Genomic DNA, 128,175 nt, shown 5'->3' with positions numbered 1-128,175 from the left:
CTCCAACAAAGAGCAGGTATCTCCCTGCCTCTAGAGAAAAAAGGGAGTCCTTGGGAAGGAAGAGCCTGCATCCAATTCCCAGAGAAGAAAGTACCATTTGAGAGAGTCCTCTGAAAATATTTTCTTAGCAACACAAAAATTTCAAACAAGTCTGTCACAGAATCCTGATGCAAGTGTGGCCTGGAGTGAAGTAGGAAAAGGAAGACAGAGCCTCAGCCCCTTGGCCTCCTCCTGCACCTCCTCAGCCCCTTCCCTGGCCTGCCCCAAATACTCAAGGGCTCCACAGCATGAAGTCTGAAGATCACCAGTGAACGGGAGTTGGAGTCAACAGGACCTGGGTTCAAGATCTTGGGCAATTGACCTTGCCTCTTCTCATCTATTTCCGCATCTATCAAATGGACACGATCATCAGAGCCCAGCAGGACGCACAAAGCATTCAATGAGCTCACTGTGGTGTAAACACTGAACTGTGAATCACTGGGCAGACGCAAGTTATAATTTGGACCTCGGGTATCTGAAGCCACAGTCACCAAAGGTATTCCTTGAGTTGCTCAGTTCCAATGACCTCAGACATGATTGGTGTTTGGAGGCCACCCAGGCAGCACAAATAGCAGTGACAGCCTCATACCTCTTTCCAGAAGGAAGGTTGACCAAGCTGACTCACATCCCCAGAGAATGCTAGGTTCCAGATCTGCCCCCAGCCAGGGCCTGCATTACACTGACCTCTCCAGGAAGTCTCACTGCAGTGTACCCCAGCCAAAGCATGAGTTCATCAAGAGCCCTTGGGGAGAGCAGGTCCTCTCTGCTCTGACCTCGCAACTGGCCGTAAAGCAGCCCTACTTTATCATCTCCAGCTACCCAACCACTGCTGGGTCATTTGTCACCCCTGAGGCATGCACAGGGATACATTTTTACAGCAACTAAAGTAAAGAGGGCAGTGGCTTGGCAAGGGCAGTAGTTAATCCTGCAGTTCTGGGCTCAAATCCCACTCCTGCCACAACCTCAGTTTCCTCAACTATAAAATAGTAATAATAATAATAATACTTACTTCATAGGGATATTAGAAAGATCAAATGAGATTATGAGGGTAAAACCACACCGTGCCAGTCACTTGGCACCCTGAGATAAAGGGTAGCTATTCGCAGAGTATTAGTTATTCAGTTCATTACTTTGATATATGAAGTTCAGAAAATCTGAGTAAAAGGACAAAGAAAAAAAATTCAGTGCTATTCATCACATGTCAGGGTTTTAGGACTCAGGTCCAACTTGAGGAAAAGAGACACAAGTTTATGACAGAGTAAAAGAATTTTGTGTCTTATAGCACAAAGAAACGTATCACTCAAAGCAGTCAGCCCAAACTAAAAGGAAAAGTGAAATTTAATAAAAAAATAATGTTATAGAACATTCTAGAGTGACAAAGCCAGAATATGTGTGTGAGGGAAGCCTGGGTGTCTTAGGGATAGTGCATCCCGTGATAAAGGAGTGGGAGAAGGGGACACTGGGCTGCTCTGAACATGTACCTGGGTTCAAGGCCCATCTCCACTGTCTGAACCAGCTACTCAGGCCTGAGATTGATCGCCCTGCGTGAAAATAGTGGATACAATTAGCACTGACCTCACAATGGGATGAGATGAAATACAGAAGAGCTTGGCCAGACTGGGCATTATTTTTAATATCTGTGGGCCACCTTATGTGTACTGAACCTTCTTAAACCAACAGCTCCTTTAAGAGTCTGATAAAAACCAGAGAAAACTGAGCATAACAACCCAAATCTAACAGATACATGGATTTCAACAGATTTTACTCTCTTGATATATAGAAGTGGCCAAATCCAGAGAGAAACATACACAAGAGAGATGGAGCCCTCACGGAGCCCAGCCTGGATGAGAGGTGGCTGAGTCACCAGGGAATCCCATTTACGTGTGTGACAGGATTTGGGGTGGGGTGGTGTCTACCACCATCGTCTCCTGGTGAGACCCCAAGTGTCAGGCTTCGTCTACCATCTGGGGCATGGAGGTGATAGGTAAGTGCCCTGGGACCTTGGGAGGGTAGTGCATGGGACCTAGGCAAAGTACTGAGCATCACTTCTCCAGATGAAGGTTGGCCTCACTCTGCCTGTTATCCCCAAGCGTCCTCAGCAGATGCCAAAAAAGAGAAGAGCAACCAATCCTCAGCTCAGATTCTGGGTGGACTTCCACCTGGCCCTGGAAACAGACATGGTAGCTTCCAGCTACCTGACCTGCTCTCAGTAGATTCCTTCAGGACCATCTTCACCCTCCCTATCAGTCCACAGAAACTTTATTTAGGCTGGCTGAGGGTGAGAGTGAAGCTATGAAGAAATGTCATGTCACTTCAGAAGAACGTGCATCCTCTCACAGTCCTCCCACCTTGTACCTGGACCTGCCTTCTGAAGCTTAGCAGCCAAGAATTGGCCATGTTTGTCTTCCTATTTAGTTCACTGAAGAGTGTGCGTTGGGAAGTGGGGAGTGAACAAATGTTCAGTCTGCTCTGACGTTCTCTCCCAGGCCCCTCCCCTTCCCTCGCTCCATTTTGGCCACACTGGCCTCTGCTGTTCCTCAAATTGGGGAACACTCCAGTACTCTTGCCTGGAAAATCCCATGGATGGAGGAGCCTGGCGGGCTGCAGTCCACGGGGTCGCTAAGAGTCGGACACGAGTGAGCGACTTCACTTTCACTTTTCACTTTCATGCTTTGGAGAAGGAAATAGCAACCCACTCCAGTGTTCTTGCCTGGAGAATCCCAGGGACGGTGGAGCCTGGTCGGCTGCCGTCTATGGGGTCGCACAGAATCGGATACGACTGAAGCGACTTAGCAGCATCAGCAGCAGCTCCCTACTCAGGGCCTTTGCACTTGCTGACACCTCTGCCTAGTTCCCCTTCTGTCCATGTGGCTTCCTCCCTCAACTCCTTTCCATCTTTCCTCAAATGTCACCTCTCAGGGGTCATCTGATTCCTCTGGCTGTCCTATTTAAAACTGAACTCCTCACCGCCCACATCATTCAGCGCTTATTGATGCCTAGCATGTTATATGACCCACTGGAAAAGACCCTGATGCTGGGAGAGATTGAAGGCAGGAGGAGAAAGGGATGACAGAGCAAGAGACGGTTGGATGGTGTCACCAATTTAATGAATATGAGTTTCAGCAATCTCCGGGAGATGGTGAAGGACAGGGAGGCCTGGCATGCTGCAGTCTATGGGGTAGCAAAGAGTTGGATACAACTGAGCGACTGAACTGAGCATGTTATATATTTTTATCTGTTTTTATGTTTTGTTTTTTGTCTTCCTATGCTCACTAGAAATGCAAGCTTCGTGAAGGTGGATATTATTGTCTGTTTTGTTCACTGTTACATCCTCAGCATCTAAAATAGTGCTTCTCATACAGTAGGTGCTTGAATATTTTTGAATGAATGAGTGTATGTTACCTCCCATGAGTGTCAGAATGCTTTCACAGCAGAACAGAGTGCTAGGGGACCTCATGGCAGGGGCTCCTACCTCTAACCTGGGAGCTGGGCCAGGGGCAGTCCTGGTCAGGGAAGGCTTCCTGTAGGAAGTGGCATCTGAAGAATGTCAGCTGGGTCCTGCCTACCCAGCACCCCTGTGTTTTTGTAGTTAGTGCTTTCATATACCCCTCAGTGGAGGCAGGAGTCTGAAGGCCAGGCATCTGGTCATAGCCCAGCTCTCAAATCCCCACCCTTCTCTAGGCTTCTGTCTATTGTCTGACAATCAGAAGCACTGAGTCAAAGACAACCGCTAAGCTCTGCCAATCTATGATTCCCCTTTTGTTCTCTCCTCAATGCACAATCCTCCGAGACAAGCTATTTGTGGAGACAACTTCATTGGGATTAGTAAGATAAAGAGCATTGGCCCTTGCTGATGGCCTCATTCAGAAAAGCAGCATCTATATACAAAGCTTCCAGAACAGCTCAGGAGCAGATGAAAGTGTAAAAACCTGGTGACTGTTCTCACATGTAGTGCCAGCTGCTACTGCTGGAAGCACGTTCATGTCTCTGCCAGACACCACCTGAAACCCAGCAACCACTCACACCTGTACTTCACTCCCCCACTGTTCTTTCACTTATCCTACAAGCTATTGTTGAGCGCCTACACAAAGCCAGGAGCCAACGAAACAAAAGCAAATAAAACACAGGGTTTGTCTTGTGAAAATTTCAGTCTGGAAGAGGAGATTGGACATTCCCTGAAGACACAGGAATTTTGGAAGGACACAGTGTCGTTGCCATTGGAGGCCAGTAGATAAAGGGGTTTGGGAGTTCCAGGGAGAAAGGATTCGAGTTGAAGCCCTAACCTTCGATGTGTTGGTGTTAGGAGGTGGAGCCTTCGGGAGGTAATTAGGTTTAGATGAGGTCAGGAGGGTAGGGCCTCCGTGATGGGATGGGTGCTCTTATAAGAGGAAGCAACACCAGAGCATCCTGTCTCAGTCATGAGAGGACGCGGTGAGAGGGAAGTCACTTGCAAGTCAGAAACAGGGTCCTCACTGAGAACCAGGTCTGCTCGTGCCTTATCTCAGACTTCCAGTCTCCAGAACTGTGAGAAAGAAATGTCTGTTGTTTAAGCCACCCCGTCTGTAGAGTTTGTTTGGCAGCCCAAGCTGATGGATACAGGAGGCTCTAAGAGGCAACAAATGAGAACCTGGATGAAGAGGCATGTCAAAGAGGTGAGAGGTGATAGGGTGGGTGTCTTTAAAGGACTGGCCCAAGCAGTTCCATGTCCATAGTGTTCCCAGAGCAGTTTTCCTAAGACAGGCTTAGCAGGTACAGGAATCCCCACCTGACAGACTGGGAAGCTGAACCTCTAAAAGTTCCTTTCCAGGGTCACATGGCTGATAAAGGGGAGAGTCAGAACAAGACTAAACACTGCCTGGCCCCAGCCTAGAATTCGTCCTCTCCTACCAGGTCTGTCTGTGTGATAGACGTGTTTCAAGCCTAGGTTCCAATCAGAGCATAGCTTGGAAAGTGGCAGTATAGCCTGGTCATTAGGCTGAGTTCAAACCCTAGCTGTGCACTTGACCAGCTGTGTGGTCCCAGTGAAGTGATTTAACCTTTCTGAGCTTTAGTTCCCACACTAGTAAAACCTCCATGATAGAATCTTCTTCACACAGTTGCTATGAGGAAGAAATGAGCCAATGCATGGAACTGAGAAGTGTTGGGCTTACAGAAAGTGTTCAACTAGTGTTAGTGATTAGCTCAGTGTGGGGACACAAGGAAAACCAAGGGTCTCAGAACTGGCCAACAGGAAAGTGAAAACCTTCTGTCTGAACCAGGGTTAATGGGTGTTAGAGGGTTCTCTTTTTGCTGCTCCACACCAGCATGTGGAATCAGAGTCTCCTGACCAGGGATCAAACCCAAGACCCCTGCATTAGAAGTGCACAGTCTTAACCCCTGAACCACCAGGGAAGTCCCAGAAGGTTCTCTTCTGAAGCTACTTATGTCCACACTCCAACTCTCCTGGGAGAAATCCTATTTGGGGAGATCTGACAATAAAGGCAAACCAGGAGAAAACAAATAGTGCATTCAAGATCCTCTGAGCAGGGACAGATGCCATTAGGGCCTGGTGAGCAAAGCTCAGTGGCAGAACTAGGTTCAGGAGCTGGACTTCCAAGCAGTCTTCTAGGCTAGGGAATCTCAAGCTTTTTGACTACAACCCACAGAATGGAACATTGCACACTGCAACCCTGTACACGTAGATATCGATATATAGGTATACATGCACCAGAATTTCTTGAGGGTTTGAGTTGGATAATTTATTCCTAAGGGAGTGGGGAGAGGGCTCTCTTGTGAATTGTAGGATACTTAGCAGCATCCCTAGCCTCTACCTGCTCAATGTCGGAAGCATTTCCTATCCCGCTTTAGTTGACGTCTCCTTGGGAGACAAAATTGTCCACAGCTGAAAACCACTGAAGCATACAGATATAAGGAACATAAGTTTCATAAAGTTTATACTTGCTTTGTACTCTATTTCTCATTTTGTATTATTAATTAGATGGTCACTTAAAATAATGCTAACTGTGGCCCACTAACTCAATTTCACAGTGCAAGAAATGTGGTTTAAGGAATGCTGTCCCAGGGGAGGGTTTCTACTTATCTCAGACCAGAAACTCAGTTGTAACTGTTTTCCAATGTCCCCTGTCCTTCCTGGAGAAGAACTTTTGCTAAGAATTGGGAAGATGTTTGGGTTGGGAAAGTTTTATATTATCTTAGGACCCCTGTCCTACCCTCTGTACATTGGGCGTCAAATGCCTACCTCAAAGGCTTAGGTGGATAGTAATGAGATAATCCCTAGAATAATTACTGCTGCTGCTACTGCTGCTAAGTCACTTCAGTCGTGTCCGACTCTGTGCGACCCCATAGACAGCAGCCCACCAGGCTCCCCTGTCCCTGGGATTCTCCAGGCAAGAATACTGACGTGGGTACCTCTGAGCAATTGCTACGTGCTAGGCACTACAGTTGGGGGTTTACACACATGCTCATTTAGTTCTCAACATTCTATGAACAAGGTTACCATTACTTTGTAGATAAGGAAACTGAAGCATGAAGAGGCTAACTTGCCTAAGGATACAGATTTTAGAAGATGTGGTGGTTTTAAAAAAAACTTCTACAGCTTCCTCTTATTAAGAGGCAAATAGAATGCAGGGTCCTAGTGACCCTGTAGGACTTCCGAAGTCCTGTAACATAATTCAGTTTCCCCATGTCTTGCTCTCTTGGGATGCTTGCTCTTGGAACCCACCTGTCATTTTATGAGGAACCCTAGGCCACTTCAAGGGGCCACAGTAGATGTTCTTGCCAGCTGAGGTCTCAGCCAACAGCCAGCCTTAACCACCAGGCGTGTTAAGTTACCCTTGAGTAAGAATCACCCAGCTGAGCTCAATCAACTCCCAGAATCATGATAGATAACAATTAATGACTCGCTGTCTTGTATAACCAAGTTTATTTTATAGGAACAGATAACTAGTAAGGAAGGGAGGACCTAAGATTTCTACATGGACAGTCTGATCCTGGAACCCACACTCATAACCATTACCCCTAGCACCAGCAAATGCCCGTGATATGTTCATTCTGACACAGCTAAGGGAATGCTGGGCAAGATTTAACTTACAAAGGAGACAGAGGGCATGATAAGAAAGAATAAAGAATCTGGGCAGGAAGCGTTTGTACTTTGTGGTTTGATTTTTTTTCCCCCCAGCTTTACTAAGATGTAATTGAAGAGTAAAAATTGAATAAGGTGTATACATGATGTTTGATATAAGTATACACTGTGACATGATCACCACAATCAAGTTAATCAACATATCTTATCACCTCACGTTACCTTTGTGTGTGTGTGGCAAGAATATTTACTATTAGCAGATTTCATCTATACAATTCAGTATTATTAACTAGAGTTAACCATCATGTACATTAGATTTTCAGAACTTACTCATCCCTCATAACTGAAACTTTGTACCCTTTGACCAACATCCCCCCATTTCCCATACCTCTCAGCCCCTGGCAACTACCATTCTACTCTGTTTATATAAACTCAATGTTTTTAGCTGGTCAGACTCAGGGAGTAAGAGAACTGCTGCTGCTGCTAAGTCGATTCAGTCGTGTCTGACTCTGTGTGACCCCATAGACGGCAGCCCACCAGGCTCCCCAGTCTCTGGGATTCTCCAGGCAAGAACACTGGAGTGCGTTGCCATTTCCTTCTCCAATGCATGAAAGTGAAAAGTGAAAGTGAAGCCGCTCAGTCGTGTCCGACTCTTCGCGCCCCCATGGACTGCAGCCTACTAGGCTCCGTCCATGGGATTTTCCAGGCAAATACTGGAGTGGGGTGCCATTGCCTTCTCCTAAGAGAACTACTCCCGCAAATGTAACACAGACCCACGGCTACCACCTCTGGCCTCTTCCGGCTGATTTAGTATATGGAAGTAAAGCCCTGTAATCTGCATTTTTTGCAAATGATTCCCCTGGTGGGTAGACCACATTTGGAGAAGCACATGTACCGTGTCAGGAAAAGGATTAGGTTTTACTCCCCTTCCACATACACCAGAGTCTACTGTTTTCCAGGACCTGCTTGGGGAAACACCGAGTTGGCCATCTGCCTTAAGCCTAGGTGGCTTCAGAGAAACAAAGTTTCTCCTCTGATCCTTCTGTCCCAGGTTGTTGACCTCCCACCCCTGCCTCCAGCGAGTAAGAAGCCAGCGGCGTGTAAAGGAGCGGGGCGGGGGAAAGGATGGTGTTGTAACAAGCTTGGGGAGCCAGTTCCCAGAAATCACACAGCAGTTGTTACCATGTCTTTTAAGTCACACCAAGAGGTTTCAATTTCCTTCTCTAGCAGGCTCATAAATAAGTGGCGTAAGATTTCTGTTTTCTGCCGCTGCCAGGAGTTGCGACCGCTGTTCAGTAGCGGGGGGGCTCAGTGCGCGCAGAGGTGCGCTGGGCTCCTGCGGGGCTGGCGCCGCCGCGTCTCCAGCTGCGCACAGCAGGGACGAAGCCTCCCGGGACCACTCCTAGCCTCCCAGAGTCGGGCTTCCTTCCTGTGTACGTGCAGAGACTGGGAAACAGTACTTTAGACACTTCAGTGACCGACACTGCTCCAGGGCTCCTTCTCCGGAGCAGGTGCTGGGAGCGGGACAAGCTCTGCAGTGAGGCGGACCCGGGCGCCACCTGTCGTCCAGCGCGCCTAAGCGAGTGGAGTGTGAAGGTATGAAATTGCTTTGCAATTCCCTGACCTCCCCAACTGACAAGTCAAAGAGAGGGAAAGTGCACCAAACACTGAGTGACTTTACTGAACTTCCTCCCTGTACCAGACAGGTAAGTCTACATCTGAGTCTCTTTTGGAGAACTCTGGGAATAGTGAGGAAGATCAAACTAAGATTGCATTTTTCTACCTGGGTATACAGATGTGCCAGGGACTTCACAGAAATGTGGGATCGATGTGGGGCATCTCCTGAAGCACCAACTTTATGGGGTGAGACATGTATTAAAACATTTTAACTATAAAACTAGAATCTTAAACTGAGGGATTTGAAAGAAATTTTCCTCTCCCTATGCTATGCTCAGTCGTGCTCTGCTCTTTGAGACCCCATGGACTGCAGTCCGCCAGATCCCTCTGTTCATGGGATTCTCCAAACAAGAATATTGGAGTGGGTTGTCATTTCCTCCTCCAGGAGATTTCCTGACCCAGGGGTGGAACGCACATCACTTGCATCTCCTGCATTGGCAGGCAGATTCTTTACCACTGAGCCACCGAGAAACCTTGAAATTGTGCTCCCCAGACATTCCAGGTTCTGCTTTCACTCTCTCCTGCCGGTAGAGAGATTTTGATGGGTAAGCCTGAAAAGCTCTAGATTAAGAAACAGGTGCTGTTGAAGAAGCAGTGGAAGGTGCAGTTAGATAGGCCTGGACTCCATGGAGGCCTCCAGGCAGAAGGTGAGGCCCAGGCGTCCAGGAAAACTGCTGAGGCGGGGGAGCTGCAGCCCACTAGAAGGATTTGGAAAGGGACTGGGTGTGGTGGGGTCAGGGAGGACATTCCTAGAGAGAGAGATAGCAAGAACAAGACCTAGCTGGTGGCCACTGTGTCAGTGGAAAAAGTGGGCCATTTGGCTGGGGTTCTGGGGGCTTCTGAAAGCCCAGCAGGAAATATTTTTTAAACTGATAATCTAGTGAGAGTGTGAAGACAAGGCCACCTCATGCAGTACTAGGGCGTGGTCTTAATGAAGATGTGTTGGAAGGCAGTTTGGCAATATCCATAACATTTTAAGGGAACATTCCTTCAACAGAGCACCTGTAGGCTTGTGACCCACAGGGAGACTCTTACAAGCCCACAGGGATGTACAAGGATGTGTACTGCAGCTTTGTCTGGGGAAGGGGAAAAATGGAAACTATGTAACTGTCCATCCAGAGAAAAATGCTTAAATAGATTATGCACAGCCCAGCTATGAAATGCAGTGTGATGGTTAGAAGGAATCCACTCACTGGCTGTATACTGACATAGAAAATCTCTAAAATGAGGTGGACACTATGGAAAGGGCAGATTACCTAACCATACATACAGTTTCGCTCCATTTACGTACGTTTTAAAGCTATATATTTGTGTGTGTGACTCTCAACAGGAAATGGGAATGAGCGTATGTACTAGAGAGAAAAAAGAACAGAGAAAGGTTTTTCTTTTTAATTGTATATTCCCTGTTTGGCTTTTTTTGTATACAGGACATATATATATATACACACACACACATTCCTAAAGTGCTCTAAGGTTTTTTGGTGGTTTTTTTTTTTTTTTTAATTGCAGTCAAATACACATCACATAGGGCTTCCATGGTGGCTTAACGGGTAAAGAATCCGTCTGCAGTGCAGGAGACCAGGGTTCGATCCCTGGGTTGGGAAGATTCCCTGGAGAAGGGCATGGTTACCTACTCTACCTCTCCAGCATTCTTGCCTGGAGAATTCCATGGACTGTATAGTCCACGGGGTTGCAAAGAGTCAGACACAACTGAGTGACTTTCACTTCACTCACACATAAGATTTACTGTCATACCCATTTTTAAATGTGTAATTCAGTGGAGTTAAATATATTCATTGTTGTATACCAGTCTCCAGGATCATCTTGCAAAACTGAAGCTCTGTACCCATTAAACAGCTCCTTATCCACCCCCCACCTCCCTGCCCTGCCCCGTCAACCACCATTCTGTTTTCTGTTTCTATGAGTTTGACCAGTCTAGACACCTCACGTACAGTATTTGTCTTTTTGCAATTGGCTTATTTAACCTAACATAATGTTCATCTATGTTGTAACATATGTCAGTTTCCTTTCTTTTTAGGGATAAATAATATTCCATTGTATGTATATACCACAGTTTGTTTATCCATTTATTCTCTGATGGACATGTAGATTCCATCTTTTGGCTTTTGGGAATAATGCTGCTATGAACATGGGTGTATGAATACCTCCTCAAGACTCAGATTTCAATTCTTTTAGATATTTATCCAAAAATGGAATTGCTGAATCATCTGATAATTCTAATTTTTTGAGGAACTAACGTATTGTTTTCCATAGCAATTGCACCATTTGACATCCACACTAACAGTGCCCAAGTATTCCAGTTTCTCCAAATCTTCATCAAGTTATTTTTTTTAATAGTAACCATCTAAATAGGTATGAGATAGTACCTCATTGTGGTTTTTTAAGATTTTTTTTAATGGACCATTTTTAAAGTCTTTATTGAGTTTGTTACAATATTTTTTATGCTTTGGTTTTTTTTTTGGCTGGGAGGCTTGTAGGGTCTTAGCTCCCCCAACAGGGATTGAACCTGCACCCGCTGCATTGGAAGGCAAAGTCTTAAAAACTGGACCTCCAGGGAAGACCCTCTCACTGTGGTTTTGGCTTGCATTTTCCTAATGGTTAGTGATGTTCAGCATCTTTTACATGCTTGATGGAAGTCCTTTGCCCATTTTTAAATTAAATTACTTATTTTTTATGGTTGAATTTCAAGTAAGTATTTGAGTCAGTTTTATTGGGTATAATTTATATAAAATAAAACTCTTGGAGATAAACTAGGAGTTTGCGATTAACATATACACACTACTATGTATAAAATGGCACCCCACGCCAGTACTCCTGCCTGGAAAATCCCATGGACGGAGGAGCCTGGTAGGCTGCAGTCCATGGGGTCTCGAAGAGTCGGACATGACTGAGCGACTTCACTTTCACTTTTCACTTTCATGCATTGGAGAAGGAAATGGCAACCCACTCCAGTGTTCTTGCCTGGAGAATCCTAGGGACCGGGGAGCCTGGTGGGCTGCCATCTATGGGGTCGTACAGAGTCGGACACAACTGAAGCGACTTAGCAGCAGCATGTATAAAATAGATAACAGGAACCTACTGTATACCACAGGGAACTATATTCAGTGTCTTCAAATAACCTATAATGCCATGGAATCTGAAAAATATATATATAGTTTACTCACTTTGCTGTACACCTGAATCTAATACAACATTGTAAATTAACTATACTTCAATTTTTCTTAGTAGTTTAAAAATCTTTTTAGACTTACTCTCTTTTTTAGTGTATGGTTTGATAAATTTTGACAACTGTATACATTTGTGTGACCAGTACTGAAATCAAGATCCAGATTTCAACACCCCCAAATTTCACTCATGCCTGTATGTAGCCATTCTCCTCCCTCTTTCAGTTCTAGAAACCACTGGCCTTCCCTACAGTTTTCCCCAGTGTCATGGATATGAAATCCTCCCTAGAGGAACTAAATATGGGAAAAGTGAAAGTCACTCAGTCCTGTCTGACTCTTTGCAACCTCATGGACTATACAGTCCATGGAATTCTCCAGGTCAGAATCTGGAGTGGGTAGCCTTTCCCTTGTCCAGGGGATCTTCCCAACTCAGGGATCTAACCCAGGTCTCCTGCATTGCAGGTAGCTTCTTTACCAGCTGAGCCACAAGGGAAGCCTGACTGTTATTCCCCTCATCAGACTCTGTGTTTCTCACAGTGGAATCTTATGAGCTACTTGGGGTTTTTTCTAGTGTCTGAAACACAAAGCCTATATAGCATTTTTATCTGGCATTTTTGAACTTCATCCCCTGGAAAACTCTGTAAAAGCAAAGACAAGGCTGATAACTTACCATCTTATATGTCTCCTTTGTGACGGCTGAAAATATCCTGTAAACACGTAGCAGACTGACCTCTGCTGGGGAGGCCTTTTCAGCACAGCCAGCAGCTGAGGACCTTTGTGTGTGAACTTATGGATGTTGGTCTTTCTTTGGGGTATATAGCTAAGAGTGGAATTGTTGTGTTGTATCATAACTTTATCAAAACTTCCATACTGTTTTCCAAAATTGCTGTACCATTTGCATTCCTGTCAACAATGTGTGAGATCTTTAGAAGCTCCACATCCTCACCAACACCTGGTAATGCTACTCTTTTCTAATTTAGTTATTCTAGTAGATATATCGGAGAAGGCAGTAACACCCCACTCCAGTACTCTTACCTGGCAAATCCCATGGACAGAGGAGCCTGGTAGGCTGCAGTCCATGGGGTCGCTGAGGGTCGGACATGAATGAGCAGCTTCCTTTCACGCATTGGAGAAGGAAATGGCAACCCACTCCAGTGTTTTTGCCTGGAGAATCCCAGGGACGGGGGAGCCTGGTGGGCTGCCGTCTATGGGGTCGCACAGAGTCGGACATGACTGAAGCGACTTAGCAGCAGCAGCAGCAGCAGCAATAGGTGTATAGCTTCTATTGTGGCTTTAATTTGCATTTCCCTAATGACTAATGATATTGAACGTCTTTTTACGTACTTATTTTTATGTGTGTTTCCCTAATGACTAATGATATTGAGCATCTTTTTATGTGCTTACATCTTTGATCATATGTCTAAATTGTCTGCTCATTTTTGTTTTAAATCTTATTGATTTTTAAGAGTTCTTTATATATCTTAAGCCCAATTCTTTGAATATATATATATGCTTTGCAAATATTTTCTCCCAGTTTGTCTCATCTTTTTATTTCCTGAACAGTGTTCATGCTTTTTATTGTCCTATGTGTTTTTTGAATTTAAGAATCAAGCAAACCCAGCAGACAACCCTGCATGCTTGATGAGGTTTTGAGGAAGGAAAAGTTGTTCTCCGGGCAAAGGAATGCAGAGAAAGGAAAATTCATCCTCCTTCGTTGGACTGAATGGAAAAGGGGAAAGACAATTGCTCCAGGTTCAAGGAGTGTCCAAGGCCTCATTGCTGACTGTTCTGCAGAGTGAAGGTGGAGCTCTCCAACAGGACCAAATAATGACATGAATAAATATGTAACTGCAAACAGGAGAAGGTGTTAAAAAGGCGAAATGCACAGTGCTCTAAGAGCTAAGGACAAGCCCCCTGGCCTGGTGGGGGGTGGCTTTCCTGGAGAATGAAGCCTGAGCTAAGCTTTGAGGATGTAGGAAGGGAGCATTCCAGGCAGAGGGAACTCTCCATGCTCTGGCAAGAGGATGCTTTCTGAAAAGGCCTAGGTGGAATGGTGCCGGTTGAAAGGCCAGACAAGGACCAGGTCAAAGTCTGGAGGACTTGGGATGCTTTTTGTCTTCATCCTAAGAGATTGGGATCAAAAAAGCAGATGATGTGATCAGAGGTGCATTTTGGAAAGATTAATTTGGCTGCTGAGTGGAGAATTAATCAGAGAAGAAATGGAGAGTTAGTGTTCAGTCAAAGTTAGTTAGTCCATCTCTCTAAAATGGCTACAATTTAACAAACAAACAAAAACCCCAGAAAATAACATGTGATGACAATGATACAGAGAAATTGGAACCTTTGTACATCGCTGATTGAAATGCAAAATGGTATAACCAACCCATGTGGAAAATAGATAGGCAGTTCCTCAGTGACTTAAACATAGAGTGACCATTTAACCTGACAATTCCACTCCTAGGTATATACCCCAGAGAACTGAAGACAGGGACTCAAACAAAACTTTGTATATGAATGTTCATAGCAGCATAGAGCAAAAGGTGGAAGTAACCCAAATGTACCTCAGCTGATGAATGGATAGACAAAATGTGGTACACCTGTAAGTGGAATGGTGAAAGTAAAGTCGCTCAGTCGTCTCCGACTCTGCGACCCGGTGGACTGCAGCCCACCAGGCTCCTCCATCTATGGGATTTTCCAGGCAAGAATACTGGAGTGGGTTGCCATTTCCTTCTCCAAGAGATCTTCCCAACCCAGGTATTGAACCCGGGTCTCCTGCAATGTAGGCAGATGCTTGACCGTCTGAGCCACCAGGGAAGTCCCTGGTGGAATATAAATGGAATATTACTTAGCCATAAAAAATAATGAAAAGTACTAATACATGCTACAACATGAATGAACCTTAAAAACATCATTCTAGGTGTAAGAAGCCAGATACAAAAGGCCAGATGTTGCATGATTCCATTTATATAAAATTGTAGTGTGCACAAATCCATAGGAACAGAGATCACATTAGTGGTTGCCAGGGCTAGGAGAGGGGGGAGTGAGGAATGACCGATAATGGGTCCAGGGAGGCCTCTGGGGATGATGCAAGTGTTGTGGAACTAGAAAGCAGTGATAGTTGCACAACACTGTGAATACACTACATGTCACTAACAGTGAATTTCATGTGTGTTTGACTACAATAAAAAATTCAGTTTGTCCTCATCTCCCCTTATTTATGCAAGAAGGAAATTGATTTCATTATGACCTTCTGATCCTTTTTTAAAAATATTTATGGAGAAGGTAAAGGCAACCCACTCCGGTACTCTTGCCTGGAAAATCCCATGGACGGAGGAGCCTGGTGGGCTGCAGTCCATGGGACCGCGAAGAGTCGGACACGACCGAGTGACTTCACTTTCACTTTTCACTTTCATGCATTGGAGAAGGAAATGGCAACCCACTCCAGTGTTCTTGCCTGGAGAATCCCAGGGACAGGAGAGCCTGGTGGGCTGCTGTCTCTGGGGTCGCACAGAGTTGGACACGACTGAAGCGACTTAGCAGCAGCAGCTGGGTCTTAGTTGTTGCACTCTGGATCTTTGATCTTTGTTGTGGCATATGGGGTCTTTAATTGCAGCATGTGGGATCTAGTTCCCTGACCAGGGATCAAACCTGGACCCTGCTTGCACCACCGGGGAAGTCCCTCATCTTAACTTCTTAAGATCCTGTAACTGCTCAGCTAGAGTACTTTGCACGCTGCCTACCTATAGGATGACCTAAGTAGAACACTGAATAGGCAATAATATTAGACCGTAAAATGAGAAAGTACTCTCTCTTCAGTTTCCTTTAGTCCTTCCGATTACATCATATTGAAAGTCTGACTTTGGTGCTAGTAAAGCCCAAACACCCCTCTTTCACTTTCCCCTCTCTGTTTCTCTCTTCCTCCCTCCCTCTCTTGTTTAAGTAAAGAAGTCGCATACCTTAGGCCCAGGGCTTTAGGCAGGCAGCCTCAGAGCTCAACTTTAATCATATTGTTTCATTTTCATTGTATTTACTTCTGCTGAAAGCTTCTCTTTAGAGCAAGTGGGACTAGTATTTCAACTATGCAGATGACATAAAATTTTTCCTTTTAAAATATATTTTTTAAGTGGTGAAGTTATTTTTTGTTCAGTCAGAAATTATTTTTAAATATACATAATTTATTATTTTTATTATCTTAAATATACAGAAATAATAGAGGACCCCAGAAATAGCAAAAATTATGCTGTGACTGTACTAATGACTGAAGTTTGGGAAACAATACACTGTTCAGATACTGCTGTTACTTTTCAGGAACTGGAGCCCATCAAACCTGTGGAAATTATAGGCTTGTGGACCAAGTTCTGGCGAAGGCTCAACTTGTAGCAGCCCCCACCCACCCCACCCTGTCACTGTGTCACTCTGAGGGAGTACGTGGAGTGAGCCAGGGAGGCCTGCGGCTTGGAAATTAAAGCTGAGGAGGCAGAATCTGGCTTTTCCCCGAAGGCCCTTGGAGCTGACCTCGAGGGTAACTGGGGACTCAGCCATGATTCTCTCACAGAAGTCCTCAACAGGGGAAGGGATGGATGAGTGGTGACAAGAATCAATCAACTTGATGTGTTTCAAAACTATTTTAATTTTTTTTTTTTCTTTTTGCTGTGCTACAGCATGTGAGATCCTACTTCCCCAACGAGGAATGGAACCATGCCCCCTGCAGTGGAAGCTCAGAGTCCTAACCACTGCACAGGGAAGTCCCCAAGAATCAGTCAGTCTTGTCAGTCTCACTACCTCCCAAACCCCAACTCATCCTCCTCAAGTGAGAGGATCTTCTAGAAACAGGTCTTCATGAGTTATGTTCACAGTGCTAGTCATAGCTATCCTCCCACGAGGATGCTACCAGCAGAGTCCACTCCTCTCTAAGTAGCCTCGACGATCACTCAGACTTCTTTTCATCATTCATCCATTCAAGGAGCCCCTCAGGCAATGATTACTAAGAAGCCCCCAAATGAACACTATTTCTAAATCTAAGATCTAAAAGGCTATTCATTTTAAGGTATAATAAAAGCAGCTCTCTGCATTTTAGTCTTAGAAAAATCTTCCTAGATAAGAAAAAACATTCTGAGGAGTTTCCAGTGTCCTTCAAATTGATGCCTTGAGAACCCCGTGACTTCAATGTCGACGACTGGATTAAATAGCACGCCAGCTCTGTAGCTTCCAGGGGTGGACAGGGAGTGGGGCGGGACCTATAAAAAAATGCTAAAACATCACTGGCGTAAATAAGTGGAAACGTTAATTGGTCTCATTCCTGCTCTAAAAGACAGTTCTTGATGTGGACTTTTTTTTAACCCCTCTTTTCTTAAATAGGCCTAACTTTGTGCAGTACACGTGTTTGGTCAGAGTCAACAAAACATTAGTAATCACAGCAAAGAGAATATTTTTAAAGTTCTACTTCTGCCTGTGCCTGGGAACATTCTCATACAAATGTTTCTTCTCCCTTTAAAAACATAATTTAAGAGAAAAAGAAAAGATGTTCAAATAGTGATTATATTTTGGCACCAAGTGTGTCACAAATCAACATATAACTTTGTATAATTCCCCAGCAGAACCTAGCCAAAAGAAAGCCCTCCCCAGCTGAACTCAGCTTCTAGGGAAGAATAGTCCTGTTTACAAACATGGAAGAGATGGGCAGTAGGAACCTGGTTCTGGTTTAGGGGGCAAGATTGGAAGGGCAGGCATGGAAGGGGTCCTTGTTGGACCCCGGAACTTCTCATATGTATCATCAGCACATGGCCTCATGAGCAGCTCTGTCCTTGGGCTTTCCTAGACACAGGAAGGGGAGAGCCGAGTTCTACACTCTGATCCAGAAGGAGCAGTGACTTTGGGTAAGAGATTTCCACCTAGAAAATAGGTCCCGATCTCAGGGTGTCCCTTGTCCCGAAGTCAGGAGAAAGAGGAGTGGAAGGCAGACAGCCGATGTTGCTTCTTGCTTTTCCTTTATGCCTACATGAGAGAATAAGTAGTTTTCTTCCTAAGTGCCTGGTGGTAAAAAGTGATAAATTTCTTTGAACCATGCAGATGGGATAGAACTAAAGCATGCCAAAAATAATTGAAGTTAGCTTCACCATAGCTGAAATTTTGACACTAAATAATGCACAGTGTGAACCTGTTTATGAGGACTGGGTAATTTGTTAAATAGTCTTCATTTTGCACCCTTTAATCTGCCTCCCCAAAATTTGTCTGATTCAGAAAAATCACAAAAGAGAGTTAACAAGAAAATGAGTACATGGAACAATAAGAGATACTCCCCTGAATTTTTTTCTTAGAACATTAATTTTGCTTTGCCAGCAGAAGTGGACCCCTCTGGATGGTTAATCCATTTCTATGCATTTGTATTTCTAGAAAATTGGTTCCTTCTCATCCTCACTCAATCAAATCTAAAGGGGAAAGTTTGACAGTATACTTGAGATAATGTGGGCAAACGTTACCATGTAGTGCTCCTAGGAATGGAAGTGAAGAAAATCTCTTAAGGGGGAGGGCACTTCAGCCATCCCTAAGCTATGGAATAACAAAAGCTGACTTTCTCCTTGGTAAAAGGAGAAAGGAATAGAGAGGTTGAACACAATGAAATATTTTGATACATTGTCTGGCTCATGGACTTACATAATGAAGTATTAGTCATCCCAGGTGGCCAAACTACAGACTGGGTGGCTTAAACAACAGAAATTTATTTTCTCATAGTTCTGGAGGCTGGAAGTATAAGATCAAAGTGTTGGTAATGTTGGTTTCTCCAACGCCTTCTCACCATGGCCTGACATGGCCTTTTCTCTGGCCTGCACATCCCTGGTGTCTCTGCCTCTTATAAGGTAATCAGTCTTATTGGAGTGGGGCCCTACCCTTATGATTTCATTTAACCTTTATCACCTCCTCATAGGCTCTATCTCCCAATACAGTCACATTGGGAGTTAGAGTTCTAACCTATGAACTGGGGTGCTAGGGGGTGGGCTGGGGGACACACAATGCAGTCCATTACAGTGTATGGAAATTTTCTGGAAGGATACACAGCAAATTGTTGTTAATATAACTTCTGGGGAATGGTGCTGGGGTTCCAAGTTAGTCCTATTTCTTCTACAGGAATTTTTTAAATGACACTATTTTAATAGTTGGTGATGATGATAAAAGGATATTAATTGGAAGAGGTGCCAAATTTTAGCCTGCCCGTTACACATACAGAGCCCCAACCAGCCCTAAGTGCAGAGAAGTGCTCCATGCCTAAGGAAGCCTACTTGGAAGGCATTAGCATCCCAAGTGGTCCCCAGTCCATCACTGCTGGGGCAAGAGATGTCTAAGGAAAAAAAGGACCGAGTGGGGAAATAGCACCATCCTGTTGTCAAGACTCATAAGCAAGAGTGCCATCCATAGGACCCCAGCTTGGGTGGTAAAGGGCCAGCAGAGTAGCCATGGGAGCATGGTGGAAGGGGCATTTGGGGTCTGAAGGCTCTTCACAACACCCTCCAACCTCTCCACTCACTCCTCATCCCACAGTCTTCCTGTGAAGTCAGCATTGCTGGTTGGAAATAACATCTCCAGGGCTTATGCAAGAAATCTGAGGAATAAATGAGAAGTTGCTTTCATTCCCTGAATTTGTATAAACCTCCTAATTGCTTCCATGCCTGTGGTTGTTAGCCACTAATTATTAGGTGTTCTGCCTCTGTCAGCATTTTCACAAACTATTCCTTTCTGTGAGACATGATAAGCACTTAATCAAGGTTGAGTTAGAGGCATGTGTACCAGAGGGAGGGGGAGAGGGGTTTTGAGGGGGTGGGAGGGTGGATAGGAATGGTGAGGCTGTGTACGTGGTTTTGCAGCTGTGAGCCAATATGGAAGAAAGAGCACTGAACCGCAAGACACTAAAACGAGCCACAAGGCACTGAAACAATAATAGTAACAGCAGCTGCCTTTTTCAAAAAAAAGTTGAAATGTAGTTGATTTATAATGATTTACAATGTTGTGTTAATTTCTGCTGTACAACAGAGTGATTTAGTTATGTATATATTTTTATATTCATTTCTATTATGGTTTATCATAGGATATTGAATATAGTTCTCTGTGGTATACAGTGGGACCTTGTTTTTTTATCCCTTCTATATAATAGTTTGCATCTGCTAACACCAACCTCCTACTCCATCCCTCCCCCAGCCTCCTCCCCACTTGGCAATCATAAGTCTGTTCTCGATGTCTGTGAGTTTCTCTATAAGTTCATTATGTCATATTTTAGATTCCACATATGTGATATCATATGGTATTGGTCTTTCTCTTTCTGACTGACTTAGTATGATCATCTGTAGGTCCATCTGTGTTGCTGCAAATGGCACTGTTTTGTTCTTTTTTATTTTTTGTTGTTCTTTTTTATGGTTGAGTAGTATTCCATTGTATATATGAACCACATCTTCATCCATCCATCTGTTGTTTCCATGTCTTGGTTAGTGTGAATAGTGCTGCTAGGAATATAGTGGTGCATGTATCTTTTTGGATTAGAGTTTTGTCTGGATATATGCCCAGGAGTGGGATTGCTGGATCATATGGTAATTTCGTTTTTAGTTTTCTGAGGAACCTCCCACAGTTTTCTATAGTGGCTGCACCCACTTACATTCTCACCAGCAGTGTAGGAAGGTTCTCTTTTCTTTACATCTTCTTCAGCATTTGTTATTTGTAGACTTTTTAATGATGGCCATCTGACCAGTGTAAGGTGGTACCTTACCGTAGTTTTGATTTGCATTTCTCTGATAATTAGCAACATTGAGTATCTTTTCAATGGCTCATCTTTCAAATGGCTCATTGGCCATTTGTATTTTTTTATTGAAGAAATGTCTATTTAGATCCTCTGTCCATTTTTTTGATTGGGTTGTTTGGTTTATTTTGTTGAGTTGTATGAGCAACAACAACTGCCTTTAACTGTGCACTTGAAATTGAGCCAGGCACTGTGCTGAGTCCTCTGTATCCTCTGTATCCTCTGATCCTCACCAGAAAATCTTGATGTTGCTCTTACAGATGCAAAGCTCAGAGAGAGTCAGCCACCAACCAGCAAGAAGCGTGTGTCAGTGAGTGAACTGGCTACACATAACAGAACACAAGTAGCAGTGGCTTGAACAACTCAGAAGATTTTTTTTCTCATGTGAGAAGTTTGGGAGTAGTTAACCCAGGGCCCTCCTTACCATTGAGGATGGAGGCCCCATGTCCCTTCTAGCATTTGCCTGTGTTGTCCTTCTAATGTGGACACCAGGTCTCTCTTCTGGACAGGAAAAGGAAAGCGACGAGAACAAAAGGCACATCCTGCTGACTCTGTCCCCCTTTTATTTAAGGAGATTTCCAGAAAGTTCTGTCTCTATGTGCTTCTACTGTATCACCTGGCCTTTTTTTTTTTTTTTTTTTTGCAAGATGGCTATTGTGTGCCTGATACTGTGCCAAACATTCACATGTATTGTATTTATTCTTCATAACAGCCCTGTATGAGAGCTTTTAACAAGCTCTGGGCTCTGGTTTTATCCTTTCTATTATATAGCTAAGCAATCCAAAGTAATCACTTTCTGACCCCCCATTTTCTCATCTGTTTAATGAAGGACTAGACTAGAGAAGGAGTTTTTAAAGTCTCCAGACCCTTCCAGGGACCATGGATAAAACCCAGGAAGAAGGCTTGTGAATTTGGATGGGGAAAACCATTTCATTCTTATTTTCTCTAACCTCTATTTGAAATTTAGCATTTCTTTCTATTATGACTGTAGACAACAGACCACAGTAATAGTAGCAGATTCTGTGACTTTTTTACCAAAGGAAATCACAGATATTTTAGAGCCTATTATAGTTGTTTCAGATATGTTAAGATGTCATTTATGTTCATCACTACCTAAAACTGTGGTCATTATTACACCTGCCATATTTAATATGTTAATTAAGAGGCATACATCTATATAGATCTACCTTACAAATTTTGTTTTTAATATTTTAGTAACTTAAAAAAATGGGGCTTCCCTGGTGGCTCAGCGGTAAAGATTCTCCTGCCTGTAATGCAGAAGTCACAGGAGACTCACATTTGATCCCTGGATTGGGAAGATCCCCTGGAAGAGGGCGTGGCAACCCACCCTAGTATTCTTGCCTGGGGAATCCCATGGACAGACAAGCCTTGCAGGCTAAGGTCCATAGGGTTGCAGAGTCAGACATCATTGAAGTGACTGAGCATGCATATTTCAAGGTAATTTATTTTCTTCATAATCATGTGTATTTTGCTTTATGCCTTTAAAAACATTTTCTGAGAAGGGATCCATAGGCTTCATCAGACTGCCAAAGAGCCCATGGAACAAATAAGACAAAGCTCCTGAAATATGAGAACTCTGCCTCTCTGGCTGTAAATGAGACTGTGCCACTAACTATCATGGTCATCCTGAACAACTCCCTTCAGTGCTCTATTTCCTCAGTTTTCTCTTCTGTAAAATGGGAATAATACTAGTGTTATCTAGTTAAGAGCTACTAAGAGAACCAGAGAAATCTGCATGTGAGTACACACAGATGCAGAGCTTATGCCTGTTCAGCTGTGCAGAGTCAGCTTCTGAAGTGGTAATAAATGAGGGTTATTAAGTTGTTCAACTTTAGACCTATTTCCCAGAGATGCTGATTTTTTTGAATCACTTCTAGATAAGTGTCCTGAGATAGTCATATAGATTGGGATTGACCTAGGAAAAAACTCAATAATAAAGGGGAAATTGCACCTTAAATGCACTTGAATAGAACTACTGAAGAACACAGGAGAGAAAATGAGATTTTTCCCAATGGATCATATAACTCCAATTATGCAAGGCTCTGAGAAACTAGGAGCCTAGGAGCCATGGAATTTTCCAGCCAAGAGTTCTGGAGTGGGTTACCATTTCCTTCTCCAGGGGATCTTCCCAACTCAGGGATTGAACCCAGGTCTCCCACATTACAAGCAGATGCTTTTAACTGTCTGAGCCACCAGGGAAGTTGGGCTTCTCTGATAGCTCAGTTGGTAAAGAATCCGCCTGGGTTGGGATGATCCCCTGGAGAAGGGAAAGGCAACCCACTCCAGTATTTTGGACTTACCTGGTGGCTCAGATGGTAAAGCATCTGCCTACAATGCGGAAGACCCAGGTTTGATTGTTGAGTTGGGAAGATCCTCTGGAGAAGGAAATGGCAACCCACTCCAGTACTCTTGCCTGGAAAATCCCACGGACGGAGGAGCCTGGTAAGCTACTCCATGCATGGACTCACAAAGAGTTGGACACACTGAGTGACTTCACTACACTTCTGAAAAACTTCAGTCAATAAACCATGGCTAAAAGAAAAAAATCACAGATCAATCAGTCATTTCCTCTGTAATCTCTAAATACAGGGATAATTGGACAAATGACTAGAAAGTTGAGAAAGTTGGTTTCTTTCATAGTCTGTGCCTTTAAAATATCTGTGAGTACTTACCAAATATTTATTCATCCAAGAAATCTGCTGAGGTGACTATAATATTTTAAGTAGCAAAGTAAATATCTACAAATATCTTATTTGTTCAACAATATTTTAGAAATGAGCTCAAATTATGTTTGGGGTGTTAACTTCATGCTTTCGTAGTCTTAAACTCAAAGACACAGTGTACTGGGAGGTAGTCAGCTTGGCCAAGAAAGATGGTTCCTAAACAAGGTGATATTTTGATCGGTTTCCCCAAGGACTTTTGGAAATACCCTGGGATGTTTTTGTTGAAGAGGATGTCTGGTTTGCACAATGGAAGCTGCCCTTTTTTTCTGGCTTTGAGAGAATGGAAGTCTGATTCTGCTGTCTTAGCCAGATAGAGAAGAACTCGGCTAAAAGGTAGAATTGAGGAAAACTTTTATTCTACTAAAATAGAAAAAAGCCTACTTCTATATTTAAAAGAAAAACAACAGAGAAAAAACTCTGGTTTTCTTGTCGATATTAATGAGAGGTCATTCATTTATTTATTTACAAGTGTTTCTTGATTGCGCACCTTTAGCAAGGCACTATGCCAAGCACAACAGATGTGGCCCCTGCCCTCCTGACACTTACGACTAATGTTGATAACATTAAAAATTTTAAGAGACAGGCTCTGTGCTAAGTATTTTACTTATGTGAATTCATTAACGCTTCTCAGTCACCCTAGAAGGAAAATACTGTTACCCCACGTTACATTACAGATAAGGAATCACAAGTTTAAGGAGCATGTTCAGGTTTACAGGGCTAGTCAGGGACTGAGCTGGGATTCAGTCTTGGCCAATCTGATGCCACAGTCTGTGCTCTGAAACGGGTTGGCAAACTACAGCCCACTGGCCAAGTCCAGCCCAATGTCTGCTTTTGTAAATAAAGTTTTATTGAAACAGACAAGTTCCCATTCATTTACATGATGCCTTTGGCAGCTTCCATGTAACAGTATTAGTCCAGTAGTTGCAGCAAAGACCACATGGCCCATAGAGCCTAAAATATTTACCTGTCCCTTTACAGGAAAGAGACTGCTCTAAAACTCCAACTCCCACTGCTTCCTCTCCCACATAAATGACAAGAGGTAAGTAAAATAATTGAAAATAATTTTTTAACATACCATGATTCATGAAATGGAACCCTGTGAAAGAGAATCACTGCAGTGGTGGGGCATGAGCTCTTTAAAATGTGAGTCCCCAGAGAGAGGACCTTGAAGCTGAGATCTGAAACCTGGGACAGAGATTCTCCCTGAAGAACTTGTAGCTTATTTAGCTCCCCCTATATCCACTACATCTGCAAAGGATGACAAAGAAGACAGTCTCCTTTCTGGAGTTAAAAGATTGCCTCCCCCTTTAAATGGGAGCCTGGGAGGATTCAGTGAGGGGAATGACAGATGAAAATGTTCAGCATGGTACTTGACACCCAGTTGGCACTTCCCAAACAGCCCTCCTTCCTTCTGTCTCCCATCCTTGCCACCTACTGAACCAAAATTGGTCTGCTGCCTAAACTTGCAAAGGTTTATACATCATGAACACAATGCTTTATGCTTTAAAATGGGCATTGACATTTAATATAGTAAAGTGAGGGTTGGAAGTATGTGTCCTAACTCATAATAAATTGTTTGGTCCAGTGGATGAGTCCCAAGGGGGAAAAATGTGCTAGCTAAGTCATTCCATTTGTGGTTAGGGCACAGATTCCCTCTCTTGATCCAAATGGCCAAGGCTGAGGGCTGAGGCGGGGTTGGGCGAGTGGGTGCAGGATGCTTGCCTTGGCAGTCTTCTGCCTGAGTTCCTCTAAGACTGTCAGGCTCCATTTTATATGGTACCTTCATCCATCCATTACCAACATTAAAGGCCTCATCTTTAACCGGGCTCTGGGCCATTTGCTTGACAGTGAAAAACTGCTGAGTTTTCCTGCCAAGTATATATCCATATATTTTTTATAGATATAAATTGCCTTCAAGGCCACTTCTCCTCTTAACAGTTAAGGTTACTATATCTGCCCACCCCTTTGGTTCTTTAGAAAAACACAGACTTAGTGGTTAGACCTGGCTTTATGCCCTTGTTCTGTTCAACTAGCTGTGTGACCTTGGGGAAAACTTTTAACTTCTCTGATTCTCAGTCTTGTCATTTGTAATAATAATATCTATTACTGTCATCCATTTATACAATATTTGAGTGTTTCTTGTGTGCCAGGCACTGTGCTGGGCTCTATGGATTTCACAGCAAACAAGACAGATGAGATCTCAATCCTTGTGGCTCTTATAGTCTAGTAGAGGGAGTTATTATAATCAAGTAAATAAATGCTTAAGATTGTTACAGATGTGATCAGTGATATGGAGGAGACAGGGTGATGTAATAGAGTGAGCTACTTAAGTGATACTGAGGCAAGACCTGTAGAATAAGAACGAGAAAACCATGGGAAGAGCTGTAAATTACATCAGGCAGAGGGAGAAAGGTCTGGAGGCAGGGAAAATGTGTTTTAGGAAGACAGAGTAGTCAGTATCCAAGAGGCGCAGTGGTACAAGACAAGGTCAGAGAGGTGGATAGAGACCAGCTCACATGGGCCTTATGGGTCATGACAAGGAGTTTTAGGTTTTATTCTGATCAGCCTGAGAAGCCAATGAAAGTGATTGAGATATGTATAGGAATCGCATGTTAAAAAGATCTGTCTGGTTACTGCATGGTGAAGGGATCATAGGGAAAAAGGGTAAAAACAGGGAGGCCAAGGTTGTAAGGATTACCTAAAATTACAAAGGTAAAATAATGAGCATACCTCCTGACACATAGAATTTCTCTATGAATGTTAGTTAGCTGTTTTTCTGAAAAATCTAAGCCTGTCTTATCTAATACAGTAGACAGTGGCTTCATGTGGCTGTTGAGCATTTGAAATGTGACTAGTGCAATCATGTAAATGTATTTTATTTCATATTTATTAAATTTAAAAACTAGTATTTGACTCAGTCACTTGGGAAGAACTTTTGAAAAACTTGGATATATGAGTCTATTTTTTAGCTGTAAATTTTATGAAATCTGAGTACAGAGTCAACTATTTTTGATGAAAATTTAATGTCCAAATTGAGATGTTCTATAACAGTAAAATGCACACATGATTTCAAAGATTTAGTATGAAAAAGAAAATGTAAAATTCTGTTAATAATTTTCATATTGATTATATGTTCAAATTTTGGACATACTAGGTTAAATTAAATATTATTTAAATAAATTAATTTCACTTATTTTACTGTTTTTAAAGCTTTAAAAATTTTTTTAATTAACATATGTTACTGAGTCCAAGATTACTACTTCTTGCCATACAACAAGCTAATAAATTAAGAGGTGAGATGTTGGGACAAGGAATAGAGACTTTATTCAGCAATCCAGCAGACTGAGAAGATGGCAGAATAGTGTCCCAAAGAACTATCTTCTCTAAATTAGAATTCAGGCTTCTTTTATGGTAAAAGGAAAGGGGGTGTGGCTTGATGTTGCAAACCTAGGTGCCAGAATCCTTTGTTCCTGCCTTCCTTGTAGGTCTGTTTGGTAACAATGTTCCCCTAAACCTCCAACAGGACAAATGTCATTCTCTGTTTTGTGGTCTTTAGAGGAAAAGTGTTGTATCTTTAAAGGTCAGAGCCCTGAGAATGGGTTCTCCTGTATATTGCAGGCTATAGGCAACATTCTTTCACAAAGGTGCAAAGCCAGCATGACTAAGCATGGGCCACAGAGCACATGGGTTAGAGCTAAAGAAATAGATCCAACATGGAGTCAGGTTTATTCTTGTCTGTTACACATAAGTGTCTCGTGTATTACTATTGGACATGCTGGTCAAACAGATACAGAAATCTAGAAATTTAAACACACAGGATGTTAACTCTTGATTATGTCTCCTATCTAGAAATCTCAATTTGAAGATTAGAACTGGGAAAAAATAAAAAGCAATAGCATCTTTTGGAAACACTAAGAATACAGGATCTGCATGTTAATTATATATTTGATGTGTATCTCAACCTCAGGGAATTCTTTTGGCACCCCTGACTATTCCTGGATATTGAACCTTACTTTAGTGAATTCAAGCACTCCAACTCTGGGAGAAGGAGCCCAGGACTTAAAGAACCTGCAGGTGTAAAGCTGAATCCCCAAAGCCAAGCTTAGTAACCTTGTGGTATTAATATATCCACTTTGAGCAGGAAAAGGACCGAGTAAGTCTAGCATAGATTGAAATCTCTAGCTCCAGGGAGCATAGATGCACAGAGCCTCCTAAAGGTTTAGGACAGTGTGTTCATAGTAAATCACTGGGACAGGTAGGAGTGATTTCCATCTCTGCCTGCAGATTCTCCACAAAGCAATTAAATAAATTGCTTTAACTTAAAGTATAGTTAAAGTTTGTACCAGGGTCTGTATATAGTGCTTTAGGTTCATTATCCCATTCAAACTTCATGAAACTTTCTGATGTAGGTGTTAAGGTTTAGTGACTTGTCCAAGATCAATCATATCACACAGCTGCTAAGAGGCAGAGCAAGGATTCAAACCCAGGCAGCCTGACACCAGAACCTACACTCTTAGTCACCATACAGGCAGCAATCCTGTTGACATGCCAGTGACCCAAGGGACCACCCTTGAATATAAGACTTCTTCTCTACTTCCATAACTTCTAGCCATTGCTGACACTCGCTTACCCCTTGCTAGTCCCTGCTCTGCTCCCAGCCCTGAGCTAGCAGGCCATGACTAAGTGGGCAACTCCTTATGATTGAGAGATGGGTGTGTGCCACTGAGAAATCACCCAGTTGCTCCCTCCAGAAAGAAAAACAAAGAGTAAATGATTATTTTGCTATTCTCCAGATATATCACTGTACCCACCACAGGGTCTAGTATGCTGCATTCATGTTCAGCTTTCATTATTTCAACAAATTTATGTGATCAGTTCCCTGTCTTGTGAGATGTGAATGAAAACTTCACAAATACTATCACTATTAGTAATATTACTGGTCATCATTAGTAACACTAATAATCAAGTTATATTACTATTAGTAATTGGTCTTAATAATGGTAATACTGTAACACCTTCATTAATAATATTTGTGGAGCACTTGCCATGCTAAATACTATTAATATCACTTAATTAGCACTTAGTAATTTTTTTTCTATCTTGAGCACTTAATTTTCTGTGTTTAATTCTCACAACAATGGTATAAGGAAATTCCAGAAGCCTCAAAATACTACACAACCCATGAGAGCACTGGGTTATTCAGTGTTTCATTCACCCGTGTGGTAGCAGGATGTTCACTGACCCCTTACAACTGTAAACAAAACAGACATGGTCTCTGCACTGGGAAAATCACAACAGAACCACCCCCTGGATGGAAAACGCTTATTTTCCTTTTACAGAGCAGGGTTGCAAGAACGAAGAGACAAAATCTCTACAGTTTCCAGAATTGACTGTTGGGCTCGCATCTCTAAAAATGTTTCTTGTCTCATGCTCTATACCTCTGCAACATCCAACTCCTTCTCATTCCCCAAAATGCTCCGAAGGTTTTCATGATGTCCTCCAACCTCTCTTTTTGTCCTTTTTATCCTCTTAATGAATTATTCCTCCTCCAACAGACTAATTCAGATATCTTCTTAGTGAAGATCTACCAAACAGGTCCAACTGCCTGTTTGTTCTTGGTATAAAAAGAAAAGAATGGAGTGCTTCTTCCTTTAGGCTCAGTAGTGCCTTCCTTCATCCCCAGTCTCCGAGCCTTTGTCTCTAGCCTGTGAGCTCATGAGGATGGAGGAAGGCAGGGACTGTTTCTTATTAGGTGTCCTGTACCCAGCTATTGTCACAAGGCCTGTCACATATTATAATTGTCTCTAATGTGCATTAAATATTATGTGCCTAGCCTGTGGGTCCTTGTCTTCTAGTTTATATCATTTTCTGCCAAAAAACTGAAGAGGAAGTAACCACTAATTTGTTGTTGTTCAGTTGCTAAGTTGTGTCTGACTCTGCAATCCTATGGACTACAATATGCCAGGTTTTTCTGTCCTTCACTATCTCCTGGAGCTTGCTCAAATTCATGTCCATTGAGGCAGTGATGTTATCTAATCATCTCATCCTCTGTCACCCCCTTCTCCTTTTCCTTCAATCTTTCCCAGCATCAGGGTCTTTTCCCATGAGTTCACCCTTCACATCACGTGACCAAAGTATTGGAGCTTTAGTTTCAGCATCAGTCCTTCCAATGAATATTCAGGTTTGATTTCCTTTAGGACTGACTGATTTGATCTCCTTGCAGTCCAAGGGACTCTCAAGACTCTTCTCCAACACAACAGTTCAAACGCATCAATTTTTTGGTGCTCAGCTTTCTTTATAGTCCAACTTTCACATCCATGCATGACTACTGGAAAAACCATAGCCTTGACTAAATGGACCTTTGTTGGCAAAGTAATGTCTCTGCTTTTGAATATGCTATCTAGGTTGGTCATAACTTTTCTTCCAAGGAGTAAGCATCTTTTAATTTCATGGCTGCAGTCACCATCTGCAGTGATTTTGGAGCCCAAAATATAAAATGTGTCTTTGCTTCCACTGTTTCCCCATCTATTTGCCATGAAGTGATAAGACCGGATGTCATGATCATAATTTTTTTAATGTTGAGTTTCAAGCCAGCTTTTTCACTCTCCTCTTTCACCTTTATCAAGAGGCTCTTTAGTTCTTCATTTTCTGCTATTACAGTGGTATCATCTGCATATCTAAGGTTGTTGATATTTCTTCCAGCAATCTTGAGTCCACCTTGTGATTCATCCAGTTCAGTTCAGTTGCTCAGTTGTGTCCGACTCTTTGTGACCCCATGGACTACAGCATGCTGGGCTTCCCTGTCCATCACCAACTCCCAGAGCTGACTCAAACTCATGACCATCGAGTCAGTAATGCCATCCAACCATCTCATCTACTGTTGTCCCCTTCTCCTCTCGCCTTCAATCTTTCCCAGCATCAGGGTCTTTTCTAGTGAGTCAGTTCTTTGCATCAGGTGGCCAATGTACTAGAGTTTTAGCTTCAGTATCAGTCCTTCCAATGAATATTCAGGACTGATTTCCTTTAGGATAGACTGGTTGAATCTCCTTGCAGTCCAAGGGAGTCTCAAGTCTTCTCCAACACCACAGTTCAAAAGCCCCAATTCTTCAGCACTCAACTTTCTTTATAATCCAACTCTCACATCCATACATGACTAGTGGAAAAACCATAGTTTTGACTAGACAGACCTTTGTTGACAAAGTAATGTCTCTTTTTAATATGTTGTCTAGGTTGGTCATAGCTTTTCTTTGAAGGAGCAAGCGTCTTTTAATGACTGCAGTCACCATCTGCAGTGATTTTGGAGCCCCCAAAATAAAATCTGTCACTGTTTCCATTTTTTCCCCATCTATTTGCCATGAAGTGATGGGACCAGATGCTATGATATTAGTTTTCTGAATGTTGAGTTTTAAGCCAACTTTTCACTCTCCTCTTTCACTTTCATCAAGAGGCTCTTTAGTTCTTCTTCACTTTCTGCCATAAGGGTAGTGTCATATGCATATCTGAGGTTATTGATATTTCCCCCAGCAATCTTGATTCCAGCTTGTGTTTCATCCAGCCTGGCATTTCTCATGATGTACTCTGCATAGAAGTTAAATAAGCAGGGTGACAATATACAGCCTTGACGTATTCCTTTCCCAATTTGGAATCAGTCTGTTGTTCCATGTCCAGTTCTAACTGTTGCTTCTTGACATGCATACAGATTTCTCAGGAGGCAGGTGAGGTGGTCTGTTATTCCCACTTCTTTAAGAATTTTCCACAGTTTGTTATGATCCACACAGTCAGAGGCTTTGGCATAGTCAATAAAGCACAGTAGATGTTTTTCTGGAAGTCTCTTGCTTTTTCTATGACCCAACTGATGTGGGCAATTTGATCTCTGGTTCCTCTGCCTTTTCTAAATCCAGCCTTGAACATCTCTAAGTTCATGGTTCACATACTATTGAAGCCTGGCTTGTAGAATTTTGAGCATTATTTTGCTAGTGTGTGAGATGAATGCAATTGTGTGGGAGTTTGAGCATTCTTTGGGATTGCCTTTCTTTGGGATTGGAATGAAAACTGACCCCTTCCAGTCCTGTGGCCACTGCTGAGTTTTCCAAATTTACTGGCATATTGAGTGCAGCACTTTCGCAGCATCATCTTTTAGGATTTGATATAGCTCAACTGGAATTCCATCACCTACACTAGCTTTGTTCATAGCGATGCTTCCTAAGGCCCATTTAACTTCGCATTCCAGGATGTCTGGCTCTAGGTGAGTGATCACACCATTGTGGTTATCTGGGTCATGAAGATCTTTTTTGTATAGTTCTTCTCTGTATTCTTGCCATCTCTTCTTAATATCTTCTGCTTTTGTTCAGTCAGTTCAGTTGCTCAGTCGTGTCCGACTCTTTGCGACCCCATGAATCGCAGCACGCCAGGCCTCCCTGTCCATCACCAACTCCAGGAGTTCACTCAGGCTCACGTCCATCAAGTCAGTGATGCCATCCAGCCATCTCATCCTCTGTCATCCCCTTCTCCTCCTGCCCCCAATCCCTCCCAGCATCAGAGTCTTTTCCAATGAGTCAACTCTTTGCATGAGGTGGCCAAAGTACTGGAGTTTCAGCTTTAGCATCATTCCTTCCAAAGAATACCCAGGGCTGATCTCCTTTAGAATGGACTGGTTGGATCTCCTTGCAGTCCAAGGGACTCTCAAGAGTCTTCTCCAACACCACAGTTCAAAGGCATCAATTCTTCGGCACTCAGCTTTCTTCACAGTCCAACTCTCACACCCATAAATGACTACTGGAAAAACCATAGCCTTGACTAGATGGACCTTTGTTGGCAAAGTAATGTCTCTGCTTTTGAATATGCTATCTAGGTTGGTCATAACTTTCCTTCCAAGGAGTAAGCGTCTTTTAATTTCATGGCTGCAGTCACCATCTGCAGTGATTTTAGAGCCCAAAACAATAAAGTCTGACACTGTTTTCACTGTTTCCCCATCTATTTCCCATGAAGTGATGGGACCAGATGCCATGATCTTCATTTTCTGAATGTTGAGTTTCAAGCCAACTTTTTCACTCTCCTCTTCCACCTTCATCAAGAGGCTTTTTAGTTCCTCTTCACTTTCTGCCATAAGGGTGGAGTCATCTGCATATCTGAGGTTATTGATATTTCTCCCGGCAATCTTGATTCCAGTTTGCGCTTCTTCCAGCCCAGCATTTCTCATGATGTACTCTGCATAGAAGTTAAATAAGCAGGGTGACAATATACAGCCTTGACGTACTCCTTTTCCTATTTGGAACCAGTCTGTTGTTCCATGTCCAGTTCTAACTGTGGCTTCCTGACCTGCATACAGATTTCTCAAGAGGCAGGTAAGGTGGTCTGGTATTTCCATCTCTTTCAGAATTTTCCACAGTTTATTGTGATCCACACAGTCAAAGGCTTTGGCATTAGGTCCATACTATTTCTGTCCTTTATTGTGCCCATCTTTGAATGAAATGTTCCCTTGGCTCCATCCCAATTTTTACGTATGAGGTACATTTATATATTAAGCTTAGAAGCATTAAGTAATTTGTCCCAATGTCACACAGCTAGTCAAATGACAGAGCTAGAATTAGGATTCAAATAATCAAATCATCCACCTAGAGCATTTTTCACAGCATATAGCACCTAATAAGCATGTAATCAATAAAGGCTAGCTACTAGAACTATCATCCAAAGTGGGACAGCTATTAAAAAAACTTGACATTGTAATGTGTCTGTTGAATTTATTTACTTTCTTAGTTTTCCTCTGAAATTTATAGCCTATCACACCAGAATTTAACAGGACTTCTTAAAGATCATAAGACCTGACCACTTAACTTTTTGAAGGTCTTACTGTATTTAAAAAAATAAAAAATATAAAAAGGTTTCTAAAATTCTGATATATTTTTAATATTTACTTTGGGCATATTAAAACTTTTGATTTACACAAAAATATAACTGTATGTATAACCTAATTCAGGCACAAATTCAAAAAGCAAATGTTATACCCTTCTTGAAAAAGTCACTTCCAGCTTTCTCTGCAGTAGGTTCTGTGAATTATAGAAAACTAATATTCTGCTGTTAACCTTGGTTATGTATCTGGCTACCTTAAAGGGATATCTCAGTTCTGTATTCCTAGTGGGCAATGCTTGGGGTCTAATTAACATTCAGTAAACATCTCTTGAATGAATGTATAAGCCAACAGTTCGCTTTTGGTTCCCAGACTGCTTAACACTCTCAAATATTATTGAGGACCACAAAAAGCTTTTGTTTATGTGGGTTCTATCTATAACTGAAATTACTGTAATATCAGTTTATTAATTCACTTAAAATAACAATACACCCATTATATGCGAACATAAACAATCTCTCAATAGATAACTAAGTTTTCCAAAACAAAAAATGTACATATAGTGAAGAGTGGCATTGTCTTACATTTTTGCAAATCTCTGGCTTAATAAAAGACACCTGGATTCTCATTGCTCCTGCGTTCAATCCATTGCGCTATCACAGGACACATATCCTCTGGAAAAATCCATTGTACATTCATGAGAGGAGTATAAAGTGAAAAGTGAAAGTGAAGTCAGTCGTGTCCGACTCTTTGCGACCCCATGGACTGTAGCCCACCAGGCTTCTCCATCCATGTAATTTTCCAGGCAAGAGTACTGGAGTGGGTTGCCATTTAACAATTTATCAACACTGTTTTGATCTAGCTGTAGACCCCTTTCGACAAAAATACACTTTGAGAAACATTAGAGGGAAAACTATTTTTGAACAGGTTCATGCTTCTGTACACAGCACAGCTGGCATTTGAGAGGTCAGAGCAGAGGAGTAAAAGGAACATTATAGAAACAGCCTTTCTGTTTTCCTTTTTTTCTCCAGAGCCCGGTATCGCGGAGTCTCGCCGTAACCCAAGATGGCAACCATCGCTCATTTTCAGTCCGTACAATGACGTGATAGAGCGACAGTGCCGCACCCTCTCCCTGAGGTTTTACTACATTTCCCAGGATGCTTTGCCAACGCCGACGATATTGGCCGGCGCCGACGGAAGAGCACCTGACTGAGCGGAAGTAGAGATCTCAGAGGCGAGGAAGGTGAGGACGAGAGGAACAGTGAAGCTGTGAGTAGCCACATGGGTCTTTAGTCTTGGCGGTGAGGGACACAGCTAGGGGAGGAACGTTTGGGATGTGTAGGGGTGGCCCTCCTTAACTCAGGAGCCTCAGACTCCTGTGTTCTTACACTAGGCCTGGGAGCTGGGAAAAACAAAACGTTGCTGTGGAGGCAAAGTCTCCGTATTAAAATCGTGCTGTTTAAAGTTTTCTTGGGACGAAATAGGGGCGAATTCGGGTTTTGTCGCAACCCAAGAGTCTGCGTGATTTTACTGCGACCGGAGGAGTGGAGCTGCTGACGGTCTGACTCAGCGTCTACAGCACTAGTTCTCAATTGGCTGCACCTGAAAGTCACCTGGGATGCCGTTTTAAAACTACAGATGCCCTGGCTCCACGCCAGACTAGTAAATCAGAATCTGTAGAGTATACAGTCTGGTCAGCAAGACTTGCTAAAGCGTTTTGAGTGTTAACGTTGTGCGTCCAGGGTTGAGAACCACGCTTTTCATGGCTAATTCTGACCCCTTCGGGAATCCTGATTAGGGCTACCAGAGCCAAGGCCTCCCTTCCATTGTAACCTGCGTGGGCTGTATCACATGCAAGTGGGTGAAGTTGATGATTGCTGTGTTGGCACGGATTATATTTTGAACTCTACCAGAAACTTATTTTTGAGCTTCCTGCGGTGGTGCTGGAAATTATTTACGACGTGGTTATTCAATCTGAATAAAAATTAGAAACGCATCGTTTTTCTTGCCATTGTTTTCGCTTCTGCCAATTTTTTGCAACCCTGAAAAACTGGGAGCAATAGGAGATGGAAGAATCACATTAAAAGCGGTGTCTCCTATTGGCTTGTAAGAAGTTCTGAAAAGGGTAGCAGTTAGAATTACATTTGGCATTATTTGTGGGCTTATGCAACCCTTTATGTATGAATATATAATTGAATCAATGAAAAGAAGTTCGGATGTGATTTGATGCAGAAGTTTGTTTAAATGTGATAGTTAGGATTGGATAGGCAGGTAGATAGCATTACTTAACCTATTTTCTCTTTCGCAGTTTCGGCTTCACCTCCCTCACTGATTGAGCAATGGGGGAAAAGTCGAACTGTAGGGTTCCAGAGGATCTGTTCACTGGTTTGAAAGTTACAGATCCCCAGGAAGCAGAGTGTCTTCACCCTCCAGTATCCAGTGGCAAAGAGCAGCATTCCCAGAGCGAGCTGCTCAAGGATGTCGACGCCCAGCCCCAGGAGGACCAGGGGGAGGAGGAGTGCTTTCATGACGCCAGTGCCTCATTTGAGACGGAGGAGCCGGGAGCCGACAAGCTTGAGAACAAACCTGAGGATGATATGAATCCCTCTGAACTAGATGAAGAATATCTAATGGAGCTGGAGAAGAACATGCCAGATGAAGAGAAAAAGGTAAATATTCTATTTAGTGTGCATGATTTGCCACATAAACTTCTGTAAAGTGCTAAATTTGATTGATACTGTTATCATAGATTGCATCATTTGTGGTAAAGAGTGACTTGCCCATCTGTGTCCTTATTGCTTTAGTAATGATGCATCTGAGATAAATCAGTGACATGGTGGGGCCGCATTGAGTGTATCTGTTTAGCGAAGAAGTTTCCACTTTTTTTCTGTGAACTTTGTTCTTACTTTCATCTTGTGTAACTATTTCTTATATATATACCCTTTAGCTTTTTTTTAATGACCTTATTGATGGTTGGCTGCTGAAATTCCTGTCGTGGATATTTTTTGGTCAGACTTTAGAATTTGGTATGCTGCCTGTTTGTTAATCCTTTAGCAAAAAATGACTGCCTGAATATCCTGGTGTGATTCACTTACAGAGGGCAGTGACTGGGACCTATGTCATTTACATTTTTTTCTTGAGGAACAGAATTATGTGTGATAGTAACTCATTTGTTAAGCACCAGTAATATGCCAGCCACTAAGCTTAAAATGTTGCTTGCGTTTTCATTTAATCTTTACAACATGCCTATGAAATGTATACTGTTAGTATCTCCATAAGATAGCAACTTAGGGTAGTACAGTAACTTGCCTAAAATCACATATCTATTAAGTAGTAGAACTGTTTCTCAAACCCAGATCTCTTTGATTCCAAAGGTAAAATATAATGCAGAATTTAATAACAAAAACAACTGTCTTCCTACAAAGCAGATCCACTAATAAAATGTATATTGTCCTGCTACTCTGCCCCTGGGCTAGTGACTGAGCAAGCATTTATTTTGGGAGACAGAGGCTTGGTGTCTTCTATATATTCTTCCTTCTGATCTCATAAGCAAGGTGGCTTAATGAGGTACTATAACATCTGAATTTGTCTGCAGAGAATATGAGTGAGATTTGTAGCTTACGGCTCTGAAGCACTCACTCAGTGAACAGGTTTTGATGCATTGGTGATGCGCTGAGATGGTAAACATGCAGTGTAATGATGGGCGGGGGAATGTAGCAGGAAGTGAGGAGAAGCATCTTAGGCACTTTTCGTTATCAAATCTTTTGGTTTTAACATGCATGTGTTAGCTTTTGTGCTAGTGTGTGCCACTAGAGGAGAACGATAAAGGGCAAAAATGAGCCAAGGTCATAAACTACCTCCAGCAGAAACGGCTCAGAAAATTAAATCAAGTACTATTTAATAACATTAGAGAAATGATTTTCCAGAAAGTGTTTGGCTTAATTTTCGTAACACTGGTCCTTTTAAAAGTTAAGATATAATTTACATGTTGTAAAACTTTAAGTTATAATGTGTACTACTCACTGAGTTTTGACAACTGTGTATACCTGTGTAACTCACAGCAGTTGTAGTATTAGCTTTCTTTTATGATGCTTTGATAAATATCTTTGTGAAATTAGTATTAGGAAATCAGCTAAACAGATGAAGAAATGTCTCTTTGTTGCACATAAGGTTTAGTTTTATAGGTCATTGGGAAAGGGATATGTTTAAGCTTGATTCTTTTAAAGTAGACACAGTTCAGATAATTCAACAATAAAAATAAACACAAAGGGCCACACGGGAAGACTTTCAGTCTCAGTAATAATTTTTAAATGCAAATTAAAACATATGTCATTTCTCAGATGAGAACATTGTTCGGATGTTGACAAGAAAAGGAAGTAGCAACTAATGTACCAACAGTGAGAGTTTGAATTGCTATATCATTTCTATAGTGTACAGATAGCAAATTTTTATATGAGCATTTCTTTAGATCAGGGATACCATGGAACCTTCTGCAGTGATGGAAATGTTCTGTATCTCCACTGTCCAATATGGTAGCCACTGCTACTACATTTTAACAGTCATCTGGCCATTAAGCAGGTAAAATATGGCTAGTACAGCTGACAAAATGAATTTAAAAATTATTTTTTTAATTTTAGTTAATTTAAATGGTCGCACATGGCTGGTGAGTACCATAAAGACGCTTTGCAGGATCATTCATAATTTCAGAAAACTAGAACTAATGTTGAACAGAGGGGATTACTTTAAACAGTTTTGGCATATTTATGTGTGGTGTACAACATAATCATTAAAAAGAGATAAATCTTGTATCAACATGGATTAATGCCTGAATGTTAAATGAATTAAGCAGGTGTTATAATTTATAATAAATATGTATTTGGTGTTTATCCAGTTCCTGACACAGAGTTCCTAAGACCTTTGACATTTCCTAAGTGGAAAGAGATGAAGGTTTATTTTGTTATTCATAGCAAGGCTCTTTCAACCACATCTGAGTTAATGAGATGACTTTGGGAAAACCCCTAAGGATGAGGTCTGGTTGTCAGTTTGGGGCTCTCAGCCCCGCTCCCACTCCACCCCACTTCTGGGGAGGGAAGAGATGCTGAAGGTTGAATTAATCAATCATGCTTACTTAATGAAAGCTCCATAAAACCCCTAAAGAATGGGGTTCAGAGAGCTTCAGAGTTGATGAGCACATACAGAAGCTGAGAGGGTGCACATCCATAGAGCCTGGAAGCTCAGTGCCCCTTCACACAAACCTTGCCTTACGCATCTCTTCCATCTGACTGTTCCTGAGTTATATCCTGTATAGTAAAGTGATAATCTAATAAGTGAACTCTCTTTCTGAGTTCTCTGAGCCCCTCTAGCAAATTAGTTGAACCTGAGGAGGTTGTCGTGGAAGCTGTCCATGTGTAGCCCATGGGTCAAAAGCAGAGCTGACAGCAGCAACACGGGTGGACTTGGAGGTCGTTATGCCAAGTGAAAGAAGCCAGAGAAAGACAAGTACTGTATGACACCACTTACATGTGGAGTCTAAAAAATAAAGCAAAGTGGTGAATACAGCAGAAAAGAAACAGACTTGCAGAATCAGGAAAGCAACCGATGGTTACCAGTAGGGAGAGGGAAGAAAGGAGGGGCAGTATAGGGGTAGAGGAGTAAGAGGCACAAACTACTGTGTATGCAGTAAGCTATGGGATGTGCTGTACAACACAGGGGATATAGCTGATATTTTATAATAATTAGAAGTGGAGTGTAACTTTTACAATCATGGATCACTGTGTTGTACACCTTTATATATAACATATAATATTGTGCATCAACTGTAGTTTAAAATATATATAAACAGACCCCCCCCCCCCAAAAAAAAACAAACAGCAGTGACATCCTGGACTTGCAGTTGCCATCTGAAGTGGGGATGGATCCAGGCTTGTGGAACTCAGCCTATAACCTGTGGGGTCTGGCACTGTCTCCAGATAGATTGTGACATAATTAAGTTAAAGTGTAGCACACTGGCTGCTGTCCACTGTAGAGCTGGAGTTGTTTGGTGTGGGAGAAACTTCTACACATGTTCTGAGTGAGTGTTGAGAGTAAAAGAGACATGCAGGTGTTTTCTTTATCAGAGGTTATAGAACAGTCTGGAGAAGGCGATGGCACCCCACTCCAGTACTCTTGCCTGGAGAATCCCATGGACAGAAGAGCCTGGTGGGCTGCAGTCCATGGGGTCACGACTGAGCGACTTCACTTTGACTTTTCACTTTCATGCATTGGAGAAGGAAATGGCAACCCACTCCAGTGTTCTTGCCTGGAGAATCCCAGGGACGGGGGAACCTGGTGGGCTGCTGTCTATGGGGTCTCGCAGAGTTGGACACGACTGAAGCGACTTAGCAGCAGCAGCATAGAACAGTCAGTGATTCCTTTTAAGTTACAAACCTGTGTGAAAATAGTTTATACATGAAAATACGTTAATACAGGAATGCTTGGAAGGGTATACACCAAATTATAAAAAGTGAGTAGCTCTGAAGGATGTGGTTATTGGAGAATTTTCATTTATATTTAATACAATTTTATAATGTTTGCAGGATTTTTTTTTATGGTAAGCATATGTTACATTTATGACCAACATCAAAAAAAGTAACTCCAATTTGAGTATATAAATAAATAAAATTTCTATTCTTTATAACCAGGGCAGACTTTTTACTAAAGTAAGTACACAAAGCTGACCTTTGGAGATTTGGGAAAGATTTACTATCATAGGATCTATGTATTGCCAAACATATCAGGTATCAATAGCTGAAGTCTGTTATTCAAGTTGACTTGACTTGCCCTGTGGCTGAGAAGATCCAGGCTCAAGTGAGTGCCAGTTCTCAGCAGAACTCGTAGATTAGGAGTAATGGAGGAGGGAGGCAGTTAAGGTTTGGTTAAAACTGGCAGAATCTCTTCAAGAAAGCACTGTGTGTGCACGTGTGTTTCAGCAGCAATCCTGACTATTTGTGAAAACTTAAATGTAGACATGAGTACCCAGAGGGATGGGATTTTTAACTCACATTTGAGATGTACTAGATCTGCAAAGCAAATAAATGATTTTTAAAGGCTTGACTGAGGTGGACTTACCTGGTAGCAGATGAGAATTATTACTATAATAAAATTATGATACAAAGATGCTTATAGTTTGGGAAACTATAGAATATATTTCTTTGTGGTGGTATTGATGTAAGAGAATCATTTTTTGTGGGCTGCTTATCAAAGTGGAGTTCTCTGGGTATTCTTATGCACACACTAAAATTCAAAGACCACTCTCTTGGAACCTTGCACACTGTCTTCCTTCATTAAATAGCTGAGTAAGTAAGGTTTTCTCTCTCCCATGAGGGCCAGTAATTGGTCTTACAGATATCAGAGATTTTATCATTCATTTATTCAAGAAATATTTGCATTTCTTCCACATGCCACACATTGTTTGAGACATTTAGGAATACAGTGGTGAATAAAACACTCATCTCTCATATTCTAGTTGGGAGGTATGGGTGGAGGTGGGGGGAGTGATGAGAAACGCATGGGGCCTGGTGGGATGGGTGGGACTACTTTATTTTTTTTAATTGGAATATAATTGCTTTACAATATCGTATTAGTTTCTGCAGTACAACAGCGTGAATCAGCCATATGTATACATGCATCCCTCTCTCTAGACCCTCCCTCCCACCCCGTCCCTCCTCTCTAGTCGTCACAGCACCAAGCTGAGCTCCCTGTGCCGCGCCGCAGCTTCCCGCTAGCCCTCTGTCCGACACATGGTGATGCGTGCACGTCAGTGCTGCTCTCCCCATTCGGCCCACCCTCTCCTTTCCCCTCTGTGTCCATAAGTCCGCTCTGTATGTCTGCATCTCTATTCCTGCCCTGCAGGTAGGTTCATCGGCACCATTTTATAGATTGCATATATGTGTGTTAATATATGGTATTTGTTTCTCTCTCTCTGATGTACTTCACTCTATGTTATAGATGCTAGGTCCATCCACATCACTACAACTGACTCAGTTTCACTCCTTTTTATAGCTGAGTAATATTCCATTATGTACCTGCACCACATCTTTTTTATACGTTCATCTGTCGGTGGACATCTGTCTAGGTTGCTTCATGTAGGCAGGACTACTTTAAATTGGTTGGTCAGGGAAGACCTCTCTGGGGACGTGCCATTTTAGGAAAGACTTTTCGGGAAAAAGGAGTCAAGTGTGTGAGGATCTGATAAGAAAATATTCCATATAAAGGGAGCAGTTAGTATAAAGGTTGTACAGTAACTGTAAACTTGATGTATTTTTGGCATGGGCTTCCCTGGTGGCTCAGATGGTAAGGAATCTGCCTGCAATGCGGGAGACCTGGGTTCTATCACTGGGTCAGGAAAATCCCCTGGAGAAAGGAATGGCCATCCACTCTAGTATTCTTGCTTGGAGAATCCCTTGAACAGAGGAGCCTGGCGGGCTACAGTTTATGAGCATGCAAGGAATGCAAGGCCTGGGAGCTGGAGCAAAGTGATTAAGGAAGAGAATGGGATGATGAAGTAAGAGAGAGTCTGATGATGGAACACCTTGAGAGCTGTGAGTAAGGAATTTGAATTTTTTTCCGAGTGCACAGATGGAAAACAGATGGGAAATTTTAAGCCAGAGGAAAGATGAAAGTTATTAACATTTTATTGATATTCTGTTGGTCATGGGGACAGGGATGGTGCAGAACACTGAGACCAGTTAGGGCTTAATCTGTAGCCTGTGAAAGACGATGGTAGCTTGAACTGTGGACTGAGTGAAGATAAGTGAATACTTCAGGATTCATTTTGGAGGAGAAGTTGACGAGGCATACTGGATTCCTTTGGGAGGGCTGGACAGAGGAATAAGCATGATTCCTTGGCTTTGGCTACTGGGTAGCTGGTGATGCCCATTAGAAATACGCAGATGAGGAGGGCTTTTTGAGCTTGTCAGGTCTCTGGTGATTTCATTTTTGTGTGCAAATGAAAAAGGTTTTTTATTTGTGAGCGAGAGCGCAGATTGCTTCCTTTTAACGGATTTGCTCCTTGTTGCCAGTTGTGTGCACATCGAGTTCATTTACAAAAAGTCTGTTGCTTGGTGAGCGTGGACTCAGAACATGTTGTTTCTGCGATTTTAAAACATTTTCCTTAGGTTCTGAAATTGAAAGGATTGTTTTTTGCTTTAGGGCTATTTAATCTTTAACCAGGAATAGTTATTGGTTTAGTGCTGAAGTTCTTTATCAGTCTTTCCCCTGTCACTCCCATATTTCTTAAATCCCACATTACTTTATCCTTTTGATTTCCATGTATCTGCTGCCTCATTGCATTATATTTTTTTAATATTATTTGTTTTATTTATTTGTCTGTGGCTGGTCTTAGTTTTTGCACGTCGGATGTAGTTCCCTGACTCGGGATTGAACTCAGGCCCCCTGGATCGGGAGCACCGAGTCTTATCCATTGGACCACCAGGGAAGTCCCCATTGCATTGTTTTCATAATCTTATCAGTGTTGTTGTAACTGTGGGCATGATTACCAGGAACAGTTCTCTCGATTGCTTCCAGAAAGTTTTTAGTAACTTAGTGCCCTGCATATTCTGTTAACTTCATGAGAAAACCCTTTCTGATTTGTTCTTTTCCTTTTATTTCATTTCTAATGTGCATTCTTTTGAACTAAGCTTGCCATATTTAATTTTATAGCGTTTACCAGTATTAAGTTTAATGAATGCTACTGACAAGTGATTAAATAAAATCCTAGAATGTAAGAACTGGAAGGGACCTTAGATTTCTGATCCTGATTTTAAACCAGGGGAAGTAAGGGTCGTTTACTCTAAAACATTTGGAAGTTATTTGCAGATGAAAGAGTTAAAATGGCATTCAGTGTTTCTTTTGTTTACTAAGGAAGATCTCATTGTGTAGATAAGTGGTTCTCAAACTGAATTGTGTCTGAGAATCACAGGAAACTTGCTAACCATGCAAAGCCCTGATAAGTGTCTGCTACCACAAAATTGTGAGGTAGCAGCCAGTAATCTCCTTTGTTAACAATTGAAGTTAGTTGATTAACAGCGTTGTGTTCATTTCAGGTGTACAGCATAGTGATTCAGTTGTTCAGTTCAGTCGCTCAGTCATGTCTGACTCTTTGCGACCCCATGAACTGCAGAACGCCAGGCCTCCCTGTCCATCACCAACTCCCAGAGTCTACCCAAACCCATGTCCATTGAGTCGGTGGTGCCATCCAACCATCTCATCCTCCATTGTCCCCTTCTCCGCCTGCCCTCAATCTTTCCCAGCATCAGTGTCTTTTCAAATGAGTCACCTCTTCGCATCAGGTGGCCAAAGTATTGGAGTTTCAGCTTCAACATCAGTCCCTCCAGTGAACACCCTGGACTGATCTCCTTTAGGATGGACTGGTTGGATCTCCTTGCAGTCCAAGGGACTCTCAAGAGTCTTCTCCAACACCACAGTTCAAAAGCATCTATTCGATTCAGTTGTACTTTTTCTCAATTATATTTCTTTATAGGTTATTACAAGATATTGAATGTAGTTCCCTGTTCTATACAGTAAATCCTTGTGGCTTATTTTCCATGTCATTTTGGTTCAGGTAGAACTGTGACTCCACTTTGGGAGACAGAGAGCTAGATGGATGCAAATGATTAAGCTTCCAAAACAAGAAGTATTGACTAACCAGTATACTGACTCCATCTAACATCAGAAGAAGAGCTTACTAATAGGATATATATATATTTTTTTTTACCCTGATCTTGCGCTCAGGGTTCTAAAAGATGAATGTAAGCAGTACCAAAATAAGAAAATTTACTTCTGTTGAATTGAGTTTTGGGAGATGGGATTTTCTGAGTTAAGAAACAGGAAACTGTTTCCAAGATCAGTTGTCTTTCCTCAGAAGGACAAGGCTTAGTGAGAGGTTCTAACTACAGCTTCAATCTAGAGATTTCTCCCTCCAAGCTCCTAGTAGACTAATAAAAGTGACTTGTGGAAAGAGCGAATGTGTGAAGCAAATGATGTCTTATTTCAAAGAAGACAAAACTGAAGCTTCTGTTTCCTTTTTAATGATAAACCATTCCCTTCAGGATAATTTGTAGGTCAGTGTATCTAGCCCTTTCAGTGTAGGGATTCCTTTTCCCACCTAAACAGGGCTGAAGCGGAAAGTTTTGTCTGTGCTTCCACTTTCCAGCCCTTTAGCAAGTATGTAACTTTTTTTATTCCTCTTTTTTAGCCAGATAAGATTGATCTCTGTTTGCTGCTGCTGCTGCTGCTAAGTCGATTCAGTTGTGTCCGACTCTGTGCAACCCCATAGACGGCAGCCCACCAGGCTCCCCCGTACCTGGGATTCTCCAGGCAAGAATACTGGAGTGGATTGCCACTTCCTTCTCCAATGCATGAAAGTGAAAAGTGAAAGTGAAGTCGCTCAGTCGTGTCTCTGACACGACTCTTTGAGACTCCATGGACTGCAGCCTACCAGGCTCCTCTGTCCGTGGGATTTTCCCGGCAAGAGTACTGGAGTGGGGTGCCATTGCCTTCTCCAGATCTCTGCTTACTGTGCTAGTTTGTACTTTTTTATTTTGTAGCAATTACTTTACAAAGCTGCAGGGGGAACCAGAGAGCTGCTGATAGATTTACAATATGGAAATTAATCTGCGGATAGTGAACCTCTTGTTTTTCTCCCTGTTGTCTATAAACACATATTCACTACAGAATTATTTAATTATGAGAAGTTTTTTTAATGTACTTAATGCAAGTTTTTATCATTTAATAATGATAGAAGGCATATACACTTGTAAGTTCCAAGTCAAGCTTATTGTATTTATGTTTTGTTCACTGACCTAAAGTATAGGAAATATCCCTAGCCAGCCACTGCATCGAGAGGGTCTCTGGTGGAGAGTGGATGTTTTGTGATTAATAAGGGAACGGTTGAACACCTTCTGATATTTTTTCCAGGTTACACCAATATCTAAAGTTGTGTCAGTTGAAATTCTGTAGGATTCTGAGTTACAGAAAGCCATTCCCTACACCGAGCTTAAAGAGGAATTCACCTGTTTTTTCCCAGTAGTTATAGATTTTTACATTTAGATCTGCAGTCCAGTTGGAGTTTATTCTTGTGTGTAGTGTGACATAGAAATCCAAAGTTTTCATTTTCCAAATAACTACCAACTTGTCCCAGGACTGTTTCAAAATGTCCATCTGTGCCTCGAAGATCTAGGTATATTTTAGTGTCAGCTGGGTTCGTTTCCTTTCCCAAATGCTTACCTTCTTCCTGTTTGTCAGATTATCATTTAAATTTAGGTTATAGTGGCATTAGAACCTCATTTAGATTCAGATTGGATTACCAGAGATTTGAGTAGTAATAAAATTTTAAAATAACTGGAGAATTATTTTAAAAGTATAAAAGCGTGCTGTGGAGATGGCTTTCTGCAGTATAATATTTTAGTTCTTTCATAAAGGACTGTGCCCCAAGTCATGTGAAATTATTTTACCCTATGACCCAAGAAAATAATTTCCTAGAAAACAGAATAAAAGATCCCATGCATCTGTATATTTGTAAGGGCAAAGAGTAAGGGAATCATGGGTTCAATCCGTGGGTTGGGAAGATTCCCTAGAGAAGGGAAACGCTACCCACTCCAGTATTCTGGCCTGGAGAATTCCATGGACTGTAGTCCGTGGGGTTGCAAAGAGTTGGACATGACTGAGTGACTTTCACTTTCAAAGAATAAGTACTTGCAGATTGAATTCATCCATCTTCAAGGAATCCATTTTGCTAACTTACTGGAAAATGAACTTGGATTAACTATAGAAGAAAAACCCAAGACCAGTGGTACAAGTCCCTGATTCACAGTGAGGTAGAGGTTTATTTTTAACATAGGTCTCAGAATCTTTATAGATCAGATCTCTGTGACTTGATGAATGTTCTGAAGTAGTGTCATCTTCTTTCAGGTGCCCTAATTCTTGGTAGCAAGGGAATTTAAAGTCACTTTTTCTTCAGGACAGTGAAACGTGTAAGCTCTGTGCTTTTACCTTTGTGCAGCAGTTTCTATGTCTTGCTCAGTTATTTCTTCCTGCAAACAATTTGTTATTTCCATACAGTGAAAAACAATATACTCTTGTAGTTAAAAGCATGAGGGGTTGGACAGATCTGTCCTAGTTCCATCATTTAACTTGGTGTAAGGTGGGATAATAGTACTACCTTTTTCACAAAGTTATTGTAAGGATTAGATGACTAGCACATGAAAGCAATCAGGCAGTGTTAGTTGTTAGCGAAGTTGTAGCTAAACTTCAGTGGAGTGTAGTCTGCAAAATACTTAGGGGCCTAGAGCAGCCTCTAAGATCTCTGGAGTCCTTTCTGGATACGTTTCTCACAAGGTGGCAAGCATAAGTGAATATTTCAGAGTTTTAGAATTATGTTAACCTCAGTTAATAATACATAAATTATTCTTCAAGTTAATTTATGAAGAACAAATTGAGTGTTTGCTGGGGGATGTGGGACTGGGGTGAGAAAGAAGGTATTACAGATTTGGAAGGGACACCTGGGAAGCGTCTGAGGTTCTGGCAGTTTGTCCTCTTTATGTATTTTATAACTTTACCACTTTACTGTTAGGTAGATATCCGTTTTTATAGCTATTATATTTTCCTAACTTGACTCTCCTATCACCATGAAATGTTCCTTGTCTCTAGCAATATTTCTTGTTTTTAAAACTATCTAGTCTGATACTTCTAGAGGCACTGCTATAGACAATATTTTCATCCTCCCTAAATTTATATCTTCGACGCTTACTCCCAATATGACGGAATTAAGAGATGGAGCCTTTGGAAAATGATTAGGTCGTGAGGGTGGAGTACACATGAATGAGATTTGTGCTCTAATAAGAGATCCAAGAGCCCTTGACCATTCTGTCACATGAGGCTGTAGTGAGAAGACCCTTAGGATCCAGAGAGCAGGCACTCACCAGATATTGAATCTGCCAGCCCCTTAATCTTAGACTTCCAGCCTCCAGAATGCTTGTTGGTTATAACCCAGTCTTTGATACTTTTGTGATAGCAGCCCAAACTAAGACATCCACTCTCTTTTATGGTTACTGATTCATATATTTTTGATATCCTTAAACTTTCATCCTGTTTGCATGTTTGAATCTGAAGTGTGTCTTAGAGACAGCATGTAATTGGATCTTCTTAATTTCAGTCTGACAGTCTCTGCCATTTCATTAGTGCTTAGTCCATTCACATTATGCTTATTGACATGGTTAAATTTATATCAGACTTTTTGTCTTCTATACGTCTCATGTCTTTTTTATTCCTTTTTCCTTTACTACAGTCTTTTGTGTTAGATAATTTTTTTACTGTACCATTTTAATATTTCTGATTTAGCCATCTGTTTCTTAGCTAAATTTTCTTGAAAGTGAAAGTTGCTCAGTCATGTCCAACACTTTGCAACCCCATGGACTATACAGTCCATGGAAATGTCCAGGCCAGAATACTGGAGTGGATAGCCTTTCCCTCCTCCGGGGGATCTTCCCAACCCAGGGATCAAACCCACGTCTCCCACATTGCAGGCAGTTCTTTACCGGCTGAGCCACAAGGGAAGCCCTAAAAGAGAAAATAACGTATTTATAGAGCATTTGGTGTATTTCCCATTTATAATGCCCTTCATTTCTTCATGAACTTTTACTGTCCGTTGTCATTTTCTGTCCAAAGGACTCCCTTTAGTATGTCTTGTAAGGCAGGTATGATAGCAGCAAATTCTCTGTCTTTATCGTGAATGTCTTTATTTAGCCTTTATTTTGAGGTATGGTTTTCCTAAATATCTAATTCTTGATTGACAGTCTTTTTTATTTTACCATTTAGAATGTGTCATTGTACTGCCTCTGCCCTTCATTGTTTCTGGTGAGAAATCAGATATTGACAGTTTTGTTGTTCCCCTGTACTTGATAAGTTGTTTTTATCTTGTTGCTTTCAGATTTTGTCTTTGAGCACATTTGACTCTGGTGTCTCTAAAAGATGGATCTGTGTACTTGGGGTTCACTGAGCTTCTCGGATCTTTAGATTAACTCTTCATCACAGTTTTGAGATTTTTAGTCACTTTTTCAAATACCTGGTCTCTCATTTCTGGAACTCTAATCACATATATTGTGACAGGTCCATTTTCCGCCCCCCCTGTCTTTTTTTCCCGCCCTTAGTTCTTCAGATTGGATGTCTATTGCTCTGACTTCAAGTTTACTTATTCCTTATGCTGATATAAGTCTGCTGAGCCCATCTGTGAATATTTTATTTCAGTTATTGACTCTTCCATCTTGGTTTCATTTTGTTTTTCTTTGTAAATAATGTCTGTCCTTTTTTCATGGATCTGTTTTTTTAAATCATTGTCATCATGCTCATTTAAGTTTTTAAACATACTCCTTTTAGTTTTTGCAACAAATTATTTATAACTGGTTTTTTATTTTTTATCATCTTAAAATTTTAGAAATTTATATTGGAGTGTAGTTGATTTATAATTTGGTTAGTGCATATATACAGCAAAGTGAATCAGGTGTGTGTGTGTGTGTGTGTGTGTGTGTGTGTATATCCATTCTTTTTCAAATTCTTTTCTCATATGTCACCACAGAATATTGAGTAAGACTTCCCTGTGCTATAGTCAGTCTTTATTAGTTATCTATTTTGTATTTAGTAGTGTGTGTATGTTAATCCTAATCTCCCAATTTATCACTTCCTCCCTGTGTTTTTCCTTTGGTAACCATAAATTTGACTTTGAGATTGGTGGGTCTGTTCTGTTTTGTAAATAGGTTCATTTGTATCATTTTTTTTTTATTAGATTTCACATATCAGTGATTTCATATGATATTTGTCTGACTTAACTTCAGTTAATATAATCTTTTGATGATGGCCCTTCTGACCAGTGTGAAGTGATATCTCACTGTAGTTTTGATTTGCATTTCTCTAGTAATTAGTGATGTTGAGCATCTTTTCATGTGCTTTTTGGCTATCTGTATATCTTCTTTAGAAAAATGTCTGTTTATATATTTCACCCATTTTTGATTGGGTTGTTTGTGTGTGTTTTTTTTTTTTTTTTGAACTGCATGAATTGTTTGTATGTTTTGGAGATTAACCCCTTGTCAATTGCATTGATTAAAAATATTCTCATTCTGTGAATTGTCTTTTCGTTTTATTTATGATTTCCTTTGCTGTAGAAAACTTAAAGTTTAATTAGGTCTCATTTGTTTATTTTTATTTTCATTACTGTAGGAGGTGGATCAAAAAAGATATTGCTGTGACTTATGTTGAGCCTATGTTTTCCTCTAAGAGTTTTATAGTTTCCAGCCTTACTTTTAGGTCTTTAATCCTTTTCATTTTTGTCTGTGATGTTAGGGAGGGTTCTAATTTCCACTATTTTACATATAGCTGTCCAGTTTTCCTAGCACCACTTATTGAAGAGACCATGTTTCTGCATTGTATGATCTTGCCTCCTTTATCACAGACTAGTTGAAACTAGGTGCGTGGGTGTATCTCTGGATTTCCTGTCCTGCTGCACTGATCTTTAGTTCTGTCTTTGTGCCTGTGCTGCATTGTTTGGATGACCATGGTTTTGTGGTATAGTCTGCAGTCAGGGAGCCTGGTTCCTCTAACTCCCATCTTTCTTTCTCACGATTGCTTTGACTATTCAGGGTCGTTTGTGTTTCCATACAAATCCCTAAAATTTTTGTTAGCTAATTCTGTGAAAAATGTCGTCAGTAATTTGATAGGGATTGCATTGAATCTGTAGATTGCTGTGGATAGTATGGTCATTTTGACAGTATTGACTCTTCCAATCCAAGAACACTATATATTTTTCCATCTGTGTCATCTTTGATTTCTTTCATCAGCATCTTGTAGTTTTCTGAGTACAGGTCTTTTTGCCTCCTTAGGTAGGCTTATTACTAGGTATTTTATTCTTGATGTGATGGTAAATGGGATTGTTTCCTTAATTCTCTTTCTGGTCTTTTGTTGTTAGTTTATAGAAATGCAAGAGATTTCTGTATATTAATTTTGTATCCTGTGACTTTACCAGATTCCTTGATGAGCTCTAATAGTTTTCTGATGGCCTCTTTAGGATTTGCTGTGGATAGTATCATGTTATGTACAAACAATGACAATTTTACTTCTTATCCAATTTGAATTTCTTTTATTTCTTTTTCTTCTCTGATTGCCATGGCTACTACTACTATTAAGTCGCTTCAGTAGTGTCCGACTCTGTGTGACCCCATAGACGGCAGCCCACCAGGCTCCCCCGTCCCTGGGATTCTCCAGGCAAGAACACTGGAATGGGTTGCCATTTCCTTCTCCAATGCATGAAAGTGAAAAGTGAAAGTGAAGTTGCTCAGTCGTGTCCGACTCTTCACAACCCCATGGACTGCAGCCTACCAGGCTCCTCCATCCATGGGATTCACCAGGCAAGAGTACTAGAGTGAGTTGCCATTGCCTTCTCTGATTGCCGTGGGTAGGACATCCAAAACTGTGTTGAATAGAAGTGGGAAGAGCAGACGTGCTTGTCCCTGGTCTTAGAAGGCGTGGTGTGTGTTTGCTGTCCTGTCTTAACTCTTTGCCCTCCCATGGACTCCCCGTCAGGCTCCTCTCTCCATGGAATTTTCCAGGCAAGAAATAAGAGTGGTTTGCCATTTCCTTCTCCAGGGGCTCTTCATGACCCAGAGATCAAACCTGCATCTCTTGCATCTCCTGCATTGACAGGCAGTTTCTTTACCACTTGTGCCACCTGAATGATCTAAATTTTTCACCATTGAGAGTGATGTTAGCTGTGGGTTTGTCATATATGGCCTTCATTTTGCTGAGATAGGTTCTCTGTACCCACTTTCTGGAGATTTTTTTTTTTTTTAATGATAAATGGGTTTTTGAATTTTGTCAAATTCTCTTTCTGCAACTGTTGAGATGACCGTATGGTTTTTCTTCTTCAGTTTGTTAATGTGGTGTATCACACTGATAAGCATATGTTGAAGAATCCTTGCATCCCTGGGGTAAATCCCATTCTATCTTGGTGTATGATCCTTCTCATGTATTGTTGGATTTGATTTGCTAATATTTTAAGGATTTTTGCATCTGTGTTCATCAGTGATATTGGCCTGTAATTTTCTCCCTTTTGTAATGTCTTTGTCTGAATTTGGTATTAGGATAATGGTGGACTCCTAGAATGAACTTAGGGATGTTCCTTCCTCTGCAGTTTTTTGGAAACATTTCAGAAGTATAGGTGTTAACTCTTCTCTAAACGTTTGATAGAATTTGCCTGTCAACATTTGTTGCAAGTGTTTTGATCACAGTTTCAATATCAATACTTATGATTGACATGGTCATATTTTCTGTTTGTTGTTCAGTCTTGGAAGATTGTACCTTTCTAAGAATTTATGATCTTTTGTATTTCTGTGATGTCTATTGTAACTTCTTTGTCATCTCTAACTTTATTGTTTTGAGCCTTCTGCCTTTTTGTATTGGAAAGTCTAGCTGAAGATTTATCAATTACATCTTTTCAAAGAACCAGCTTTTAGTTTCGTTTATATTTTCCTTTGTTTTCTTCATCTCTATTTCATTTGCCTGCTCTGATCTTTATATCTTTCCTTCTACTAACTTTGGATTTTGTTTGTTCTTCTTTCTTTAGGTGTAAGGCTATGTTGTTTGATATTTTTTGTGTTTCCTAAGGTAAGATTGCATTGCCATAAACTTCCCTCTTAGAACTGCTTTTGCTGCATCGCATAGGTTTTGGATCGTCATGCTTTCGTTATAATTTGTGTGTAGGTGTTTTTTAATTTCCTCTCTTATTTCTTCAGTGATCTGTTGGTAGTTCAGTGTCAAATTGTTTAGTGTCCATATGTTTGCTTTTTTTTTTTTACAGGTTTTTTTTTTCTGTAATTCATTTTTAATCTCATAGTGTTGTGGTCAGAAAAGATGCTTGATATGATTTCAATTTTCTTAAATTTACTGAAGCTTGATTTATGGCCCAAGATGTGACATATCTTGGAGAATGTTCCATGTGCACTTGAGAAGAAATTATATTCTACTTTTGGATGAATTTTTCTGTGAATATCAATTGTCTGTCTCGCTTAATGTGTCATTTAAGGCCTGTGTTTCCTTATTGATTTTCTGTCCGGATGATCTGTCCATTAGTGTTAGTGGGATGTTAAAGTCCCCCACTGTTACTGTCAGTTTCCCCTTTTATGACTGTTAGCATTTGCCTTACATATTGAGGTGCAACTAGGTTCAGTGTATATATATTTATAGTTGTTACATCATCATCTTGGAGTGACCCCTTGATCATTACGGAGTGTCCTTCCTTGTCTCTTGTAACAGTCTTTTTTAAAAAAGCCTGTTTTATCTGATGTGAGTATTGCCACTTCAGCTTTCTTTTGGTTCTGTTTGCACAGAATACTTTTTCCATCCCCTCACTTTCAGTCTGTTTGTGTTCCTGGATCTGAAGTGGGTCTCTTATAGGCACCCTGTACACAAGTCTCATTTTTGTATATATTCAGCTGTTCTAAATCTTTTGGTTGGAGCATTTAATGTTTACATTTAAGGTAATTATCTATCTGAATTCTTAACTACCATTTTGTGAATAATTTTCAACTTGATTTTGTTAGGTCTTTTTTTTCCCCTTCCCCTTTTGTTCTTTTGTGACTTGAGGATTATCTTTATTTAGTGTTGTGTTTGGGTTGCATTTCCTTTTTTGTGTGTGTTGTAGTTTTTTGGTTTGTAGTTCCCATGAGGTTATGATATAGCAGTCTATATCAGATCAGTTCAGTTCAGTCGCTCAGTCATATCCAACTCTTTGCAACCCCATGGAGTGCAGCACCCAGGCCTCCCTGTCCATCACCAGCTCCCAGAGTTTACTCAGACTCATGTCCATTGAGTCGGTGATGCCATCCAACCCTCTCATTCCCTGTCATCCCCTTCTCCTCCTGCCTTCAGTCTTTCCCAGCATCAGGGTCTTTTCAAATGAGTCAGTTCTTCACATCAGGTGGCCAAAGTATTAGAGTTTCAGCTTCAGCATGAGCCCTTCCAATGAATATTCAGGACTGATCTCCTTTAGGATGGACTGGTTGGATCTCCTTGAAGTCCAAGGGACTCTCAAGAGTCTTCTCCAACACCACGGTTCAAAAGCATCAATTCTTCGGCGCTCAGCTTACCTTATAGTCCAACTCTCACATCCATACATGAGTACTGGAAAAACCATAGCTTTGACTAAATAGACCTTTGTTGGCAAAGTAATGTCTCTGCTTTTGAATATGCTGTCTAGGTTGGTCATAACTTTTCTTCCAAGGAGCAAGCGTCTTTTAATTTCATGGCTGCAGTCACCATCTGCAGTGGTTTTGGAGCCCAAAAAAATAGTCTGACACTGTTTCCACTGTTTCCCCATCTATTTCCCATGAAGTGATGGGACCAGATGCCATGATCTTAGTTTTCTGAATGTTGAGTTTTACGCCAACTATACAAGGTTGTTTTTAAGTTACTGGACTTTTATTTTCACATGCATTTCCCACTTCCTGCAATTGTAGTCTCATCTCACAGTTGCTGGTTTTAATATCTTACTCGTATGGATGAGTTTTTACATTTACTGTTTATTTGCCTTTATTGGTGAGCTTTCCCACTTGTGATTTTCTTGTTTCTAGTTATGGTCTTTTTCTTTTTCCTTCCTTTCTCCCCTCACCCCCCCAACCCCTGCCTAGAAAAGTTCCTTTTTATCATTTGTTGTAAAGCCAGTTTGGTGATGCTGAATTCTCTTAGCCTCTGCTTGTCTGTAAAGCTTTTGATTTCTCTGTCAAATATGAATGAGAGCTTTGCTGAGAGTATTCTTGGTTGTAGATTTTTCACTTTCATCACTTTTAATATGTCATGCCATTCTTTTCAGCAGAGTTTCTGCTGAAAAATACCTGATAACTATGGGGATTCCCTTGTATGTTAAAGTTATTTGTTTACTGTTAATGTTTTTCTTTGTGTCTAATTTTTGTTAGTTTGGTTAATATGTGTCTTGACGTGTTCCTTCTTGGGTTCATCCTATATAGTAATATCTGTGCTTCCTGGACTTGAGTGTTTTCTTTCTCGTATTAGGGAAGTTTTCAGCTATAATCTCGTCAAATATTTTTTTCAGGCCTTTCTCTTCTCCTTCTGGGACCCCTAAAATGTGAATGTTGGTGCATTTAGTGTTCTCCCGCAGGTCTCTGAGATTGTCCTCATTTCTTTTCATTCTTTTTTCTTTATTCTTTTCTGTGGTGATAATTTCCACCACTCTGTCTCCCACCTCACTTATTTGTTCTGCCTCAGTTTTTCTGCTCTTGATTCCCTCTAATTTAGTTTTCATTTCAGTTACTATACTGTTCATCTCTATTTGTATTTTAAATCTTATAGCTCTTTGTTAACAATTTCTTGTATCTTCTTGGTCTATTCCTCCATTCTTTTTCCAAGATTTCATATCATCTTTACTATCATTACTCTGAATTCCTTTTCAGGTGGATTGCCTGTCTCTTCTTTAGTTGTTCTTGTGGGGTTTTATCTTGTTCCTTTGTCTGAAACATATTTCTCTTGCCATGTCATTTTGTGTAGCTTTCTGTGTTTGTGGTCTCCTTTCCACAGGGTGCAGGAGAGTAGTTCCTCGTTCCTCTTGCCTCTAGTGACTACCCCCTGCTGGGTCTTGTCCCTCTGGTATGTAGGGCTGTGTCAAGGAGTATGTTTTGAGGTGGCTGTAAACTCAGTACAGCTTTAGGCAGACTGATGTTGTGGTGACCAGGGCTTGCACTGGATATTGAGTGGGACCTCCCCTTTGCTCTGTGGTTACACTGCCCTGTCAGGGGCGGGATCTGCTCCCTTGCTATTGAAATGGAGTAGAAGCCCCTGGAGGTGTTTCTGAGGTACGATTCTGAGCTGTGGTGCAGGATAGGTGGGATTGGAGCACTCCCACGGGAGACGTCCCTGAGCGCCTCCCTTGGAGCTGTCCACCTGTGCGTGTGCTCTGTTGTGTCACGTTTCACCGTTGTGCGGGCTCATGAGTTACACCGTTGTCGGCACTGCTCTCAGCCCTATCGTGACCATTGGTAGGCCTGTGGTTGGCCCTGGTGTCTCTCAGGCGTTATTTTCACCAGGCCACCAGCACAGATTCACTGAAGGTGGGTCTCAGCACTGTAGTAGCCACGCCCCTGGACCTGCTGTGGTAGCTGTGGCAGCAGCTCAGCCTCTGGCCTGGCCCAGCCCCCTTGTGTATCTGCCCACAAAGCCCACAGCTCTAAAGCTGGACCCATCTCAGCTTTGAGAGCACTCATTGTCTATTGGGATGTTCTGTAGGTGCTGAATTTACAGAATCAGCAGCACGGATATAAATCCACAGTTCGCACTGCCGTGAGCAGAGATATCATCTCTTCTCTCTCAGTCGCATGGCTCCTGGGACTCAGCTGGGGTGTCAGCCCCCTTCTCCATGTGCGCTCCCTAGCTGGTGTCTTCTCCTGAGGCTGCCCCAGGGCACATGAGCCTGCCCAGGCAGAATGGGGCCAATGCGCAGAAACCTGGGTTTGTGAGTCTGCCCACATGTGGTGGTCAAGCCACCCCTCCTAGTGCCCATGGTGGCAGGGGCCAGGGTGAAGGGGAGAGGCTGCAGTGGAGGCCACGCCCGCCGTGCACTGCTCAACCATGGAGCTTCATTTCTATGGAGGCCCAGGCTTCTTCCACAGGCATTCCCGGTTCCTGGTTGTGGACTTCCTCGCTCCCATCCCTACAGGCTTTTTCTTCATAGCCAACAGCAGTCCTCTACCCGGGTCTGTTCTCCAAACCCCACCTTCCAGCCCCCAGCCCCCATCCACACTAGCAGACCCACACTTCAGGCTGGGGTGCGTGGGGCTGTGGCACACACCATCCGGGTGGGTCTCACTCTGTCCTGCCTGCCGCCAACCAGTTGCTGCACGCTGCTCCAAGCCCCCAGAGCTCCTTTTCTGACCCTGCTGATGTCCCTGCTGGTGAGGGGGCTTCCCCAGGTGTGGGACTTTTTCTTTTCCTTCAGCTCCTCACCCCTCCCCAGGAGTGCAGGTCCTGTGCTGCTTCCTCTCTTTCCTCTGTCTTGCCCCTCCTGTGTGGATCTTGTTTGTCCTTCAGGTGTCCAAGGTCCTCTGCTGGCTTTCTGTGGGTACTGTGTGAGAACTGTTCCATTCGTAGTTGTATTCTTGATGTATTTGTGGGAAGAGATGAACTCTGTGTTCTCCTGCTCTGCCATCTTGATTCCTCCCTTCTATAGCCGCTTTTTGTGGGTTAGATCTAGTATCCCTGTATAATCAGATGTTTCTGTCAGCTGCTGCTTTTTCCTGATTGTGGTCAGACTTTCTCTTTGCCTGTCTTACAATTATTTTGTTGTTGATGAATCTGGGTATTTTAAGTAATATTGTTGCAACTGTAAAGTCTGACCCTCCCCCATGCCCCAATTATTTTTGTTGTTGCTATTTTGCCTGTCTGCTTATATGTGTAGTAATTTATCTGGACTTACCTGGACTTAGCTGTGTGATTCATTTCCTCTGGGATGTGTGGCCACTGATGGCTCTGTTTAGTTGGTTTTTGTTTTTGTTCTTGTTTTTTTTTTTTTTAATTTTAATTCTGGCTTTCTTGAGGTTGTGTCTGTTTCCACACAGTGTAGTGGCCATCCAATACTGGTCAGAGATTATATTCAAACATATCAAACCAATATGGCTTCCACTTACTATCAGTGGATCTATATGTGAATTCAGAAGTATATTCCAGGTTTAGATAGTTTTCAGGTCTGCACCTCTTGTGTTTCCTTAGTACATGTGCACAGGCTTCTGATAAAACAAGGATGTGTGAATAGTTTCATCCTTCTCGAGCGTGCACACCAACTCCAGTTAGCCAGGATATTTGAAACGCTTGTCAAGTGCCTCTATGACTCTCTCTCTTTTTATCTTCCCATTACATTTTTCTGTCCCATGGCTTTTTTACGTTTGTCTTTGCCCAACCAGGACTGCAACCACAGATCAGTAGAACCCCTGGCTTTCCCCATTTGCTTAGCTCTCAGATTACAGCACCACGAGGCATGGATTATTTCACCTTCTTTAAATCAAGTCAGTCCTCCAGCAGTAAAACTGCTGGTTATTCACAACGTACCTTGTGGTGTGAAAATTACCACACTGAATGATGGGAGGAAGAAAGGGAGCAGTCCCTAGGAAGTATGCCAGGGATTTTCATGGTGATTTCCTGAAGTTCAATAGTTTTTTCATAAATAAGCATTGTTCAATTTGTCGTAAGCCTGTAATCCATTTCCAGGACACTGAAATGGTTGTGGTTGATCTTTTTGTCGTTGCTCTTAGAGGGTTTGGAAACCTCGTTTAGCCACATCAGAAGTCTCACTTAGTATTGTTTTGAACTGTGCAAGTATTTTACACTTTCAAATGTTAAAATTAAATCAGAAAGGTAATTAACCCTTAAAATGGATTACAAACAGAAACAAATTGCTGTAACTATATCAAATTGATTACATGTTGGCATAACTATTTCAAGTTAATTACATAGAGAAGGTAATTTCAATAAATTTGGACATAATACTCTGGGTGTATATCCTTAGTAGAATATATTCTAAAGTTGGAAAAAAATGAGATCTTGAACTTTATGTAGTAGATAATAAGTAGTAATAGTCACATAGTGTTTGAAATTTTTGTTTATTGTTGGATAGAGCAAAATGAGTTAAGTATTTTGCTGTTACTGGGATTTCTGTTTTATTTCTGTATTTACTCCTGGGATTTCTGTTTTATTTAAGATGTATTTTCATGAATCTCTTCACTGAGAGGACCTAAAAGCAATGACTCCCTCATAACACCTAGATCTTGGTTTTGAAAAAATGACTGATTCCAGGTACAGGGAAGGCAGAGTACAAACTATTGCACTTGGAATATAATGTATGCCTGCAGCAAAGCTTACCCTTAGGGGGATAGATCCAGGCAAAGATTCGTGCATATCCTGAAAGTGGGCTAAGAAGTCTTGGGTAAGAAATCTGGAGTATGGCCTAAAGGGGCCCCACAGGAGGAAGAGTGCAGTCAGAGGAGGAGCTTGACTGGCCTATTTTGCCCAGGCCTAAGGAATGTGGAATGTTCAACTCATGAAACCGTCTAAGCACTTTGTAACCATCTAGACTTTCTGCAGTGCTTTTTAAAAAAATTCTCTTATAATTTTTAAAAATAACCCGAGGTAGAATTGAATTGCCCAGTTAGAGGCGTTTTGTACAGTTGACATTCAGAGGAAGATCATGTGGGGAAGGAAGTGAAGGTAGTCCTGGGGAAGAGGTCTGGTTTGTGTTAGACTTGGAAAACAGCAAAATTTGGTTTGGGCAGTTGAAAGGAAAATCTGGAAGAAAAACAATGGCATTTCCAAGGTGGGTGCATAAGCAAAAGAATGGAATGAAGAATAAGAGATCCAACTAGTTAGAAGAGAGGACTTGTGTAGTAATGGGAGATAAGACTGAGTAGGTTGGAATAGAAGTTTGTTGCAAAAAATAAAAGATTTCTGAATCTTGAATTTTTTTTTTTTTCTAACCTGTAAAACAGGTAAATACCTACATGCCCATCTCTCAGAATTGTCTTGGGAAACCGATGAGTAGAGCTCTAATGTGTCTGATAGCAGATGTCAAGCAGTGAAATCTATACTGGTAGAGTTTATAGTGAACTGAATAACAGGCTGAAAAGTTGGCAGTTGCAGTGGTAACTGTTGAAATAAACTCCCTTCATCAAGGGCATTGTGTTTTTGAGGTTTTCCGTGACAGCTCCTGTGATGATTCACAATACAAAATAATGTCACTATTTCCCCCTGAGCTCTCAGTGATGGGGAGGTCTACTGAGTTTAGAGTCCTGTAAAATTTCTTTGGTTCCCATTCTTAAGGAAACAAAATTCTAGAACAGATGTTACCCCATGCGGCCTCCCCAGAATCTGGAGGCATGTGAGAGGGCCCTTAACCACATTAGACCAGAACCTGGAAGATTTGCACCGCAGGATACCAGCCCTGCCAGTTCACTTATGTGTGATGCTCTTGGCACTTGGCAGGCTGAGTAAGACTATGCACTGTGGAGTCTGTCCTTGGATTCCACAGCATTTCACAGTGTGCATGCCATCCTCGGGTTAAAGAATGTGTTCCGGCGGCAGAATAAATCCTAGTCTTTGTACTAGGATCAAGTTAGTCTCCTGGCACAGCCGGGAGACAGTGCAGCGTTCTTTTCAAAGTGCTATTTTTAGCTGTTACCAAGGAGATATTCAGCATGATATTGATAATTGCATTAATCCTCAATTTAACACAATCTGTGAAAGCAGCAGCTCTTTTCCAGTGTTTATTACTTAATGGGTCACTGAGTTGTAATTTATCAGACCAAAAAAATAAAACGCCTTCCTTAGAATAATTGGCCTCTGTAGTATGTTCCAGAGCCTCTTGGCCAGTTCAACTTTTAGGCCCAGTTGTAACAACACTGTGAACTTCTCTCAGGCTGCCTGCTCAGGCTGGCCCCCGTCAGTAATTCCTTCTGGGTATACTTTGGATCTAGGCTTTTCTTGTTGGAATATTAATGTTCTAAATTTACCAAATAATGATTAAACTCTTAAAACACACTCTTCACGAGAGCCTGATCTGGCAGTCTGAATGACTGATCTGTGTTCATAAAACATTCCTGGTAAGTTGGCATTGGAGAACAGATTATAGATCAGAAAGTAGCTTAAAATTAGAGAGATTGAAGTTGTTGATGGATGGGCATTGAACTCTTCATAACTTAATGAACCGCCCTTCCCTGAAGAATTTTTATTTTTGATAGTACTGTTTTAAAAAAATATATTACAGACCTGTGATACTCATGTGATATTCATGTGATCCTATAATTTTCTCTTAATTCATTAATATGCTACCCTGCATTAATATATTTTCTAATGTGAAACCAATTTTTCATTTCACTGTTAGAACTTTATTAGCCAGTGATATATGGTTGTTTGTGTGAATTTAAGATTGATTGAATGAAGTCACTACTATTTATAGGGTTTTCATTTTGCCCTAATTGAAATTACTTTAGAATTTTGAAGTGTTTTTTTTTTTCCCCCACCCATTTCTCCACATACCCTCCTGCCCCAACCTTTGAGCTTAGTGTTTTTGTTTCATAATTTGTTTAGATTCTGCATATAAGAGAGAGCATATGGTGCTTGTCTTTCTCTGATTTCTTTCCCTTAGCATAATACCCTCGAGGTCTGTCCATGTTGTGTCAGATAGCAAGATGGCATTCCTTTTTTTTTGGTCTTTTTTGTCTAAGATGTCATTCTTTTTATGGCTAAATAATATTCCTTTGTGTGTGTATAACCACAGTTTCTTTATCCATTCATCCTTTTTTTTTTTTTTTTTTTTTTTGAGGTATGTTTCTTCTGTCTTTGGCTGTGTTGGGTCGTCTTTGCCATGTGCAGGCTTTCTCTCATTGTGGTGAGCAGGGGCTGCTCTTTGTTGTGGTGGGTGGGCTTCTTGTTGCAGTGGCTCCCCTTGCTGCAGAGCACAGGATCTAGGCACGTAGGCCCGCCCGCGCTAGTTGCAGCACGTGGGCTTAGTTGCTCCATGGTATATGGGATTGTCCTGGACCAGGGATTGAACCTGTGTCCCCTGGATTGGCTGGTGGATTCTTAACCACTGGAAAGCCAGGGAATTCCCTATCCATTTGTTCACTGATGGCCATTTCGGTTGTTTCCATATCTTGGCTATTGCATATAATGTTGCAGTTGAACATGGGGATGCAGCCATCTTTTTGAGTTAGTGCTTTCATTTTCTTCAGATAAACACCCAAAAGTGGACTTGATGAATCATATGGTAGTTCTATTTTTAAGTTTTTAAGAAATGTCCATATTGTTTTCCATAGTGGCTTCACAATTTACATTCCTACCAGCAGTGCTCAAGGGTTTTCTTTTCTCTACATTCTTGCCAACACTGGTTATTTCTTGTCTTTTGATAATAGTTACTCTAACAGGTGTGAAATGATATCTCATTGTAGTTTTGACTTGCATTTCCCTGCTGATTAATGATGTTGAACATCTTTTCATGTTCACCATGTATGTCATCTTTGGAAAAATGTCCATTCAGATCTTGACCCACTTTTTAATAAGGTTGGGGAGTTTTTGCTTTTAAGTTATATGAGTTCTTTTTGTATTTTAGATTACTGCCTTATCAAGTAGATGATTTATAACTATTTTCTTCCATTCATTTTGTTGATGGTTTCCTTTGCTGTGCAGAAGCTCTTTAATCTGATGTGGTCCCACTTGGTTATTTTTGCTTTGAGTGTCAGATTCAGAAAATCATCACCAAGACTTACTTCAAGAAGCTTACCACCTTTGTTTTCTTCTAGGAGTATTATGGTTTCAGGTTAATCCATTTTGAGTTAACTTTTGTGTGTGGTGTAACACAGTGGTTTGTTTTCATTCTTCTGCATGTGGCTGTCCAGTTTTCCCAGCACCACTTACTGAAGAGACTGTCCTTTCCCCAGTTATATATTAGTGGCTCCTTTATCATAAATTAATTGACCGTATGTGTGTGGGTTTATTCCTGGGCTCTCTATTCTGTCTCACTGATCAGTGTGTCTGTTTTTATACCAATACCATACCATTTTTATTACTAGAGCTTTGGAAGTGTAGGTTGAAATCAGGGAGTGTGATGCCTCCAACTTTGTTTCTCCAGGTCACTTTGTCTATTTGGAGTTGAAATAACTTTTAACTGGATTCTTTGTGGGGTTTTCTTTGCTTCCAGCATAGAATTCCCTTTCTTATATGGAGAAAGTTCCCCTTGTTGAGTGCTGGTCAGTCCCCTGTGTTCACTCTGGTCTCTTGACAGCCAAGGCATGTGACTACGCTTGGCTCATTGGAGGCTTCTGACCAAAACTTTAAATCTAAATTAGGACAAAGAAAGGGGAATGGTTAGGGTCTGTTGGCTGTTATTACAGCCCTATCTTGGCGAGACTCTTCTCCTAGAAGACACATCAATATTTTTTAGCTTTTTGACTTCAGAGTTGCCTTGAGTCCTGTCTGTTTTATAAGCCCATGTTTTAGGCCTCCCTGTGATCGTGTGAGCCCCACGGTAGCTTTCCAGTAAACTTATGCCCTTAAAAAAAATTTTTTTTTTCTTTTTTGCCCAAGATAGTTCTTTTGCTTGCCTCCAGAAATCCTAACCGGGCTTCCCAAATGGCTCAGTGGTAAAGAATCTGCCTGCCAATGCAGGGACGTGAGTTTGATCCCTGGGTTGGGAAGATTTCCTGGAGGAGAAAGGGGCAACCCACTCCAGTATCCTTGCCTGGGCAATAATGGACAGAGGAGCCTGGCGAGCTGCTGTCCATGGGTTCGCAAGGGTCAGGCATGACTTAGCGACTAAACAACAAAAACACTAACCAGTTCAATAGAGGATATTACAGTTCGGGCACCTTCCTCTGGGTGGTAGTAGGTAAATGTGGCCACATTTTTATATTTTGATTGTCATCACCACTACCCATCTTATTTTTTCCTGTATTCTCTTGGAATAGGCCTTCTTCAGATATGTTATAAATGAATTATTATTGTCTGCTGAACATCTGGCCTGTAATAGATGTCGTAAAAATTAGATTCTGTTTATACCTATTTCTTAGTTTCTTTATTGAGATTCATCAAGTGTTCTGTTTCTTTCAGAGTATAGTAATAAGGTATTTGGAAAGCACCCAGATCTCAGCAGCTTATTTACAGATCTTCTCCAGAAGCATTATATTTTTTTAATTTGGTTCCTAATATTTAGAGTACCAACTGTTTAGGATGTCAGCTTGTACTGTCGATGAAAGAGTGTGCTAATTTTGTTTCCTCCCATTGGAGTTTTTATTGAGTCAGAAACTTCAAGAATGAAGGAAGAGATTTTTGGAGATTCTCTCTTTTTTTTTTTAATGCTGTCAAAGGTGGCATGCTAGCTCTGCTTATGCCGGCCAACTTGCTGAGGTGTTCAGGGCTGAGAGCACACAGGGGCTCGGCACGTGTCTTTTTGGCTCCACAGACTAACATTCACTCTGCCTTTGAGTCCCATGAGTGCTCTACCATCTGTGTGAAATTCTGTTGATAGAAGAGGCTAGGAAAAGAGATTCCTCTGGGTTTCTTCAAATTCCCCTGTGTTAGCCTGCTAACAGCATACCGCCTGACCCTGCAAATAAGACTCATCCCCCATAGTGCACTCTGCCAGCCTCTGTATGTCTGCTTCATGACACAGAGTGCAGTTGTAGCTAAATAAGTATTACACTATTTATTTTATAGAAAAATAATAGCTAATTTTTGAACCCTTATTCACCAGTGGATTGGAAACTTTACATACATTATCACATTAACCCATAAATCTATTAGCCTTAATTTTTAGATGAAGAAATTAACGCCCAGAAAGATCTGAAACTTGTCCAAGATCATCTACAATTAATAAGTAGCAGATCTAGAATTTTAATTTATAAAGGTAAGCATACCAGTGGGTATATTAGTTTCATTTTTAGTAAATGGAAATTACTGTCCATGCAAAAGCCGGAAACAAAGAAAACCTGGGTTTTGTCTTTTTAGTGTCAAGAATTCACTGGATGTTTAGCCAGATGGTCATGTGTTTTTTTTCTGTGTGTTTGAGATGTAGATAAAACTGACCCAGTTCTCAAAAGTCAAGCTGCTGCCAGTTGAATAGCCTAATGTGTAATGAAAGCTGGCCTTTCTGTTCACTTATCATAATACTGTATTTATTGTCATTCTCTGATCTTTTTCAGAGAAGGAGAGAAGAGAGCTCTAGACTAAAGGAGGAGGGAAATGAGCAGTTTAAGAAGGGAGGTAAGATGTGTTTTCAGCACTGATGCTGGCTGTCTTGACTCATTCTTTTGTAGAGTCTGTGAAGAAACACTGAAGAATGTTTGGAAACAGCTAGCAGATCTGAACTGCTAACAATACTGAAGAACAAAGCTCTTTGAGTTTTTGCTTTGGGAAACTCTGATCTGGAATGTTAAAAGGCTATTTGCTGAATTGCTGTCAAAAGGGGGTCTCAGTTCCTCACTTTGTGACAGTGCTGTGAATACTGGCCCAGTGCGTCCTGTGCTGCCTAAGAAGGGTTTTGCTTACACTTCAGTTGCTCTTTCAAGTTCCTTTTTCTGTAGATGCCTTAACTAGAGAGATGGTCCTTCTGCATTTCTTGTATTTGCTTAGGGATAGTTGAGGTTCATTTTTATAATTTGGGAGAACTGTTTGATCTTATTATCAAATTTGTCACATCTCAGAGTATGTATGCTTTGGATATCTAGGAGTAGTAACATCTTCCCTTTGTTATTTTTAGGTTAAAAAAAATTTTTTTTCATATATCCTGATTTATCAATTATCACTTCTTTTTTCTAAGAGAACTAAAGGTTCTCTGAAAGTTTTATCTCTTTATATTTTAGTATTAAATATTTCAAACCTGAGAAAGGAGTGACTAGGCAATTATCTTTTAGTATCCTAACTATAATTCTGTATGTGGCAAAGAATGTATGAGTTGATCACCATTTTCTCTCTAAGGTATTTAGTCAACTACTGGTTTTTAACATAGTTGCTTTTAGCTCTATAAAATGTCTCTCCAGACATTTCAGGAAAGCATTTTTAGTCTGGTTGACTCCATGAAAGCAGAATATCTTTAATGAAAAATATATAGAGTTTTTTCTTCATCCTGGGCTGTTAATTCCAGATTTTAGTCTCTTTCCTCTGTCCAGTTTCCTAATCCCCTTTCAAAACTCTTTACTAAATTGATAAGCCAAGTGAAAGGTGAATGTATAGAATGGAAAGCTATACATCCTGAGGTCATTTGGAATACAGTGATATCAGAAATAAAATCATAACGACTTCTTATATTTTCCCTTCTCCTCAGATTACATAGAAGCCGAAAGTTCTTATACTCGAGCCCTGCAGACGTGTCCCTCCTGCTTTCAGAAAGACCGGTCTGTTCTGTTTTCCAACAGAGCTGCAGCAAGGATGAAACAGGTATGTGTCTTGGACCCTGTCTTTTTCAGAAGCACATGGACTTGCACTGTGTTTGTAGGCTAGCTTCTCTCCGGAAACAAGCACAGGGGCTTTAAAGTCGCTGCCTCTCTTTTCCTACCCCTATATTTCGCTGATTTAAAGGGCATGGGAAGGATAGAAGCATAATTTTGAAAAACTTAAGTCAGATTACTGTTCGTATTCCTTATTAAAGTGGCTGAGTGAATACTTTCACAGAAGGAAGCCTGGCACAGTTTCTACCAAACCAGGGTAGGTTAATGAATCAAACAGCCAAGTAGTACATGTCCTAGAATAGCTCCAGCTGCTTATTCCAGGCCTCTGAAACTTCAGATAAGACTCGAAGGGACAGGAAGCAGTGCTTGAAACTGGACTTCAAGGTGCTTATCCCTGAGATTCTGATTTTCTGTTGAAAGTATGGATATAGGGAGAAGCATCCAAGAGTTGGGGTGAAAAGTACCCTTAAATGCAAAATAGGTGTCAGGGAAAATTCAGAAGCATTTTTGTATTTCCAAAGGATTGAGAACCTGATGTTGCAGGGTGAATGTAGAGTAGAGGAGAATGTTGTGATATTTGTTTGGTATCATGTTGGTATTAAAAGTTAGATTGGTGATTTGTTGATATTCCTGTTTAGACACCATAGTAAATCTTGCTGGATTGAAATGGTGAGAGCTTGAAAAAAAAACAGTACCCCTTGTTAAAGACTACTTATATTCAAAGCACAAGGGTAGAGGTTTTTTTTACCTTTAAGCAACCACAAAGCAGGCATAAGATTGGGTGAAGTGGTTTTCTGTTTGTTTTGATCAGGTAACTATGTCATTTTCTTTTTGATGTCGACTGATGAGGGTTTTTAAAGGGGAGAGTGGGGGGGTGCACTTGAATGTTTGGACATTCAAAAAGTTTTATTTTAATCCAGGCTTGTATGTTTTGTTACTGGATTCAGTGTCCAGGGTGAAGTTTTTAATATTTTTAGAGTGATTCATGTGACACAAGAGAGGGAATAATTCTAGAGCATATAGAATATACAAACAGACATTTTGTATTAGGGGAAATAAAACAATTTTTAGATTTATTTAAAACAACATTCATTAATACGTTCTACCATCGATCAGAATTCACAACTAACAGTCTTTCCACTTAGCTGGAAAATTCTGATTTCACTTTTGCCTCTGGGAGATATCAAGCCACATTCATAGACTGGAAATTGTCATTGTGAGTTGAGATCGAGGACACCTTCAGTGTCAGAGAAAACACACCATACCCATTTGGCTCCTGGAATTTGGGATTCTTTGTTCTCACAATTACCAAAATTAGTGACATTGCTAGCATTAGGCTGCTGCTGCTGCTAAGTCGCTTCAGTCGTGTCTGACTCTGTGCGACCCCATAGACGGCAGCCCACTAGGCTCTTCTGTCCCTGGGATTCTCCAGGCAAGAACACTGGAGTGGGTTGCCATTTAGGCTAGCATTAGGCTAGTATGAGCAACTCGTTCCTAAGTTAAGAAGATGGATGGCCTTGTTAGTCTTCTGTCTGTCACAGCCGAGGGGAACTCAGACTTGCTCTGTAACTCTGACCTCTACAAGGGATAAGTTTGCTACTGGGCTCTTTTTGTTTGTTTTATTCTTTCAACTTTCATTCTTAATATTTTAAGAAGATACTAAAATTGCAGACTTGGAGACTTTCAGGAATGCACTGAAGTGATTTAAGGAGCCTATTCTGAGTTTAAGGAAGTGATGGGTTAACTATTTTAAGAAGAATCTCTGAAAGACAAGTTTGCAGGCTCAGCATCCCTGATTGGGTATGCCTGGCCAAGCTTTATGTTTCGCGTCTAGAGGGGGAAAAGGCAAACTTGGAGTTAGGGCAGGTTTCAGCTCTAGGCCTGACTACACAAGAGTAAACAAAGTCCCCCAAAAAATAGGTTCTAAGAATAACTACTTGGGGGCACAAAGAATACCACCACATCAGCTGTACACACAAGTTATAGAGATTTACTCCTGTATCAGAAATTTTAAAAATAACATTGTGTGTATCAGACTTAACAGTTATCTAAAAGTTGGGAAAATACTGACTTCCAGTTTTCTATACTGCAGGACTTCTTGTTAGAGTTTTTAATATGTGAATTGCTATTTTGGACATTGGAAGAGATAATGTAGTTAGTGTTTCCCAGACAACTCTGGAACCTTTTTTTGCTTATTGTGGGTAAAGTACACATACTATAAAATTGACCATTTTAACCATTTTTAGATATATTCATAGTATTAGCAATGATCATCATGTCCAGTTCCAGTAATTTTTTATGACCTTAAGAAAAACCCATTAAGCAGTCACTCCCCATCCTGGAACTGTTTTTGATTGAATCCTGAAACTCATTTGGTAGACAGTGCTCTGAAATATTCTACAAAGTATTTGGCGTTTGCCATAGTAGCCATTATGGAAGTATTAAACACGTACTTGAACTAACATCTCTCTAACATTGTAGAACATTTCCAATTTGGAAAAAAATAGACATTTTAGAGCCTAGAAAAATTAAATAGCAGATGAATATCAGAGCTAGAATCTAGTTCTTTTGAGAGTCTGGTTCTCAAGCTAGAATCTAGTTCTTTTGAAATCCTGTGTTCTTTTCACTACACCATGCTTCTCAATTCAGCAAATTAAATTAGATATTTGGCAAATTCTTTTGTATTTTTGTTTGGTCAGTGAATCAATTAAGGTTCATAACTGAGACTACATGACAAGCCATGCTCTATCTGTATATGAACCACCTCTGTACTTTCTGGAAAATACCACTTTGGGTGTGATATGTAACAGTTCACCAAAGAGGAAGGTTACTCATTCAGTTATTCATGTATCAGTCATTTGTCCTGTTTATTGATAGAGTTTTCTCACTATCAACATTCTAATGTAAAATATTGCAGGCCAATTGCAGCAGTCTTTAAATAAAGATACTTCAGGAGGAAGCTCCTTGAATAATTTGTTGCCAGGAGACTTTCAAGTCAGCTGTCAGCATAGTTTGAATTTTAGCTTGGAAGTGGCATGCATGTTTTGGTGTGATTTCCTTAAAGAGCATGCATCTATCTCTGTAAGCAATTATTAATGATCAGTTTATGTCATTGAGCCTTTAAGCTGTTGAGACAGAATTAGGGTGACACATATTAATGATCTATTTCCTTTTAGGAGAAGAAAGAGATGGCCATCAGTGACTGCAGCAAAGGTACAGCATTTTGGTCTTGTACATGTTAACATACAAGAGCATTACCTCAGCTGTCTGCTGAGTTGTGACTGACTCTTTTGTGACCCCATGGACTGTAGCCCACCAGGCTCCTTCGACCATGGGGTTCCCAGGCAAAGAATACTGAAGTGGGTTGCCATTTCATTCTCCAGGGGCTCTTCCTGACCCAGGGATTGAACCTTTGTCTCCTGCTTTGGCAGGTGGAGTCTTTACCACTGAGTCACCTGGAAAGCCTGTTAGTTCAGCTAGACAGCAAATACAGAGGCTCTCAGCCAGGTGTGTACTTGTACACATGCACCCTTCTGGGGCTGCTAAATGAGAAGCTTTGGGTCTTTCTCGGAGGTGTACTGTGCAGTAGTCATCTTAGTGAAAGCATTTTTTGAATGGATAGTTCAGTCAGTTTATCCTGTATTGGTAGATATGTGGAGAAAATTTAAACCTACCTTGGCCACAGAAACAGTATATACTTCTTGTGTGCTTGCCTTTGAAATGAAGATCTCAGCTGTTGCTGGGGCTTCTGAATCTGTGTGCTTGGTTAGTGGTGGTGGTTGCTCTTAGGAAAATGGTACTCCATTCAGATGTTGTACTTAATCCAAATCTCCTTGCCATCATTTTTTATCAAGTTCAACACAGTGAACAGTCTTTGTCATCTGATGTCTGAGCTCCATAATGATCTTTGCATTCTACCACCTCATAGAGACAGCTCCAGACATAGGGTCATTATTGTTTTTGGGTTTTTTTCCCCAAAATTTCCTGACAGGCCAGATGGTTGTCTTGTCTTTATAACCTGCTTGGTGTGGGAAACACACATAATCTTGTTCCTTGCATCTTGCTACTCGCATGAGTTTTTTCAAGCTAATATTGTTTTTTAAATTTGTATTTTCTTTTCCATTTTGGATAATATTTTCTCTGAGAGAATCAGATTTTAAAAGAACTTTATTTAAAAAAAAAAGAAGAAGAAGAACCTTATATATTATCTAATCCTTCTCTCAGACCAAGCATGAATTCCCTCAATTGTTTTGTTTCTTTCGATTTTTTAATAACATTAACTAGTCACCCTCTCTTCTTTATACTTGGCAATTCATTAGAGTCTCTGAATGAAACTTAACACATTAGGATCCAGCAAACTTATTCTGATCTATTACTGTCTTCAGCTGGAACTAATTCTAAATGTACTGTTTTGTTTGGAAGAAGGTATTTAACCTTAATCTCTGTGAGATGTGTGGGTTTGACGAGTTTAAATTAGGAACAAGCTGCGATTTTCAGAGTTCTTTTCTTGGTAACCAAATGGAGAGAAAATGGCTTGTAAGCTGATTAGCGGGGAATATACTAGAAAACTACATTTCTAGCTGTCGCTCTCAGTCTAGGAGCCAAGAGAATGAGAGGAAGTGGGGGGAAGTGTTTGTTTTCCAGATTTGTTTTTGGTTTTGGTTAAACCAAAATACATGTGCTTATACTTAGTTGTTATGGCTACATATGGTTTATTGAATCCATGCGCAAAATACATTAACAATAGTACAGTTTATTTGGATTAAGTAGTACAGATTATTTGGATATACAGGACCTTTCATTCCCCTGCCCCCCAAATAAACGCATGCCCACTCTGTGTACAAACTTTGGCAAAGGACTTAACTCATTTGGAGCTCTTTGCTATGAAATACTATCTAAGAAACTGTGTGAAAACTGTGGAACAGTATTTAATGCCAGTCACCTTTATGCTTTTAGCCTTAGCAGGTAAATAAAGTTTAATTCTCTATAGGGATTGAGAAAGCAAATCACAAGTTAGAGTGATAAGTTGGTGTTAGAGGTTTCTATAAAGTAGTCATAGGGAATTCCCTAGTGGCACAGTGGTTGGGACTCAGTGCTTTCAGTGCCGGGGCCCGAGTTCAGTCCTTGGTTGGGAAACTAAGATCCTGTCAGCTGTGCTGCCAGTAAGAAGAGCAATACTGGAAGGATTCCATCTCTTCGGTCAATATTTGCATTGTTAGAAGTTATCCACTAGTTGAGAAGGGGGCAGTATAGGAGTTAAAATGTAAATTAGAGGGTTCAGTTTTTTAAAAGATGGCGTGGTAGAGGTCACTGGAGTATTTTAAGAGAATATGGTATGCTAGACTAAGGGGAGGTTGACAGTGTGTAAAGATGAAATCCTGCAGTTTATGTTCTTTCAGAAAACCTTCTCCTGAACCACTATCCCCTTCCAGCCACTGCACCATTTCTTTCATCTGCTTCATTGAAAGACTGTCTGCCTGTCCATACCATGTGGTTTATATCTTCGGCCCTGCCCTGTAGTCTGGAGCCCTGTACCCCACTGCAAACTTGACATCTCCTTGGGACATCTGGTCCCATGGCGTAGCAGATGTGCCCAGAACAGACTCTGGTGCCTCCCAGTCCCCCACACATACATGAATGCATGAAAACAACTTGGTAGTTTTTTTCATACTAGTAAATGGCATTATTATCCATTCACTTGCTGAAACTTTAAAACCTTTGGAGTCATCCCTGAGTTATTCTCTCATTCCACATGGCTTAATTAATTAGCAAGTCCATTGGGCTCTGATTCAGAGACATTCCCTTAATCTGGCCTCTCCTTTCCATCTCCACATTTAGCAGCTTAGTGAGCACCCTCTGTCATCTGGGCTATTGCAGTGACCTCCCAGCTGTCTCACCGCTTCCACCCATACCCTTCACACTGTAGCCAAAGTGAGTTTTTAAAACTGTAAATCAGATTATGTCTTAATCTGCTTGAAACGATTCCAGTGGCTTCTTACCACACTTAAAAGGTCTAGTAAATGAACTATATTCCAATAAAAATTATAATAAATAACTAAAATATACAATCAGCAAGGACTTACTCCATAGCACAGGAAACTCTACTCAGTACTCTGTATTAACCTAAATGGGCAAAGAATCTGAAAAAGGATAGATGTGTGTGTGTGTGTATATAACTAAATCACTTTGCTCTACACCTGAAACTAACACAACATTGTGAATCAACTGTATTACTCCAATATAAAAACTTTTAAAAAATACAAAATAGAAAAAGTCCAAGCTCCTTTCCCTGGCCAGCAAGGCCCCCATGACCTGCTTGTTGTGTATCTTCAACCTCATCTCTTCTGCACCTCTGCCTGTCACCAAGATGCCGAAGTTATTCCTGCTTTTAGATCCTTTACTCTTTTTAGTTCTTTTTCCTATACTGTCTCCCTCAGCTTTTCAAATAGCTGGCTTCCCTCAAGTAATCCCTTTTCATATTCTTTCCACTCTTTATAAAGTCACTTATTCCCCTCTTCTTTTGAATTTACATCACCTTGTTTTATTTTTCTCTGTAGCTCTACAGCTACCTGAAATTATTTGTATGCCATCTTCTGTTGCCTCCTGGAATAGGTTAAAGCTTCATGAAGACTTGGACCTGGTCTGTTCTGGTTACACTGTCCTCTGGAGGGTCACTACCCTAGGTGCATATATTAGGTATAAACAAACAGTTACTGAAACCATGAATGAATTTAAAAATGAGGATATCATTTGAAAAGAAAAAAGTTTTAGAGTCATGATACTGCTTTTTAACAGAAAAAATAAAAAACACAAAAAATAATACAAGAATGTAGTGTACTTGAACCAAAACATGGGCACCGGATTATTATAAGGCATTTGTTGTTGGATAAAAGAGAGGATATTATACACTAGTCACCTAAGGGTGTTAGAGCAAGAGTTTGAACGAACAGTGAGGATTTAGCTAAAAATACCACCTCAGTTGTCATTATGTGACCTCCGTAGTTGAGGCCTAGAAAACGAGAGTAAATGATAGTCTGCCACTGTTCTGCCTCAGTTCTTTAACATGCACCTTCAAATTCCCTCTCACTTTTTCACTGTACACTTGAGCTCTGTTGTTCTGGATTGTTCTGAAGTGGGTGAAGGATCTAGGTGGAAACCAGGACTTGGGGTATAGACCAGGGTTGGGTAAACTACAGCCACAAGCCAAATGCAGCCTGCATGCCACCTGCTTTTGTACAGCCTGCAAGCTAAGAATGGTTTTTACGTTTCTAAATCATTGGAAATAAAATCAAAAGAGAAGTAATATGTTAGGACACATGAAAATTATGTGAGATTCAGATTTTCGTACCCATCAATAAAATTTTATTGTAATACAATCACCCTTATTTGCTTAGGCATTGTCTGTGCCTGCTTTCATGCTGCAATAGCAGAGTTCAGTAGTCGTAACAGTCTGTCCCACAAAGCCTGAAATCTTTACTACCTGCCCTTTACCGAAAAAGTTTGCTGACCCTAGGTATAACCTTTAACAAATAACTCTTCCTATGGAGCCATGAAGAATGATTATTGAGGAAACTTGATATAACTGAGGGTGTGTAGGCCCTTTTTCCTCATGGTAACAGTTACTTCTTCCCTTTTTACAGCAATTCAGTTAAACCCCAGCTATATCAGGGCAATACTGAGGAGAGCAGAGTTGTATGAGAAGACTGACAAGCTGGATGAAGCCCTGGAAGACTATAAATCCATATTAGAAAAAGACCCATCAGTACATCAAGCAAGAGAAGCTTGCATGGTAAACCTGATTTTTTACAAAAATATTTTCTATTCCTTGTGTTACTAGTCATTGAATCTTAAATAATCTTCTGAGACACAACTACATGCCATTCGTATGCTTTTGAAAAGCTTATTGGAAGGAATATGCAGGAGATAGAGCTTTGAAATGGTGGCTGCAGCGCACTGCACCCTGTACTGTTTAACCTTCATTCTAAAACTGTTGTATAAACCTTTGACCTCTAGGTTAACAAGAACTTTATTTTGTTGTTGGACTAGGGAAACCTTGTCTGCTTATAGGTGTACAGTTTAGTCGAAAGTGAGCCTTAGTATTATAGATAATAAATTTGTGGTTTTCTTTTCCTTACTCAGTCACCAAGTTTCTACTCATTGTCATATGTGCAGAACATTTCCAGTTAAACATATCCTAATCTTTTTATCCTTCTTAAAATGACTCTAGTTCTTGTCCTTGTCACTAAAAATCCTTTTCCTTCTAAATGTCATATTTTTATGTCAGTAGTAAATTAAAACTAAATATTACTTGTTTTCCTCTCTTTAAAAGTAACTGTATGTTTGTGCTTTTACCTCTATCATCACTCTTTATCTCCAATGCATAGGGTATACTGTTAAGGATTTCCTACAAAATTGGATGTGTGTCTCACTGCCCCAAAATAATAGGTGTTCAAATAAGTTCGACTGACACTGGCTTTAACTAAACAGGTTTCTTGATTGCCAGACTTTTCAGAGGGCATTAGAATGGAGAGGTCTGTCCTGAACCCAGTATGTAGCTGAGATGGCAGGAGCCAGAGAGCTACAGGCATCTTTTATTTAGCCAGACTTTTTGGTTTTGTTTTTTTAATTGAGGCTACATACCAACATTTAAAAATGGAAAGAATTTTTAAATGAATAAACTTTTATCCATTTCAAGTGGATAAAATTAAATGGATAAAAATCTAAGTTGGGCTCCTTTTGAAAGTTGGAAAATGTGGACATGTGGGCTCCTCCTTGCACTCGCACATGCTGGCGTGGGGCTGAGTGCTCCGATTACATGGCTGAGCACACCAGTGCTATTGGCTTACACCCGGTCCATTACTTATTTACGTTTCCTGTCAGTTCCCTGAGGGCATCTGAGCCCCTACTCCACAGGATCTCCCATTTAATTCATGGGACTGTTTTTCCACCAGGCAGACCTGAGAAATGTTGACTCGTCTCCATGCATTAATATCAGTATCCTAGGTAGTTTGGGTTTTCTTTAGCTTTGTTTTTATACCCACTTGAGGTGAGTTCCTTTGGTTACAACAGGTCTTTTATTTACCTAGATATGGAGTAATCGGAGAAAGGTTCATTTGGGTAATTAAAATACATACGCAATTTGAAAGCATTTTTAATCCTTTATCTGAGTTTTAACGTATCTCTGAATGGTGTTAGGATTAACTTAAATTGGACATGAGGAAAGGGACTAGAGTACTTAAAATCTTGGCTAAATTCATGGTGGCCTTTATCCTTGTCAAATTAGTGTTAAGACAAAGGGAGCCTTTTATTAAAGCTTGTTGTTATAGGCGTAAAGAATTTATTTTATCTTGAATTATTACAACGGAGTTAATACTGGAATCGCAGAGTGTGTGGGGGCAACTCTAGAGCTAAAAGTGCCCAGAGAAGATCTGTGGCTCTCAGCTGGAGGCGATCTGGTTCCGGGGGACATTTGGCTATGTGGGGGGTCACTTTGCCATGGTGGGGAGCGTCCTGTTGGCATCACTAAAGGCCGGGGGTGCTCTGACCACTGCACTGTGCACAGGGCAGCCCCAATAGCAGACTGCCCCGTCCAGACTATCGGGCCAAGGTTGCAAAACCCTAAACTGGATGATCGTTTCAGAATATCAAATATCGATCTGATGCTTTCTCAACAATTAAGTTACATAAAGAAAGGACTTCAAGTTAAAAAATACAAGTGAGCAGAAACTATTTATAAATATCAGCCATTATCCCACCACCTGAATATACCACTGTAAACATCTGATGTTTATCCTTTCAGATGTTCTGTGTGTGTGTGTGTGTGTGTGTGTGTGTGTGTGTATGTGTATTTTTCACCAAATTTTTATTGAGGCCCTGCTGAGTCCACTCCAGTGATCCAGGAACTGTGTATAGCATTGAACCAAACAAAACTCCTGTCTCTGTAGTGCCCCCACAGAGAAATATTTGGGATTTTTCTATAGTTGGTAGGATCATATATGTGTGCTTTAACCTGATCTCATTTTCACACAAGGTTTGTAAAAATGTTTCTCAAATTCAAAATAAAGCCAAAAGATTTTCACAACCCTGTTTTGGTGCTTTTTCCCTCAGAGATTACCTAAGCAGATTGAAGAACGCAATGAAAGACTGAAGGAAGAGATGTTAGGTAAGTCTGCCTCCCTTGCCTTCTCTTTACCATAAACAGCTCAGAAGCTGGGGGACACAGCCATCCGTCCTTTTATTCATTAGAGGAGAACTCAACAGTTGGAAACAGCTTTGAGGCCTTTCTGTGGTTCAGTACCAATATCATGGGGCACCAGCAACTTGGGGCTCATGAGTTCTTACTCAGTTTTGACTCTAAAGGACCAGTGTAGTTTAGAGTGGATATCAGCTTTTCAAAAACTAAACTTCCATTTTGCTTTTATTTTTTTGGTAAGTTTTCCTGCCTTCAAAATGCAAACATAATTAACTCCCATCCCTGGGGGTGCCACCAATCTCTCTTTCAGATCATCAGTTTCATAAAAACGGTTGAGTTTGTTCACTGAGGAAACAATTTCAGTTTTTAAGTTCATTAGGATGCAGTCAGTACAAGCCAGTACCCTGTGAAAACCAAGGGGATTTTTGTTTTGAAAATAACATTCAGAGGCCCTTTAGTATTTGAGAAGACATGAGAGGGTAAGAATTAGTAGTAAATGGGAAGAGGGCAAAAAACTCTGTGGGTGGAGGGTCAGGGGAAATGGTTTCATTTGACCCGTGTTTTAGTTAGTTCTTATATTGGCCAAACCGTGTTTATGGTTGGGATTAGAGGGCTCTTCATTGGAAACAGTCTGCATGACCAAGAGGAGTAAAGGTTCCTGGACAGAGACCTGCCCAGCACAGTCTGCTTAGAACCTGTGTGATAGTTGTCTGTTCATGATCTCCTGTTTATTTTCCTTATGAAGAATCTATATCATGAATTGCAGTCACATGGGCCAAAAGGAAAGATCACTTAAAATAAATTGAGCCTGACCATTTATGGCCTTTAGGAATCAGTGTCAGAAAATGAGACAAATTTCCCAAAAGATCACTGACAGAGAGTTGATTGAGGAGAAACTACTGACCCAGTAAATCCAAGTGTGGGCCCTGCTGGGTGGACTCAGACTCCCAGGAGAGCTGCTTCAGACGTGGGCAGATCTCTGGAGCCTTCCTCAGTTCTTCCAAAATTGGCTCTTTCCCTAATTTACATTTTTAATCAAATTTGACACCATGTTTGAGCCAAAAAGTTATTTTGGAGGTACTTTTTCTTCAAAGAAGGAAGAAGAGTATTCCTCACCTATTCAAAATGATTATTTATTTTAGCAAAAAGGAAAAAGGTGTTTGCATTTAGCTGAGCTGGATTTTGCGCTGAAAGAGAAGACTTGGTGAATGACCATACTGGTCACTTAGGCACTGATCTCTGGGTCCATTTTTTTTTTTTTAATCACCATGAAACAATAAATGGATAGATATAAACTGAATCTTACTGCCATTGTTAGTTCCAGATGGAATTAAGTTCCATCTGTCCTTGTCACTCAGGTCTCATAAGCTAATGTTTCTTGTCTTGCGGTTTTGGCAGTTACTTAGGTTGTTCCTTTCATGAAATAACGTAAGTTGCTTGGTAAATAATGTGTCAGTCTGTTGTTATACATCAGTAGTCTGAATGAGCGGACTCCTTTATTTTCTTCATGAATATAATGATAGTGCATAAAATACTGCTTCTTGGTAGCATCTACCATAGGAGAACCTTAAAGGGAGAAGTCACTCTCAGCATTGTATGAGCTTCCTGATGTGTCCCTCCTCGTTACGCATGAACTAGCTTTGATTCGTGCACTTTAAGATCCTTGGAGGCTGGTGCCTCCAGATGCGCAGAGCCGTATCACTTACTCAGAAGTCCCGTGCAGGCTTTTTGCAGTGGACTGCATGACTTTTAGTTTGTTCGGTACTCTTGATTTTCTTTTCCTTTTCTGTCTGTAACTTGACTTCCTTTTTGTTGGAAATGTACCCCCCTCCTTGGGAAAAAAAGTTCTAATTGAAACTATGAGTGGGCAGAACATACTTGCTCCTCTCTTCTTAGCCTGTCGTTTGTAAATGTCATCCTTAGAACAGGAGTGGCCATTGGTCATAGTGCCACAGTCCTTGCCAGAGAGGATGATCGTGCTGACGTTAGATTAGAGGAAAGGGGTCAGTCACTGGAGTGTTTACTTGTTTGCCCTCTTCTCTTCTCTGGGAAGACAGCCTCCCTGTTGTAGCCAGGGAACATAAGGTTTAAAAGGACTGCAGGGTATAGTCACTGGTTTGATGAGGTGGGAAAGATGCCCTGGACAGAGCATCTAGCTTCTGTTCCACCCATTCCAGATGATCTGTCTTCCCACCTCAGCTGAGAGTCTGTCCTGACCTGGAAAACCTAGAGCTGGACATGAAACTTATTGACTCCTTCAAAGGTCAAGAGCCGTGGGCGAGGTGTTGCCCCAGTGACCCTGCCTTTCTTTCACTAGCTTCCAGCTGCTCGGCACACACGGGGGCCTTGTTCGTCATCCAGTCCAGCTTTCCACTTGTACCATCCCCTCCTTCCACCTTCTTGGAACATGTTACCAGTCCCCTGAGTCCTGAAGTTACTCAGGTGTTTGCTCCTGACCACTAGCATCCTAATGAGTGTGCATTTGTGAACTAAATTAAGAACACCACCTTGTATGATCCATGTTAAAAAGTGAGATTTGGAGCTGGAAGTAACTTGTTCGTGTCATTGTAAGGGTTCTTTTGACTATTCCTTCGCATTAAGGGCTTCTGTGCAAGTGATTCAGGGTCCTAGAATCTGGTCGTTCCCTCGCCTGTTACTGGCCCTGAAAGCTGCTGCAGCCAGGCTCCTTTCCCACATTCTTCTTCCTGCTGCACTCCCTAGTCCTTAGCTCAGACTGTGCACTTGCCATGTAGTGGGTCTGGCCAGCAGAGAGTCTCAGCCAGCCCGCGTTGCTGTTGCCCCTCAGTAGCGAAGGCCAGTTGGGGGTTTTCAGTGCCCTCCCTGCACTTTGCCTCATTTCGTGGTTGCTATTCCCATAGCTCCTCCTCTCGGGAGAATCACTCCTGCTGCTTTGATAGTTAGCTTGGTAAGGAACTGACTTCCACTTTCACCCAGGAGCTAATATATAAGCATTTGAATTGGGTTTAAATTTTATTTTCTGTTTTCTGTGCTGTCTCTTAATTTGCCTTTTGCTCAGAGGACATTAGGAGTCAGCTGCATGGCTTAGTTTCCTGCCTCAGAAGAGGAAATGCAGTGTCAGGATTCACTTGTGTGCAGTCTGGTTCTCCTAATAGAGGATCTATTCCACGAGGCCTCCACCTCAGTGATCTTGAGAAGGTGAAAACAAACTGTCTTCCTGCCTCTCCTGACAGTAAGCTGACTACTGCCCAGTCACTGTCTCCAAAGAGAAGTGATGTATAACAAGTCAGTTGGTTTATTACAATGCAGTGTTGCTTGCAGACACAGAAATTCAATATTTATCAGAAGTGGATCCAGTGCCAAGCCTTGGTCTCTAGTCCTAAGTGTTCTTGTCTGAGCCCAAGCACTGTTGGACTCTTCTCTTTGCCATGGGATCTGGTCTGAGAGATGAGATCCTTACAGTTAAGGACATGTGGACACGTTCAGGCCGAGTGGTGGTACCAGGTTTGCTACAAGTGGAAAGAAGGGAACCTGATTGATTACTGCCCAGATAAGGGGCGGGTGAAATCTGGCAGTCAGTGGAGAGTGTCGGAGATGGGCCAGATGGCAGATGGTCCTGTCTGGGGTGTGCAGAAGCTGCTTGAGGCTCTGAGAGTCCAGCCTGACTGAGCAGCAGCAGGAAGTCTGAGCATGTGATCGTGTGCACAGCCGAAAGCCTGCTCTCACTGAAGGTGCTTGTCTACCACCATCGTAAACGGTAAGGGTGAGTTGTGCAGACACCACAGCTTGGTTCTGCCTTAATGTTGGGCTCTGTCTCCTTATGTCCCCATTGGTCCTTCACTGATTTTAGAGCGTTGTCAAATTGAACTGTAGTTGATTTACAAAGTTGCTCAGCAGAAGAAAAAAAAATACCTGCAGTGCAGAAGAGGCAGGTTCCATCCCTGGGTTGGGAAGATTCCCTGGAGAAGGAAATGGCAACTCACTCCCGTGTTCTTGCCTGGAGAATTCCACGGACAGAAGGGCCTGGCAGGCTGTAGTCCATGGGGTCGCAAAGAGTCGGACATGACGTGACAACTAAACAGATCATCAGCACCACTGTGTTAGTTTCAGGTATACAGCACAGTGCTTAGGTATTTTTGCAGGTTATACACCATTTGAAGTTTTTACAAGATAACGGGTATAATTCCCAGTGTATCTTTTTGCTTATCTATCTTATATATAGTAGTTTGTGTCTTTTATTTCCATACCCCTAATTTCAGAGCTTCTTTACCCGACAGCATAGACATCAGCTGTTTGTTCAGTGAATAAATGGCCTCTTTCTTGTAATGTTGCACTAGCTCTCTGTCAGAACCTTTGGGTTTGTTCTTCACTTTGCCGCACAGCATTATTAACACTGAAAACTGTTCTCCAACTATCAGTGGCCTTGGCCGCACCCTCCCACTTCCTTTCAGTCCTGTGGACTTGCCGCCCTCCCTTGCCCCCGTCTCCATCCATTTTCACCGCACTGCCTACTCCCTCTGTCTCAGACCGTTGCAGTTCTGCCTGTCCTTGGTGACTGAAATGCAGATTCACGTACACAGCTCTGCCAGGTCTCCCTCCTTCCTGCCCAAGCTGGAGGGGATCATCTGCTTACTGATTCTCATAGCATTTTACGTCTTGACTCCATGTGAACTGGCTTGTGTGTATGCTTTTCCATCAGACCTAAGCTTATTTTGGTATAAAGACAGTGTCATGTATCTTTGCATCCCCACTGCACATACGTACTTGGTACATGTTGGTTAATTCAAGTCAGGTAACCTCAGGTCTTTTCTTACGTGGAGACTGTTTGATCATGTGTCTTTATTACGTGTCTGGTACCTGCCAGGGATTTTATGTGCGTTATCTATTTAGCAGGCAGACTTCCCATCTTCTGTTCTGCTGTTCTGGTGGTAATAGTCAAGCTATTGTGGAATGTTAGGAGGGCAGAGATACGAGAATAAAAGGAAAAAGTGATGCCACACGTGTTAGGTTGGGACCTTGGAGAAACAGAAGCAAAGATTGGATTAGAAATATGAGGGGTTTATTAGAGGGAACACCTGCGAGGGGAAGTGAGCAGAGACAGGGAACTGGACGTGACTGGGATCCCGTCAGGTCCCTGAGAGGAGTAGGGACCTGGGTCAGAGAAGTCCTGCCTTGCAGGTTAGTCCCAGGGACGCTTCAGCAAAGCCACTGGGGAGCCAACACCGCCTGTCACAGGGGCCCCTGCTCTGTTCTGCAGGGCTCGGTCACTGACTGAACAGCTGTGGGACCTGCGACCTTGGCGTGGAGGCGCCCTGCATCCAGAGAAGTGCGTGTTCTGGCTGCCACTCAGTGGAATCAGCCAGGCCAAGGTTCCCAGCTCCTTGCGGTGCAGGCGCTTCAGCCTGATGGGCAAAGCAAGGGCCGGTGCACGGCCCCTGCTCCACTCTGTCCTCAGTGTGAATACTCGTGCTCTGGTTTCACTGCCATCTCCAAGGTACAGGGGCCTCCTCACCACCTTCAGTACCTGCTCCCATCCTTCAGGGCCTCTGCCCTCCTGAAACGCCTGCCTCACACCCCCGCACGGGCCTGGGGGCTCCTCTGCACTCACCCCAATCTGTGTCTGCCTGCTAGACTGCGAGCATCTCAGAAGTTACACCAGAGTAACTCGTATTTTTTAGATCCCAGTGCCTCGTGTAGTGGACACCAGATAATACACACATTTGCCCTGGAGATTGTTGTTCCGGCCGTGGACATGGCTATGCAGTGATCCCTTCCCCCGGGTGATGGCCCCAGGCTTGGCTGACAGTCCAGAGCCTTGGGACAGGCACCTCCTTGCTTCACTCACTCTGTGTCAGAGGAGCCAAGGATTGTGCCAGCAGTGACATTTTAGTGGGCTTCTTTAAATGTTTGGTTCCCTCCCTGTCCTCTTTCTTCAGTCCCAAGACAAACTGCCAGAGTTCTGGCTGACTTGCGCTGTCCTGGGGAGGCCCTGTCTTTCCTGGCTTCCTATTCACGCATCTGTCTCCTGCCCTACATGGGGCCTCTCTGTGCTGCCCCTGGCGCGCAGGGACGAGGCCTGTGCGATGACTCTTCCTCCATCAGCAGCACTGAGCATGTGTGTTCTGGGTTTGGGAAGCCTGTCTGGAGAGTGGTCAGTCTGGGTTTCTGTGAATATGGTGAGCTTTTCTGGGGGCTAAATCTCAGACTGAGTCCAGAAGTTCTTTCCAAGAGTTCCCAGGAAAGGCCTTGGCATTTAAAAGCATGCATCTTTAAGTTCTTTATCTGGGATTTATTTCAAAGTGGGAGATCTCAGAGTAACAAAGCTGCCAACAAGGGCAGCAAGGTGAGAAGGAATCTGTACCTCTGATGAGCAGGGGTTTCTTTTTCTTTTATCCTCTTCCTCCTCTCCACTGGAAGCAGACCTGCAAGAAAAATTTAGAACCGTTTAGAAATGATTGAAATGCATATTTACTCATCTTAGCCAAGATTTTCCAAAACACCCTAGTTTCAAATATTCCATCCTGTTGCCCCACAAATCCCAGTCTCCCAAATGTCCTGGAAACTCCTACTTTTGTATAAGCTCCATGTCCCCCTTACATGGAGAATCAACATAAAAATCCATGGTTATGCTGTGTGTGTTCATTTGACTTTATGACGTGAACTCACCTGGTGATTGACAAAGAAAGCCCGAAACTCAGGGAGGGAAACTAGGCTGTTGAGGTTGATGGAGCTGTGCAGGAGAACAAGATCTCCCGTTTCCCCAGAAATGATGAGTTTGGTTTGGAAGCTGAGACTTGACTTGGAAAAGCAGGAGGCTCTTGAGTTTCAACCTCAGGTTCAGTAGAAATCTGCTGAGTGGAATTAGATTCAGCAAGTGACTCTGCTGTTTCATGGAGAACAGACTTGGAGGCGCCTCAGCCCTCCCCGCCAGGCTTGGCCTTCAGTCCCCGAGGCAGCAGCTCATCACTCAGCCCAGAGAGCCTGTCCCCTGGGGATTCTGGCCAGTGTGGCCAAGAAGCTTTGCTGTCCCAGCGGGGCCCCTTGTGCTCATCTGTGCAAGCAATGGCTCAGGTGGATGGCACTGAAATGACTGCTAGCTACTGTTGGTACATTGGGGGCTGAGGGTTTCATAATTTTAAAAGCAGGAGTTTCTTTAACTGCAGAGGAATACTGTGTTTTGTAGTCAGATAGGAAGGCAGTTGGAATCTCTTGCTTCTGCCGACTCCCTGTTTTTACTGGACTCTTTGCTTTTTACGTTGCAGGTAAACTAAAAGATCTTGGGAACTTGGTTCTCCGGCCTTTTGGACTCTCCACAGAGAATTTCCAGATCAAACAGGATTCCTCTACTGGCTCCTACTCCATCAATTTTGTTCAAAATCCAAATAACAACAGATAACAAAGATAACAATAGCTTTTAAAGCTGGCTTGGAAATTGTGTGCTGCTTGGATTAGCAAGGGGAAAGGCCCTGCCAGTGTTTAACTTCTAAAAGCATCTGATCTCAGAGACAGGCTGTCTCGTAGAGCCCAGCGCTCCCTTCTCCCCCTTGTTTTACGATCAGGGTGAAATGCACTTCCTGATACAGTGAGCCTAATTTGATTTCCATTTTACGGTGGTGTCTGTGCTGCTGTTGCCCTGGTTCCAGCTGTCCTTTGTTTTGTCCAGGAGAAAGCCTGCTTATCGAGACTCACCTCCCTGAGCTCCACAAACACAAACCCAGCTGGAGTCTCGTGGGCTGAGCAAACCTGCTTGGCAGAGACCACTTGGCCATGTGTGATGGGGTCCCCGCCTGCTGTCCCCTCGCCCCGATCACACACACTGCCCTGCGTGGGCTCCAGCATCTCCTGGTTTCCTCTGGTAATAAATGCTTTCTGTGACAGTCTGAGCTGGGTTGTGAATTTTGTCCCCAAAATAACAGCTAGAGCAGAAGGCGTTCTGGCTGTAGGAGGCAGTGTTGATTTCGAGCAGTGTTACTGGAGTCCAGTCCTCCCAGAGCCTTAGCTGCCACCTTGAAGACGATCAGGAGGAGCTGAGCATCCACCATGTACTAAGATTCAGAAACCCCACCTCACAAGCTGTCCCGGGCCTCTCAAGGTTTGTGCAGATGCTTATGAAATCAGTGTTTTTGACCAAGTAACCAGTCTTACTTAAAATGGCTTCGTTTAGGAATGCTGGTATGTGAATCCCAGAACAAAACCGTCTTCTCTTAGATTCCATGAACCCAGAAATTTCAAAGGTAGTTTTTTTCTAATCCTCAGTGCTGGTGAAAAGCTTTTGATTGTTATGGTTTAAGTGTTAAAAGCAGTGACATTCAGGTTTCATGTTAGAAATGAAGTACACGTATAATTCTGTAAATGACATGCAGTACGCATGCTCCCAGTGTTAAGAATTGTGCTGTTTTTTTGATCAGTTCCTCAAAGCTTCTTAGCGTCTGTTGTTAGGCAGTGGAATGATCTGCTGTATCCACACTCTGTGGTTCGCTAAGCCTGTCTCCCAGGTTTTTTGGCAGGGGCAGCGTGAGAGATCTTAGCTCCCCAACTGGGGATTGAACCCATGCCCCCTGCATTGGAAGCACTGGACCCCCAGGGAAGTCCTGCCTCCTAGATGGAAATCAGATTCTTCATGCAGTTTATCAGGGGGAAGGAAAAAGAATGTGGTTAGTTTTGCTTTGCTGTCTTTATGATAAATCTGGTATCTAATTTTTCCCAGAAGGTGTGTGAGAAATCACACACGTAGCACAGAAACCTTGGCTGAAAGCTGCATGGCCCGGCTGGCGGTGGCACATGCTCCCTGTGCAACAGTGCCCTGCTGGCCCAGCACTCCACCGACCTCTCGATCTCAGCACTACTCCACGCTCAGAACAATGTAAGGAGGGGACTTCCCTGGCAGTCCTGTGGTTAAGACTGCACGCTTCCACTGCAAGAGGCATGGGTTCAGTCCCTGGTCAGGGAACTAAGATCCCACGTGCCACAACGTGCTGCCAAAAAAATAAAGCAAAAAAAAAAAATTAAAGAGCTCTTTGATTTATGTGGACTAAAGTCTTGATATTTATCAATATTTATATAGAAGTTAAAATAGAAATTTTAAAAATATTCCTTTAAAATAAAATTTATTTTTTGTTAGTAAGTTATTTCATAACCACTATGAAAAGTTTTGACCTCGTAGACACCTGAAAGGGTCCCAGGAACCCTTGGGGAGCCTTGGACCACCTTGAAAGTCATTTTGTCAGATTACGGTGGCCTGTATTTACCTCGTGTTATAAGATGTATGATTTAAAAGTCTGTGATGCTTTTGTCACCCCACAAAAAAGGTATACCAGAATAGACTTCTAAGGTAATCCACGCTGAGACATTTATTTTTATGCCAGTGACACTGCAGTGGATCACAAAAATTTTGGATCTTCTAGAATTGCCATTACTTATTCCTTACCTGCCTCCATGAATAGACCGTGAGCTTCTGGAAGGTAAGGGCCATATTTATCTTAATAGCACCTACTGCTTTACTAGAGAAGCTTAGTGAACTGTTGTTGAAGGCTGTTCCACAAGAAGTGGTCTCAGTGTGAACAATCATTCTATCCAAACGTCTCTAGGTTCTGTGGCCTTTCTTTATTTAGTGCCTGTGGTGGTTGATTGGTTTTTTGCAGCTCAAAAAGACATTTGTAGAGAGTCCCTTAAAGCCAGTCGAGCCCATGTTGTGCAGCCACGTAGAATAGCCTCAGATGGTGATCATTCACCCTGGCCTGTAAACATAATGCCTCCTGATTTTTAAATTTTCATTTCTGCATCTTGGATATTTACAAGGATTTATCTTGAGACTTTCAGAAACCCCCAGCTTGTCCTCTGGTTTCATGCTCCCCTCCATCTTCCAGGTCACCTTATATTCTCTATTTGTGTGTCCGCAGTCTCAGCCACCTCCTGGTTCTCACGTGAGCAGCTTTCTCATACATGGGAGCCTCTGCAGTAGGCCTACCCAGGGCTTGGCTCTGTTACAGTCACACTTGGGTGGTAGTTTTTCTGTGCAGAGTGTACTGTGGATTTAGTTCATTTTGCACATGCATCATGGATCTGAAGTATGGTTAAATTCTATTCTTAAAACCCAGCCCTTTTCTAAGAACTCCTTTTCTATGTTTCCATCACAAGCATTGCAGCTGGGTTTTTTCCCTACCCTTTTGCACCTTGTCTGACCCACTGCCCAGATACCGTAACTTAAAGTTATCGTGCTTACTGGACTAGAGAATGTTAACCCCATGCCGAGATGCTGAGGCAGGGAGTGGCCGAGCTGCTAGGTTATGACCTGAACGTTGCAGCACTGGGCCTGTGTTTGAGCTGCAGTAAGATGACAAGACCTCACACACTGGACCTCCAGAGTTTCTCAGGTAGAGTCAAAGGTGTGAATGTTTAGTCCTACAGCACTTTGTGTAGTTGAAGATAGAGAACTGCTTGAGGAAATGTGGCTGGGCCTGGTGATTCTTTCTGGTGCTCCTTGATCTCTATGCTGGGGTCCGAGCCTGTTGCTGAGTTTCTCACAGCTCTCAGTCCAGACTGCTGTAGGAAGAGGCACAGGGACTTTATGGAGCCATGTTACTGTCAGGTTGGACTGGCGTGGAATGGGGAGCTGGCAGTGGCTGTTAAATCTAAGCCCGATTAGAAGGTGTATTCGGAAGGTTATCTGCTCCCAGGAGCTAATGAGCAGACCTGCAAATTGCCTTACAATTGCCAGTTTAGCAAAACTTGGAATGTCAAAGGGGAAGACTATGATAGGAGGCTAAGGAGAATGGAAAGAAGTTACTGGCTGCTTTAATCGTGAGAAGGATCTTTAAAGCACAGGACCCAATAACCTTCCAAGACTAGAGTGTAAACCTGAGACACCACACCCGACAGGAGCCAGCAGCAGCTTAAACTCATTTCCTCCTCAGCTCTGGGTGTGCACTCCCCTGTGGGAAAGGAAGGCCCTTGGCTGCCAGAGCTCAGTCTCACTGAGCCTGCAGCCCAGGGGTCACTGCCAGCCCACAGCTCTGTCCATGTTGCTCTCTGATCACTTCTGCTTTTGACCCTGCCTTACTTGTTAAGGCACTGAAATCTTCCTCAAATCCTCCTATGGGTGTATACTGTGTACCTGATAACACATTCCCACACCCTAGGAAAAATCTCCTGGAAGCAATTTCAGTGAGATGTTCCTCATCCTTTGCAGCCTACCCCTCTCTGCACTTCAGTAGTAAGCAGCTGAGTCCTTCTCTCATCTGGATTTCCTTTAGAAAAGGAAGCATTGATATGTGAACATTCCACCAGAAGTGGCTGGAAATTCTCTTTCTTCAGGGAAGCTGCACAGCTAATGCAGAGAATGGCAGTTTCCAGTCACTATCTGTTGTCTGGAGAGCAGCCTTGAGCTCATACTAGACTGAGTCCATTAGTACTCCTGAAAATGAGAAATGGGTTACTTGCTACCAGCCAGCCCATAGAGCATCAGAGTGACTGTGTAAGAACTTCCAAAGGGCAATCAAGGAAACTAGAGGTTAGTTTATGAAAACTAGTGAGGATGTCCTCGTATTTCAGAGTATCAAAAATTTCAGTCTTCCTGTGAGTAAGTAATTTTTTAAGGTAAAGATGGGTACATGGGGTTTATTTCTTATACCAGTCTGCCTTTACAGATGTTTGAAATGTTCTAGGGTTAAAAAAATACTCCATTTTCTTCTAATTTCTCAACCCTCTGAGGGCTGCAAGCTAGGAATAAACTCCTGAGAATTTCTATTGGCCAGACTAGAATTAGACTCCCTACAGCTTCCTTTCACATTCCCTCCCACCTTAGCTGAAGCACGGCAAAGCCTGTCACCTCACTGCCAGGGTAGCCCACAGCTAATAATCTGTGGGTGAGATCAAGTCCCAGCTGCTAGTTGTACCTTGCTAAAAAAAAAAAAAAAAATACAGCCTACCCAGATGGCAACCCCAAGTCAGGCACTGGGGCTTCTCCAAACATGTCATGATTGACAGATGTGAAGGGAATCAACCCAGATGCTCTTCAGGAAGCCTTTAGTTGCAGGTGTGAGGAGCCAGATCTGCAGACAGTGGAACTCCTAGTACCAGGTGGAGTGCTGTGCCAGCGGAGGTCCGCATCTGACACCCCATCACACCAGGCACACTGCCCTCCAAGTCAGAAATCAGCAAGCATGAGCATCGTCAAGCAAACTAAAGACAAGGAGGAGGCCAGGGTTGGGAAGCAAGGGAACAGTGTGAGATGGGAAAGTGTTTACATTTCAAAGGATGGAGGCTTTGGAGGACTCTCTGGTACTTAGTCTCAAGGACACAGGACTGTTGTGTAGGGATAGTTTGGCTGCCCAGAACAGATATGCTATCTGCAGCGCTACCTCAGGGAGTTAGCTGGGAAACTGTCTTATTTCCAAGAGCCGTGTGACTGACTGGATTCTCAGTCGGCTCCAGAGGCCAGGAGGCAGCTTTTCCAGCCGCTCCCTTTCTACCAGCATGAAAGCAGCTCTGTGGAAGCGCGTTCTGTGAGGTCGCTTTGTGTCTCACTGAAGCCCCTGGCCCTGCGTTTCTAGAGCAGGGACACATCAGGCTCCTCTTTACCTCGGGGCACTGCCCATTGCTGAATCCATTTGCCTCTGTTAGATTACAGGTGTGGGCGGTCTGCTCAGTATCCACAGGCTTCAGGCCCTGGGCACAGGCAGAATTCAGAAAAGTAGGATTATTCCCTGACTGAACTATTCTGTAGAGTTCCCTGATGTCACCTGTGTTTTTGGCCTTGGCTGAATAAGAACTCGAGCTAGTTGAGTGAGACACCTGTTTTCCATACCTCATCTTGGCCAGTGTGGCCACTAAGTGATTCTTCTGTCAATAAGGTAACTGATAGAACTAAGATTAAAATACATGTCTCTACTGAGTAAAGCAGGTTATTCTGTACTGCAGGCAGATTCTTCACTGACTGAGCTACAAGGGAAGTGCCTGTTGAGATAGAAGCATCATCCTAATATCACCCACTCATTTTGCCTCCTGTATGTGAGGTTGCTTCTAAAACCGTGCTCCACAATGCAATGAAGGGCTAATCCTAGAAGTATTAACTCTTTAGGACAATGACCTAGCCACTGGTTTAGCCAGCTCTTTCTTCCTCTGGCACAGAATGCCTGAGTTGTATTCTTTCATCCCAAGGTCATCACCCTTTGATATCAAAGCAAAGGCCATGAAACTTCTTTGTGAATAAGCCAAGATTTGGCAGGGTGCTGTTCACCAGAGAAAAGTATGCTTAAGAAACACTTACAGTATACTCTCTTCAAAGCACTGAGGGAAGAATCATTACTTGAAAGAGTAGAAATGAGCTGTCACGTATAAAAGCAAGAAAACAGCTTACTTTTATGTGCAGTGACATGCCAGCATTCCCAGGGAGATACTCCAGTGGCTTCCTTCTTACACATTTAGGTAAACTGAAATGGGAGAATGTTTGCAGTTAAAGACTCTTGTGTATATACTCTGGAATAACAGGCAGCCTTCTAAAGGATTGCTTTACTTAAATGAAAAAAAAAAAAAAAACAAAAACAGAATTTACCTGACTTTAGGTTTCTAGATCAGCCTTATTAAATCTCAGCTGTCCAGTAGGTGTCCAGAGGCTAATTTTTCCTAACAACTGAGTGTTTCTGGTCAAACACTTGCCCTCAGATTGGAGGTACTCAGCTTTTAAAGAAGCAACCATTTATCCATAAGAGTAGAACTACTTGAAATTAAGACAAACCCAACAGTACATGTTTAGTTACATCCAGCTCTGAATGGTAGATTATTTGTTTCTATCAGAAAACAGTAATGTTTGTGCACAAGTTCCTTATTAAGCTAGTTTCCCTTCCTCCATCCTTGGTCATAAAGACATCCCATAAAATCTCCCAGTGATTATAGGCTGTTCTCCTAAGGAAGCAGTGCTGCTTAAAAACAGCTTCCTAGAGAACAAGTGGTTGAATCTTAACAGTTTAAAAATAATCTTTAAAACCTAACTCCTAAGTAGTAAACAAATAGTTTTTAAATAACTAAATTTTAAAAAAATCAAGACTTTATTGAATATATGTTACACAACATTCTTTAACATTTAGGTCTCAGCATAGTTTAGATGAGAAACAATTGTTGTCATTCAAGTCTACAAAATGAAATAGGCTTGTGAAGATTTGAAATACAGATGAAGGTAGCATGAAGCAAAGCTTAAATATTAAGCAACTAAAGCAATGAAGGTGAAATAGCAAACATGGTATGTCTAGATTTTAAATACCACCAAGTTTCATTTTTCAAAAAAATGAAAGTCTGGTTTATAACAAACACCACTGAGAATTGTCATAAAAAATGTTTAGATACTTAAAACCTGATCTCTCCCAGTTCTTTTTGCCTTTATGTTACTTCGTCATTTCCATCACTCTGCAATTAGAAGTTTTGATTATGCAAAATCTGCTATGATCTGGGAGTTATCAGGTTATCAGAAATGAGCCTGAAGTGGTACTGCTGGGTTACGGATCTGAAAGAACAAGAGGGACCCCAGCCTAAGCTCTGGGCCAGAGCAGAGCGTCGCTTGTGTTTAGAGCTTCCTGCTGCTGCAGTTCCTGAGCTGACTCTTTCAGACTTCATCAAATGTACAATGACTTCATGATAAAAAATTTTCTATAAAGACAATCTTAGAATGGAATCAAGACTTTTAGTTACAGCGTAATTAGGGTTGGCATTAAACTCGCTAGAAGCAAGACTGCCTACCTTTTCTAGGGTTGTAAAACAGATCCTAGCTGGTATAGTAAATGTTCTAAAACTTACCCAGAACTGTGTGTTAATCCTGAGTGTGGGGTTAATAAGTAATTCCAAACACATATAGTAAGATTATGCAAAGTTTGAGCACTGAAGCCAAATGCTCAGTTATCATTTATGTTGCTTCAAATGAATTTTGTATTTTTATTTTTGGCATTTTTTTCCTTTTGTATTAAGTAATCACTATGGATTACCTTTCTGGTTTAAAAAATAAATCAGTATTGCCACTAAAAAACTTCAGGTATATTATTAAAAGTACGGCACCATCAAATATAAAATGCCTTAAAAATGTAGTACTAACAAGTTCATCTGGTTTTCTCAATGTTTTCTCCATTCATTAAAAAAGAAAAAGTAAGGTCTTTTATAATGTGTAATTTTCATAGATAAAACATTATGGTCTCTGTGAATAAGAATTCATACTTTATGCATGAAAACTTCACCGTCTTTATGGTTCCTGCTGCTTGTTCCCCAGGATCAAGTCCCATCGGACACCTCTGAGGAATTCTTGCACTTATTAGAAAGAGGGGCTCTCTGTGGAGAGAGGTCAGTATCAAAATTCAGATATTATCACCTTTTGTGAACTCGATAAAATCAGTAAGGACAGGAAGAATAAAGCCTTTCCAGCTCAGCAGGATTAAGAACTAGTTCCTAGAGAGTATGTTTTCACTCCAAGATTGACAGTAGCCTATCCACTTGGAGTCAGAATTTGAAAGTTAAGAATGTAGTTATGAAAATGTGCAGAAAACATTAAATACTGGTGGCAAATAAATACATCTTAATATGTTCTAACAAGCAAATGTATATTTAAGAGAGCATAGTCCTGCTTTATTAAAGAAAAGATCCAAATTTTCTTGGTGGGGTATAGGGACACTTTACCATCCTTTTAGTAGGATGTTAGATCATCGTTTCTGAGCTGATTAACAGTAAACCTTGGAGAAAGCAGTTTTAATATGAAAAATAATTCAGCATTTCTGTCATCATCCTGTGCCTTTTAGGCGTGTCCAAACTGTACTGAGAACTTCACGTTCAAAAGAAGGTACTGTCAGTGATTCTTCACACATAGAATTCAAGAGTTCTTTGCGTATTTCACATCACTTTCCTCCTCATCTCATGCATAATTTATTGCAATAGGTTTTTTTTAATAAAATATTCCCCTAATACCTTTTCTTCAGTTTAATATAGCACAATATGCAAGTGCCTCTTTATAGACTGTTGGTTTTAATCACTGCCTGAACATTTACTTCTTAGTGCAGCTTTAAAAATCTGAGTCTCCAATTTCATTCAGTCCTGATGCTCTGGTGTTCTCTGTCATTGTGGTACAGGTCCATGAAACCAGCAGCCTGCTAATGTCTTTGTGCTGAAATATAGTAAAGAAAAGGAAGAAAATGTAGTTAAGCACAAGTAATTATGATAAAAATGATGTCCTTGTTTTTTTAAGCCCTATATAGATTGTGGGATCACACCTGATTTTTTACTTAAAATCAATTAAATTTGACCAGTGTGCATTTTTTTGAGAAAACAACTTACTGCCACTATAAACCAGCAGAAGCATTCCTATTCTTTCCAAAGCATATCTGGGCAAATTCCAACACAAATAAAATGGTTATCACCGTCACAGAGTCGATCTGCACTTGAGTATATTTTTCAACACTTATTTGTGAATGTTTGCCTAATAAAAGGGGGATTTTAGCTTTGTCCTTTACGCTGCCATTTCACAAGTAACAATAGAAAAGTTTGCAAGTCAGTTTTGCCGCTGTGGACCATGAAACACCAGCAGTCTTCCTCTAGCACAGGCTACCTACAGGATTAAGAAGCAAATTTATATACAAAACCAGGTAAAAATTGCTGCAGATGACACTGTCTACACACATGTAAGAACGAAACAGAGAGAGAGGGGTGGAGGGTGCCTCCCCGGGGTAGACACGCAGCACATCCAAAGGCATCAGCAGTACTGTTTTGCAGCCAGAAGACAACTGGTTCCATTGACCACAGTGTCCTTGGTACACCAGCAGAGCCACTCTGCACTGTACCTCCAACAGAAAGCCCGACTCTGAACAGAATATTTATAAGGATGAGGCTTATCAAAATCACTGCTAAGGAGCATGACCAGAAGGCCCAACATTACAACCTCACTTTGATCCCAGAGAGTGGTACAATCCCACTGAAACCCTCTACAGTTGCCTTTCCAACCTGGAAGCCTAAGTACCAGTAAGGGTTTGAGTTCCAAAAGAGGTGATCTCTGGAAAGAATGATGATTTTTTGTCAAATGTATTTAAAAAAAAAAAAGATATGGTATCTTCAGTGGAATAATAATAGACAAAGCAAAAAGGGAAAAAGGAAAACCATCCCCGTCCTTCCCAGTATTTGACTTCCGGACATTTCAGAGTAGGTGTAGTTCTCATTTTTTGATAGCACTCTTGATCTTATGTAAACTTCCCAGTGCTGCCAGGCTTCATTCACTTACTGGATCAAGGCTTATAAATTTCACAGGGCATCTATCACATTTCTTCTCCAGCAATAGAAAGTTACTTCTAGCCATAAATACTGCACACATCAAAACAACAGTAGTCCATGCTTACTAAAGCAATGGAATCATTAACATGATTTTAAAATCTGACATTGAGCTAAGAAAAGTTTTTATTTTCTAAGACTATTCACTAATACTAATAAATTTAGACTCATGGAAATTTGGAAGTAAATATCCCCATTGTATAAACTGAAAGAGAAAAAAAGGTAAAGAGCCAATTCTATATACAATTCTATTTCTATTTTTGACTCTCCCAATATCTGGCTTCAACCTTAGTGAGGCCTATTCAAGTTGGCAGGAAAGCCAAAGACTGAAGTTTACTATTCCTTCTGTGGGAGATGAAGAAAACTGAAAATGCTATTCCCTCAAGGGGTCACCAGTACCTAAGACTCCTACACAATATTTAGAGTCCAAAATATTCTAGCCACAATCTCTGATCCAAAATGTGCCATTCTGACCTGGTTTGCAAATTTCAGCTCATACACAATGATACAGCCCAATTACAGCTCTTCACTAGCTTCAAACAGCAGAGTTAAGCAGCATTAATTCAAGGAAGCAAAAAAAAAAAAAAGATCCTAAATTCAAAAGCAGCATGACAACAAAAATCCCTAAGCCCTTCCTGCCTTACAAAAGCCCCAAAGAAGCTTTTTGTGCATTATCCAAGGAGGTTTTACTAAATGTGAAGAAAGATTACAGCTGTACTTCAGCATTATCTTTTGCCACCGTCTTGAATTTGGACTTGCCTCATGTAAATGACAAGTGAGGTTGATTTAATTCACTAAGTGTATGTTTACATACAGATATATATTCTTAATATATATATTAAGTAATGACTAAATAGTTAATGAATATAAAAGAGACAAAAGACTGAGAAAAGACAAGTCCACTAGTTGACTTTCTGTGGAGCCTCAGTCACTACTTGACATAATTCTGCAACTGGACACCCAGCTTCTCCCACCCTAGGAGATAACTCCTCTCCATCATGAAGTGCTCCGGAGGCGGCTCTCTCTCTCTTTTTTTTTTTTTAAAACACAAGTAATGGTGACTGAAAGCTATTTTCACTCACAAAAACTACCACCAATATGAGGTACACCCAGCTACCAAGGTCAATGAAAACAAAGGAAAAAGAACCAGTGCATTCTTTTATGTCTAGCCTAATCTACTTAGGGAATGATAAGTGATGACATGATGCCCTCTTCACTTTGTGGCAGGGCTTAGCACAGACAGACCTGCCCGTTTCACTGTTAACTTCAATGCTCCCAGTCTGAATCCACAGTGGTCTGTCAGACACTGTAAGGGAGCAGCAGCGCTCGTCACTGTCTGATGTAATAGCTGCCATTTGTTGAGACCTATGGTAGAAAAAACCAAGTTAACAAAAATAGAGCATTTGAGTTCTTTTTCATCCATTTACCAAAAAAAAAAAAAATAGACTAAAATTCAGTTGAATTTTCATAATGAATTTATTCTAGATAGCTTGCTGGCTTCACACAATGGGAAGCGCTGGTAGACTTGAGGTGTGTACACACCAGTCTTGGCCAGGAGAGGGCACTCTCCAGCCCAAGTCAGTTGAGCCGCAAAATGCCTTAAGGCTCATGAAAATGTTGCCCGCCTATGCTAACTCATGGTTTAATTCTGACAAAAATCTTGTACTAGCCTAACACTAGCCTAGTGGTGAGAGAGTCCTGATTGTCTCAGTATTCAACAAGGGCCAAAGCTGTCATCCCTACCTGCATTAACGAGCTCAGAGACTCTGCTTTGAAGAATCACCAAAACTGCCTGAATCCCTTTCTCTGTAATGCCAGTGGCACCTCTGCGTACCATTCAACAGCTGAACTTACTGTGAGGTCAGACCTGTTTGAAATAGGTTTGACAAGGAAAGCTTTCTCTGAGGCTTTCAGAAGAGAGACCAAACACCAAACACTAAAGGGTTACTGTTCAGCCTTATTTTTTATTAACCTATTTGCTTGTTTCCTTTTTTCTCTAAGTACAGTATATAGTATATACTGTATATATATAGTATATATATATAAGTATATATATAAGTAACAACTCATGTATCATATCAGTGTAGGCAACTCTGGGATCACTGATTTAGATAATGTTCAGTCCCTATAATATTAAGTTCTAAATCAGAAAGAGTAGCTAATCAAAACCTTAAAATAGGCTTTTCTGATACTGAAAAAGAAGAAACGTTACACACCTGATCTATAAACATGATTACTTACTGAATTTTAACTCAACAGATTCCTTAAATGATGTTCAATAATGAGGTTATTTACCCTTTTGTTTATGGGGAAACAAATATACTATTAGCTATAACCCAACAGCAATCACACAAATAGAAATATGAATGCACAAAAAATTATCTTTTGAACCTCTCTCCCTCCATGGGTAAAACTTAGGTTTCAACAATGATTCTAAAGAATCTCCTTTTCACATCTAGGCAAGAGGGGGTCAAAAAGCTGCATCAAAGAATAATCTTACCCTATGCATTAACCCTACCAGTGCCCAGAAATGCTGTGAAAATATTAACATTCAAGACCCCAGTCCACAGAGCCTGGCCTGTCTTTTGTGCTAATGCTGAGTTTCCCCTCAAAGCTTTTAGGGTCTCAAGGTTTTTCTTTAGAATTGACCACACAGGATCCATTAGGAAGAACCAGGAAACCCTGACAGTGAGGTAGTAAATAGGAGAACCTCATGGAAGGCAGGGATTTCACTGGAAAGTACTTATTTTTGTCCTTTTTAAGAGAAAAGCTTACATGCAACAATGGCAACTACTCCCTGGGATGCAAGCAAAGACATAAAGGGGCAAACCAGAACAGGTAAGAATTTCCCTTTTTTAGAGCACATGAAGGAATGAAGTAGAGGAGGTCACACTCTTAGAGCAAAGCCCAGAATTAAAAACTAAAGAACTAAAATTACATACATCCTGCTGCCTCTCTTAATACAGAGTAGCATGATGCAACATGAACCACCAGGAAAAACATTTTACAGTAGACATTCTGGTTTTTCAGCCTCAATGCTGTTTTTCTAACCAGTTCTTTTTTAGGGTTTTAGACAAACTGCATAGTTCTTCCCAGCATTCCAGGACTCCCACCAAGATGTGCCACTCCCAGCTGGACTCCCTGCTAAAAACTAAATGGTGAGGGGAAATCACAGGTTGGTAAACAACAGCACCTCAAAAATGAGCCGCAGATAGAAATGACTACTCTCTGGAAAATACAACCACAACACACACAGATCAAGGCCTTGGAATGTGAGGTATTTCCCTGCTAGAAATGGGAAACGATCTCCTACTCAAATCACACCAGTGGCACTAAGAAGGAATGTTCAAGTTAATGTCCACTTTTTCACCAATTGGCAAAATATTAAAATAATAAACACCGAGGTTCCAGGAAACAAGAAAACCAAAAACTGCTAATTTATGCTACTTAAAAGCTGAGAAGTATACCTCTGTAGCTCTAATGCCTTTGGAAAGTCTTCCTAAGAGGACTTCTGCCCCACTGAGCCCCACCAGCTCAGACGCTGCTCATGCCTTTGAAGGCCTTCTGAGATGGTGACTGGTCATCAGTACACAAGTGTCTGAAGCACAATTACTCTTCCTCATTCAAGAGCTGCAGTGTTCATGGGCTTCTCACTATAACCTCCATGACCTCCAGCCCAGTTGCTCTCCACAGGTGACTGTTGAGACCACTCAGATCATGCCACTTTTAGGTATCTGATCATACTATGATTAGTGGGATTTTCAGATTTAAAAAATGGCAACCCACTCCAATACTCTTGCCTGGAAAATTCCATGGATGGAGGAGCCTGGTGGGCTAGAGTCGGACATGACTGAGCGACTTCACTTTCACTTTCAGACAAGAAAATTTAAGTTGTTAAAAAAAACTTTATACTGCATGTATGTTGCAGAAAGATACTATCCGAAGCTACCAGAATGAAATTTCTATGCCACATACAGAAAGTGGTAGTTATAACAGCAAGTATTTATGTTAAGTGATAGGGCCAGGCACTTTATTGCTCTGAACATTGAAATTCTCACAATTACCTTTTGAAGAGGTAATATTTTTCTCCCCATTTCACAGATCATGACACTGAAGTAACCTGCCCAGGATCACACAGCTTGGAAGTGGCAGATCCAAGTCAGGTTTTGCATAGGAAGTCTATCTAGCTCAAGAGCCTGTACTTTCCACCATGTGCCTGAAAAGTGAAAAAGACCGATCCTTTGCTCAATTAAAAGACTGATACCAAGTACTATTAGTGCAAAAATGTTAACAAACATTCCAGCTCACCTGCATCTGGCAAGTTATATTCTCATAAGTATCCATTTCTATCATTTACACTCAACAGGATGATCCTCTCACATTTCTTAAAAAAAAAAAAAAAGTCTCCCCAGGCAAGCAGGGGAGGGAGGGGAGGAACCCTATTATAAAGTACAATAGGTAACGTACCTGGGGGAACAGGGTCCTGGGAGGGGATGGGGATGTGCTCCGTGCTCCTTCCAAGCTTTTTCAATAGCTTTTGTGCTCACTTTGGCAGCACATTTATCAAGCTTTTTTGGTAGCTTTTAAGTGAATCTTTGTGCTGCAGACAACTAAGTGAGGGATACTGAGGATTACAAAATTATTTTAAATATTTAAACAACAAAAAGATCTTGCTAAACCTTGATGTGCATTATAATTACAAGTTTTTTAGTTTACATGAAAAAATTATAATACAGCTGTAACACTTGGCTATGTAACTAGGGGTACCTAGTTTTACTTCTAGATAGCTACACCGGATAGAAAAAAAATCACAAGGAGGTTTAAATGACGGTTCTGGTAATAAAAGCGCTCTAAGATTTCTAAGTCAATAAAAGGAAGTTAACTGTCACATTCTTAAAAGGAAAATTCCATTTTTTAATGAGATCTTACAAATATCAAAAACTTAATATTTATGTTCAAACTAAGCTTAAAGACAAGTAATTTTAGAACTAGCCAGTTTTCAACATCGAAGTTTTATGGTTTCACAAACCAAAATGTCTAAAACAAAAGGCCCACAAGTTAGACTACATATACTACAGCCATCTAATTTATTCTGTGAACAGTGAGAATTTGACTCAAATTCACTGTTTCAATAAATCCTGGTAACTTCTGAATCTGGTTTCATTTCCTTTACACATCCCCACAACCAGTCTTTAATTTATGCTAGCATGACATAGGATCATATAAAAAAAACTCAAGTTTGGCAATTAGTTTTTTCAAAGATTAATTAGATGCATTAAAACCTGGCTCTATCCAAGATGGATTTTAAGACAGGGTATAAAAATTCAGTATTTCCTACCAGAGTGTGATAAACAAGATGATCTCAGAATTCCAAACAGAATTATCTACATATGTCAAGGAATATCTGTTTTTTCATTAGTAGTACTGACATAAAAAGTGGAAAAACAGTACCCATATTATGAAAATATGGTAAAGAGTGGGATGGCATGTAAACAAGTTTTGGAAACTAATTAATTCCATTACTAAAATCATTTAAATGATTTTCATATTCACAAAATTGTTTTTGTCATTAGGAAGTGATGGTTTTAACCCAAAACCTACTCTGGTAAATACAGTCATAAGCAGGGCAAAGACTAAGAGAGTTTTGCCAAGAAAATGCACTGGTCATAACAAACACCCTCTTCCAACAACACAAGAGAAGACTCTACACATGGACATCACCAGATGGTCAACACCGAAATCAGACTGATTATATTCTTTGCAGCCAAAGATGGAGAAGCTCTATACAGTCAGCAAAAACAAGACCAGGAGCTGACTGTGGCTCAGACCATGAACTCCTTATTGCCAAATTCAGACCTAAATTGAAGAAAGTAGGGAAAACCACTAGACCATTCAGGTATGACCTAAATCAAATCCCTTATGATTATACAGTGGAAGTGAGAAATAGATTTAAGGGCCTAGATCTGATAGATAGAGTGCCTGATGAACTATGGAATGAGGTTTGTGACACTGTACAGGAGACAGGGATCAAGACCATCCCCATGGAAAAGAAATGCAAAAAAAGCAAAATGGCTGTCTGGGGAGGCCTTACAAATAGCTGTGAAAAGAAGAGAAGCGAAAAGCAAGGAGAAAAGGAAAGATATAAACATCTGAATGCAGAGTTCCAAAGAATAGCAAGAAGAGATAAGAAAGCCTTCTTCAGCGTTCAATGCAAAGAAATAAGAGGAAAACAACAGAATGGGAAAGACTAGAGATCTCAAGAAAATCAGAGATACCAAAAGAGCATTTCATGCAAAGATGGGCTCGATAAAGGACAGAAATGGTATGGACTTAACAGAAGCAGAAGATATTAAGAAGAGGTGGCAAGAATACACAGAAGAACTGTACAAAAAAGATCTTCACGACCCAGATAATCACGATGGTGTGATCACTGACCTAGAGCCAGACATCCTGGAATGTGAAGTCAAGTGGGCCTTAGAAAGCATCACTACGAACAAAGCTAGTGGAGGTGGTGGAATTGCAGTTGAGCTACTTCAAATCCTGAAAGATGATGCTGTGAAAGTGCTGCACTCAATATGCCAGCAAATTTGGAAAACTCAGCAGTGGCCACAGGACTGGAAAAGGTCAGTTTTCATTCCAATCCCACAGAAAGGCAATGCCAAAGAATGCTCAAACTACCGCACAATTGCACTCATCTCACACGCTAGTAAAGTAATGCTCAAAATTCTCCAAGCCAGGCTTCCGCAATATGTGCACTGTGAACTTCCTAATGTTCAAGCTGGTTTTAGAAAAGGCAGAGGAACCAGAGATCAAATTGCCAACATCCGCTGGATCATGGAAAAAGCAAGAGAGTTCCAGAAAAGCATCTATTTCTGCTTTATTGACTATGCCAAAGCCCTTGACTGTGTGGATCACGATAAACTGTGGGAAATTCTGAGAGAGATGGGAATACCAGACCACCTGATCTGCCTCTTGAGAAATTTGTATGCAGGTCAGGAAGCAACAATTAGAACTGGACATGGAACAACAGACTGGTTCCAAATAGGAAAAGAAGTACATCAAGGCTATATACTGTCACCCTGTTTATTTAACTTCTATGCAGAGTACATCATGAGAAACGCTGGGCTGGAAGAAACACAAGCTGGAATCAAGATTGCCGGGAGAAATATCAATAACCTCAGATATGCAGATGACACCACCCTTATGGCAGAAAGTGAAGAGGAACTAAAAAGCCTCTTGATGAAAGTGAAAGAGGAGAGTGAAAAAGTGGGCTTAAAGCTCAACATTCAGAAAATGAAGATCATGGCATCCGGTCCCATCACTTCATGGGAAATAGATGGGGAAACAGTGGAAACAGTGTCAGACTTTATTTTTTTGGGCTCCAAAATCACTGCAGATGGTGACTGCAGCCATGAAATTAAAAGACGCTTACTCCTTGGAAGGAAAGTTATGACCAACCTCGATAGCATATACAAAAGCAGAGACATTACTTTGCCAACAAAGGTCCGGCTAGTCAAGGGTATGGTTTTTCCTGTGGTCATGTATGGATGTGAGAGTTGGACCGTGAAGAAGGCTGAGCGCCGAAGAATTGATGCTTTTGAACTGTGGTGTTGGAGACTCTTGAGAGTCCTTTGGACTGCAAGGAGATCCAACCAGTCCATTCTGCAGGAGATCAGCCCTAGGATTTCTTTGGAAGGAATGATGCTAAAGCTGAAACTCCAGTACTTTGGCCACCTCATGCGAAGAGTTGACTCATTGGAAAAGACTCTGAAGCTGGGAGGGATTGGGAGCAGGAGGAGAAGGGGACGACAGAGGATGAGATGGCTGAATGGCATCACTGACTCGATGGGCCTGAGTCTCAGTGAACTTAAAGTTGGTGATGGACAGGGAGGCCTGGCGTGCTGGGACTCATGGGGTCGCAGAGTCAGACAGGAATGAGCAACTTGATCTGATAGTTCTTAAAAATGGGCACCACTAGCACAGTGCAGGACTATAGGTTGGTTAGGAAGGAATGCTGGAAACCAGGCTGCCAGAACAATACCACTCAAACTTAGAAGATTTCTATCCAAAACCAAATTACAGATGGATAATAGTGACAACTACTCAACAATGTAGATGCACTTAATGCCACAGAACTGGTTAAAATGGTAAACTGGGTTAGGTATATTTAATGAGTTTTTAAATACCAAAAAAATAAAATCTCAGCAAACTACAATGATCTATTAATATAAGAGAAGAAATGAGTTCCACCTACAGTCACAAAAAAAGTAAACAGGAAAAAGGCCCTGTTTGAGTCTATAAAGGTTAAGTCTCTTACTTGAGTAAACAAAGAGCTGAGCTGTTTCTCTTCTCATCTCAGCATCAACTCTCCATGGTAAAAACACCAAGACTTCCTGGAAAACTAAAAATGCATAGATCATCTATATCCCCAGGACTTTAACTGCTAAAGCTTCCATCTGTTAACATTTCTGTTCACTCTTTGTTGAAATAAGGTATACAGTAAACATACACAAGCAAACAGAGTATAAAGAGCCTAGTAACTAAGTCAGAATGAGGTAAAAGTAATTGAGACAGCTTAGCTGTTTTATTTCTCCTGACAACTGGCACGGCACCAGCCTCCTGTTCTATTTCTGAATTCCCTCTATCAGGCATTTTAATTGTTTTAATATCAACCATACTTGTACAGTCCCAAAGAAAATTTGTCCCAACTTACAAATAGGGTCTTCAGAGTTTTCTGGCAAATCCCCTACTGGAGACCACCACTGGATACAAATCAGAACACTGTCCTCACTTTACATATTACCAACTTTTCTAGACATTTCCCAGTCTCTTCTCTGCTATGAGTAGTAACAAATGTGAACCAATGCAGCAGGAAGTATAGAGAAATTCACAACTTACAAGGGAAAATATTATTTTTTAGATCCAAATTATTGGTTTCTTAAGGTATTCCAGTTCCCAACTCAGGTATTTAAGGATGTATATGTATATAATGGAATGTAAATGTGTTCTTCAGCATAAGCACCAGCTCAAATATGGGTGCAACTCAGTATTTTCACATTAGATATTCAGACTTAATGTATACATTCATTTAGTTGATTTTAAGTTCCATATTCCTCTGCCTGCAGCCCACCCTCATATCTATATTCCTACTGTCTTTTCTACTCACTACTATAAACGTTATTCAATATCCAAGTAGGGACACTGTCAAGTCCTGCAAATGGGCTTCAGACGAGTGAATTCTACTTTCTCTGTTTCACTGATAACTTAGATCTCTGGTTCTACATCTATAAAGAGCTCCTTCCAAATTTAAACCAGACTCTTTCTGATCTATAAATTCTAGAAAACTAAAACACACTCTGATGCTTTACATTTAGAAATAGACATCTCTAGCCTTCATAGCTTTTACTTTGCTTAGTTTTTCACCCTTGCTAATCTTGTTCTAACCAGTCTTCTTGGACCACTAGAGACTTGGCCTAAGCCTAGTATTCTCTCTGTTCAGGGGGAAATACCCACTTGGTTGTCTCCACAGATATCAGATAGTAAAGAAACTACCTGCAACGCAGGAGACCTGGGTTCAATCCCTGGGTTGGAAAGATCCCCTGAAAGGGCATGGCAACCCACTCCAGTATTGTCTGGGAAATCCGATGAACAGAGGAGCCTGGCAGGCTACAGTCCATGGGGTCACAAAGAGTCAGACACAACTGAGCGACTATGCACAACACAAAGAGCCAAGTGTCTCCTTTTTTGTCATTAAAAAGAAACTTAAAGAGAAAAATGACTACAATTACCCAATCCAATTCTATCTCCATCTACAGTGGACCCTGGACAAATATATCTTACCTGCTTAAAAAATTTCTCTTTGAATAAAACACTGTTTAGTATGCAGCTATTGGATTAGTGTTTAGAACATAGAGTACATCTTAAAAAGATTACAGAATTTCTTTCAAACTAGTTTCCTTATTGAAAATTCAGATGAAATATACCAGACTGCTGGTTTAAAACTGAGGGCTTACTTGGCATGATTAGAGATCATGCACAATTGTGATCATGCTTCAACTTTTTCCTCCAAGGTATGGATTGTATCAAATTCAGTTTTACTTTTATATTCAATCATGATTTTTTCTTCTTTCCCCATGGCTTCTGAAACAAATTTAGTTCATCCCACAAGAGCATTTGCCCAAGCACTTGACTCCATTAGCAATATCCACTGTCCAAAGCATGTTAGGATAAAACTCACCTGGATCATTTCATGAGACGTTGGAATGACATAACTTAGGTGACTCTGCCTATGTTTAAAACTTCCTAAACCTTAGATTTGAAACTTTCAAAAAATAATGAACAAATTCACTAATCTGAAACAAATACTCTGAAAACCTTTAAGATACTTCCTTAAAACCCCTCAATCACACTGAACTTCTTTCAGCCTATAATCAAAGAATTTAAAAAATACTAGTTATTTCTGTTTGCAGGAAAGAATATGTTCAAGTGAAACATCTTTTTTAAATTGTGTGTTTATTATAATCAAAAAGCATTGACTGAGTTCCCCAGAAAAAATTCTACTTGTAGAAATCAGTACCTTACCTTAAGGAAGCTGACAGACTATTGATTTCAGTCTCCATTAAAATCTTTTCATAATTCCATAGGAACTACAGTATTTCAAACTGGTTACTTAGGAATCCACAAAAAGTTGCTCTCTTTAAAAGTTCCAAGTTTCCAAAAGTGTCAAATTGACATTGTATCATACTTAAAGGTTAAGTTGGATGCATACAATATGAAACCAACTTACAAATATTGGGAGAAACTTGCCTCTAAAAGGCCATCAGATTTTTCACTAAGAATAAAAAAATCTAAAAATGGAAAATAAGAGATCAAATCTTAGGGACAGATGGACCATGTAGAAAGTAGTTAGCTAAGTTACAAGCCCCAAAAGCAATGATACCTGAGGCAGAAGATCAAGCAGAAAAGAGAGTCTTTGTAATTACCCAAATGTAAAACAAACCAAAAAAAAATGAAGCATGCGGTGAAATATTAAAGCTAAATATGAAGTAATTAAAACCCATGTACTTATGAGAAATTGGCTGGAGGATGGGCTCAAATCTAGAAGCTTATCAGACCTCTAAACTACAAAACCTCATTTTAAGACTATATTGATTAGTCCCTCATTTGAATTGTATCTATGCTCAGATTATATATTCCCTGATAGGGCAAACAGGAAAATATAGGTGATTTTTTTTTCATCTTCTCTATATACTATTACAAAGAATAATTCTCTACCATCCTGAAATTTTTCAAAGCTTTTTGAGAAACACACACAAATAATTTGGATTTAGTCGATTTTATTTACAGCTTGTTTTTTTTTGTTTTTTTTTTTTACATTTCAAAGCATTACACAATTACAGTTTCTCATTTTCTGACCTGCAAACAGATAACCTTAAACGGAAATATTTTTTTAAAAATTATCAAACTAGGTACATCCAGAATGCAACAATTACATATATGACAATTAATTCACAAAGTGTAATTTACCAGGACATATCCTAAGAATTTAGGAACAGCCAGTCAGTCAGGAGAAATCTGACCAAATTTAGCAATCAACTATTTACATATCCAAAGACAAATCTATCTAAACTCCCAAACCAGAAGTTTGAAAGTTTTTGTTAAGTCCCCACTGGACAAGAGAGAGGGCGCGATGATTCAGACCTAGCCAGCCTTGACAGTCTTAATCCTCAGGACTGGGCTGCTTCCCCAGTCTGCACCTTCACAGCAAGCAGCTCAGTTTGTCAGACATCCAAATATCAAACTCCTGTGCCATTATGCACGTATTAAGTACTGATTAATAAAAACTAAGAAGTCATTAAATATCACTATTCCCCCCAGCTCACCAGCCCTTAACATCCCAAATATGCAACCTGTGTCACATAGTGACAGGCGATATTTTATATATGTATGCATCTATGTACACACACATACATGTACATGTGTGTATATACATATACACATACACACAGTACTAGGTACAAATGACAATTAACAGTCCCTGCAAAAATTCATTTTCAGTTGAGGCTATGGCTCCTATGCCTTGTGATGGTTTTAGACTTCAAAACTGAAAAATACTGCTAAAATCTCCTTTCCTAAAGACAAAATTTGATTGCTTGTTCAGTTTAAGCTTCTCTGTCTAAAAATGGCTATAAGATTAAGTATAAAAAAGCAGCCAACTGAGTGCAGTTTCTCTCTCAGGTTTAGCCAAGCTGTCTCATAGAAGTTACCCCTCACTAGACTAGAAAACCTGGGGCGCCTCCCAAAGGTTCTTGCCTACCTTACTGTCCATGTTCACGATTCAAACTGTGTCAGCAGAGCCCGCACTTCAGGGGTCAGCTGCTTGGCAGCCTTAGCTGCCTCTGTGATAGCCTTGCGATACAGGCCCTTTCTCTTCTTATTAAAGCGTGACTGGAAGTTTTCTAAAAAGGGGGAGAGTTGCGAAAGAGCCAGAAAAGATGTTGTTGGAGACCCAAACCATGAAATACGGGCCTCCTGTCGGACTAAAATGCCGCTATCTTTCCGGCTCACAGTTATGGTAAGAATACGGGCTGGCCACCAGGGGAAGCCATATATCTTGGCCCAGACAATGTCCCCTACACATATGGTCCTGCCATCTGGTGTGACGCACTTAGAGACGTTTTTGGAAAAGACTTTCATTTTCAAGGAATTACTGAGCTTTTTCTCTTCCTTCGAAGAGGAGGAAGTGGAGGTGGAAGGTGCATGCATACAGCCTGGAGGAAAATCAAAACTTTCAGAAGAACTACACTCAGAGTTGGAGGATTTCAAATCATCTGTGCTATCAATGCTACACACTGAAGCACTGGAAGAGTCAGACTTCTTTTGATTTAGGGTCATGTAAACAGAGATACTGCTTTTGCTGCCCTTTCTGCCCAGTGTCTGCGGTTCCTCCTGCTCACCAGGCACAAGCACTTCAGTTGTGTCCTGAACCCCACTGCTGGCCTCTTCAGGGCCTGTGGAGGGACTCTGATTTTCTGAAGGGGCCTCACCTGCTGAGCGGGTAGAGGTGCAACGGGACTGGGGCTTGGGTGCCATCTTGCTGCTTCGCATTTTCTCCAGTCCGGTCTTCAGAGAAGAGTCATTTTCTTCATTCCTGTACCTCTGGGGCTTTAAACGAACCCGGGGTGGAAGAGAGCCTGAGCTAGGGTTCTGATACCGACGTGTGAAATGAACTTTTGAATGCGCACTTCTGGATGTAGAGGTTTCACTCTGCTTCTTCTGTGCCTTTTCTTTGGCAATTTTCAGCACTTCCCGAGCTTTTGCATGATCCATGTTTTTATTCTGGAGCACTTTTTTAGTATTTAACTGAGCTTTTGATGTATTTGCCTGAGCAGAAACTTTGACTACTCTGCCTCTGCTGTGAGGAATATTTGAAACCTTAACCACAGCACTTCTTTTCTGGCTTTCATTTTGGCTTCTCCCATCCACCTTATGGTCAGTTTTCAGTTTTTTGTTCACAGTAGTTACACTTTCACTTCTCCGTTTTTTATCTTCATATTTAGAAGGGTCACTTGCACTACCACCTTTCCTAATTTCTTTTTTTTCAGCAACAACACTGTTTTTACACTTGTCACACAAAACTTGCCTGGGTCGTAGTTTAATAGCATTCATTATTGAAGTAGGTTCTTCCCTGTACATTTTTCGTTTGGGTCGCTTAATTTTCCGAGGAGGCGGCTGAGGTATTGATTGGTTATATGTGTCCCTGATAAACAAAGGGGGAGGATAAGGTGCTCCTTCATGGAAGAGAGGTGGTGGTTTGGAAGTCCACAGGCTTTCGGCCAAGCTGAGCTCAGGAGGCGGGACGGGAGAAGGGTCATTGGGAACAGCACCATTCACTTCACACTTGACTTCTGTCCCTTCTTGGAATGTATTACTTTGGAGCTGCATGGCTTCGGGTTTATCCTTATATTCCCTTTTGGGAAATACTGTCACAGGGATCCCATGGGGCCCAAACCTTTGAAAGAAATGAAAGGAAAAAAAGAAACCATTAAGTTAGCATCTACAATTCCATTTCTTGAAAGACCACCTACTGTTTATGTGACCTTCCTTGAAAGCTATTTCACTTTAAAAAACAATCCAAAAACCTACGGATGGACCTCCCCACAAAAGTCCCAAAGCATACCATTCCATTTTTTTTGTCTTACATTTTGGCATACACTCAACAGGAAATACTCAATAGTTGCTCTAAGCAATGCCATGATAGCTGCTGTTATTTCAAATAGATCTTTTCAGTCTTGAATCAGTAAGGAGTTTCTGTCAGACAGCTTAATATTTAATGTCATTTGCTGTAACACTCTCTCAACTAGACATGTCCAATAAATGCAACTATAAATGTGTAGTATATGGATCTTCCTCTGGTTATATAATAGCTTTCAAAAGCTTCACAAAGCAAATTTGGCCTTACCTACTCCAAAATATTGAATCAGTAAAATCCTATCTCAACTTTATTGTTTAAACCCTAAAGATTCACAGGTATTTACTTCTCTACTGTTCTACCCTAGCTCATCCCATTCATCCACCCCGCCCTATCCCCAAGGGGGTGGGGGTGCAGGGAAACAACACAGAAATATTAGAAATTCAGATAACCTCAAAAGCAGAGAGCTACAGAACTATGGCTTTTGAGCTTTTTAAAATCACATCACACATTAAGAAATATCTTCACGTTGCAATCCAATAAAATGTTTATGCATGTATACATGCATGCATACATATGTAAATGCACACAACTGAGCAAAAGCGTCACTAAATACTTAACCTTACAATATGTTATACATAATTGTATTTTTTTCTACTCTGGTCTATTTTCATTTGTTTTGATGCTAGTCAGATGCAGTAAATGGATTTCAGAACTTTACAGATCCAAACCCAGTTTGTGAAGCAATGGTAGAGAACAAAGTCTCTACAATGATCAATTTCTAATAAAACAGGAGTCAAATAACCTTGCTTCTCAGGTGGACTTACTGTGGTTTGATCTGCCTGAGCTGAACATCAAGAACCCTTAAATCTAAACTTGCTATATACGCAGAATCTTGCACATAAAAATAAAAGCACACTACCAATTTCATCAAGTACATGTTAACGTGCTAATTTTAAGCACTAATTGAGTAAAACAGTATTGAACACAATACAGTTCTAATGCCAATCCTCTAAAGCAAAAGTGCGTAGAACCCAAGAACTGGCTTCAAATAGTCAGATGGAACCCCTGACCTTATTAGATGCAAATGTTTTATATAGATCTGTTTTTCTGGAGAATGGTTGAGTCTTGGTTCTCACATTCTCTAAACCATCCTTATGTCCCTGAAAATGTACTGAATTCTTCACTGGAAAGAAATCTTGAGTTCTTAGGGCTACAGATACCTAAACTTGGGCAGGGATACAGGAAGAGCCAACACCAGGATATTTGGTTCCAAGGCCTGAATGGTTTTCTTCCTGAAGTCTTTTGTTAGCTTGACTACCACAAACCAGCAACTTTTAGCAAATATAAGTCACAAAGGAAGAGGAACGCCGTCTTTACCTAGGGTGGGACAAGTTTGGGTCTGTGCTAATCCACAAAGGAAAGACAAATTCCTCTCTATGTCAGACTGCAAAATTAAATTTCAACTGTATACTTCAATACAAAAAAAAAAATTTTTTTTAAGTAGCTTTCTATTCCAGGATAGCATTTTGTACCCAAGTGTTTGCTTCCTGACTACTTAATTGCAACGTACTTTGAGTATTTGCCCTTATACGTAAGTGCTCAACACTTTTTCAAGATGACAGGAAGGCAAAGGTATTTCTGTTTTCTTCTGCAGCGACATAAAAAACTTAATGAGGTGAGACCACTATTTGTATTAACAGAATTCCCTAATTTGTATAAGCCATCATTTTGTCCCATTATACTTTCACTTATTTCTATAATTGAGAAAAGAACAAATTTCCTTCCTTTCATTAGGGATAACTAAACTGCAATCATCTTACTTTGTTTTTTTTTTTTTTTTTAACAACTTTGTATCCTCAGGCAGTCCTGAACCCCTCTAAATTTAGTTTTTGCTTGTATAAAAGAAAATAGCACTATTTCCTACCTTAGAGAATTCAGGGAGGTTAACAGGTCAATAAATGTTAACCATTTTTCAAGTAATTTAATTTTACTTTCAACTAACAATTTACCTGAGTTTCAGATCCTTTTCTGTGTATCTTACGTATCATCTGGCCAATTACTTTACATCTGTTTATGTCAAATAAGCTGTGAAATCTCATATGTCCACCTTCATGCAGTTTTTAATAAGAACATTAGTTTCCCCACTAGATCTTTTGCCTTTCCCTCTCATGCATATACAAGTATTACATATTTTTAATAACATAGGGAAGCACTTGATTGTATAATGATAATGGAAAAAAAAGAGGCCAAAAAAGAGAGGAAAAAAAAGAAAGAAGCCTAACTGGTAATTGTGGGTAGTGGATTGGCAAATATTTTTTAAACTGATAACAAAACTTCCAAAAAGAACCAGAATGATAAATTTAAGAGGAAAAAGGCATCAATGTCCTACTCCATCTTAGTGATCATTTTGGTTACCGTTTCAGGAAGAACACTTAATACCATGGCTGTTTTCAAACTAAGTGTGGAAAGGCTGGTTGCAAAATCAACAGTCATGTCTATTTGTGAGTCATGTCTATGATTTAAATTTTTAAAAATGTGTAAATATATGTAACTGCAGTGCATCTGTCTCATGTAATATGTGTATATACGGGGTCACAGATAAAATACATTCGTTACTATGCTCAAGTATGAAAGCCAATGACTTATGAAACTGTAACCTTAATAAGAATATAAAGTAGCAACAAAACTATGGTCTTCTAAAAACCCTAAAATCTAATTTCTCAAATACAGTTGGGGAAATCTACAACACACCATGACTCAACGGTGTTTGAAAAGGGAGATTCTTAAGCCCTGCCCCAAGACTGAATGTGCAGACTCTCCTAGGCTGGAACACAGGATCTAAATTTTTAGCAAGTATATCTGCTTTACCTTTTTCTAAAGTGAAGATATTTATGTCCCATGTAAATGCTCAAAGGGTGGCCTCAGCAGAGGAAGATTTTAATGATCAGTGGAGAGGAAGAAAGCAGACTAGTATCCCTTGCATGAGCTTTTTCCAAAAGAACTTTTTACAAATACTTCAAGCGTCGAGTAGAAAGATTCAAACCATCTCTCTTTCCCCTCCCCTTCTTTGTGCAGCATGAGGATCTTTATTAACACATTAGCAACAACTCATTCTAACTCCTATCCATTTCCAATCTTTAGTACCCAAATCTTCTAAAGGAAAATTATTCAGGTATTATAGCTTAATTAAAAATAGCTTTTGGATATAAAGTAGACAGGAGACCTCCCTGCCCTACTTCTGTGGATTCCTGTGAATTTAGTTCAGAACTAGTTTAAAACTAGCCATCATCTTAATAATCTAGGAGTAATGAATATCAAAATTCTGAGGGCAAATAATGGGGCTTAATAGTTATTTTGTGTCAAAGCAAGAGAAAATCACTATGAAAAAGAATCTTCAGCCAATGCAGATGTAAACAATTGCTCAGAAAAGAAGTTCAGGCAAGTTAGTTGAGACAGACGCCAGAGTTCCGTTTGAACCAAACCTCCCTCCATTCAAGTGTATGAAGGAAAGACAAAGGGAAACCTCTCTCTCTCAGAATTCTTTTCTCTTATAAAAACCTACAGTAGGAAAAAATTATATGAAATTAACCCTTTTTTTAAAATATCTAGATGTACTTATTTCAAGCAGATGTTTTCAGAAATCTACCTCCCTCCTTAAATCACCAATAGGTTCAATCATAAGGGAGGGAAAACTAAAGCAAGCTGATTTTGGTTCACAGTGCATCTCTGCAAGATTGGTTGTTAGGTCAAATGAAATTAGTTCAATATCAGCTACGTGAGGTAGAAAATTAAAATACAATGTACATATATGCTTCAAAAAATTAAACACATCTACTTCTGAGTATTTAGCCAATAACTGGAAGAAGAAAAAAAAGGTTTCTCAAATATCTCAAAGATATTTGCACACACACATACATAGCAGCATTCACCACAGGCTAAAGATGGAAACAACCCAAATGCCTATTTACAGACAAATGTATAAAGTACAATGCACTATGACTCAGACTTAAGAAAGGAATCCTATCACATGCTACAACATGTATTATCCTTGAAAACATTATGCTAAGTGAAATAAGTCCATCACAAAAAGACAGTACAATTCCACTGATAGTAGTCAAACTCACAGGAGTTACTTAATGGGTACAAAGTTTCAGTTTTTTAAGATAAAAAGTTCTGAAGATCTGCTTCACAACAATATGAATGTACTTAACACTGAACTACATACACTTAAAGAGTATATTTTACGTTTTTACCACAATTAAATTTTTTTAATTGTCTAATGAAGAGGGGCAAGTTTGATGAGAAGCAGTATATTTCCATGGTGATAAAGGAATTATTACTGCAAGGGAAATAGTAATTATGATGGAGAATAACAGAACAACACCCTGACCTGAGAGAAGACTCAAACGGAACATCACCAGTGAGGCCACATGACCACAGACCCGGTGCCCTGAGCACACAACATTGCCTGTTGTGTGAGCCTCTGGTGAGTAAGAACAGGCAACTAAAGGGAGGAAGAGTCCCCATTTCATACATTCTATATTATACTGCAACTAAATGCAGTACATTTACTCAAGGAAAAAGTTTTAAAGGACACTTTTGGGAAAATTGACAAAGTAATGAAACATGAGCTACAAAACAGATAAATGTTCTCTTATCAACATTTCCTGAATTTGAAAACTATGCTGTGGTTATGTAGGAAAATATCTTTGATCTTAGGAAATAAATGCTCAAATATTAAGGGGTAAGAGAGATGATGTATGCAACCTACTCTCAAACAGTTCAAGAGAAAAACGTGTTTATATAATGAATGATAAAGCAAATGTGGCAAAACGTTAAAAATCAGTGCAGCTAGGATAAAAGAGTTTAAGTTCTCTATTTTGAGATTATTTCAAAGTGTAAAAATTATTCTAAAAAGTATAATCTTAAATTTAGTTTACACCTCAGTTCCCTCAAAACTTTCAAGCAGGGAACTTCCCTGGTGGTCTAGTGGTTAAAACTCCAAGCATCCACTGCAGGGTGCACGGGTTCGGTCCCTAGTTGGGAAACTAGGGATGCTGTGGCACAGACAAGACAAGGAGGAAAAAAATTAAAACCTCCAAAGAAGTATATAAAAAAGAAAATTTGTTCTGCTTAAACATAAATGCCCACAAACTCACCTCAAGTACCACTAAGCACAAAATCTATTCAAATACAAGTATGCTAATTAGTCAGATAGTATAAAACTAGTTCCCAGCCCTAGGATCAACTGCAGTAGGTGAGACAGAATGCATGAGTCCCTGCTAAAAAAGGGTTCTAGACCAGAGGGAAAGAAAGCACTGAGGATTAGTGGCTAGGCAATGAGCCTTGCAATAGACTATACCTGGAAGGGCCCAAGCAGATTAAGTAAAGAGCAAAACAGGAGTGGCAGAGAGTGGTTGCCTGTTTTTGAATGTTGGTAACCAACTACAGTTAGGTTTTAAAAAAGCAAAAAACTTAAGCCAGCCAAAGAATCTGCTTACCTGAATGTGTTTCTGCAGAAATTTAGAAAATGCTGGCAATAGGAAAGCCATGTTACGAGCCTTAAAGACATTGAAGTCATTAAGGTCCCTGAAAATGGCTACAAGGCATTTTAATGGTGGGAAATACTTAATAAGATGTGCTATTTTTTTTGTAAAGTGAAAGTGAAGTTGCTCAGTCGTGTCTGACTCTTTGCAACTCCGCGGACTATAGCCTACCAGGCTCCTCCGTCCATGGGATTCTCCAGTACTGGAGAATTCCAGTACAGAATACTGGAGTGGGTTGCCATTTCCTTCTCCAGGGGATCTTCCAAACCCAGGGATTGAACCCGGGTCTCCCACATTGGAGGCAGACGCTTTAACCTCTGAGCCACCAGGGAAGCCCCTTTTTCTTTCTTTTTTTTGTAAAGCTTCACTGTAACTAGTGCTAACAACTTGGGAGTTTGTAAATTTTAGTAAAGCCACATTTGTTTTTTAGAAAAAAAATAAAAAAGCAAAAAATAAAAAGCCAACAGGTGATAAGATGCAGCACAGGAATTACCCATCAGCAAACTGACACCCCCTTCCATAGGAGACAGTTCAGAGGCTTACACAAGCAATAAAACACAGATAATCCATATAGTGGGAAAAGAGGACATGTTGATGAGCGTGTGTATGAGGGAGGGTTAGGTAAGAGTGCAAGGGAAGAAGAGTACTAGTCTCCTAAAAAGACAATGCCAGTGCAGGTTTCTGATTACATAGTGATGGGACCAAAAGTACAAATCACTTGTTAAAAAGTTCAGCTGTTCTAGTCTGGTCCCACCATTTAATAAGTGAAAAGAACACAAAACATCTTCCGTTCCCTAAGTTTGAAATTTGTCTTCATCAAAAGTGAGCCCTTTTCAATTATGTTTTAGAAGCATGTAATAAGCAGGACTAAATTTCCCAAATGACACTGTAACTTTCTCTTCATGACAAAGCCCATAATTCCCTCAAAATCCACCTGCCCCAAGGGGTTACTGGAAGAAAAAATTGAGACACATCCCTCACCATCCATCATGAAAACTCCTACTTATCTCACTCCTTCATAAAATATAAATGTCATCCTTCCTTATTAAAATGGGAAAGTTATACTTCACCAGTATTACTTGAAGCTTACAGATGTTTTCAAGTTATTTGAAGATGCAGATTATACTGCAGGCCACAATGCATTAGGTTGGGTGGCTATTCAAGCAAACCTATTTAAATGACTGTAACAGCTGCTGTCATCTTAGTTCTGCCACTTAATAGCTACTTCATAAAACTATGAATAGTTAACAACTATATAGTACTTTGTGCTAGGCACTATTCTATTTACAGCAACTGATTAATCATCACAATTTGTAGCTGATGAAAAACTAAAGCACAGAGTGTAATGACATTCCCAAGATCACATAGCTAGTTAGCAGTACAGCCAAGATACAAATCCAGGCAGTTGCCCCCAAAATCAGAATCTTAACCACACTACTGCTGCTTCCCCTTACTTCATCAAGCTACTTAACCCCTCTCCTCCACCTCTAAGGGAGTGGAGGAGCTAACAGGCCCACATACTGTTTTCTGAACCCCATCGAGGTGGACAGGCCTCAGAATTTTTCCCAGCTTTCAAAAGATAATAAGCACTGATTCATCAAGCATATTACTAGTTCAGCGGTGAAATGAAACAACTTCACGCTAAATGGGATAAACACATATAATATCCTCATATAACTTCAGTCAGGTTAGGTTTTGCCACCAAAAAATTTAACAGAAAATTGGTTTCAGAGCTTTTTCAATATTGGAATTGAAGTAACTTGATAGAATTGTCAAGATTAATTAAGAGTATAAATAATTACTGTATACTAGGCCTGGTGGGCTGCCGTCTATGGGGTCGCACAGAGTTGGACATGACTGAAGTGACTTAGCAGCAGCAGGTATAATATATGGTAACTATTATTATAGTAAAATTAATACATATCTGAGACTTCCCTGGTGGTCTAGTTGTTAAGACTCTGCATTTAACTAAAGGGGGCATGGGTTTGATCCCAGCTTGGGGAACTAAGATCCCTGGTTGGGAATCTGTACAGCCTAGCCTAAATAAATAAAACAATATTTAAAAAATAAAATATATTCAATTTTGTTAACTGAGTAAATGGATATTTTTAATTAAAAGCCCCAAGTATTATAAAGGCAATCTGCAAGGACTGTGGGTACCCAAATGGGTGAGGGAGGGAGGGAAGATGACTTTAGCAACATAAAAACAAAACATCCACATATTATGAACAAGAATGCCAGGAAAAATTAACTAGGGGTGGGGAGCATGGACAGGCTGCATAAGTTTTAAAAGAACATCTCTGTAATCCTAAGGATCTACTCCATCTTCTGAAAAGTCCATGCAATTCCCTTTCATAAATATAGTTTTTGGAGGAAAAGAAAAAAGAGGTTAATCGTGAATAATTTAGAGTTTAAGCTCCCACTCATATACCTTCAACTAATCCTCTGAAATAGGGGTCCCCAACCTCTGGAATCTAATGCCTGATGATCTCCAGTGAAGCTGATACAATAACAATAGAATCAAGTGTACAGGAAATGTAATGCACTTGGATCATCCTGCAACCACCCCCCGACCCCAGTCCAGGGAAAAACTGTTCCATGAAACCAGTCTCTGGTGCCAAAAGGCTGGTAACTGCTGCTCTAAAAACAACTACTTACCTGGATATTCTGGAAATATGGAAACAACTATAAAGAAAACACACTTCCTTCTTTTTCAAAGCAAAATGGTCATAACATCTGTATGGTACTCAAATTATTTAACTCCCTAACAGTAAATTCTTTTAAAATAACCATCCAAGAAAATGATAATGACCATGAAGCGGCAAAACGTTTTTAAGAGCTGACAAATCTTGACTTCACTTTTGTATAACATCACTTAGAGAAAGATACTTGAAAATGAACACTGGTATAATAAAAGAATCTTAATTATCAACAAAATACTCATCAGTTTTCAAACACTTGGAAAGAATTCCCTTGGTCCTGGCTCTAAGACACCAATACATAGTCTTAAGTTCTCTATGTTTCCATTATTATTTCTATGTACTTTTGATATTTCTGTATTATATCCAATAGGATCTATCACACAGAGGTCTAAGTTATTTCTCAATGGATGGACTTTTTTAAAAGCAACTAATTCAATTAATTTCACTATTTCTGTTTTACCACAAACAGGTTTCCAACAACTTACTATAGGTTAGTCTTTAAAGTCTTTTCCAACTCAATCATCCAGCACTTAATCAATGTGATCTTGTGCTCAACAAGCTTCCAATCTGACATTTTGTGATTCCTCCCATGAAGTAGACTCCACTGTTGCCAGGACCAGGCCAACCAAGGCACAACATTTAAGACCTAGGACCATATATGAAGAAGAAACCCCATTTTCAAAAATGCCCCAAAGAGTTCACTAAATTGAACTAACTGAAAAGCAGCTCACAATTTAAAGTCAAGCAGCTACTCTTGGTGGCGTGAGAACAGAGCGCTCTGCCATTCCTACCTAGTAGGGTAACTCCCCACCACAATTGTAAGCTAAATGACAATGGGAAAAAATAGTTATATGTATTCGAAGTAGAACAAGGCTGTTTGTAAATCTTAAAGAATTGTATGTCATTCAAAAACGCATCCTCGGGGACTTCCCTGATGGTCCAGTGGTTAAGATTTCGCCTTCCAATGCCGGGCAAGGAGGTTCGATCCCTCCTTGGGAAGTTAAGATCCCACATGCCTCTTGGCCAAAACACCAAAATCTAAAACAGAAACAATATTGTAACAAATCCAATAAAGACTTAAAAAAAAAAAAAAGGCTCCTCAGTGCTTTCCTATTCAAATCACAAAATGTAGTTCTCAGAAACCACTGTGACTATCAGCTGTTCATCTTATTCCATGAGCAAAAAGGTGTCTTCGATACACCTGCTAATTCCTACCACTTATAGTTTTAGGCAATTAACTTAATCTCTGAGCCTTGGTGTCTTAATCTGTGAAATGAAGATTAATAGAATTTAACTTCATTGGACTTCCTAGAGTAAAATGAAACAATATCTACAAAGTACCTGGCACAGTGCCTCGAATGGGAGTGGGAAATACATAGTAACTATTGTTAATTATAGAAAGTAAAGCTTAGCAACCTTTTTAAATGGTGGGAATAAGCAGAAAAGAGAAGTCAAATATTATAGGAATTATTTGTTTTAAAAAAGGCTAAAAGACCCCACAATTTTGTTAAGGCCACTTGGTCCAAAGGTAAAGAGACAAAAATTGACTTCTTAAACTTCTAGTAGGCAACCAGACTTAGGGAACAATTTGCAAGTCTAATTACCAGTTCTACACAAAGGATCTGACCTGCCACCCAAGTGGCCCATGTATTGCTTACTTTGTAACTACATTCCAGTCAAATTACCCAATAACTTTAAAAACAGGTTTAACAAATTTATGGTCCTACTATCTTGGCAAAACTACCCCTAAAAGTCAGTTATCTCCAAATATGCTCTAAGAGTCATCTGTATCAGAATCAGCTTGTTAAAAACAAATTGGTGGAGCGAAGCTCAGAAATCTTAAAGCACATTTGTTTTGAGAAAAACTGCTCAAAAGATTTTAGCCAAAACATTCTCTATTAAATCCATCCAGAGTATAATTTAACCTCCACTTTCCTGCATGATCTGCCACTAAAGCAAGCTCTGTTCTGGTGTGCCTGAACTAATGAGGGAATTAAGATAGAATGGGACCAATAAATATCAAGAAACAAGGATGTACTTCGGAGGCACAAGTTAACTACTAAAAATATCTTTCATTTTTAATCAATGTGAAATTAACTCAGCCATAACAGAGAAGATGAACACAAATTCTTTAATGGCCCCCCGCAGAAAAGCTGATCTCAGGAAGATTAAACTTAGTTCCATCAAGAGCATTGCTTTAAGACAGTACACAGTGAAGTATGGTCTTATTCACACATAAAAGGCTGAAATTTAACCTCATTTTATTGGAGACCCAACTCCAATAAAACATGCCTGGCATAATTTGTGTGTAACACATCTAGTTATCTAGTCTACAAAATTCATTTTCAATACTATGATATTACAAGATTCTTTACATTCAAACTAGACTTTTAATGTTCAATAACTAATCACTTCCAAAAAAAATCACTGTAGTCCAACCAGCAATGAAGAGTTCACCCTCAATACAATATATATACAAGTACAGCAGTGGCTGTCCTAAAGCTGCCTGGGTCAAAGTGATTGGCACTCATCTCTACGCTATTTTACTGTCGAAATTCTTTATCAACACATTTGGATATAAGCAGAATAATCAAAAATATTTTTAAGTGTTTTAAATATGCACAACTCAACACAATCATTCAAGCATACTACTTCAGGGCCTAAATTCTCAGCCTGGACACTTAGCATAAGCTACTCATACCACTACTCACTGCTTCACCAGAATGGCTGTATATTTTTCCCACCAAAAGTAGGGCTATTGCACCATACGTTTCATGATGTCTGTAAAGAAAAAAAATTATTGTCTTGGTTTATATTTCCTTAAAAAAACAAGTAAATGTATAAATTGTCTTAAGAATTTAGTGAAATCTGAAGTTGTCTATTAAGAAATCACCTCAGTTCTTATTAATGTAACCTGCATATACAAAAGTCAGTTTTATAAAAGATCATTTCCAAAATACAACTAGCTACAATCTTTAATAAGTACGTACCACAAAATTAAAAATGCACAAGGACTTTTAAGCGTTAAGCATTTACTTCATGATCCCTTAATTCATATCAGTTCCCAAAATACGGGATCAGAAAGATTTTTTAGGACTTCAACGTAGCTTTATAACTTTAAAGATGTGAAGAATAGTAACAAACAGTTTAAAGATCCCTCTTATAGAAAGAAACCACAGGTTTCATACATATGTCCCTTCAAAAGACTCAGTGGTAAAGAATCTGCCTGCCAAGCAAGAGACCTGAGTTTGATCCCTGGATCAGGAAGATCTCCTAGAGAAGGAAACAGCAACCCACTCCGGTATTCTTGCCTGGAGAATACAATGGACAGAGAAGCCTGGTGGGGCAAAGAGTCAGTCACAACTTACAGAAAGACTTATTTTGTTTCAAGTATAGATTGAGAAGCCTGAGAAACTACATGTTCAGAAGCTCTGGCTGAAGGCTTTTGCCCTCAGCAAGTTATCTTGCCTGGTTAAACTTTTCTATGTTTGGAATTACTAAAGTTGGAGGTGTGTTTAAGGGAGAGGCCTAGAAGTCTGCAGGCAGGCAAAAGATATCGTATCATTTCTACTGACCCAAAACAAGGCCCTTGGGGGCCTGTAGGGGGCTACAGTTGTCCCATCTGTTTACTCCTGAGGGAAAAGAACTATTTTTAAAATGTTATGGAAATGCATCCAAGGGGATGCAATTGGAAGAAAGTCACAATGTGGAAAATTCTACCAAAAAGGCTATGGATTAACAAATAAACTGCAAGGGAATAAAAGTAATGGTAGGAGAACTACAGATGAAAACCTTAAGGAACTTAACCAATTGCAATGTAATAAACTTTACTTGAATTCTGATTTGAACAAAACTTAGATGTTAATTTTGAGACGCTGACTGCATATTATGATGTGAAGGAATTGCTACTATATTAGATATGACAAAAGTAGTACAGTTAAAATTTTAAAGTCCTTATCTTTTTAGAGATCTGTACCAAAATATTTATGGTAAAATGATGTTTACGATTTGCTTCAAAATAACCCAGTGGAGGTGTGTGTATGATAAAACAAATCTGGCTAACAGTTGACATATGTCAGAGCAAGGAACATCCACTTACCATAATACCATGGATGTTTATTTACCATAAGAAAATTAAATATTGTACAACCAATGATTATTCTGTCTAAAATAAGCATTAAGACAGTTTAGCAACCTGAAGGAATGTTTACTATATAATACTATATAATGCTAGATGAAGAAACAAACGTACCAAAGTCAAAATTTCAAAAGCATAAGGTTAAGGAAGAAAAGACAATAGGAACACCAAACTACATTTGGGAGTTACCTGATTACTTTATCTGCTTGTCATTAGACTTTGCTAAAGGAGACAGGGTTAATTTAAACTACCTAAGAGGGCTGAGGATAAAATAGTGGATATGCCTAGAATAAACTAAATAATGCAAGCCTCAACTTAAAGCCATTCAGTTTCAAACAAATACTCCACTACACAATATCTGTTCTAACTAGATATTCAAATATCCTCATTTTTAGGGTGACCATGTTTTTTACTTGCCAAAGCAAGTTACTTTGAATAAAGAAAGGAGATCAACAATCAAACCAGGTACAGGAAACCAGGTACCTGTGTAGGATGGTACAGGAAAACCAGACCACTTGGTCACCCTATTTAGGTCTATAAATTGAGGTGTAAAGTTTGTTTGCTTATTTGTGTGTAAAGTGAATTGCCTTAAGTCAAAATGAATTAGCCTCATAAAGACTAGATAGAGACTGAATCCCAGACAGGCAAAGAGATTTGCCCAAAGTCAAGGTATTAACTGGAGAGGCAGATGCTAGAAGTCAGCACCCATGTACCCTGAAACTCTGTCCAGATCAATGTACCATTCAGCACCACTTTCTTTTCTTTAGGTTTTGTTTTTTTTTTTTTAATTACATGTGTCCTGCTCCTTTTCCACAAAAAGATTCTCTTCAAAAATGTCTTCTTCAATCAAATAATTCTAAAAATAAAGGAAAAAATAATTCAATGACAGGAAGGTAAAGAATGTCAAGCAAATGCTTACAAAAAGCAGACTCTTGATCAAGCCACATATATATATATAAAATCCTGTACTCTAGGATCAGACACTCTTGCTACATGAACAACTCTTCCAACTTTGAAAGACATTTCTGTGCCACACGTCAGAATAAAAAAATTAATAAAAGCATGAACTGGCCCATTGGAAGACTGAAGAAAAGCACGTACTAGGAGGCACCTAGTAGCCTCCCAAATGTTCATTATTTTCTGACATCTCACTGAGGAGGCAAGAACCAAGGCCTCAGAGTTTACTCCGTTCCCAGTATACAGCTATGAAAACGGGGAGTCTCCAGAGCAGGTATGGCTATGAGCTGACTAAAAATATCTGCCTGGCTCCAACATACACAACCTCTGTATTATCCGATATAGCTATTAACAGAAGGATAAGCATATATTTCAGAAGCATGCACTTCTTTACTTACTACTTAACAGGAAATTTGCCAGCCCAACTGCCTTTCTAATATGAAATTAGAAAATGCACAGGCTTTAGAATCAGATCAACTACATCTGAATCTTTGCAATTTACAAGCTAAATAACTGGCCAAACTGATGGAATTTCCTCTCATATAAATGAAAAATACCCCCAGAATTGAAGCATGAGGTTCAAAGCCTGTTACTTAACAGGTACTCAAAAAAAAAAAAACAGGGAAGCTCTTGTCTTAATTTTTATGGAGTCCAGTTGATTCGCAGTGTGTGTTCATTTCAGGTGTACAGCAAAGTGATTTAGTTATACAGTCTATTTTTTTCATATCCTTCTCCCATATAGAGGAAGCTGTTGTTATTTCTACCTAAAGGTTTCACTCAATGGCCAATTCAAATAGGAAACAACTTATTTTTATTTATCTCTTGGTCATGCGGCCTTGTGGGATCCTAGTTCCCAGAGCAAGGATGGAACCCGGGTCCAGACAGTGAGAGTGCAGAATCCTACCCACTGATCGGAGAAGGAATTCCTGATACAAACTATTTTTAAAGCAACTGATGACTATACTCACAGTCTTGGTAAAATCTGTAAAGATTTCTCTCCTGGATCATCACTTTAACCCCAAAACTGTGCATGAAAGTATGCAAAGTATGCAAAGATTACAAAATAATATTGGCAGATCTATTTTTCCAAATTATATTATGAAAGGATATTCAACTAATCAATCACTGACCCAATACTTCCTCAAAGAGCTAAATTTTAAAAACTGTTTTATTTCCTCACCACTTCCATAATGTGTATGCTTCCCATGTACGTTTCTAGGAGGGTCAGATTGTGTCTCATACATATAGTATTCAGAATAGCTAGGAGGGTGCCTTACATAAATGTGCTCAACAAATATTTGTGGAATGAAAAGTTAATATGGTTCCCTTAATGGCTTTTTAAAAAATACTTTAATGACAGGATCTTTTCATTTCAAAACATTAAAATGTAAAAGGTTCATAACAAGAGCTACAAAAGCTGCTGTTCATTAGAAGTACTGTAGGTAAAACAGAACTGCAATTTCCTATGAAAGAAAAATTTTAAAAACAAACAAAACACCTGGACAATGAGCACCTCAAAACAGGAAAGCAATATGGATTCCATTTCCAGAAACAACTTACCTTTTTGCACCTTCCTTTTGCAGATTTGAAATCCAGATTCTCACACAATCACTGCCCTTCACTTCTGTTTGATTCAATAGCATACACACTACTGACCATACATTCTCTCGCTTGCTAATAAACACATCAGTAGAAAGCACACTGGTCTTATTCTGCTTTCTGTTTTACGAAAACAAAAGTGCAAAAGTCCTAACCCAAAATTCTTTATAAATGAAAAAACTAAAAAAAATTTTTGAGAAGTGTTTGCGGTAATGGTAAAGGCTCCCATCTTTTCCCATACTTCTATTACACACTTCTTCCCCAAACAAGGAAAGATTCTTGTGTCTTGATGGGAGGGCAAGCAGTTAAAAGCAAAACACACTAAAATAAGCCATTTCTAAACAGGTGAAATACCATCAGTGTGTGTGCTGTTGCAGGAAACAGAATGGAGAGCCGTGAATGGGAGTCTCTGCACTTCATATCTGCAAAAGAAGAGAATAAAAAGGTTAACTTAATTCTAGACTCAGAACACAGTATCTTCACCTGTATAAACCAAAGCCCCAAAACAACCTAATGTAAGAAATGAAAATGTGCTAAAGAGGTTTATTAGTGAACTCAACCATTCAAACTGTATCCAGTTTTAGAAGTTAGTATTTGAACACTTATACCACATCATCTTGATATTAAAAATTAAATAACAAAAATCCCATCTCTTCTTTAAACTTCTCTTAAAATTTATCGTAATTACCCAAATATGCTTCCGTATTGAACAGTTATATAGGGGGAATTAGTTCTAACATTGAGATTAACAATCAAAAGGCTCATTTTGAATAAATGCTCTTCCCTTTATAAGGAGTGACAGTTAACGTTTCCGGAACCCCAACGCACACACCCCTTTCTCCAACCTCATTAAAGATTAATTTCGGAACACAGCAATCTCCCCCACCCTGTATCCCGTACTCTGCGAAAATTCTTCTGCGTTTTGCATTAACCCACCCGACTCAGTGTGGGTGAGCCAGGGTCAGGTGTGAAAGGAGGCTGGGACTGGGGTTGGGGGGGGAGGGTGAGACCCAGGAGCCCCTCAAGCACTCGCGCCCCCCACCTGGAGGCACACCTGCCTCCAGGCGCCCACCTGGGGCAGGGATCGCCCTTTCGCGGCCCCGCGCCCCTGCCCCACTCGGAGCGCGCGCCACGCGCCGCGCGGTACCCGAGGGCGGCGCAGGCGGCGGGACGCCTGAGAGGCGGGAGCCGGGTGTAGATGGGCAGCCTGGACTCGCTCCCTCCCCGGGGACCGAGCGGGCCGGGGCGTCCCGGGGGGCTGCTGGGGGCGGGCGCGGTACCTTTTGGACAAATCCATGAGGACCCCGGAGAAGAGCTTCTCCCCGAGGCGGAACGACACGACGAGCGCGTCCTCAATGATGTGGTCCAGCGTGACCCGCACCTCCGAGCCGGGGATCAGTTGCGACACCGCGGAGTCCCCGCCCGCCGGCGGTACGAGAGCCGGGGCTGCTGGCTGGGGCAGCGGCGGTTCCTGGCGCTCCTCGGGAGCCGGGGGCTCCTCCGGCGGCGGTACAGGAGAAGGTGGCAAGCTGGGCCCTTCCGGAGGCGCGGCTGCCCCCGGTTCCACTACTCGAGCGGGCAGCTTCTCCTCAGGCTCCAGCTCCAGCCCCGCCGCCTCCGGGCTGCGGGCGAGCTCCCCCGGCGGCGGCGGCGGCGGCGGGAGCGGCGGTTCATCGGCCTGAGGAGAGGACTGCTGCCCGTCAGCCTCTCCGTCCGGCACAGATGCTTCAGTAGCCGTGACCGGGAGGGGGTCAGTGCCGGCCTCGCTGCCGGGGATGGGCTCCATCTCCGGCTCGGCCTCGCCGGCGCCCCCCTCCCCGGGGGACGCTGCAGTCGCTGCCGCCTCTGCAGCCACGGCCGCCATTTTCTTCCTGGCTTCTCCCTCCTCCAACTCGGGTTGTAGCGGCGGCGGCGGCAGCGCTGTTTGGTTCCCTAGGCCTTCCCCTCCCTCCAGCAAACAGTTTTGTCCCGCCCTCACCCCGATGCTCGTTATTGGCACCGCGCCATTGGTCCTGCCCTACACCCCTCCCACACTTGTGACACTTCATTGGTCAGGTGGGAATGTCTATCATTCAGTCGGTCCAGCCTTCTCATACAGAGTAGGAACTTCTCATTGGCCAGACGAGTTGTCAAATGCCGAATCTTAGAGGAGAAGTGGGGGGGCGGGCTCAAAGGGGGAGGGGGAAGTCACAAAAGCTGAGCCTTGTACCTATCGCCTCTTTTTATTGGATGGAAGAGAAAGTAAAGTCTTATGGTTGGCCTATGCTCCTGCCCATTATCAACCAGGTTTTCTCGGAGGTGGGATAAAGGAGGGAATCACGTGGCGTGCCTGTTCTTTCAAAGGCTACAGAGGGGAGGAGTAACGAGGTAATGAGGGAGGGGAACCGCTTCCCAAGACTCTCTGCGCAGAGGTCCTTAGAATAAATGTTATTTCTAGGAGCGGACCTGCTTGCGGCCGAGTGTGGGCAAGAGAAGCTTCTTTGGGAAGGACAACTAAAGTTTGAAGATAATTCTACGAACACTTTTTGAGCTCCTCCTATGCTAGGCACCGTGCTAGTGCTAGGGATAGAAAGATGTGAAAGACATTCTCCATAACCTCATGGCAGCCGCTTCAGCTCCCACACAAGGAGTGTCTCATTGAGTACTCTCCACTTTCTAGGAACAATGCACCTACTTATTTCGAAGTAGGAAAATGCTAATGAAAACCAGAAGAACATCATACACACTGGATTAAGCTGATGAATGTTTCAGAGACTAGTTCTGCGGCATTGCTGGACTTCACATGAATAGCAATTTTTCAACCCAAATTCACTGGAAAGTGGTCACACCTGGTTTCTTGCTTCAGCCTTTATCGTTGCCTCGTGTATGCTACAGGTGCAAAAAGCCTCTCTCTTCAGGGTTCTAATGCCCCTACTTGTCTATTCCCACTTTAAGTTTCTTGATTTGTTTGTTTGGAAGACTCTACTGAACCCATTTCTCTCAAAGTGTACCTCAGAGTGAGCCTTTTCTCCAGAAGAGATCGTATGCACTAAGAATGCCTACAGGAGGAAAGGAAGAAAGGTTACCAAAATTAGGAGTGAAAAAGGGAATCATAAAGACTCATCACAGCCAGTACTTACTAAGCATCCCCTATGTGCCAGGCACTAGTACAAGCACTTGGTATAACACCTCATGTAATCCTTAAAATACTCCTATAAGGCAGTTACTGGTAATGTTACTTAGTTGCTAAGTTGTATCCAACTCTTTTTCCGCCCCATAGACTGTTAAGTGCACCAGGTTCCTCTGTCCATAGGCTTTCCCAGGCAAGAATACTGGAATGGGTTACCATTTCCTTCAGGGGAGCTTCCCAACCCAGGGATGGAACCATGGCTCCTGCCACATTTCCTGCATTGCAGGCAGATTCTTTACCACTGAACCACCAGGGAAGCCCGACTGTTATTACACCTGTTTTATAAATAAAGAAATTGAGGCACAAAAAGGCTGCCCAAGGTCATATAGTAAATTGCAGAGTCAGAATTCCAAGGTTTTGTGTGGTTTTTTTTTTTGGGGGGGGGGGAGTGGGGGATAGATACATTAGGAGTTTGGGATTAACAAATACACACTACTATATATAAAATAAACAACAAGGACCTACTGTATAGCACAGAAAACTATAGTCAATAGTTTATAACAACCTATAATGGAAAATAACCTGATAAAGAATATATATATATGAGTGAATCACTTTACTATACACCTAAAACTAATACATTATCGATTATCTATTATCAAGATTATCAATCAACTATATTTCAATTAAATATAAATCAACTAATTTCAATTTTTTAAAAACCTACAGTTTTACATTGAAAGGATTGAAAATGGGAAAGAAAAATCGCCATAGGCCCTATTTCAAGCCCTGGAGCTCTTGGGAAAGGCAAGCCGGAAATCCCAATCAGGGCAGGTTCAGCATCTCCAAAGTAACAGAAGGAAATAAAGGTACTGATCCATTGTGTACCAGAGATTTCCCCCATAAGCTCTTATTTAAAACCCTGTGAGTTAAACCTTCTCCCTGTTCTACAGGTGAGAAAACTGATCCTTAGCCAGGTTACAGGTCTTCTTAGCCATCACACAGATGGCTAGCAACAGATCCTAGAGAATGCAGGTCCTTCAAGAGCATGATTGTTTCACTTATTCATTGAACAAATAATCTGTCCCCTGCAGGCTAGATCTCTTGCAGGAAACAGCCATGGATCCCACCTTACAGAGTTTTTACCATGATTGCTTTTCTATATTTCAACATAATCAATTAAACATTACATATAGTTCTATGAAACTTGGAGACCCACACAGAGTTCCCACATTGCATAATATCCTACAGGGAGAAAAATACAGTTCAGGTCCTAGGATGTGATTACCTCTTGCAGTAATTCACTGCAAGATGCTGCAGTAAATCCTTTAAATTAAGGATTTATAGCAGGTTGTGGGATACCAAGTAACCCTTCTAAATAAATCACCATTTTCAGCCTGCAACTCAAGATTCTCTACTGGCTTCCTAGCCTCTTCTGCTTGTCCTTCAAGGCTCTCTCTGTTCCTACTTTATCTTTTGGGGTCTGCTCTCCCTTGCTCTTCAAGCTTTCTAATACTGGGGAGATCTTTCATCCATTTATTCAACAAATAAATATTCAAGGCCTACTATATGTCAGTTGGGGATTCCCAAGTGGCTCAGTGGTAAAGAATCCACCTACAATGTACGAGACCCGGGTTGGTTCCTTGGGTCAGAAAAATCCCCAGGAGAAGGGAATGGCAACCCACTCCAGTATTCTTGCCTGGAAAAATCCCATGGACAGAGGAGCATACCAGGCTACCGTCTGTGGGGTCACAAAGAGTTGGACACAACTGAGCACACACACACTATATGCCAGTTACCAGGCTAGCAGTCAGAAGACAGGCAGAAAGAACATGTAAGCCTCCTGGGACTTATTTCTCTACTTAGGGAACTAGAAAATAAGCAGTGAATAAATAACATGATTACAAATTGTGAGCAATGCCATACAAGAAATAAACAGGGTGAGGTGATAGGGAATAGCTAGGGGAGAGGCAGAGAGTGTCTCTTTCAGATAAGGTGGTCAGAAAAGACCTCTCTGAGGACAAGACATTTTAACCAATGCAAAGGATTAAGAAGGAGCCAGGGACTTCCCTGGTGACCCAGTGCCTGGGACTCCAAACTCCTAATGTAGGCGGCCTGAGTTCAGTCCCTGGTCAGAAACTAGATCCCATATGCCACAACTAAGACTCAACTCAGCTAAGTAAATAAATACATTTAAAAAGAAGGAGGAGCCAGCTATTGACATTGCTGAAGGAACATTTGGGTCAAAAGGAACAGCAGTTGCTCAAGTCCTGTGACAAAAGAGGGCTTGGTTTACTCCAGAGAAACCAGTGCGACTTCCCTGGTGGTTCAAATGGTAAAGAGTCCTCCTGCAATGCAGGAGACCACAGTCGAATCCCTGGGTCAGGAAGATCCTCTGGAAAAGGGAATGGCAACCCACTCCAGTATTCTTGCCTGGAGAATCCCATGGACAGAGGAGCCTGGCGGGCCACAGTCCATGAAGTCCCAAGAGTCAACCCTAATGATCGAGAAATCTCTCATTCAATGTGGTTGAAGAGGAATAAGAAGATAAGCTAGGGAGATAAGGCTGGAAAGGAAAACAGAAGTCTTATTTTATGTACTTCAAATACAAAACCAAGGATCTGCCCTCAGGGGTTTCCAGATCTACTGGGAATCCAGTTTTTACATGTGCTGCTATATCCTAGTCTCCACTGCCTTCAGCTTTCTCCTGGCATAGGGTAAGCATAGAGGAGGTATTTGTAGGATGGATGAAGTGAAAGTGAAAGTGAAAGTCGCTCAGTCGTATCCGACTCTTTGCGACCCCATGGCTGTATAGTCCATGGAATCCTCCAGGCCAGAATACTGGAGTGAGTAGCCTTTCCCTTCTCTAGAGGATCTTCCCAAACCAGGGATTGAACCCAGGTCTCCCACATTGCAGGTGGATTCTTTGCCAGCTGAGCCACAAGGGAAGCCCAAGAATACTGGAGTGGGTAGCCTATCCGTTCTCCAGCGGATCTTCCCAACCCAGGAATTGAACCAGGGTATCCTGCATTGCAGGTGGATTCTTTACCAGCTGAGCTATGAGGGAAGCCTGTACAGAATGGATAGCCACATGGCATTT

The 128,175-nt window shown here is 41.0% G+C and overlaps 2 protein-coding genes, 1 long non-coding RNA gene and 1 other non-coding gene across 10 annotated transcripts; 2 read left to right on the top strand and 2 right to left on the bottom strand.

Moving 5' to 3' along the window:
* The first annotated feature begins 34,516 nt into the window (after positions 1-34,516).
* On the top strand, positions 34,517-83,424 carry TTC1 (tetratricopeptide repeat domain 1). Of its 2 annotated transcripts, none has more exons than XM_027545790.1 (8): positions 34,517-34,624; positions 35,664-36,024; positions 64,126-64,186; positions 65,247-65,359; positions 68,547-68,583; positions 73,011-73,159; positions 75,478-75,532; positions 82,804-83,424. In XM_027545790.1, exons 2-8 carry the CDS (start codon positions 35,695-35,697, stop codon positions 82,935-82,937), a joined length of 879 nt encoding a protein of 292 aa, XP_027401591.1. In that variant the 5' UTR covers positions 34,517-34,624; positions 35,664-35,694; the 3' UTR covers positions 82,938-83,424. The 2 variants fall into 2 exon arrangements, with proteins under 2 accessions (XP_027401591.1, XP_027401592.1); XM_027545791.1 differs by having other exon boundaries at positions 34,525-34,598.
* Positions 81,794-88,985, bottom strand: LOC113895082. Its single transcript, XR_003511751.1, has 2 exons — positions 88,899-88,985; positions 81,794-81,963 (listed from the first exon to the last, which is right to left on the bottom strand). It is a non-coding gene; the product is annotated as an uncharacterized LOC113895082 (long non-coding RNA).
* A 578-nt stretch (positions 88,986-89,563) lies between these two features.
* Positions 89,564-123,928, bottom strand: PWWP2A (PWWP domain containing 2A). 6 transcript variants are annotated; one of them, XM_027545784.1, is made up of 4 exons: positions 123,247-123,908; positions 105,877-106,841; positions 94,076-94,195; positions 89,564-91,676 (listed from the first exon to the last, which is right to left on the bottom strand). In XM_027545784.1, exons 1-4 carry the CDS (start codon positions 123,828-123,830, stop codon positions 91,663-91,665), a joined length of 1,683 nt encoding a protein of 560 aa, XP_027401585.1. In that variant the 5' UTR covers positions 123,831-123,908; the 3' UTR covers positions 89,564-91,662. The 6 variants fall into 6 exon arrangements, with proteins under 6 accessions (XP_027401585.1, XP_027401590.1, XP_027401583.1 ...); XM_027545789.1 differs by lacking the exon at positions 94,076-94,195 and having other exon boundaries at positions 123,247-123,928; XM_027545782.1 differs by lacking the exons at positions 89,564-91,676; positions 94,076-94,195 and having other exon boundaries at positions 104,150-106,841; positions 123,247-123,911.
* LOC113896735 lies at positions 112,502-112,631 on the top strand. The gene has a single exon (XR_003512107.1). It is a non-coding gene; the product is annotated as a small nucleolar RNA SNORA33 (small nucleolar RNA).
* Positions 123,929-128,175: the final 4,247 nt, after the last annotated feature.

Source organism: Bos indicus x Bos taurus, chromosome 7 (genome assembly GCF_003369695.1).
Source record: "Bos indicus x Bos taurus breed Angus x Brahman F1 hybrid chromosome 7, Bos_hybrid_MaternalHap_v2.0, whole genome shotgun sequence".
Classification (NCBI taxonomy): domain Eukaryota; kingdom Metazoa; phylum Chordata; class Mammalia; order Artiodactyla; family Bovidae; genus Bos; species Bos indicus x Bos taurus.
Note: the sequence above shows the minus strand (reverse complement) of the source record. Positions and strands in the feature narration are given on the sequence as shown.

Bases quoted from the DNA above. Each gene is read 5' to 3' on its own strand.
- TTC1 (XM_027545790.1), top strand. From the start codon at position 35,695: ATGGGGGAAAAGTCGAACTGTAGGGTTCCAGAGGATCTGTTCACTGGT. The intron at 36,025-64,125 runs GTAAATATTCTA...GATCTTTTTCAG, and splicing joins TGCCAGATGAAGAGAAAAAG to AGAAGGAGAGAAGAGAGCTC. The intron at 73,160-75,477 runs GTAAACCTGATT...TTTTTCCCTCAG, and splicing joins AAGCAAGAGAAGCTTGCATG to AGATTACCTAAGCAGATTGA.
- PWWP2A (XM_027545782.1), bottom strand. From the start codon at position 123,830: ATGGCGGCCGTGGCTGCAGAGGCGGCAGCGACTGCAGCGTCCCCCGGG. The intron at 106,842-123,246 runs GTACCGCGCCCG...TTTCTTTCAAAG, and splicing joins CTCATGGATTTGTCCAAAAG to GTTTGGGCCCCATGGGATCC.